General features: G+C 36.7%; 8 protein-coding genes and 1 pseudogene across 10 annotated transcripts; 6 read left to right on the top strand and 3 right to left on the bottom strand.

Annotated features, from left to right (window-relative positions):
• Positions 1-17,795: 17,795 nt before the first annotated feature.
• On the top strand, positions 17,796-21,322 carry LOC126791041 (AP2-like ethylene-responsive transcription factor AIL5). The gene is made up of 9 exons (XM_050517436.1): positions 17,796-18,298; positions 18,403-18,859; positions 18,952-19,034; positions 19,402-19,410; positions 19,665-19,753; positions 19,842-19,915; positions 20,009-20,059; positions 20,144-20,220; positions 20,339-21,322. Exons 1-9 carry the CDS (start codon positions 18,157-18,159, stop codon positions 21,034-21,036), a joined length of 1,680 nt encoding a protein of 559 aa, XP_050373393.1. The 5' UTR covers positions 17,796-18,156; the 3' UTR covers positions 21,037-21,322.
• Positions 21,323-38,443: 17,121 nt separating this feature from the next.
• On the top strand, positions 38,444-39,691 carry LOC126791044 (ethylene-responsive transcription factor ERF112-like). Its single transcript, XM_050517439.1, has 2 exons — positions 38,444-39,009; positions 39,103-39,691. The coding sequence occupies exons 1-2, from the start codon at positions 38,518-38,520 to the stop codon at positions 39,469-39,471; spliced, it is 861 nt and encodes a 286-aa protein (XP_050373396.1). The 5' UTR covers positions 38,444-38,517; the 3' UTR covers positions 39,472-39,691.
• A 1,857-nt stretch (positions 39,692-41,548) lies between these two features.
• LOC126792103 (60S ribosomal protein L37-2-like) lies at positions 41,549-42,034 on the top strand (annotated as a pseudogene).
• Positions 42,035-43,535: 1,501 nt separating this feature from the next.
• Positions 43,536-50,158, bottom strand: LOC126791036 (protein argonaute 16-like). 2 transcript variants are annotated; one of them, XM_050517429.1, is made up of 23 exons: positions 50,028-50,158; positions 49,250-49,459; positions 48,959-49,164; positions 48,650-48,853; positions 48,420-48,556; positions 48,231-48,328; positions 48,042-48,139; positions 47,795-47,963; positions 47,571-47,687; positions 47,386-47,493; positions 47,252-47,314; positions 47,015-47,128; positions 46,758-46,920; positions 46,556-46,668; positions 46,330-46,467; positions 46,111-46,241; positions 45,855-45,920; positions 45,087-45,150; positions 44,744-44,855; positions 44,591-44,664; positions 44,261-44,355; positions 44,134-44,165; positions 43,536-44,040 (listed from the first exon to the last, which is right to left on the bottom strand). In XM_050517429.1, the coding sequence occupies exons 2-23, from the start codon at positions 49,442-49,444 to the stop codon at positions 43,865-43,867; spliced, it is 2,673 nt and encodes an 890-aa protein (XP_050373386.1). In that variant the 5' UTR covers positions 49,445-49,459; positions 50,028-50,158; the 3' UTR covers positions 43,536-43,864. The 2 variants fall into 2 exon arrangements, with proteins under 2 accessions (XP_050373386.1, XP_050373387.1); XM_050517430.1 differs by having other exon boundaries at positions 48,650-48,850.
• Positions 50,159-51,656: 1,498 nt separating this feature from the next.
• LOC126791035 (protein argonaute 16-like) lies at positions 51,657-59,189 on the bottom strand. The gene is made up of 23 exons (XM_050517428.1): positions 59,078-59,189; positions 57,633-57,869; positions 57,348-57,553; positions 57,028-57,228; positions 56,768-56,904; positions 56,579-56,676; positions 56,384-56,481; positions 56,122-56,290; positions 55,841-55,957; positions 55,651-55,758; positions 55,465-55,527; positions 55,257-55,370; positions 55,012-55,177; positions 54,816-54,928; positions 54,580-54,717; positions 54,347-54,477; positions 53,955-54,020; positions 53,270-53,333; positions 52,843-52,954; positions 52,688-52,761; positions 52,443-52,537; positions 52,317-52,348; positions 51,657-52,215 (listed from the first exon to the last, which is right to left on the bottom strand). The coding sequence occupies exons 2-23, from the start codon at positions 57,855-57,857 to the stop codon at positions 52,040-52,042; spliced, it is 2,703 nt and encodes a 900-aa protein (XP_050373385.1). The 5' UTR covers positions 57,858-57,869; positions 59,078-59,189; the 3' UTR covers positions 51,657-52,039.
• Positions 59,190-79,622: 20,433 nt separating this feature from the next.
• Positions 79,623-84,766, top strand: LOC126791039 (VIN3-like protein 2). The gene is made up of 5 exons (XM_050517433.1): positions 79,623-79,766; positions 79,860-79,942; positions 80,779-81,457; positions 82,442-82,761; positions 83,074-84,766. Exons 2-5 carry the CDS (start codon positions 79,918-79,920, stop codon positions 84,252-84,254), a joined length of 2,205 nt encoding a protein of 734 aa, XP_050373390.1. The 5' UTR covers positions 79,623-79,766; positions 79,860-79,917; the 3' UTR covers positions 84,255-84,766.
• Positions 84,767-97,567: 12,801 nt separating this feature from the next.
• Positions 97,568-98,728, top strand: LOC126791046 (ribulose bisphosphate carboxylase small subunit, chloroplastic 3-like). Its single transcript, XM_050517442.1, has 3 exons — positions 97,568-97,805; positions 97,911-98,042; positions 98,299-98,728. The coding sequence occupies exons 1-3, from the start codon at positions 97,659-97,661 to the stop codon at positions 98,542-98,544; spliced, it is 525 nt and encodes a 174-aa protein (XP_050373399.1). The 5' UTR covers positions 97,568-97,658; the 3' UTR covers positions 98,545-98,728.
• Positions 98,729-99,918: 1,190 nt separating this feature from the next.
• LOC126791045 (uncharacterized) lies at positions 99,919-103,090 on the bottom strand. 2 transcript variants are annotated; one of them, XM_050517440.1, is made up of 2 exons: positions 102,445-103,090; positions 99,919-100,168 (listed from the first exon to the last, which is right to left on the bottom strand). In XM_050517440.1, the coding sequence occupies exon 1, from the start codon at positions 103,054-103,056 to the stop codon at positions 102,457-102,459; it is 600 nt and encodes a 199-aa protein (XP_050373397.1). In that variant the 5' UTR covers positions 103,057-103,090; the 3' UTR covers positions 99,919-100,168; positions 102,445-102,456. The 2 variants fall into 2 exon arrangements, with proteins under 2 accessions (XP_050373397.1, XP_050373398.1); XM_050517441.1 differs by lacking the exon at positions 99,919-100,168 and adding an exon at positions 100,399-100,720.
• A 13,850-nt stretch (positions 103,091-116,940) lies between these two features.
• On the top strand, positions 116,941-120,301 carry LOC126791043 (probable receptor-like serine/threonine-protein kinase At5g57670). Its single transcript, XM_050517438.1, has 7 exons — positions 116,941-117,385; positions 117,458-117,712; positions 117,822-117,979; positions 118,080-118,159; positions 118,240-118,375; positions 118,561-118,710; positions 119,974-120,301. Exons 1-7 carry the CDS (start codon positions 117,172-117,174, stop codon positions 120,139-120,141), a joined length of 1,161 nt encoding a protein of 386 aa, XP_050373395.1. The 5' UTR covers positions 116,941-117,171; the 3' UTR covers positions 120,142-120,301.
• Positions 120,302-127,917: the final 7,616 nt, after the last annotated feature.

Below are 127,917 nucleotides of genomic sequence, written 5' to 3'. Positions count from 1 at the left end.
CATAATGGAGAGGAAACTAGTAAGATGAATGTGTGGATAAAAGTCAAATCCAGAGATGCTTATGTTATTGTAAGTTCGTGTTGTGTTTTAAATATTCTATTCTACCTGTTTATGATAATGCATATGGAGAACCTCATTCTTGTTTATCTATTGTGTTCATGTCCAATGATCTTAAGTCACCAATCTATAAAAGGAATTGACTGAGGATAAATTGAAATATTAATTATTGATTTTGTTGTCAATTGCATCTCAGTTCTTACGTTTACAATGTAGGTTAAACTGTGGGTTTATATTATTTATCATCAAGGTTCTAAAAAACACTAGGCGCTAGTCGGGCGGATTGTCGGGGACTAGCGCATAGGGGCGTAGGCGGGAGCGGGAGCCTAGGTGGGGACTAGGCAGTTTGTATTTTTTTAATTATTTTAATTTTATTTATAGCATATAAATATTAAAAATAACATTATAAATAAGTATTTTAGTGGTTATAAATAAGATAAATACTCGAAATATATATAAAATCTAATGTTTAACACTTCAACAACAATGAGTTCATTTTAGAAAATATAAAAAGTAAATACAATTAAGCAATGCACTCAGTCATATATATATATATAGTTAACCAAATGGATTCAAACAAACTCATATATATATATATTATAGTTAACCAAATGGATTCAAACAAACTCATATATATATATATATATATATATATTATAGTTAACCAAAATGATTCCAAGCAAGGCCCAGTAGCACACGGTGTCACAAACTCACTCACGGTCATATATATATATATATATAGTTAGCAAAACAATATTGAAAATATAGATTAACCGCCTAATATCCGCTTAGGACACTCCTAGAACCCACCTAGACCCGCACAGATCCGCCGAGAACACGCCCATAACAAGTTCAGAAAGCAACTAGAATCCGCATAGGACCTGCATAGAATTCGCCTAGGCGGGTTTTCGGCTAAAAACGCCCAGACATCCGTACAGCCTAAAATCAGATCGGATTGCCTGCGCCGCCTAGGCGGCTGCCCATACCGATTTTTAGAACATTGCTTATCATATGAAACTATAATATATTACATATTACTAAGATTATCAACACGTATTATACGAGTAGGATAGAGGACCCTAGCTTATGATAGTTAAAGTTGTATGTTTTTAGATGCTTGGCGTATATGGATCTTGTTGAGAGCCATATATAATCTAAACTTCTATTTTTACTTGAATGTAGAAAGAATATGAGAACAAGCTATTGGCTGAGCCTGAGGGCCAGAGAAACCTTATTGTTGTTAAGCACCGAATTATTTATAAAGTGATGGAGAAAGATGGACATGGGTATTGTCGCACTTATAAATATGGTGTGCCTCGTAGTTTTGTGTATCCACAATCTTCAACCCCTTCTCAAAATATTCAAATTAGTGAAAATTTGATAGCAAAATTCTTCGTGGAGTGTTGATTTCGTCAGTATGTATTGGCAATTGTTCTATTTTAACTCGTGCTTATAATAATAAATCAAACAGATGTACAAACTCCAAAATCTAAACCAAAACTCCAACGTTTAAGTTATATGTTGGAGTTTACTCAGCCTTACGTAGTGTGAGTTCTTTACAAATATATATCTTGATTTTGCTTGCTCGTTTTGAATGTACTGTAATTTTATTTTGATTGGCCTGTGGTTTTTTGTTTTCCGATTGATAAGACCATTGGATTTCAGTGTTTAGTAATCAGTTGGGTCTTATTGCTGCGTTTGTGTTTGGGGCAAATGAAAAAAAGTGGGTTCTTTGATTTTTGTTGATCGAGTTGCTAAAGGAAAAGAATGTATTAAAAATATACATGGGAAACAAAAGAATAATCAAGCACTGGTCAAACATTAGCTGTCTAGGACCAGTTTAGGGAAAGTATGATTGTTTGCTTGGGCTTCTATGAAGTGCTACATGACCTTTTCCCCTTCTCATTCAACATATTTTTTATTTTATTTTTAGGTTACTAATTTAGGTTCTGTATTATAAGATATCAGCCAATATCTAACTCTTCTGAAATGCTAATAAACTGATAAATCTGATGCCTATAAGGTAAAAGAGAAATGCTAATGTACTATTTACACTTTTATGACTAATGTACTATTGATATATAAGATATCAACATGTTTGTTCTAACGTTGATATCAAGCAGGCCATCTAATGTGCATGTCTTCTTATATTATATTAAGGTTGGCGTGATATGCCAAATAAATACGAATACCTATAATTAACATTTTGAATTCATAATTTTACATTTAATTCATAGTTTAAGTAGAGTAAAAAAGGTTGTATAATATGACTTCAATCTATTCTAACATGTATAATACATTGGATTAATAACAACTCTAATATGACAATATGCTTATATGTGTGTTTGTATTTATTGTGTAGGTATCTGGGCTCTTCACTGTAGACCTCCTACCAACATGAGCCCTGGATTATATATGTTTGATTTGACAAATTCTGCAACCAGTGTCATGAAAGAGGGGTATGCACATGAAGGAAATGATATGTTTTTGGTTTGGTATGGGATTCATGAATTTGTTTTCAATAAGCGTAAAGTTCTTTGTTTCTAAATAAGGAAATTTTTTTTCCAGCATTATGATGTTTATCTAACTGATATATGCATGGGTTCAGGTGGGAGGATCATCACAATATATGGTGAAACTAAGCTGGACTGGGCAAAGGTGCTTTGCACCCTAAGTTGCACTACAAAAGGTACAACGAGTTTGAATACAGCTGCTCTGGATACAATTCATGAAGATGAAGTTCACATTTACAATGGTAAGTGCACAAGACTGGAGACGATGTCAATATCTTACAATTTAGAATATGTAAATGTTAAATTTTAGGTCCTAACAACATGATTTAATTAATAGAATTTCATTTATATATTATAAGGTTTTTAAACAGATTGACCTTATACGAATCATTTAAGTACTGTTATTACTAACGAGGTAAAGGAGGTTATTGAGGTTACTTTGGGTGCATGTTTTAGGTTGCTTTTGATATAGGCGTATAGCGTTGGGTCAACAAGAAGCTGGCATATCGGTTCGTTTTGTATCAGCCTTCATTTTACTCCCCAAGCTAGACATTGAGTTTTTCTGAGGTATTTTTTCCTTTGATTTTTTAAATATTTGTTTAGTCTGATCCTTCTATCGTTTCCTATATAATTGTCGTAATATCAACATGAAGACCAAGTTAGTAACAATAGAATAATAACAATTTTTTTAGTTTCCCTACTCATGTATTCCAAGCTATGTATTTGATAGCGCCTTTCGAATTTGATTCAGTTTTTGGTTTTTTTGTGCAAACTATTGTTACATGAAGTTATGGGCATACAACACAATTGTATTAACCCGAGTCTATACTAAAGTATATTACATTTGATCATTGTACTATAATGCTATATTACAATGACATAAGAACACATCAAGAATAATTTAGATGGACTGACAGTGGAGGAGGTAATATATGATTTTCGGAGGCCAAAGCATTTATGTGTGTAAACTTCATTGTAATCCTCATGCCAATGATTATAGAATTATATATGAGTTAAGCTACGACCCGAATTATATTGAAGCTATAGCAATAGAAAACACAATGATTCCATGGTTGTGCAACGCATCAGACCAATGAGGGTATGAGTTAGGCCTTCAAATTGTGTTTTCCTTATGTGCTAATCCTTTCATGGTGCTTCTTATGTTGATGCATGTTGCATTTATTTAATTTTATTTTATTTATGGATAGTTCACTGTTGTATATATTGCTTTGTGTTATTGTAATTGAAATTTAGTTTACAGTAATTAAGTGAAAGAAACTATCTTTCAACTTTTGATGATTATATAACTGATGTATTGGGTTCAAATAGGAGGATTACCATAAAATATGGTGGAAGAAAGCTAGGCTGGGAAAACGTGGCTTTGCTCGCCGATCTACGCTGCAAATGACAGAGCGAGTTTGAATGTTGTTGCTTTAGATGAATATTACGTCTAATTGGTAGAAGTAAATTGTTTGGTTTTTATAGTATGTATCGTGCAGCACCAAGGCTTCTAGTTAAGCTTAAAAAACATTGTTAAGCTAACAACTGACCTATATCAATAGTTAAAGGCATGAACAAGATTTTTGCTTTCTAGACATGTCGGTGGTACCATTATTTTGTTCGGGTATTATGTTCAGTTCCTAAAGAAAAATCAAGCTATTTGTATGTTTTTGTGAGAGGAAGATGAAGAGGAAGAGGAAGAGGGAGAACAAACGCAAACCAATATTCTTTTTTCATTTGTACGCTGTTTCATTGTCATAAATTGTTTTTTGCATTGTGTATTATAATATGTACACTAGGATGTTGCAGCAGAAAAAGTAAGGCCATATCTTCATAATTTGATCAACATGTCTTCTTTAACTACATTAGTCCTTTAATATCTTGTTATTGGGTTTGTTAGCTCTTAAATGTTTTAATTACGCTTAATAGTACTAATCACTTGGGTGGATATTGATTGTACAAAAAAGTTGTTACACTATCGACAAATGGCCGCAGCAACGCGCGGCGAGCCACCTCGTATACTAAAGTTGGTGCGGGTAGTGGCACTGTTCATTTGGAAGTTTTTTTTCTGGGTTTTCTCCCTGTTTCCCATTTTTTCACAGTTGTGCCACTGGACTAGATGTTTTAGTCGTTGACTCTCTCTGCCGCTCCACCTGTCTCTCTGCCCTATGCACTTCTGCTATCGTGTTACCTCCAGAGAAAGACAGAGACGGTAATAGAGGAAAAAATGGGGGGATGGATGAGAAAGCGCAAGCTAATAGCTTTCTGCTTCTCTTGTCGCTCTCTTTAGATCAAGCTATTTTCCTCTCCGTCTTCGAGTTTGTCTAGCTCTGCTCCATTCACTTGAAACCATCCAGCAAGGTCAGTCTCTCTCTCTCTCTCTCCGAGTTTGTATACGAAAGTTTGGTTCACTCATATAAAACTCAATTTGATTTCTCTTCAGGAAGGAAGATAGAGTTGGAAAGCCAACTGTTTCGTTCTGATGACTTATGTCTCTATACTTCGAATAGAGAACGGGTTGCCAAATCAATTTTTACGTAATTGATGTGGGCTTCTTTACAAGTGAATCTTTAATATCCAATTTGGTTCGGTCTTAATCGTTCAACACTTCTGATTTGATTTCTGGATTCGCAGAATTATGGGGCCACACAGGTAAAGTTTCTTCTAGGTTGTGATATTAATTTAGAATTTTCTAGCTGATTGTGCGATTATGTAATATTAATTCAGAGTCGAAAAGTCAAGTAATGAGGAGAGACAGAAGAACGAAACAAGAGGTGAGTTCTTCAACCCGAGCTATATTAAAAAAAATGTCATTCTTAATACAGTTCATGATTAATTCACTCTTCCTCCTTCCACAGTTCTGGCCCTTGCTGTTTGCAACCTATCAAGCTTTAATCTCCAACAAGGGTCTAAGAGGTAAGATAGATGTATTGATTTCACCATTGATACTCCTTTATCGTATCACTATATCATTATGATGATACAGATTTCTAACAAGCATTAAGTTCTCAGGGCGTTATGCTGCCATGCACCAGTCCACCAATCTTATATGCTCTTCATCTAAACTATTCCAATTTAGATGAAAGCTACAAAACTAAGGTAATCATTAAGCTAGAGTTATGCGTCACAAAGTAATTGGTTCTGTTTTCGTTATATGTGTTGCTTAATTAAAATATGTACTGTATTTCTCTGTTTTCTATTCTTGCTGTTAATCTATTTGAAATTCTCCAAGTGTGTACTGAAAAAAAAATTGCAGCATATGTTTATATTAACGCATAGCTTGGTATTGTGATCGTTTCCGATTGGTCGAGATTAATATTAACCTTGTAAGCATCGTTAGTAGTATAAAGTAAGAGGGTATCGTTCACAAACCGGGGATCCATCCAGTGCAAGAATCACAAATATTTAACAACGAATTCATAAGAATTTAAAAGATTTGAGATATATTTCGGATCAAACAGAAAATAAACCTAAACTAATATATATACATATGATCAACCAACCAACACATAAGCAATTACCAAACAAATAACATAAGAACAAAGGTAACGAAATCTAATCTCAATTAAATTCATGCCGTAAGGTTCATTATACATCCTAGAATTGGTTATGCAGATAAGTTCCTTCTAAGGTTCCTAACTCAATGACACTTTAACACATTCGAACACAGTCCCAACCTCATTCGAAATCTAACATACCAATTCATCATGCAATTATGTATCACATAAAGAAATTAACATATTTAAAGGCACAAGTCTAACCAAACCTAGTTAATAATCGGTGAAGGTGACAAAGAACAAACAATTAATCAACTCTCAAGTATCAAAATCGTTTATAACTTTGGATTATAACACATGTAACGTCAACTTCCGAGTATCAATCACACACGTAAGTAAGAACACACCGAAAATCATTTAAATAAATAAACAGAAACTAATGACATAAAACCTAAAATCATTGAATTAAAAATCGAAATCCTTAGTTCATCATGTCATTCAAAAATTACAAATATCTCATAGATAAGAATAAAAATAACTTTAACAAAACCTAAACATAAATCATCCAAGAACAAGAACATAAACACCCGAAAACTAAACATGAAGATCATAGAGTTACACTTTATAATTCTCCTCTCAAGGTTCCTTACAGAGGTAGCACGAGATCTTCAAGAGTATGGTATCCTAGGCTCCCAAGCTTTGGACAGAAAATATGGTGAAGGGTGGTGAATTCGGATTTTATGGTTCTTGGTGAATGAAAGTGTTTGGGTAGAGCTTTGGCAAGTCTTGTGAGTAAGGTTGATCATCATTTTATGTGGAAATGAGGTGCTATATATATAGAGGAAGAAACCCAAGGGAGGATGGCCACAAAGTCCACAAAGTTGAAACCAATTTGGTTGAGGTTTCCTAGATTCGGCACATCTCACCTTTGTCCCTTGTTGTGGCCATAACTTTCTCTAGAAAATAGATATTGAGATGAGTCCAACTGGCAATTTCAACTAGACTTCCGTGGATTTTCATCCATATATCATGCATTTTCTCAGTCATTTTGAGCTGTCCAAGGGAGCCCGGCAAAGTTGGATGATCTGCACTGCCAGAATTTTGATTTCTATAAGGATTGCATATCTTTTGTATTAATAGCATATCTTCTTCCTCCTTTAATGCTGATTTTTTTTTTGCACAAATTTCTTCCTTTGAATTAGGGAGGCAGCAAAAGTCTTAATTGTTGCAGCCATGTTTGATTTTTCTTACCTCTCCTCATTAAATTTGCTGCATGTCTTCTTTGACTTTATTGTCTCTTCTCATTTAATTTGTTGCATGCCTTCTTTGACATTCTTTGGTGCAGGGATATATGGAGATTCTGATACATATTTGTGCTCTATATGTAGGAGAAACAAGGTCTCAAGTTTCCCTCATAGCCCTAGGATTAAAAACAAATCAATGGCTGAGATAATTCCGCCGAGTTCACTGGATCTTCGAGTAATGATTCGGTCATATCTCCTTGTAAGAATAAGATATTGATTTGATTCTAAATCCTATAGAAACTAGACTCATACATCTTTCTATCCTTATAAGGTACGTCTTCTAACTCGATCAGAGCTATTCAGGGGACCCCGACGAAGTTTGACTACGAGTCTTGACAGCATTTTTATTCTTGCATTGATTGGACTTTTAAGTGCAAATCTTCTTCTCCTTTTTCCTTGTGGAACTAGGAAGCTTTCTTCTCAAACATGGATTGGTATTTCCTAATAAGAATAAGTATGTTAGAAACAAAGAAATACGAAAGGATGAATCCTACTCGAACAAGGAATCATATCTCAACAAGGATTCTTAACCCTTAGCACGATTTCATCATCAATTCACTCATAATTGATATAAGCTCTACCTTGACACTTATTCATACAAAAAAAACTAAAATATAATAAATAAGAGGTATCAAAGAGTAAAAATAAGGCTATGTTTCAGGATGAAATAATTGTGTATTATTGAATGATATGGGGGCCTATATATAAGCATTACAAAACCACAATCCCGTAGGATTCGGAGTCCTAATCTATTACGGAGATGTTAATCTATCTCCTAACAGGAAACCTATTAGGCTAAGACACATACAAGGCTAGAATAGTAATTCTCCCGGAACACTCCCCCTTGTGTCGCATGCCTAGGTTGCATGGTGCACACATCGTTGCCTCGGTAAAAACCTTGTCAAGCAAAATAAAACCTCTTGGGTAAAAACAAAAGCTTGATCGAAGGGAAAAAGAGCACAACGCACCGTCTACATTTGATAGCATCATGTGAGGTAGACTCCCCCTGAAGTCTACGAAACAACTCCCCATGATTAGTACCATAATCATGGAGTACAAAGAACAACGTATACAACGTTCATTACATGCTTCTCAAACGTAGTCTTGGGCCAATGATTAATCATTAATCTAGCCACACATCCTTAGATCATCCATGCTATACTTAGCCAAACTTAGATCTTAGGAAACAAGATTGCATAACAACTCAAAACAAGAGTTTGCAATGAAAATCAGATTATCGGGTAGAATGACATTCACTCACTTAAACGGCCATAACTTCTTCGTCAAAATAGGTATCCGCAAACCGTAAAATGTTCTGAAATGTAGACACCCGTGGCTTTCTAGTGACATAAGGTTCACAACCTCATCCGATCGGAGCAGTTCACAATGCTCTGTCGAAGTTGACTGACTTGCAAATTTACGGACAGGACTGTCCTACTTTGCTAAAACGGCCATAACTCACTCAATATGATAGCTATGAACGAAAGGTTGATGTCCTTTCAAAGTAGACACATAGACCTTTTCAACGGTACTAATTTCACCATATTTCATCGAGCGAGCTTTCCTGTAGGTCTCGTTGAAGTTGACCTACGAAACTGGACAGATTCTGATTTCTCACATTTAATGTGTCTTTCGCGAAAAGAATGGGGGAATGGACCAATGAAGGACTGATTTTGGTGCAAGACGGAACCGTACGCATCCTCTACGCTACCAGTGTCGACTGCTACACCAAGGCGTACGTTGATGTTGCTGGAGCTGCTGGCGGCGTTGGTGTGGATAGGATTTGTGTTGGTTCACTAAGTGTAGAACTAAACCCATGTCAAAGAAGCAATGCAAGTCCAATGACAATGCATAGGCGCATAGTTAATCACGTCATAATGAAAGCAATAGTGTCCCAACAACACTAGCATGCATGAATGTATAGCTCATTGAATCTCTTCATCATCTATACTTAGACGGAATAGAGAATCAAGAATTAGCTTCATATGAACACATATGGGTATGAGTTCTTGCAACCGATTGTACTACGTTCTCTCGAACGTCGCAATCTGATTACATAAGCTCTCCGTGGTCTGGAGGCATTTAAAGTCCCTCGGGCACTCTCATATCTCCGTCAAGATCCATTTATAGATATTCTATGACCACTATCATATGCTGCAAATCAGTTTTCATGGACACTACTACTGATCAAGTAGCGGAAAGCAATTATGTCCATAACGAGAGAATATAACTCATCGTACTCAATACTAGGATAATGAGACAATCTTTGCGCCATAAGTCCTACGTATATCGCATGACTTCATCTTTATCATGACACTTACGAACAACGACCAACATAACAAGTCTAGTTCAGCCTGTATTGATTCTTTCCACTTCGGTCAAGTTGCTCATCGTTGATGCTTTACAACGGAATAAGAGCATAAGCGAATACATCATCAATCATGGGAGATCAATACATTAAACACGCGCGCGCGCTGTATACGATCAATTCGTGAGAGTTCTATTCTTCTCTAACATCAACAAAATGAGTCTGTAGCGTCCCACATAAATTTAGTTGATACACATGTTTAGAGAATATCTCTTGATGATGGGCAAAATACTTGTGCTTACGCAGTTCGCTTCTTTCTGGTTTTGATACCAGAGAATAATGGTCTCCCCTCATCTAGGCAGGAGCCAAGACCGAAGCTATGACCCTTACTAGTCCATCTTTGCGTTTGCCGCCCTTGTTTTGTGGTACAATACCATGGGCGCCGACAACACCACAACGTACGATGGTGCCATCGCCGGCTTCCTTCCCACTGTCAGGGATGGTGCCAACGGTGCTAGGACCAGGTCATATGAAATTCTCCCATATTCTGAGAGTCCCAACCTTACCGGCACATCACAGCATTTATGTGCGATCTCGTCACTTTCGCAATATCGGTAAAGTCATTGAGCATCGAATTTTTGACTTTCTGGAGGTTGATAATGCATTGCACATTTGCTCACTTTGAGTAGTGTGGGATCTTAATGATACATAGTGCCACACCACGTCAATTCCTGGCGTTAAAACCAGAATGGGAGCATTCCATATCTCCCCCTAACGACGGGAAGTATGTCTCATCAAAGTGACCGTCTGCTAATATCACAGGATAGAGATCAACGGTTGTAGATTGAAAATAGCGGACAAGTGTTGGTGATTCATAAATCATAACCAACCAGAATACTTAATCGTTTCAAGTAGACCCATTGAGATAACTACAATAGAGGCACATAAACAACTTTAACCAAATAGGCGTTTAAGGAAAAGAACGTTGGGATCGTATCCAGTAACCATCTGGTACGCACTAAACGCTTGGCAAGTTGTGGGTCTAAAACGAATAAGTGTCGCTGCATGCAACATCATTACATATCTCCATGCAAAAATCGGCAGGTTAGTACCCATAACCAAGTCCGAGCTCTGCTAGATCGTGCAGTGAATGAACATGAGGAATACTATGTTCAACGACGATCCCAGTAGATATGCAAAACGAAATCATCAAAGTCGTGGAGGTGAACTCTCCAACGGTATCCAATCAAATAGATTTGAGAGGATGGGAAGGGTGGTGAGCCCTTAGTATGATGATCATAGCTAAAAACTTTAGCGAATGCAGCGTTTCTTGTGGAAAGCAAAGCGACGTGTGACCAACGCGTCGATGCTCTTAACCTATACCATAAAAATACCGAAAAATGTCTGTATTCGGTTGGATAGGGTCCACTAATGTCACCTTAAATACTTTGTAAGAATGGAATGTTCTCGGTTGGAGCCTTAGCAAATAAGGACTTTCTTGAAATCTAGCAAAAGAACAAGCTTTGCAAAATGAGCGATTGGCATCAGAGATTGTCATGGAGGCATTAGAAGACACGGGAGGCATCACAAGCTCTTGTGAAGGAGGGGATGCCGCCACCGACGGCCTTAATGCCATGGAGCCGCCGAAATAGGCAGGCTCGGCCTCACCGTGTGGAGCATGGGTGAGGTGGTCCTCCAATCGCTTCGTGAACATGAAAAATAGATGATAATGTGAATTTCAAAGAACTCGAATCATCATATCTTGTTCATAATGACCAAAAAACGATCATGTCAAAATCGAGAAGACAGTAAAACCGAACCCGTGATTTAAAGAATCTTGAGTTACATAAAGCTACTGCTGCAAGCAAGCAAAACTATGTCTGCAGGCTAACAAAGCTATTGTCGAAGCTCGAAAAATATACTGTCAATGAAATCTGACAGATTTATTCCTCTCCATTCTTAACACAAATATCAAGATGAAAATCCATTATTGGCATGTATGGCCTTTAAAACTTAGCAAGACACGAAGATATAGAACACAATCTCCGCACGAGATCCGTAAAACAACTACCTGGGCCGTAGGACAGTGTGGGTGGTTACGCAATTAGCAAGACACTCGATTTCACGGCGGGACATTCTCAAAATGAAGATTAAGAGAGTCAACGACGCGGTGAACTTCTCTACACAATACGCCGTAGGATATTGTAAGAGAGGGGATTGAAACAAATGGCAATCCCATCGAATGTATCACATGGCAATAGAACTACATTCTTCAACTCAAGAGTTGGAAAAACATGGTATTAGAGCAGTTGAATACCAAACAATTTGGGTGGTAAAAATCATCCAATTGGTGCGGGTGGTCACCAATAATAATAAAATCATTTGAGCTATGAAACGACTTGGAGAAAACCGGAAAATTAACCGGAAAACCATGTCAAATTAACTCAAAACCGGGTGAATTTTGGACTAGGAAAACATGGCAGCAAGAACTGCTGAGATATGCCGGAAAAATGACGAGAAACGACGAAAAAAAACGTCAGAAAAACTCGTCGGAAGCCGGCGGCACCGATTGCCAGAAATCCGGCCGGTATGGAGGCCGTAACTTCAGGTCCGACAGGGAACGCCGTCCGGAACCGGATGGCGGTGCCGGAAACGCCGGCCAATGGCCGGAAGGCGGCGAATACGCCGGTAAAACGCCGGAAAACGTTACGGAAACGCCGGAACAGTAACCGAAAAAAATGACGTCAATTTTGACGTTCCGAGGTCCGTTTTCCAAATTTCAAATTCCAAAATCACAATGTAGTGCTATTGGGGTCCCATGTAACCCAAAAGCGGCCAATTTAAAAACCACGTGAGTTGTAAACGTTGACCATGCATGCTAAGCCAAGGCAAATAAAATTCTCACGTGTACAAGAAAGATGAGAAATTTTATAGAATATGCCAATATTTAATACAACACAAACAAGCTTCCAATTCTAATAGACGACTTAGGATAAAGTCGAGCAATAAACATGGCAATGCCAACGTCATACTTGAAAAATAGTTAGCAGAAGACATAGTCAAAATAGAGTGACTAATCAAAAGTCCGTAGCAACAAAATCTTGCATATCGGATTGGGCGGAGCCTTAGCCCGAGGGTTAAAGATGTGCTTACTTGAGAATGGAAGAATGTTACGTTTCCATCTCCAAAATTCCCTCGAGAAATAGATACAGGTGCCAAAAATGGCATGCGTTTCTTGGATGTGGAGTATGCATCAAGGTCAACTCTGATAATACAACGTCATAGACGTTCATTAAATCACTTTAAGTGTGTCCCATAGAATTCTTTATTTTTGGGATCTTTTGTCAGCAAATAGTGTTGCATCAGAGTAATGAATCAACTCAAATAAATGAGTACGTAGACCTTGAGATTATCGTTTATAGACATGAGTTTAAGAAAACTCAAACATTCAAATAACAGTCGCGATGGCGACGCATCCATAAGAAACGAGGGTTGTATAGGTTTCGAATAATCGAAACTATTCAAGTATGTAACCGGAATTAGAAGGGTTGTGATGTATATGGTCACAAAATAATCGATGCATATCGGCGATTCTCATGATCGTACCCAAAACAGTGGTGCACTCAGGCGACCACACGAAATCGATATCTTCCTTTTTAAATAATAACGTGACTCCCCCAGGACCGTCACACGAAAAACGTCGACCAAGAGGGGAATCATATCCCTCTTTGGTCTCATCGGCGTTATAAGAAAGGCCGGAAAAGAAGACATGAAAAAGGCTAATAGCGCCCGATAATTTATATATATATATATATCTCTTCAAAAGCAGCAACTTTAAGAAAAACATACTTGTTGGTCTGCCAAATAGACCGCATATAATTAAATTGCACTGCAAATCGATTGTCATGCATGAAGTTGCTTGATGAATTCCTTTTCGATCTTCGTCCGATGACATAAAAATCTTGGGAGGATACGATCAAAATCATATGTAGATGACAAAAGTATCGTCCATCTCGGCATGAATGTCATCACCATAGTACGACGAGTGATCACTTTTCCTATGCAAGCACGTGAAACATAGTTAGAAAACGAAAACGTGCAAATAAACGATTTAATAAGCAATAGGAAAATAAAAAGGAAAAAAGAGAAATAGTTTAAATGCCCAAAAGGGTAGAGAAGACGGGAGTAGCTTCTCTTGAGCGAAGAGTTTGCTTGTGCAGTTCGCGTTCATTGCGTATATATGCGGGAGGAGCAATTTTGAATCCTCTGATGCGGGGTTTTTCGGGGCAAAAAGATGTTTTTGCGGAGCGAATGCGGAGGATACCCTGCGGGGCTGCGGAGGCTGCGTGCAGGGGCAGCAGGGGGGTCGCAGGGGCTGCAGGGCAGCAGGGGCCGCAGGGCAGAATCTGCGTGCGGGGCTGCATGCGGCTGCGATGCGGGGGCAGCAGGGCTGCGTGCGGGGCTGCGTGCGTGCGTGCAGGGCTGCGTGCGTGCGTGCAGGGCTACGTTGCAGGGGCTGCAGGGCAGGGCAGCGTGCGGGGCTGCGGGGGCAGCATGCAGGGGCTGCGCGCGGAGCTGCAGGGGCAGCATGCAGGGGCTGTGGGGGCAGCATGCAGGGGCAGCATGCAGGGGCTGCGCGCGGGGCTGTAGAGGTAGCAGCGGGGGGGCTGCAGCGACGGCGAGCAGGGGCTGCGCCGACGAGGAACGTCGACGGGAAGATGTCGGAGGCCGGAGACGACGGTGGCCGGCGGTGGAGAAGAGAAAAAATTTCTATGGCTCTAAAAGTTCAGGGTTTTAGAGCAACGTGCTGATAACGTGTTTCAGGATGAAATAATTGTGTATTATTGAATGATATGGGGGCCTATATATAGGCATTACAAAACCATAATCCCGTAGGATTCGGAGTCCTAATCTATTACGGAGATGTTAATCTATCTCCTAACAGGAAACCTATTAGGCTAAGACACATACAAGGCTAGAATAGTAATTCTCCCGGAACAGGCTATAAATAATAGTTGCAAGTGGACAATTATGTGCGGTTTGGTTAAAACACTAGCTTTTGTGATTGCAATGTCATGATGTTCGGTGCCCAATTAGCCAATCTTACCTTATGATTGTGCTTGCAGTATTATGTGTTACACCTAATCAATGACATCTTTACGGTCTTTACAAGAAAGCATAACTCTTTTGTGAGATTGGTACAAACACAGGAGCCAGCTTGATTAATACGTTCATCAAGCGTTAATTTCCATGGAAGTGGAATGTTCGGATATTGATAAAAAGGTTGATGTAATGACTAAAGCCATGGGAGTGGAAATCTAAGAAGATGAAGAGAGATCGCATAGCTACAGAAAGAATTGCAGCAGCCACAGTGGAGGATTTAACAAAAACATTAGAACTATTAATCCATCTATGGAGTTATAACTAAATACCATTTCTTTCGTGTGTATTTTGCCTCTAGCAGCTCTCCTTCTACTTACATTCATATAGACTCCATTGTCTACTAATCTGTAGCAAAAGCATCTATCAAGTTTTCTTAGAGGGGACCTAATAGATCATTTGAAATATATATGATTTTGATTTAGCGTAATCTTACTAAATTACTGTAAACAACTAGCTGATTTTATCAACCATGAAATCTGCAAGTGTGCAACATCCGGCCTTCAGGCGCATTAATTCAGTAACTTCCACGCCTAAACAAAGCAGCTGATCACGAACTTCTACCCGCAGCAACGCGCAGGGACTTTACCTCGTGCATAGAGGGATCGCATGCACAGCAACAGCAACAGCAACAACAAGATCCCAACAACTTTTATTTTTTCTTCACTCAAGATCCCCACAGACAAAAAAAGCCACGCTTCTTTCGAATAATGGATTAAAAACCCAATTGGAACATAAAAATGCAGTGTATATATAAATCATAGATTTCTAGCTAGCCGAAAAGAAAGAAAATGTTCATGTTGGCAGATCGTGAAGGTGCAGTCAGCAAGTACGTATGGGAGTCATGACTAGCGTAGTGTCTCTGTAGTCTGTACCACATATTTGGACAAGTATACATATGTATTTATATAAAAATATAGATATAGAGAGACATATGACAAGCCCTTTCCTTGTTATTACATGATCAACAATACAACAATGGAGAGTCCAGTTGTCAATGAGAATGAAGCTGCATATTTCATTTCAGTACGATCATGTCATGCATGGAAACGTGATATAATATAGCATTTCCTGCCGGGAATCAACTTGCTCTAGCTGACACGTGTACAAGATATTCCAAACCAGCAATATTTATAAGGCACACGTGTCACTCGTGCGACATGCACGCATGTGGCTGCCATTACCAAATCTATCCTCTGCAACAAGCCACCACACCCACCGCCTCTCTCTCTCTCTCTCTCTCTCTCTCATATTCTAATCTCACTTGCATATTCTTCTGAAGGCTTCAACACGCTCGAAAAATCTTTCTATATTTCATGATTTCACCAGGAAAGAAAAGCAGTACTACTGGTAGCATGTACGTAGATTGCCAATAAATATAGTTTGCTGCAGCTACTTCATTACATTTCAGGGATTGCAATTGCCAATCTTGTCTAGGCCGTGGGGCTCGATCTTCACTACAAAACCAAATAAATGCTCTTCTTTTCTGAGAAGAAAATCAGATAATATACATACAAATGAGCTTGGCTTCATCGTCAATAATGTGCTTAATTTCATCCTGATCGAGGCTGTGGAATAACTTGGTGAGTATCAATTAGGTAAATATATAGTAAGTGATTTCCTAAAACAAACTCCGGAATAGTGTCTCGCAACTTCAAATAATTAACTTGCATCTTCATGGATCTTATTTGGACGTACAGTACTCTTATACAGTACTCAGAATTAATACACTTCAATATCAACCGCATGCAGGCTCCTTTTCACAGTCAGAGAGTATAGACTCAGAATAAATTGGAACTGCCCGCCAAATGCAGTTAGCAGTTTAATTATGTGCATTAGGTATTCATGACTGGTTATATATTGTATACTGTGCGTATTTGATAGGTACGTACGTTAATGCATGAAATACTGTACTTACATACGTATACCATTAGAAAACTAAAATTAATTGTTTTATACTATGTACGTACTACAGTTAACATTTTCGTTTTCTCTGAGGCTCTACGTTTGAGATCGAGCAGTTTCAAGTTTTGTTAATTAACAGTTGACCAGTTTGAGAATCTATATATATATATATAGATCTCTCCTATCAGTATTATTGAAAGTTTTAAAGTAATCAAAGTAAGAGAAAATGTCGACCAAATTAGCGGATCAAATTACATCAAAACATAGTTATACTAGCTAAAATCATGTCTCATGAACACAATTCAAATCTGCGGTCTCATGTTTCAAATCCACTATATATACCTAAATCCCCTTTCTAATCACAAACTCACAATGCCACCCACGAAACTAGCCAGTGTACGATTCTAATAAAAATTTAGACTTTCATACAATGGCTTGGAAACCAAATAGCCTCAGGAAATGAGTCTATACGTATTATCTAAAGACAAATTATTGTGATTTGATTACATGCTCCCTTCTTAGGTAGGTGCTATATATCTTTGTCAATTAATTAATTAAATTTCCCTATCGCCCCAACTATGCTATATATGGAGTTTGGATAGGGAGTTTAAGACATTTCATCAAGAGCTAACATTAATTTGTAGAGCATTAATATGTAGAACGATGGCTATCGAAATGACTAGATGAGCTCTAGAGTTTAGAAATGTGAACGAATTTGAAGTTGGGGGCGGTAAAATTAGGGTCGCCCGCCGGAGGGGCGGGACTAGTTGGAACAACTCGAAGCCTGGTATGCTTTATAATTGAGAACTCTAGACGGAGATGACAGTTGTAAACGTAGGGTCCTCTTAATTCACAAACCCTTTAGCCAAAAAAATCCCAATTGTTATGGGTCACGGTGTCCCCTCCCTAACCTTCTTGCTTCCCCACATTCATACACACATAGTAACGCTATCCCCTCCTCCTCCTCCTCTCTCAAAAATCAAAACAATAAAGTAATGCTTTCTTCGGTCAAGACCAGCCCCAAAGATGTGAAAGAAAAGACATCAAAACACCGCCCAGTCATCCCATCAAAAGCTTCCACTTTGCTTTCTTTGCTCCCTCCATTTATTTCTCTCATTTACTCACCAAATAATAATATTAATAATAACAGAGAATCTCGATCCCCGTGCAACCCTTATGACTGAGAGACTCTCTCTCTCTTATTCATCATCTTCCTCTCGCAGCTCCTCTACTATACTGCTGCTAGCTAAGCCTGCAACTACCTCAATATCAGTGTCTCTCTCTCTCGCTCTAAAGTCCCAGGAACCGCTCCTTAACTTTGACACAGTTTCTCACAATATTCACTTGTTATTGTTCTTCTGTGTTTTCCAATATCCTGACGCTCTCTATTTCCAAAGACGCACCAAACAAACATGGATTCTAATTCTCCTCCTCCTTCTCATCATCATCATAATCATCCTCAGAACTGGCTCGGCTTCTCCCTTTCCAACCACTTCTCCTCTCCCCCTCATAACTCCCACCTCTCTCTCTTCGATGCCTTCAACTCCTCTCCAGGTCGGTCCTCTCTCTTGCCTCGTTTCTGTCCCCCCTCTCTTATATATATAACGACCCTATTTTCTTATTTGCTCACCGGAAACATTTCTGTTTTGTTTTTACAGAGACCGGGGTTAACTTGGTGGCGTCGGATCATCATCAAGATGCACATGCAGGTGCAACTGAGACCAACCTCTCCATCTTCAGCGGCGTCGGGCCCAAGCTTGAGGACTTTCTCGGCGGTGGTAGCACCACCACCAGCACCGCTGGAGGCTCAACCGCCACATCCGACGTCATCACCACCGCATCGGCAGCGCCGACGTCGCTGACTCCCTTCTCATCTACTAACGATCATCTCGCTGTCCCTGAAAATGAGATATACGACTCGGAGCTCAAAACTATAGCCGCTAGCTTTCTCCGTGGTTTCTCTACCACCGCCACTGCCACCTCCACCACCACTCTGCAGCAGGCCAAACCCCAAACGCAAATCCACCACCCGGTGGGGACCACCGAAACCGCCACCGCCAAGAAAACCGTGGACACCTTCGGTCAGCGCACCTCGATTTACCGCGGCGTTACAAGGTGGGGAGCTAAAGAATATTATCTATTTGTTCTTATTATCATCCAAATATCTTTTTTTTATTTCTATTTTTTTTTGGTGTTTTGAATCTCAGGCATAGGTGGACAGGAAGATATGAAGCTCATCTATGGGATAACAGTTGCAGAAGAGAAGGACAGAGCAGGAAAGGAAGGCAAGGTAATCATTTTTCTGGACTAGGTTTTCTCTACCTTCATCACTCTTAACGTGCGCCCCCAGTGTATAATATACTTGGGACAACCAGAATAAATGCAGGAGATGGATCGGAGAACAAAACTATATAATTTCTCAATGTAAATCTTAAAACAAACAATGTTGCAGGTCGACATTTAAGGGTTTTGAATAGTTAGATCTGGTGCGGCATTTTGAGACCTAGCGCGCACATTAGATTTGAAGTAGATAGTACTGCTGCTATTCTGCGCCTTTGTTTTCAGCTTTCATGAGTGATAAAGATTCTGATGTGGGCTTTGTTTCTTTTGTGTGCATGTACGTAAATGATTGCTGCTTTGATCATCGTCTTCAACAGTTTATTTGGGTGAGTTTGTTTTACTGCTTGCCTTTAAGATCATCATTTAATTTAACCGAATGTAACTTGGGTTTTTAGATTCACTGTCCTATATCGAAGTGCATGATCTCATCAAGCTAGTTAAGATCCAGCATTGGATTTATTAGATTACTGTATATCATAAATTCTATTTGCATGAATGCATCATATTGTTCAGATCTTACTTAGATTCTTATTGCTGAAATGCAATTGTTATTGAACTTTTATGAATTTATGTACTGAAGGTGGTTACGATAAAGAAGACAAAGCAGCAAGAGCCTACGATCTAGCAGCTCTCAAGTACTGGGGTCCGACCACCACCACAAACTTTCCGGTAAATAGATTTTTTCTAGTCTCTATTTTCTTTTATTTTTAGTAAGTTTCTATTTTTGTTTATTTGATGCTGAAAATTATTTTCTTAGGTTACCAACTATGAAAAGGAATTGACGGAGATGAAGAATATGTCTAGGCAAGAATTTGTTGCTTCCCTTAGAAGGTAATTAAGTAATTAAACATTAATTTGTTACTTAACCGGACATGCCTTCTCTTTTTGAATATTTTGGTTCATGTATTTCATTCTATGGTGTAGGAAAAGTAGTGGATTTTCAAGAGGCGCTTCTATTTACAGAGGGGTGACAAGGTTCGTACTATTCATGTGTTTGATGGTAAAATAATGAATTTTTTTGTTCATTTTGCTAACAGTCCAAATTTATTTATTACTCAGGCACCATCAACATGGTAGATGGCAGGCAAGAATAGGAAGGGTTGCTGGCAACAAAGATCTGTATCTAGGAACTTTTAGTGAGTATATCTTCACTTTTACCACCTTGTTAAATTTGATCAACATCCGAAAAATTTGTTTCGTAGTTTATGAATATTAGTTAGAGGTTTTCGACTAATTTGTGTTGAACATCATTAGGCACGCAAGAAGAAGCTGCCGAGGCCTATGACATTGCAGCTATCAAGTTCCGAGGCTTGAATGCGGTCACTAACTTCGATATGAGCCGCTACGATGTGAAGAGCATTGCGAGCAGCAACCTCCCCATCGGAGGAATGTCCGGAAAATCCAAAAACTCGTCCGATCAATCCCTCTCTGCCGATAGCAAGGGCCTCGATGATAGAGATATCTCCTCTGCATCCTCTGTCACCTTTGCGACATCAGCTCATCAGCCCAGTAATTCCTCCACATTGAGCTTTGCAATTCCCATCAAACAAGACCCATCCAGAGAGTACTGGTCCAATATCTTTGGATACCCAATCCCAAGCAACCATCCTTCCCTAAACAATCCCAGGAACCCTAACAGTGTTGGTGCCGCACCAGGCTATTACCACAGCAACATGGACTTCTCAGCAGCATCCAGTGCTGCTACTACAACCTCCGAAACCAACAACGGGTTATTCTACGGCGGTGGTTACAACGTCCATGGCCAGCAGCAGCAACAACAACAACAACAACAACAGAGTACCAGCAGTGGCACTAATAATTCAAGCCCCTTCTCCACACCTCTTGGTTTAAGCAGTAGCATGGGTTATGATCAAAGTTCCTCTTCTGGTTATGGAACATGGATAGGGCCAAGTCTCAATCTCTTTCAGACTCCAATTTTTGGCATGGAATAAGAGAAAAGCTCCATGAGAATCATCACGTGAAGGATAGAAGACAAGAATTCGAGTCAATGACGATGTTGAACATAACATGGGAGTCAACAACTTTAGTTTGAATAGGGGAATGAGGTGGGAGAATGACATTCAGCAATCATCATAATTCACAGAGATGAGCACAGCTAGCTAATAATTAGCTGACACTGCTACTGTACTAACTCAGCCTCTTTTGCTTTTACGCTTTTTTCTCTCTTTCTTTTGTCTTGTACCTCTTTATTTTTGCCTCCTTCTCGCTTTTTCTTTTTCTTTTTCTTTTACTGACATGAAGTTATATGAGTAGAATGGAGAAGATAATAATCCCCTTTGGAATTCTTTCTTCATCAATGTTTCGAATTATCCATATATGTGAAAATACCATGCAATATAATCTGATCCGAGTTGGAAACTTAGAATTCCTCTGATGCTCATGTGTTTCAATCTTTAAATGCTCTCTTGCCTTCACATTCTGGTGTTCCAACTTTCCAACATGTCGAGATATCGATGTACGTAGTGAATTACCGATACCACAGTCATCCAAAAATATATTAGTATGATCTTGGCAGTTCTTTTTTTTCTTACGTGGTTCTCATTCGTTGGTTATGTAAATACACGTAGTATCATAATATTGATCCGCTTTTTTCGCGCGATTCCTCTTACATTTGAGTGTAGAACATGTTTGAGATGAGATCTTTCGCTTCGGAAAGTGTCAATTACAACTTATAAGTGGGTGTATTATAACTATGAATTGTATTTGATTTTGTTGTGATTAAATCTCAATACTAAGTAGTTAAGTTAAGATAGTAATAATGGTACAATGTCAGATTACAAACCACGCAGGTTGCTGTACGTTTAAAGTACATAATGTATTCTCTGTGAAAACTGTTAAGAGTGTTTGGTTACTATTTCTAGGTGGGAAGTATTATTGCATACTTGCGTATACAAATAGAGTTATCCCATTAATTATGGATAGAAGCACTAGTAATGAAAGGGTAGAGGCTCGATCAACTGGTCTAAACTTCTCTTTATATAGAGAAAAAAAGCTCTATCCTTTAAGTACTCATGCTAGCTTGATCCAAAAGTGCAAAAGCCAAAACTTAGATCGGTAACAACCTTTAACAAGCGTATAAAGAATATATGTAGCCATGTAGGACAACCCACCTTGCAATATTTACATGTTTTATGTACGAGCTAGCTTTTCAACAGGGACTAAGGACTATTGATTAGACTATTGCGCGCGATAGAAGAGGTGGGAATGATCGAATGAGGTTCATATATAAAGAACGATGTCTTTTCTTGTCTCTCATATCCCTCTTAAGATGATTGCATTGCACTACGTAGTCCTTAATTCCCTTTGTACCTTTCGGCGCCCATTTTCCAGGACCTAGCTGCCTTCATCTTTGACCAATATTTGTTTTGACAATACTCGCAACATATTATTCTAATTATTACCAAATTGATTCACATTGTGTGTGATATGTGGGAGCTAATTATGTACGTACTTAATTTAAGATTAAACTTGTTTTTTTTTTCTTTTTTCTTTCATCATATTATTTTCTTAACCTTCAAATTTTCTCTGATACGTACTTAATAAGGATATGGACAATTGGACATCGATCGTAAGAAGATCCGGAGTGCAATAAGAACTGTTAGCTCCGGTCACTAACTACACGTACATGTGGGAATTGGTTGCATATGTTTGTCTTTGCGGTTTCATCACCTAATCTTGTGGCTTCGATCAATGTTCTGGGTTATGTATGTGTCGGTACATTCATTTTGCATCATAGAATAAGAAAGTAATTATTTACCTGTAGAATATGCATGCGAAGGATATTAAGTGGTATCGGTATGTAGTACGCCAAATCTATGCAATATTCAGGTAGCTACTAGCTAGCTAGAAACAGTGAAAGTTGTACGTAGTGAAACACTTCGCTTGAGATAGTAGATTAATTAGCTAATTGTCTAGGTATAAAAATGCGAATTGAAAAAACGAAACTATCAAGGAAGAAAGTGGGGTCGGGATTAAGAAGCCAAAATATTAGCAACAACAAACAATTTTTAATTTTATGCCCTACTGATAGCTGAACATGCATGCTTGTCTTAGGGTTCCATGCATGTACACTAGTAATGGATTTCGGCCACGTCATGTTACCTAGGTCTCCTATATATGGTGTTGATGATACAGTGATACACCGTAAGTACATAACTATTAAACTATACTCTCCTTGATATCACGCTACTGTTCTGGCTTCTATACGTAGAAAATTCTTATCTTCAATACTAAGGAGTTGAACCAAATTAAGTAGGTAGGTCAATCCTTCGGATAAAAGCAAAGGAATCACACTGACAAGCTCATATAATTAGCAGTCACAACTCACATATGAATATGATTAAAGTGTGTAATGTATAAGAAATAATGGATTGTAATATCAAACAAAAACGTAAAGAAGTCGGGTGCCAAACCAAACCCTTTGTTCTGCATGCACGTCACCCTAAACTAATTAAACTTTGCCTCCAAATTAAACAAAGCTAGGTCACCCACCACAGTGACCACACCTCTCGCGCTCTCGTCTTATAATAAGAAGCACATGATATTACCTGAAAAGGCTACGTTTCAAATTGCAACAAACTATTAGTCAAATGCTGCAATCCAAAAGAGTTCCCACACATTACCTCCTTTCCTTTAATAATTAACTTGTGTAAGGCTAGGGCACCGTTTTTCCTAATCTTTTGTTTCCTCTTGCTGCAGTTATGTCCCAATCTTTGTTTGGCCTACAGAAGCAATTGTCGGCCATACACACTTCCCCCCTCCCATCTAGCCTTTTGTTTTCTTTGACTGACTCGATTTGCCAAATCAGTGTTTGTTTAATCATTAAGCGGAATCTCAGTATCTTAGAGACCAAATCCACTGTTTGTTTTAGTTGATATTCATTATGAGAGGAGATAAGAAGAGACTATAATGCCTCCGAGACCTTTATATATAGCTACGATGTATCATATACATACCCCATAGTCATATATGAAGTATACAACCGACATTAACCTAATTAATTTCAAACCAGAAAATATACAAAAGCGAATTATATGCAAATTGTACTTACACTAATAGTGCACGAATTACATATGTTATTAGTTTTTTCAACTCCGTTAGCGTTCTTTAGCGTCTTAGTGATCAGGTATTGTGGATGCACTTTTCTTGACCTTGCGCGCCATTTCAAATTATCACGGACTATGCTAAGATTCTACCACTATTTAAAAATGGCAAAGGGCACATTTTTATATGGTCTTTAATCATGTGGGTATTGTAAAATTATTGTCAGAAATGAAAAAAATCAGAAAATGAAGTTGATAAGGGCACCCAGATAATTTATTTGGACACCCCATCTTCTTCCCCTACCTCCGTTTCCAACGGACAAACGCTGCCCTGCCGATCAAGCAGGATGGACCTAATATCGAGGATGCCTCCATGTGAACTTGCGAGTGATGACCAAGATCCCGGCGACACTCCCTTTTCCCCGTCGCCTTGATGCACGCCTCTTCGACGACCCACGATATGCTGATGTCGTTCCCCAACATCCTTCATAGACCAGACGTCGTCGAATTCCCACTACCCGACAAGTCTCAAAGCTCTTCCGGCACCCCTGAATTCGACGCACCGCCTCGCCCTCGTCGAGCCTCCCTGACGCCTTGCACTTCTGACATCGAACACGCGCTTCCCAGTGTTGTCCAAGCGTTCCCCGGTTCTGCAGATCCAGAACCTGATCCGGTTCTCTCGAGCCCGACCCGGCCTGCAGATAGCAGCCCAGCCACATATCGTTTTTGGGCCTATAGTCCTCCGAGCCCAATGACCTTAAACTCTATTTCTTTTTCCTTTTGTTTTCCTATTTATTTATTTAATCGTTTTTTTTTTTGCACGTTTTAGTTTTCTAACTATGTTTCACGTGCTTGGATAGGAAAAGTGATCACTCGGCGTACTAGGGTGATGACATTCATGTCGAGATGGACGATACTTTTGTCATTTACACGCGATTTTGATCGTATCCTCAAAAGAATTTTATGTCATCGGACGAAGATCGAAAAAGAATTCATCAAGTAGTTTTTCTATATGAAGATATTTGCAGATTATCTCATTTTAATGTGGTTTATTTGGCAGACCACTAAGTAAGCTTTTCTTGAAGTTGCTGCTTTTGAACGCGCGCGCGCACACCCACACACACACACACATATATAAATTATTGGGCATTATTAGCCTTCTTCATGTCTATTTTCCGGTCCTTCTAATATCACCGATGAGACCATAGAGAGATATGATTCCCCTCTTGGTCGACATTTTTTGTGTGACGGTCCTGGGGGAGTCACGCTATTTTTTAAAGGGAAGAAATCGATTTTGTGTGGTCGCCTGAGTGCACCGCTATTTTGGGTGCGATCATGAAAATCGCCGTTATGCATCGATTATTTTGTGACCATATACGTCACAACACTTCTAATTCATGTTACATACTTGATTAGTTTCGTTCATTCAAAACTGACACAACCTTCATTTCTTGTGGATGAGTTGCCATTGCGATTGTAATGTAAATTTTTGAGTTTCTAAAACTCATGTCTATGGGCAATAATCATGAGGTCTTTGTTCTCAATTATTTGAGTTGAAATTCATACTACTCTGAAGCAGAATTATTTGCTGACAAAATATCCTAAAGTTTTATGGGACACACTTAAGTGATTCAATAAACATCTATAACGTTGTCTTACCAAAGTTGGCCTTGATGCATGCTCACATCCAAGAAACACAAGCCATTTTTGGCTCCAGTACCTATTTTCTATTGAGGGTACATTTGAAATGGAAACGTAACATTCTTCCATTCTCAAATTGATAGATTTTGAGCCTCACGCTAAGGCTATGCCCTACCCCATAAGCAAGATTTGTTTGCTAAAAATATTTGATTAGTCAATCTATTTTGACTATGTTCTCAGCTTCATATTTTTCAAGTAAGATGTTGGCATTGCCATGTTTCTTACTCGACTTTAACTTAAGTCGTTTATTGGAATTGGAAGTTTGATTTTGATGTTTTAAAGATTGACATATTCAATCAAATTCCTCGTATTCCTTGTTTACAAATTGAATTCTTGAGAATTTATTTACCTTAAACCTAACATGAATAGTCAACGTTTGCAACTCACGTGGTTTTTAAATTGGCCGTTTTTGGGTTAAATGGGACCCATATAGTACTACATTGTGAATTTGACACTTAATTTATGGAAAACGAACCTCGGAACGTCAAAATTGACGATGTTTTGGTCTCCTCGACCGTTTCCGGCCACTGCCGGCATTTCCAGATTGTTTTCCCGTGGTTTCCCAACGTTTCTGGCTGTTTTGACCGCTTTCCAGCCCAATTTCGGCGTTTCTGGCACCACTTTTCGGTTCTTGCTAGCTTTTCCTGTTGAATATGAAGTCCGGCCTCATAACCGGTTAGATTCCGGCCATCGGCGGCCGGCTTACTTGTCACTGGTGCCACCGGTTTTCTATCGAGTTGTTCCGGCATATTTCCTACATTCTTTGTTTAAGTATTTTCCCACCAAAGTTTCTTTCAGTTTTGAGTTATTTGGACATGGTTTTCCGGTTATGTTGGTTTTCTCCAAGTCGTTTCATGGCTCAAACGATTTTATTATTGGTGACCACCCGCACCAATCAGATGGTTTTTACCACCCTAATTGTTTGTTATTCAACTGCTCCAATATCATGTTTTTCCAACTCTTAAGTTGAAGAATGTGATACACTTGATGGGATTGTCCTTTTGTTCCGATCACCGTTCTTGCAATATCTACGACGTAGTATCTAGAAACATTATGACGTTGACTGTCTTAATTTTATTATGGTGAAGTCTCCTGGGAATGTCAAGTGTCTTGCTAATTGCATAACCACCAACACTGTCCTACATCGCAGGTTGTTGTTTTACAGATCTTGTGCGGAGATTGTGTTTTATATCTTTGTGCCTTGTTAAGTTTTAAAAGGTCATACATGCCAACAATTTTCATCTGGATACTTATGTTGAGAATGGTGAGAAAAATCTTTGTCAAAAATTGAAAAATTGGTTGTACACAACCCCGCAACTGCCTAGCCCCTGCAGCTGCCCCGCAGCTTCCCTACACGGCCCATGCACAGTCCCGCAAGCCCCCCTGCACGGTCTACTAACAAAACCTACTTAATTAATGACTCTTATTGGCAACCTTCTCTCATGTGCAGGATTCAATTGAGCATAGTTCATTCTTACAACATATTTAAGATGATATTTGTAGACCTATTCAACCAAGAATGCGGACCTTCTAAGTATTTTATGGTATTGGTTGATGCACCAACTTGTTGGTCACACGTCGCCTTGCTATCTACCCTTACTATCTTCTCAAATCTATTTGATTGGATTACGTTGGAGAGTTCACCTCCACAACCTTTGATGATTATGTATTGTATATCTACTGGGATCATTGTTGAACATTTTGCTCCTCATGTTCATTCACAGAACGATCTAGCAGAGGCTCGGGCTTGGTTATGGGTACTAACATGCCAGTCTTTGCATGAGAATATGTAATGATGTTGCATGCAGTGACACTTATTCGTTTCATACCCACAACTAGCCAAGCATTTAGTGCGTACCAGATGATTACTGGATACGATCCTAACGTTCTTTTCACTAAACGCTTACTTGGTTAAGTTGCTTATGTGCCACAATTTTGGTATCTCAAATGGGTCTACATGAGACAATTAAGTATTTTCATTAATTATGAATTATCAACACTTGTCTGCTATTTCCAATCTACAACCGTGGATCTCTATATTGTGATATCTGCAGACAGTCTCTTTGATGAGACATACTTCCCGTCGTTAGAGGGAGATATGGAATGCTTTAATTCCGGTTTTAACACCAGGAATTGACATGTTGTAGCATTATGTCTCATTAAGATCCCACAATGCTCCAAGTAAGCAAGAAGTGCAATGCATTATCAACATCCAGAAAGTTAAAGATTCGATGCTCAATGACTTTACATAAATCATGTGATGTGCCGGTAAGGTTGGAACTCTCAGAATATGAGAGAATTTCATATGACCTGATCCTAGCCCCGTTAGCACCATTCCTGATAGTGGGAAAGAAGCTGGCGATGACACCATCATACACTGTGGTGTTGTCGGCGCCAGTAGTATTGCACCACAAAATAAAGGTGGCAAACGCAAAGATAGACTAGTAATGGTCATAGCTTCGGTCTTGGCTCCTACCTAGATGAGGGGGAGACCATTATTCTCTAGAATAAAAATCCAGAAAGAAGCGAGGTGCGTAGGTACGAATATTTCTCCCATCATCAAGAGATATTCTTTGAACATGTGTATCAACTAAGTTTATGTGGGACGCTACAGACTCTTTTTGTTGATGTTAGAAAACAAAATAAATCTCTCATTTGATCGTATAAACACACGCGTGTATTGATGGATTGATCTCCTATGATTGATGATGTATTCGCTTATGCTCTTATTCCATTGTAAATAATCAATGATGAGCAACTTGGCCAGTGGAAAGAATCAATACATTCTGAACTAGACTTGTTATATTAGTCATTGTTCGTAAGTGTAATGAGAATGATGAAGTCATGCAATATTTACAGGATTTATGGCGCAAAGATTGTCTCATTATCATAAGTATTGACTACGATGAGTTATATTATCTTGTTATGGACATAATTGTTTTCCACTACTTGATCAGTAGTAGTGTCCATAGAAACTGATTTGCAGCATATGATAGTGGTCATAGCTTATCTGTAAAAGGATCTTGACACATATATAAAAGTGCCCAAGGGACTTTAAATGCCTCTAGACCACGAAGAGCTTATGTAATCAGATTGCGATGTTCGGAAGAACGTAGTACAATTGGTTGCAAGAACTTACACCCAAACGTATTCATATGAAAGCTGATTCTAGATTCTCTATTCCATCTAAGCTAAGATGATGAAGAGATTTAATGAGCTTTAGATTCATATATGTAAGTGTTGTTAGGATACTATTGCTTTCATTATGATGTGATTAACTATGTGCGTATGCATCGTCATTGGACTTGAATTGTTCTTTTGACATGAGTTTAGTTCTATACTTAGTGAACCAACATAAATCCTATCCATACCAATGTCGCCAACAGCTCCAGCAATATCAATGTACGCCTTGGTGTAGCATTCGACACTTGCAGCGTAAATGATGCGTATGGTTCTATCTCAGATCAACAAGTCCGGGAATTTGCAAGTCAGTCAACTTTGACATAGCACTATGAACTACTCTGGTCGCATTATGTTGTGAACTTTATGCCACTGAAAAGCTACGGGTGTCTACTTTCTAGAACATCTTACGGTTCACTCATACCTATTATAGCGAAGACGTTATGGCCATCTGAGTGTGTAAAGGTCATTCTATGCGGAAATCTGATTTTCATTTCAAACTCGTGTTTTGAGTTGTTATGAAATCTTGTTTCCTAAAATCTAAGTTTGGTTAAGTATAGCATGTATGATCTAAGGATGTATAGTAAGATTATTGATTAATCATTAGCTCAAGACTACTTTTGAGAAGCATGTAATGAACGTAGTATACGTTGTTCTTTGTACTCCATGATTATGATACTAATCAGGAGGAGTATTTTTGTAGACAACAGGAGGAGTCTACCTCACATGATGCTATTAAATGTAGACGGCGCGTTATGTTCTTTTTCTCCTTCGAACAAGATTTTGTTTTTCATCCAAAAAGTTTTTATTTTGCTTGACAAAATTTTTACCGAGACAACGTTATGTGCACCATGCAACCTAGACATGCGACACAAGGGAGAGTGTTTCCAGATAATTATTATTCTACCATTGTGTGTGTCTTTGCCTATCTAGATTTTTTTTATTATAGTAGATTATGTTTTAATGTAATATATATGAATTCTTGATTTTTCGGGATACTCTGTATGTAATGTTTATATATAGACTTCTTTATCAATAAATAAAGGATTACGCTATGTTCTATTACGTTGTTATTATTCTCGTTTCTATCATATTGGATGAAACAAAAATTTATTAAGTGGAAGAATACACTGATGATGATGATGGGAAATACATTTGCAGAATAAGTTGAAGTATATAAGATGTGAACAAGGACTCGTCACTCGTGGATGAAGCTGCAAACAATGATTATGGTTCCGGTTGCTTTCTCTTCTTATTTGCTCTATTTACTTTATTGTTGTGGGGTGGTAATTATAGAATTGCAATGATACGTGTATGTTGCATATCTTCACCACTATTATATAATCAAGGGGTAATGAGGCTGCACGTGCTGGCTGACTAGGGTTTCCGGCGACATGTGCGGTTGAATGTTGGACGTGCACAGAGGCGATGCTTATGGAGATTCTACTGGAGATGATATATCATATATCATATTCCTTTGTATCTAATTAGTATCGGATGTCCCCGAAGGGTCTTGTATCTAATTAGTACGTAACCTATTCCTTTGTTTATTCTTTCATTAAAGTACTGTAGGTAAAGAGCTTTGCAACTTCAGAGGTGACACGAGTTGATATTATTCTACTTCTTCTACCTAAATTAGTAAACATGACATCCTTCAATCGTTCTCATGGTCAAGTAGTCTTTGCTTATGAGAAAGTTCATGCATACACTGTTCTTAAGTTGCTGCAGATCGGTTGTGCAAGTTACCGTTTTACTTAGAGATCGAAGTCAGAGAAACAGCTAAATATGTGATCGAAATGTAACCCAAATCAATTTTAACCAGAAAAAAAATGAAAGTGTATACACTTGAATGACATTTACATAGTCGCATAACATTGCATGCATGTCGTTTACCAAAAGATTAATATCAGTTATGTGATGTTATCCTATCATCTGCAATATAAAGATATCAACCGATGTAGTTGGTTCGGTTCGTACAAATAACTGAAAGCAGTTGGGAAACATAAGTATCAGCATGTTTCATGTCCATGCCAGGGAGGATATATATGTATGAAAATAGTTGGGACAAAAAAAATTATTTTAGACGATGTAATTGAATTTATTCTATGGTCTTATGTATAAGTATAGTTAACTAATTCATTAAGTTAAAGGACTCGAAGAAGGCAACTCGATCTACGGGTTTAACATTATTCTGCTGAAGTACGTGCTGAACGTATGTGAGGGATCAAGACGCAGTCTAGACTAAATAGTTATGACTAAGGGGCGGTTATTTTTAGTATATTAAGGGGCTTTTTAGTTCCCAGCATCTTAATAGAGCTAAGTTGAGTGTTGAAAGATGTGTTATTACTTGCTGCCTACTAGAGCTAAGTTGTGTTCGGATGGCTAAACTGGCCTCCTTATGAAACATTAAGGTACAGTGCAAATCACTGAATCTCACACAGCAACAACAATTCTTAGATATTATTCATTCTCAGTTTCAGTTATACCGGTTCTCATTCTTTCATTTTAAACCATGGATTCTTGATACTTCATATCAAGGTATGATTATGATCAGGGGTTGAGTCTACATCAACTAATTGAGTTGCACGAAAATTAAATTAGCTTCTTGTGGTTTTCACTTGGGTCCATTTAGAGTTGTTGACCTGTACTACAGAATTCATCATGGAAGTCCTCTTGTACGTCAATTTCCATTGTATACGGTAAACTATTTTTTTTCAAGATTAATTCTCCATAAAATGGATTTGATGCTCTGCAAGTCTGCAAGCCACTCGAAACAACAAAATAAGGGCTAAGCAAACCAACTACTCTACTTACCTATAAGTGGCACAAGTGACATGACGTCCAAATTGAAACGAGCTCATAGAAAGTACTTGTGGTGCTCTATTTTACTTTTCTTTACAATAATGTGCAGGTGATTGCTTTTTTGTGAAGAAGTTGCAATGTTGAATCATATTGTAGCAAGTGAGAATGACATTCTAATGCGACTTTGGTAAAAGTTTAACAAACATATGGATATTGAGAAAGAGCCAAGTATCTCACACAGAGGACACAATCACCACTATCATAATTTCATTTTGCAAGTTTTATGCACATTAGCATTGCTCAATTGCAAGTCCCAACTTCCAAGAGCTCTCCCATGCAGGTATGAACATCAAACATCAGCACTCATCATGAACTCCAGGATTAACTGCAAAAAAAATCCAAGGAAAAATAGGTAAAGAAACCTCACTAGAGTGCACCCAAACAACAAAGAAAATTAGTGGGACATTGAGAGCTTATGGTTGAGGATCCAGGTTTGTTTTGCTAAACACAAGCTAACTGTTCAACACACAAAATCAAAATGTCACTATGGATACAAACAGAGTAAACAAACGAAGTTCCTTGATCGTATTATAGGCACCAAAAGAGCCACAGATTTACAAGGAGAAACCACATGAATTAAACAAACTGGAGGCCTAGCTTTCGCCAAAGCTCTGAGAAAATCATGTTGAAGAGTGAAAAAATTGTTGAAGACGTAGACTACAATGATATGCTAGATAATTGCATATAGTAGCTTTAAAATGTCAATTTGTTTCATTAGTAAGTATTTTCGTTAATGAAGAAACTAGAAGGAGCTCACAGCTCATTGACATTTCTGACTCTGTCCACTGGAAGATAGTTCTAAAGATGAGATTGAAAGGTAATGGAGTCTGTATGAAGACTAGATATCTGCATGTTGATCACCCTGCTTAAGCATCCAATGACAACATAAAAATGATAAGAGATTAATATATGCTTAGTCATGTTGATAACCCAGCTTAAGCATCCAATGACAACGTAAAAATGAAAAGAGACTAATATATATATGCTGAAGTGATATATAGTTGAATTTGCACTAAACAATTAATTATACATAAGGAAATGAAGACCTGTTGTACTGGATTGATGAGTCCCATTAAAATGGCTTGCTGCTTCGCCTTCTCAACAACACTGTTTCCGTGCTTAAGTTGTAACTCTCAAGCCATCTTGACTCTTGGAGTGTATCTATAACTGATACCATAATGTAAATTTCATATCAAACTTCCAAGTTTTGTTTATCAAGGTAGTTTCTCACCCCAGAATAGTGCATTCACTTAAGCAATAATAGACATAGGTCTAGGTTTACAGAGAGGAGGTACAAGAACTGGAGTATCTCAACATCAATAAGTAAGGATACATAAGAAAGTTGTTCAACTCAGCACATGAGTTCACGGAGTTGTAAGCTCGCTGCAGTCAAAAGATCAAGGAAAAATCGATGTTTTCTATTCTATCCAAGTTGGGCAATGAAAGACATCTGGAAACCTAAGACTATCATAATAATGGATACAATTTATGCACAATTATGAAACAAGAACAGAGTGATTTGAATGCATAAGAATAGTGAAAAAAGGAAATTAAAGATTGAGGGGACTCTTATACAGAATAAACACAGTATAAATTATTATATCTACATTTAAAGGTTCTTTGTTGATTTCCATATCAAGCAAATTACAGCAACCACATCCACGTAGAATTTTTAAGTCTTTCGACACATTCTGAAGGAAACTTTCTTCCATTAAAAAGACGTAGACTACAATCAAAGACATCACAATGTACAAAAACATGATCACAGTTACCCCTTGATTTTTCACAAAACACACCATTGGGAATTTAGCTAACTTCAATGATTATAATGGAGAAGCATCTGAAACAGTGAAAATGTGAAAATCAATGAGAATAAGGCACAAAAAAATTGCTAAAGGCCAAGTCACTAAACATAACAATCATTAGAACTGACCAAAGTGGATTTTAAGTTCCACATGTCTATCCCTTGTTCCCTCGTAGTTGACTACTTTAGTCAATTTGATTGTTGAGGGTATAACAGAGGGAAAAAAGTGAAGTAAAAAACAGTAAATCAGCTTTAAAGGAGTAATGCTACATTGGACATTATTGAAAATACGTACCCAATGCAGAAAATTAAGCATCTTACTCAGAAAGGGCTCAAACCGAGATCCCTCTTCAGAGGCAGCTAGTACTTGTTGACTCAGTGCAGTTACACATGGAAATGGCTGTTACTAACCAGGGAAGAACCATAGTTGACAGTCTCATGAAGGGGGCAATTGGTAATAAAAGTAAATAGAGAAAGTTAACTCCTAGTTGGAGTTGAGTTAAAAGCCCTGAGTAGGCCTAACATGAATTCTTAAGAGATGGTAAATTACCAGATGCAGGCAAAAGGAATAATACTAGAGTTACCAGCAACACCAATGTGAAAAGCTTTGAGACAAAGCTCTTCATTTTCGGCCAGCAACACTGATCGTGGGCTCTATCAGTGACGGGCAGGGCTGTCTCTGGATCAGACTTCCATAAAGCAACCCCCGAATCGCTGTCGTTATTGAGCCCCTTCATATTGTTCTTCTTAAGGAAGTTGACAGAGGCAATTGATCGAACAGGTGGAGGGCACGCTTGAGAATCAAAAACTTGGGAATCAGTAAAGGCGGACCAGTTGTTTTGGGGTGGGATTGAGATTGGGATGGAGTAGTGAATCGGATTGGGTTTTCACTGATCTGTGAAATACAGAGAAAGCAGAAGAGAGACGCTGAGACAGAAATTGCGAAATGAGAGGAGCAAGGGGTTTGAAAATTCCAACGGTAAAGATTTATATTTTCTTTTGAATAATAACGGTAACAAATCATTTTGTTTGGACGGTGTCGTTTTAAGGGACTAAATGACTCGGAAGACGGAACAAATCAAACAGAAACATTGGATTATTTCTCCTAACTTCCTTTGTTTCTTTTTACTATAGGCTCTTTGTGGCAAAAGTGTCATGACATGCCTGTTTCTCTGTAGCTTGAAGCATTCATCTACATATGCTAGATAGACCACAGTTCCGAGTACCCAAGATGTGAGATAATCTTATGAGGACTATATTGTTGACGACTAGTTGAAGACTTTTCAATCAATTGTTAATTAGACATATTTTTTATCATATTTTTTAATCTCAACCGTTTATATTTTAGGTCTATATAAGTAGATTACTTATACAATTTTTTTTGCCAATTTAGTTATCGTTAAAGTATCAAAGTATATCAAATTAGTTAACAGATCAAAATTATCAAACATGAACCCTTCAAGTTCATGAGTAAATCACATTTATGAATGTTTTAATGATTTTCAAATTAGATGGAAATTTACATTGATATCTACAAACTAACCGGTCGAGATTTGAATATGAGATCGATTAGTGGATTAATTAGAGAGGTCTTCAACTAGTCCTCAATAAGATGATCCTCATTGGAAAAACTCTTAGTAGATTCTAGTAAAGCTAGCTCTGATCTAATTACAGTATTGGATGAGTTTTCTGATTGATGGTTTCCATTCATACTTACGAAATTTCATTGTTAAAATTCTTGCATGAAATCATGACACCTTATACCATATTATATATATTCTCATCAATTTCATGCATTTAGAGTAGAACATTTTAAAGAGTAAGCCTGGAAATTCTAGTGTAGCAGTAGTATTCATTTTGAGTTAGCTAGGTTTATTTCAACATTAATTGGGACGATCGATTACTATCAAAAAAATCGTATGCAATGACTGGTTGGTATCATGTATACAAGATCGAGGCCATGCACTATCGATCGATCTCAAAGGAATTTATATGTTGGTGTATGTCCTTATGCATGAATGTAATTAGTAAACCAACAGATTATGCCACGCCAAATTGCCAATTTCTCAAATTCCCAATTTGATAAATTGCCAAATTGTCACTTTCCCGATCACAATGAAAAATTTGTTTGATCGATCATGAGTAAGAAGATAGCGCAGTCAAATTCACCATTATCTAAACTCTATATATTGCTAGTTACAATCCCAGATGAGGCCAAGTCATTTGTTGATAACATCGACATGCAAACTTAGAGAATGATTCAATCTGCTATACAACATCAATTAAGAGACAATACCATATGTACCATATGTACGTACGTACGTATGATTAACTGAGCACTGCTGCACTGAGTAGGTTGCTAGCTAAACCGGTATGAAATATATATCATTAATTGGAGGTAATTGCCTCACCAGCAATCATTTTGATTATCAACTCACTGAATGCAAATAGTAAAAATGATCGATCCAATTGTTAGTCCTCGGAGAAGGCGAACGTTTTCCGGCCGGAAGAAAATGGGTTTAAATTACTGCTACATAATCGCCTAATGAACATGAATTTCGAAATGCATGCATGCTATTCGATCAGTATGTACTTATACTTTGAGATTATACGAATATCAGATTTGAGAGTACGTAAGAACGTATATATAGTTCGTGTTGAAACACCTCAAAAAATTATAATACTTGCGCTTTCGAACAAATAAATTAAATTAATCAGCACAACACTTCGACATTATTGAATAAGAAGAACTTCAGTTTCTATATCGGCAATATAAGCCGGTTTAGGGCTGCTAGTTGACCTAACGGGGAACGTGTTAATTGGCTTCAGTAGTGTCATGAACATAGAAGTTTCATACGTACCAACCACCATTTAGGCCTCCCAAAGGCCAAAACCATCTTGAAGCCTAGGATCCCTTTATCAACTTCTTGATTGGTTGGTAAACCCTGTATGAACTATGTGTCATTCTAAGTGGGTCATTAAACAATGGATATGCTAATTGACAATTTCTCAGTTGCACTCAAAGAGGAATGAAACTTTGGGAATCTATGGCCACATTTAAATGACTTAGAGTCCCAATCCCGACGATCCAAGGGCCACGGATTCAAGATTAAGACAAAAATCTGGTCCCAATTAACCCACTAATCTCACTCCAAAACAAATTAGTGGCAACTAAGCAAAGCATTAGTTTTGTCCAAGCCCTAGGGGCATTTCGGTAAGGGGGAAAACAAACACCAGAAACGACGTCGGAGCAAAGAGTTTTGGAGCCCACAATCATTGTATGATTGTATCCCAAACCCTCCAAGTACTAAACTCCGAGATTACCTTTGCGTCATCACTAATTAGAGTATTAGTTAAAGTTTTAAACTGATTTACCAGCCGGATTATTAAAATTCTAATCCAACGTTCCATATCCGTTCTTCATTTACAACCCGACAAGTTTAGACCGTCTTTGTTTGTCACCTTCTCTGCGTAAGCGTGGATTTTCTGGGAAAGCTAAGCCTTGTTTTAGCTCGGCTTTGAGTAAGCCATGGGATTAAGTTTCTGATTGGCTTTTCATGATCTAGGGTTAGGGTTGAGAAGATGTTTCGCAGTGATATAAAATTCACGTACTAATAAGAACGGGCCACTTATCTCTTGCATTCTCTGCAATATACAGTATTAGACCGGCCAGCTAGCTAAGAAATCCATCGAGAGAAGAGGATCGGACGCCATGAGTGACTCTTTATTCCATGCATTTCAAGTACATTCGCTCGTGTGATGATTGATGAATATATATGAATACACACACACACATATAGTCGCCTCATTATCGATCCTAGATAGATTGTTTAAAAGCATTTGTTTCAAATGATTGACCGTTGTATTAAGGAGTCATGACAATACATATTAGCAAGTAGCTAGAAATTTATCAGAAAATTCGTTATTCCTTAGAATCATATATATCTGTGAAGGCTAATCTAACTGTGGAAAATTCTAGCCTACGTTATGCAACAGCTTCTTCCTTCACACATTATCACACACACACTCCATGTGCATGTTATGACATCAAATCTATACCACACATCAGTATATGTATAACATACACTGCTGCACAGCAGATGAACTCATCAACTGTAAATATATATATATATATATATAGTTTTTTTTTTCATGCACGTGAAGAGAACAATTACATATGATCTCATCTTAACTATATATATATATATATATATATATATATATATATATATATATATATATATATGATTGTTAAAATACATGCAAAACTACATCACGTACTTGCTGATTAAGACTTCAACATGCTAGCTACTTCCAAAGCTTGTTAGCTTTTAAAAATGGGAATACCGAGTATGAAAGGGTCGTGTATAAATGTTGTGGTTGATTCCGCAAAATCCCAAAGACATAAGAATAAAATGGAGAAAGTAATATCTCTATTAATAATCAATACTGAAATATCGATGTGAAAAGGTTAGAGTAATGTCAATCATTAGGGACAAGGATAGGTAAAACTTATAGCAGGTAGCTAGCTAGCGGAGCTCGGTCGATTAAGCTCAACTGCTCAAGTACTCAGCCATCTCAAGCTATCATGCACACGGTTAACAATATAAAATTTTATGACGGAGATGAAGGCCTGGACAAACGAATAATAGAGATCAGTATATACCTATCATAAACTAATATTCATCAATTCTTGGAGCAACAATTATATATAGTGCCAAACTAGAAAAGAAAGAAGAAAGAAGCGAATTTCATACTCAAAACCGCAGATACTAGACACTCTCCTAGCTAGGTACAATCTAGAAATCAAATTCTCAGTGTAAATGGCAGGACCTGAGCTAACAAAAACAACTATGGCCACCGCCGCCACCACCGCCACAGCCACCAAAGCTATGTCAAAGTCATCAACATCGAGTGCCAAAGCAGCACTTAGGAGGTTTGTTGGGGTTCGGCAAAGACCTTCCGGGAGATGGGTAGCCGAAATCAAGGACTCTTCTCAACGTGTAAGGCTTTGGCTCGGAACCTACGACACTCCTGAAGAGGCAGCAAGAGCCTACGATGAAGCTGCAAGAGCCTTACGCGGTGAAAATGCTCGTACAAACTTCGTAACACCGGTGGCCAACCCTGACAACTCCAGCCATTTGGCTAACTCTTGCCCCAATCCAAACGTCACTTTTATGCCTTCTTGTTTGTCTGATGGACGTCACGGCGGGGGACAAGGGCTTAGTTTTTCTTCCTTGAAGGCCAAATTAAGCAAGAACCTCCAAAGCATCATGGCTAGGAGTAGTGATCATAACAAGGCCTCTAAGAGTAGGGTGAGTGATCACTTCACTTTTGCAAGTATTTTCCACTTCAGAAAGTATCAGCAGTACCAAAACAACCCGGTAAACCCTTTGTTCGATATGAAGGACATGGAAAAAGTGGTACAGCCTAGCATAATTGTGCCCCATGCTGCTGAAACTATTACTGATCATGTTCACCATGCTGGAGAAACTAGTACTAGTACTAGCACTGAGCCTTCATCTTGGGAAAGTTCAAGTATATCGGATTGTAGTGACTGGGGTTACAGCTTCAGGCAACCTGGGATGGACTCCGACGAGTCAGACTTCGGGGATGGGTTCATGGATCAAATTATGGGGTGGATGGATAGTCCAGATCAGATAAGTAGCGGTACTCTTGGTGATGAATGTGAGGAGGGGTCAAGGAGTAAGAGGTTCAAGGTTTCTTCTTCTGTGATGGTGCCTTCAACATTTGCTGGATCTCCATACAACAATTAGTCGATAATTCCAAAAAAAAGAATGAATTGGCAGGGTATCATGCTAATTAAGTGCATGCATGTTTACTTTCCCAGCTAGCTTCGATAGTAGAGGCTGATAAGTAAGCCCTAAGTTGTTCATGTATGAGGCTGTTGAGGATTACTGTTGTAGTATATACTGCTAATGCATGCTATTGTACTTCTTATCAGATAGATAGCTAGGTTACATCCAAGCAAAATAGTGTTTTTCCATAATGAAGCAAATAGTGTTTTTCCAGAAATTCAATGTACAGAGTGAGAGAAGGAGAGAGAAGATTTACAATAAAGATCTTAGAATGCTTAAATCATGAGAAGTCTGCATGTTACAAAAACATGACCGAGTTTGTTCTGAAAATGGCAACTTTATATTGTATTGTTTAGACCAAATTTGGGCGTTCGATTGAAGACGTTGCATGCCCTAATAAACAAACAAGTTTCTCTCATATATATAATATTCTTAGATACGCTTAACTCACTCTTCGGATTGACAAACCCATGTATATAATATTCTCAAAATAATTTAAGTCCAAAGTTCATATAAAAATATTATAATAAAAAGTAAATTATAAGACAAATGTGAGACTAAATCTCAAGTTCTTCTTCTCCAAATCATTCCCTAATTTCTTCGGTATCGGACTCAAACTCAATATTAATTTCTCATTACTTATCTTCTGTGTCATCATCCAAAATAAAATCTTCATCATAAAATTCTTTTACTTGCACTGCGTTTTTTTTTTAAATCCACCGATTTTGACTGCCATGGACCGTCGAGGAACGTCATTGACTGTCTAGGCGGCCGCCAAATTTCTCAAACGTCACAGATGGCCGAATGGACAAAAAATGTGGCGATGATCCGCCTCCTATCACCTAGGCGGCCACTTTATAGAACATTGTTGCCACCCCACAATCCACTTTGTTCACCCCACGTATATTGTTTTTATTTTCAAATTACATTGTTCACCCAATTATAATATTGTTGCCACCCCATGTCTTATTCACCTTACATTCTCTTCATACATTACATAAATTTTCAATTCTAAACTTTGTTCAGATTTTACATCAGGATTTATTTTGACAATTTCTATTGAGAAAAAAGCTTGCAATTACTACTAAAAATAACTAGATTTTGTAAATATAAAATAGGATCGATCACGTACAGTAGTTTTCTCATTTGTACGTTGTAAGTGGGTGTTTTTGACGGGGTTGTACGGCAGTGATATTAGCATGACCGAGTCCAAAATTGATCACCGTTTGTCTGAGTAAGCGAAGACTAGACTCAGCAAGCCTCGAAGGACACTGAATCCTAAGAAGCTATGTAACTTTACGACCCAATGCTCGTCTTGCTCGTAAAGAAATGTCTGAGATTTGTAGCTGGGGTTAGGTTGCATCTGAACCAGTACTAAGCCCATCTAAGTTGGTAGCCGAGAACTAGTGAACTACATGAGGTTGGAAGAGATTCAGGAGAATTCGTAGCTCCATCATAAGCTCTCTCACTAATACATCCACATTATTAATTACCAGAACACTGTACGTATGTACGTAGATATTAGTTATCCTAATATGTAGAAGTGCTTATGGAGTGTTTGTTTCAGTTATCTATACCATTGTATCATTTATATGCTTGGCTTAGTTTGACTATTACGCTGGAGGATCGAAGAGTATATATATGCACGTACTAAAATGTTTATATTCTGTTTTGGACAATCAATATATTGAGCTAAATTTACCAAACTCATTAGTTGTGTACATGAATCATTGAATCTATAATTTGGTTGGAGGCTGAAATATCTTCATTAATCATAGTTTCAATACATTTAAGGTGATTCATGCAACGTAACACCCTTATAATTAGCCACATCCAAAGTACTTTAGTCCTCAAATTTTTGATGAACACATGTACAACTTTTAATTTCGAATCGTATACTGATTAACTATTGGAAAGCTAGTTAGATAACTTTTTATTTTCATATTTTATAGACTAACTCAGTGGAAAGTTCATGAGTAAATGACATGCAGTACGCTAAGCTGGTCTGCTGCAATTTGCCGATGAGAGGCTCAAGATGATGTCTCATCAGTTCACGTGTGCTTCCGAGACCAAAATTGCATGCAACGAAAATAAAGAAGCATCTTTGAAGGTACGTTCTCTTGGAGACGAGTCTAAACAACTCCGTCTCAGTAGCAGCAGCTAGGGTTTGGCAGTTTGGCTTCTCTGCTGCATCCATGGGTAAGGGACTGGAAGTTTTGGTAAGAGGAGGAACAAGATCCACACTCTCTGTGTTAGGTGTGGCCGCCGCAGCTTCCATCTCCAGAAGAGTCGCTGCTCTGCTTGTGCCTACCCAGCTGCCCCCACCAGGAAATTTAACTGGAGTAGAACTGTAGAAGGCCATCAGGGGGAAGACTACCTGGACCGGAAGGATGAGGTGAGGAATGCGCCTCGCGGGTTCAAGCGCGGTTGCAGAGAAGGTTGCGAAGCTGCACCAAGGAAGAAGGGAGCTGCAGCTTCTACTTTTTTTAATTTTTTATTGAAAGCTGCCGCTTCTACTTAAGTGAGAGTGTCATTTTCGGTATACAGGTTTTCGGTATACTAGGGCACCTTATGTTTCTGGGACAAGTTCTTCGAGAACTTTGTCATTGTTATTAATTATCGATGGCGAAACTTCTATTATGTCTTTTGAGTTCTGGACATGAAATGTGTCAGACTAGTGTTAATTACATGATGGTTTGATGATATATGAAAAGAAAAAAAGGTTCTCTTGGCAATAACGTGTACAATTGTATATCGTTAGTGTTCTTGCCTTCTTGGTTATGGGATACACGTACCGATATACCTTTTTAATTAGTTATACTATATTCGCCATTATTCGGGGCCTAAAGCTGGTTACAATATGGTTTCTATGAATAATCCGGATATCATCCTTCGAGATTAGGGATGTCAATATTACTCATCGGGTAGGGTATTCACGGGTATTCGACCATAATGGTGATGTATAATGGGTACAACCGGGGAACATGTATAAAGATCTCCTATATTCGAAATATGGAATCGGGTAACGGGGCAGGGATGTTATTTTGATCCCCATCCCTATCCTCATCCAATAAGAATAAAATATATATTATATATGTTTTAATATTAATTAATTCAATATTTATGTAAATAAAAACTTTTTTATAGTTATTATTTTATTTTGAACTAGACTTGTATTGGTTTAAGTTGGATTAATGTAAAAAAATTAATTCCACCATGATATTTAGTTTTCATTTTAGTTTTTTACGTTTTTTTTTCTATATTTTATATAAATTTTTATATAATATAACAAAATATCATTAACGGGTATTGGGGCGAGTATGAGAAACGGATCCCCAGCGGGTATGGGGACGGGGAATACCCATTACTTTCTAATGGGGATTAAGGCGAGTATGAGGACGTAATTGAAATTGGATATGAGTATGGTATTTTGATCCCCTCACCTTACCCTACCAATTGCCATCCATATTCGAGAGATGTTACAATTGTGCATGTTGGGATTACCCAACAGGCCAACACAGTAGCAGGAGGCTTTGTTCTGGATTTTGTGACTAACGTAGATATATCTTCAATGCTTTCAAGTTTCTTTCAACCACAACGGTTGCCTTTTGCTTGAAGGCATGGATTATGATCTTCTCGCAGTTGGACAACTACTTGTCTTTGCAATTCAGAGTCCCTTAGGCCTGGTTTAATGTTACACTCTTATTCAATTCTAAGATCTATGTTTTATTCCCTGCGGCTGCGAAATGGTTTGTTGATATCTATCTGCGCAGCGTGGACAGTAAGAAAGAAAGTGAGTACCAGACACCAGAATGGAGCTTAAACGAAGAAGACAGAAATTACGTAACCTGCTGCTGAAATTCTCAAGCCTTGTCTAGTGTAATCCCAATTTTCCTCTCTTATTTTTCAAGGAATTTTTTAACACTACTCTATTTCTATCTCAAATCTTGCGAGGGTAGTAGAAAATGCAAACTAATAATTTAAAATATTTTTCACAAAAAAAAAGGCAAATGATTTAAAGATACTAGGAATTTATATATGTTCAAGTCTGCATAAATACTCATTTCCTAAAAGGACAACAATAATGATTCCATACTACTTGAACAGATCATTTTTCTACCCAACGAAAAGAAGAGCAATGTACCTGTGGAGATCATCATGCCTCAAATGTCTGCTCAGGAGCAGACAGATGAGGTCTCAAAAGTTGTTGACAACCACAATGTCTAAATCTAAAGCGCTCAATCCAAGTACTAAAGCTGGGGTTGTTGTCCTATGCCTATGGAAGTCAAAAAGCTAATAAGATTAGCCATATCCACAAAAGAAAGGTCTCTGATGTTTTGAGCTCCGGACCTCAGCAGAAGAACATGGAGCCCTCGACCTTATGGTTAAGCCTAGGGAGCTCCGGAACTGGGATGCTCTCTGATGTTGTGACACTACCTTTCGCAGACGACGTTTCCGAGAGATCTTCATATCTTGTAAACTGCCCCACTTGTGCTGCAGCAAGGTGCGCATAGCATATGGGTGCCACTGGAAAGACATAGTTGTAACAGTTAAAAGTCAAGCTCAATAGCAAGATTTAATTCAACAGAAAATTGAGAGGATAAGTGTGTTTGACTTTACCAATAGATATTGCGGTACAGCTCCTTTGGTACCTGAAAAATGTTGCAAGAAGATACTTGGATGAGTTAAATTGACAGGTAATTCAAGTTGAGTCAAAATGAAAAGTGATTGAAAATGATACACATACACATAAGAAAGGGAGTGAATCAGGTTCTGCATGTCATCAGGGGAAAAGCCAATCTCATCAAGCAAGACATGATAGTGGGCTGGCCTTGAAGTCCCCTGTTTATAGGAAGCAAAGCAAAAGAAAGAATGAATAAGGTGCAATACAAAATTATACTGCAGAGCTATCAGCTAGTAATTTTTCAGAAATAACCAATTCAACCACCAACATGCATCCCATCAGTGTCCTTTATGAAAAAACTATCTCTACAAAAAAGTTACACACTCCCGCAGAGACTGTTGCTAAATACTAGCAATTTTTCTTTCGAGATGGGGTGGGGAAAGATGGACTTACAATCATGCCAGCCTGAGAACACATGTAAAAATCATAGATCCTTGGATGCACGATTTTTGTGTCACAAACCGTCCCTGGAGATGAAAGAGAGAGATCAAGAGAACTGGATAGACGAAATAATTAACTGAAAACAAAAACTAGAAAGCAACATGCCTGGTGGAACATTATCAGGGCTATTAGCTTGGAATAGTTTTGTGTGATGATTCTTCTGAGCTATAATGACAGTGAACTTTGGAACATCTTTCTCCCCAAGATGCTGGTAAGCCTGAATTAATAATAATTGATTATTTCAATGCTAGGAAGAAACAGCAAACATGCAGGCACAGTACATCAAATACTATATTTTCAGAGAATAAATATAGTTATTGTCTCCTATAGAGGGTAGTTCCAGAAAAAGCTTTACTTGATTCATGTGAAATTTGCTGGTGACTTAACAAAAAAAAAATTGGACATAGTTATATGTAGCCCCCTTTGAAACATTGAGATGCAGACAAACCTTCACAATTTGTTCAAGCTCAATATTCAACACTTGATTGAACTGCGATTCACTGACTCCATCCCTATAATAAAGAAACAATTAGAGAAAATCATAACAACTACCACTGAGAATATGCGGAAGTTGATGCAGTGATACAAAACGTAAAAATTACTAAAGAGACTGCTTATACTTGCTTATACTTTTTGCTTAAATAAGTTAGCCGAGAGGGATAAGAAAAACTAGGCAAATAGTTATTGATAATGAGAGTAATGTATCCCCTATATACAGAAATAATTCATTCAATTGAGGATGGCTCCTATGAAAGTAAACTGGATTGGATCAAACAGCATGGATACAGGCCCTTGTGTAAGAAAAAATTACAAAAAAATGACTACAATATGGCAACAGAACAAAGGCAACCCTATATCTTTCACCAGAACCATATGCAGGAAACGACGGGTTGCCTCAACTACTAATAATAATAGTAGTAATAAAAATAATGAGTATGGATGAACTACCTCCAACAGCAAAATAACAACATAACAATCTTGCAGCACACTGTTACAACTTCGCAGTTTCATATATAACTAGTCTACCCCGGACAGAAAAAATTCTACATTGACGCATTTCTTAGTTCTTGGAAAATTTTAAAATGATTAAGGCAGTTGAAAAAAGTTATTAGAGTGATCTAATATCTAACATGAAAGGTACTGCAAGATTATTAAGCCTGTACTAAGGTTTTCGTTTGACGGACCAAAACTTGATGATAAGACAATCTTGTAATACCTGAAAATAATAATCTGAGTTGGTTTGCGTCCTTTGCTTGTCTTATAGAAGTCTAGAAGCAGTTCCCTGCAGCACCAGTGAGTTACCACTTTAACCATCATGACAAAATTAATTAATATAACAGTTTTTCAATTACACCACAACTACTAGCAAAAGAGTTGGCACCAAGACTTTCAAAACATAAGGATTTCCATAATTAACATATATCATATGTCTAAGCACGTGATCTACTGCTACAGATACTATAGTTTCATACCTAATGATACCATCATCATCTCCATTTGGAAGTGGCTTGTATAGACCATCAATCATCTCCACCTTAGGAGATTGTGTTCTAACAGCTGCTCTATACCTTGATATAAGAGGCCAATTACGAGAGCCAACAACCTGAAACCTCCAACAGAATAATAACATTAATATTATGCACCACGTAGGAGATAAGTGATATACTGAAAAGCATTGAGAAGATACGTACCGCAGCAACTGAAGGAACATCTGATCGGCCAGGAGAACCATGAGAGACATCCATCCCCAAAATCATTGTTGGAGTATCTTTTATAAGAGGAACACATGAGGAGTGCTCCAGAGCCAACAGAGAATTTATTCCTCCAAGCTATAATATTAAAAACAAAGCGATCAATAAATAATGCCTAATTACAAAATCCAGATATGTTGCATTCGAGCTTCAGTAATTTTCTTGCCTTAGTATTGATTTTCATGAGGATGTTAGTCAAGTATGGATCGGTAAGCTTGGGTGGGGAAATACATTGTGTTGGAATCCCAAAGTCAACCAGAGCTTTTTTCTTCCAAGGCCCTAGACAATGAAGAAGACCATATATCAAAGACCAAAGCAAAGGATAGTTAGAAAGTATATGTAAAGTTAAAGATGACAAAAAGTCATACCATATATATCAGACCCTTTCTTTGGTATGACACAGAGAATGAACTCAGGTGGTTCTTGGAGCTTAGCTTGAATCTGTTCAAACATCTTGTCTACTCTAGCAACAGGGCCAAGTCTTTCAGCTCGTGGATCTTCCTCAATCAGATTTATGGGGCGTTCAATATGCTGAACAGATGACATGAACATCAATCTCAAAGAAACAGTGTAAGCCATAATTCTAGAGAGTTTAAAAGTAAGACTAGTAGATGGTTTAACTTACAATTCCGGTCTTCTTCCCAACATTGATAAGCTCCCGAGAGATTTGACTAATGTCACACCGTCCGGAGAAGTTGACAGCTAGCCATGATTTAATATGTGTAGGATTCAAAAATGACTGGGACAATGAGGAGTCAGAACAAGCATGTAAGCCATGATAATCCAAGTTGTGAAAATGAAGGAGAAACTCGGAAAAAAATTTCAACTGACACATGCTGTTTATAAGGTGGAGAAACAATACCTTTCCTTTGAAGTTCCATCGTCCCTTAAAGGGCATCATATCCTCACTGTTACCTACTTTTAACTGTTCACCGGGAGAAAGTACATTAAAAAGTAGTTAAAGTTTAATTAAATGAAGATGACACTACTGTTTACCTTTGGAGTCTCGAGAATACGGCCATCCATCTGAATCAGTTGCTTCTCTATAAATATACCACACTCAGCAAGGACAGGATCTTCACCATAGTTGTAATTTTGTAAAGCCTGCAAATGTAATTGATCAAGAAGATTATTACAACATACCACAGAAAAGGAGCATTCTGGTGACATACAAAACTTACATCAGTCACACTCTTTATTCTCTCCTGAGGCTTCTGCCTTGATTTTTCCACTAAGGATGCTCTCTGCAGGGAAGATAATGCTTTTGTATACCTTTGTAGTGAGACAAGTGAGCAGAGCTAAAACCACAAGAAAGGAGGGAGAAACACATATTAGAGATCTCAGATAGAGGGGTTTCACATATATAGACTAACACCATATGTATATGCATAACAAATTTTCAGACCTCAATTGGAACATATGTGGGCCTCTTTGGCTTGCCAATATCAAGGCATGGCATGTTTTGAGAATAGGTGAGCTCTATGCCACAGTGTTTGACGAAATATTCATACACCGTAACCTCCAGAGTCTCCCCCTCGGTTGTGCCATCATGACTCTTGCGCCTCAGCGTAAAACTTCAGGAAAACAGAAGCAAATCAGCTTTGCAACAAGGAAACCATCAGGGAAATTCTTTTTAGAAAATAAGCACATACTACTGATTATTGCAGGTGTTCTCGCTCAACCCGGTGATTTTGCACTCCATGTTACGGTGTCTTGTTGTAATCCTCAAGTTTTTAAGCATTCTTTTGGCCTGTGTGTTTCCATGAACATGATCTTTAGGGACTAAAGTAGATGCTACATATGAATCTTACGGAAGGGATTTATCATTTCTTTTTCCATACTTTCACCCAGTCAATGTAGCGGGGTTCCCGTACACCTTGGTTGGTTAACAGAAAATCGATAACAGGTCCAGGCGTCACAATCATTGTTGTAGATACATCTGCACATAGAAATGAAACACCTTTACATAAAATACAGGTAACAACAGTTGTATCAGGTCTTAACAATCATTACACAACAAATTACAGTACCCATATTCAAGGACAATCCACCCTGAGTTGGACGGAAACTGGAATGAAAGCCCCGGACACCAGTCACACCTCCTCCAATCTCAACAAAGCTCCTGGAGTCATCATGGAAGAAAGACTGTCGTACAAGAAGGCATCCCCTGTGCAAGCACAATGCATTGACCGCAGTATAAGACACTAAAATTTCACAAGCTCGTGTATAAATGAAAAGCAGAACTGCAGTCAATATATACATCTTAGCTGCTTTCTGCCGCAGAATAATATCAAGCACTCTCAATGCATCCTGAGTGTTGTCTACTTCAGCTCCTTGAAGAGCAAGGGCAATTGATTTGAGAGGTATCTTGGCCGCATAACTTATTTCTATATTGAAAGATTTAGAGCGATTAGAACAGCGTTTCATTCTTTTGTCACTATCACCAGACTCCCCCGTTTCACTGCTGCATAACAAGAAAGAATATTGGACAACAAAAAGGAATTGTAATCAACAAAAGAAGGAAGAAGCTAAGGAACCATTACAAATATAATAAGCACATACTGGTTACCTCTTTGCAAATGACTCTTCCAGAACGACTGTGAACTCAAACTTGTTTCGTGGGAGAGGACCGACTGTGTACAAAGCTTTCTCCCCGTCATATGCAAATTTTTTACCACCAAACTCAGAGGAGTATGTTTGATAGAGCTTATCCACCAGCTTTCTCCCAATTCTCAAGCCTTCAACAGGTCTCTTATCTTCATAAGTTATCAGAACCTGAAAAACATAGTAGGACATTGGTACCAAGTCAAATGAAAATATCGAACAAACATCTTTAACAGTGCAGGATAAGGAAACATACACAATACTGATAAAACACAGCATCTGGATTCTTCACAGAAACTTTGAAGTGGTTAGTGCTCAATTGTATGCGCCGGCCTGTAGTTCCACTCTTACGTGGCCTAACCATTATAGAGTGCTTGGGAGGAGCCAGAGCCACAACTTCTGGCTTCACATCTTCTGGAACACTAGGAGGTGGCGGAGGTAAATCCTCCATCTCGAAAAGTATGACCTACAAGGCAAGACAAAATGAAGATTTGTATCAGTTAAGTGAACAATAGACTAACTTCTATATTCATTGAAATCACTTAGAAGCAAATAGACTGATAAATATACAGTTGCATACCAAAAGCAACTAGCAAGTCAGAAATGACAAAGTTGGATTAAAAATCAAGTCTTTTTGATAAAGATCAAGCCTTTCAATAGTTAAATCATATAAACTTTGCATGCACAGTCAATGGTAAAGCTGCTCAAACTTTGGCTCATAAGGACCAGAGTCAAGTGAATTATGAGACCAGAGAAACAAAACAACCAAGCTAACTCAAACATCATATCATTCATATACACAATCAGACTTGGAAATTGAAATAACATGCAAAAAACCCAGAGTGAACAGTTCTCAAACCCTACTTGCGAAAACCTTAATCATATACATTCTCATTCATGACCCACAAACTAGTTACACATTAGGCATCAAATAAACCGTATTGAAAACTAACATGAACTACTCAAACACCAAACTGGAAATCACATCATTTTCAATGAATGTGAAAAAGAAAAAAATTGAATGCGGGAAGTACCGCGATTGAACGAGAACAATGAGAGTTCTTGGGTGCTTTCAGGCGAGACGAGAAGCGAACTTAACAGAGAGAGAGAGAGAGAGTTTTCTGCAGAGAGCGGTGTTTTATTTTGGGTTCTGTGAGAGGGGCAAAGACTAAAAGAGAGGGAAAGAGGCCCTTCTCGGTAAACTCTATATATAATTTACAGAATAACTTCACCCACTTTATGTAATTTCATCAAAATACAAGAACTCAAACAAAAGTTAAACTATTAAACCTGTCTTTGAGTAAGTCTAAGAATCTTAATAATATCTTTATTTTACATTTACTTTACCCACTATCTAACATGTGAACTTTATTAACTTTTATTCTCTAATTAATATAGAGTAACTAGTAATTGGTTCAATTTTTTTCCTGTTCTATTATTAGAATCAAATAATTTCCCTGTTCTATATTCATTTAAATTGTAGGGTGATTCTATTTGGACTTTCAAAATTACTTTGTATACGGTCACCAAATTTATATCTTTATTTGACTTTTTAATAAACTCATGAGAAATGAAAAAGGACAATACTAAACTCATAAAAATAATTAAATTGATAGCTACAACAAAATAAATTCAACGTTTTTTTCTAAAATAAAAAACACAAAATAATTGAATTGATCGATCATAAACCTAAGAAACAAAAAAGAAAGAAAGAGATAGAGAATGGAAGTGATAGAAACAAAGATAGAAATAGTTAGGGGTATTTTGGTAAGTAATTGAAGATACACTTAGTTTTTTATGTAATTTAAAAGTAAAATAGATGTATAATAAGTAATTGAGGTATACAAAGTAATTTTCGAAGTGCAACTAGAATCTCCCTAAATTGTAATGTTGAAATTTGTGTTGTGAACCTTATATTCATTCTAGTTTAGATTCTTATAAAATTTTCAAAAAAAATAGAAATTCTAATTTAAGGTGAAAAGAAAAGTGGTCAACTGCATTTCCAAAAAGAACTGGGTTCAACTATATGCAAACATTGGCAATTTACTTCAATAAGCCAAAGCTCAGTTCAATCACAGACTAACCTTGCAGTAGAGAACTAGAAAGTGCTGGGCACATTGAATCAGTGAAAACTGGGGCTTAGAAATTGAGGGGCAGTTTGGTATTTTGGGGAGGAAAATGACTTGATGTGACAATGGGTCAATGGCAGAGGGTGCTGCTGTCCTGCTGATCCCTTTGTTGGTGATCAGAGAATTGTCTTGGCCTTTTGGGTACAATGCCACCACCTTTCCACCACCTCTTGGAGTGGCACAGAGGCTGAGTCACCACTTAACGAGTTGGGTAATATATTGGTGTAGGAGGGACACATGAAAACCAATGTATTTGAGTAATTTGACTCTGTTCCCCTCCTTATTTTACATTTTCATTCCACATTTTGTATAAACCAACTTTGATTTTCTGAAAAACTAAATAGGCTACAAGTAGAGCCGACATTTACAATTTACAACAAACAAGTAGGCTTATTTGATGGATGCAAGAGCTATACAACTTAAATTACATGGTAGCTTAGCTAGAACTATACCAAAGAAAGCAAGAAATACAGATAAGTAGACAAATTTGAGAAAATCTCATCTATGTAAAATCTGATAAAAACCTTAAAACAAAATTCCCCAAATGACAGGTAATTAGGGTTCCATACAACTTGTTCTTGTCAACCCAGAACAAGGGAGACAAAGATAACTGTTGAGACCAGCCACACCTCAAGAATCTGCTGGGACACAGAAAAGCCTCAAAATTTGTCCACAGCAAGTTGGAGAGGGTAGTCAATCTATTATGTATGCAGTATGCTATAGGCCCTATATCTCTTTCTCCCCCATCTACAAGCAAAGCTGGGGGTGACATTCCTACATTAGATTATTATACCTATACCGCCAAGGGTATGTAACTATGTATATAGAGTCGTATGAGAGCTAACAATTAGATTATTATCCCTATACCGCTAAGGGTATGTATATAGAGTCGCAAAGCTCATAGGAGCAGAAAGACCTCAACAGAAGAACATGGAGCCCTGGACCTTCTCATGAAGCCTAGGGAGCTCTTGAACTGGGATGGTCTCTGATGAAGTGACACTGCCCTTGCCCGATGAGGTGTCCGAGATATCTTCAAACTTCATGAACTGTCCCACTTGTGCTGCAGCAAGGTGAGCATAGCATATGGGTGCCACTGGAAAATGGTTGTAAGAGTTAGTGAGATGGAAGCAAAAGGCTTTACAGGTACAACAGAAGGACTACGAAAATAAAAATAAAGAGGATTCAAAAGCTTACCAATAGAGATTGCAGTTGTACTCCTCTGGTACCTGAAATAAGTAAAAGATCATTTAGATAATCAATTGAAGGTTAGTCAGACTAGTCCAAAGTCCAAACTAAAGTGACTGAGAATCAAAAGCTTACACATAAGAAAGGGAATGGATCAGGTTCTGCAAGTCATCAGGGGAAAAACCAATCTCATCAAGCAACACATGATAGTGAGCTGGCCTGGAAGTTCCCTGTTTAAAGAAAGCAAAGCAAAAGATCAGGATACTTTAGTGGGATGAAACAATAGATAATTTATCTCTTCTAGGATAACAGATTTTCAACCAACAGACAACTGTTCTGATTTTATTTTTAAACAGTTCAACGTTGGGGAAAGGACTTACAATCATGCCTGCCTGAGCACACATGTAGAAATCATAATTCCTTGGATGCACAATCTTGGTGTCAACAACAGTCCCTGGAGAGAGAAGTAGAGATAGATCGGGACAACTGGATAAATGATTAAAGTAACTGAATCGAAAATCAAAAAGTAGAAGACCTGGTGGAACATTATCAGGGGAATTTGTTTGGAAGAGCTTTGTGTGATGATTCTTCTGAGCCACAATCACTGTAAACTTTGGAATATTAGCCTCCCCTAGGTGCTGGTAAGCCTGCCATAATAAAAATGGACTAATTCAATGTTGAGAAAAAGAGACTAACAAAATTCCACACATCTGATAGCAGGGGCCAAGAAAGAAGCCACAGTTTGTCTATAGACAAAAAAAAAAAAGATGAGTTATTTTGGCCATTTCTAATAAAAGGCTTTACTCAGTTCATATATATTACAAGTGCAAATGTGGATGGCTCTTTAAATCAGCAACCATCTTTTTTTTATTTTTCTTTCCTTTTCTGAAGTAATCAGTAACTATCTTTAGAATCAAAAATTAAATTCAAGGCAGTGCAAAATATTGAAGTGCAGGACATACCTTTACGATCTGATCCAGCTCAATGTTTAGGACTTGATTGAACTGTGATTCACTTACTCCATCCCTGAAATAAATAAAAATAACAAAAAAACTTTAAATCTTAGAACAACACAGAATCTTAATATAAACTATATAAAGTGCAGAAAACCTGAGTAAATATGAAAGTTTCAACCTTGAGAATAAGCTCCTACAAGATTTTTATAGACATAAAGCATGAAACATACATCATTCCTACTTTTAAAGTTAGATCAAACAGGAGAAATATGCCAGAAACCTCCTAATAAGGTATCACATTAAGGCCTTAAGGGTTGAGGATGAGGAATGTCAAGTTTCCTCAAATCAAAGTACAACCATGCTGAATATGCGCCAACTTATATACCTAATTAATTTATTTACCATGAATTAACAGATTGTGATCACTATTAATGTTCTCATTGTTATGCTGTATTTTAAGTAACAGCTACATTTGGCATACAAACTTACAGTCCCCCCAAGACAGCAAAACAAAATTCCATAAAAATTTTAGATAGGAAATTTCCACAAATATTTTGAGCCATTTTTAGAGCTAATGAAGCTACTACATAATCATAGATGTTTCAGATTTCCCTTACAATGGTTTCTAATTTCAGAAATCAAAACATGATAATGAGCTTTCTTATAAAATACCAAGCATATCTTGTGATACCTGAAGACAATAATCTGAGTTGGTTTGCGCCCATTGCTTGTCTTAAAGAAGTCCACAAGCAGTTCCCTGCAACATGTTCAAGCATTAGCCGGTATACTGGAATTGGTATTTTCTAATAAATTCACTCTCAAAATTTTCTTTTTTTTCTAATTACATCACGATGGACAAAAATATGCAAGGGTCGCATCAAAAGTCTACAATGCAGGTAAATTGGTAAACCCATAACTTATGTCCACATTAAGAGAAGAGAAACTTTCATGTGATAGATTGGCTTTGATGACCCATAAATACTCTTAATGGGTTCTACATTGAACATTTTATTAGTTTTAACATAGTCTGCGTGTTTAAGCATACTCTACAGGTTAAGATTATCAAATGTTTTGTTTCAGTACCTGATAATACCATCATCTTTTCCATTTGCCAGTGGCTTGTAAAGAGCATCAATCATTTCCACCTTAGGAGACTGTGTTCTAACAGCTGCTCTGTACCTTGAAATAAGTGGCCAACTTCGAGAGCCAACAACCTGAAACTCCAACAGAACATCAATAATAATATATGCACCAATTGCTAGATAAGTCATATTGCGGAAAAAAGAAGAAGAAGAAAGAAGTAGTGTTGTAAGTACCGCAGCAACGGAAGGAACATCTGATCGGCCAGGAGAACCATGAGAGACATCCATTCCCAAAATCATAGTAGGAGTATCCTTTATCAGAGGGACACGCGAGGAGTGCTCTAGTGCCAACAAAGAATTTATTCCTCCAAGCTTTAAAGGTAAACAGACAGAACAAATCAATAGAGTCCACAAATAAGAATATGTAGATATAATATATGTATATATATACATCAAAATTTAATTCTTGCCTTGGAGTTGATTTTTAGAAGCAGATTGGTGAGGTATTGATCATTGATCTTGGAAGGGGAAATGCATTGAGTGACAATCCCGAAATCACTGAGAGTTTTTTTCTTCCAAGGCCCTGTAACATGTAGAATCATAAACTATTATACGATGATATCAATTAATAGTTGATGGGATGCCACTGTAAATAACAAAACCTACCATAAATATCCGAATTTTTCTTCTCTGGCAAAACGCAAAGAATGAAGTCAGGTGGACTTGGAAGCTTTGTTTTAATTTGTTCGAACATCTTTTCAACTCTTAAAACAGGGATTTGTCTTCTAGACTGTGGTTCTTCCTCAAGCAGTGTAAAGGGACGCTCGATAAGCTGCACAGAGAGAGAAATCAGAATCAGTACATTCGAGACAACTAATATGCAAGATCAAGTGGAGTGTAGTGTAACTTACAATGCCCTTTTTCCTCCCACAGTTGATAAGGTCCCTCGAGATATGGCTGGTATCACAACGTGCAGAGAAGTTGACAACAATCCAGCGGTCGATGCGAGTAGGGTTCAAAAGTGTCTGGAAGAATAGAGATTATGATCACCATTATGCTCAAGTAGCTACATACATTTATAAGCCAACCAATACATAAATTTTATAAGCTCAACAATACCTTATTATTGAAGTTCCATCGTCCTTTAAAAGGGGTGCAATCCTCACTGTTACCCACCTTCAACTGTTCATCAAATAGCAATGTATTAATTAAGAAAAGGAGTGACAGATACTCTGTGAAGTGGGCATCTTATACATTTATTTCTCTACAGCGACCAATACACTAAGCAACAATTTTTTTTATTACCTTTGGAGTATCAAGAATGCGTCCTTCAAACTGAGTTAATTGCTTATCTATAGAGATACCACATGTAGTAAGCACAGGATCACTATCATACTGATATTTGCAAACAGCCTGGAATATTAAATGAGAAATAAGATCACATGTAACTGAAAAATAAAAAAGCAGATTTAATTTGGTAGCAAGACAAACTTACATTAGTCACAGTTTTAATTCTGTCCTGAGGCTTCTGCCTTGACTTTTCAACTAAGGATGCCCTCTGCTGTGAAGATAATGCTTTTGTATATCGTTGTAATGAAATAAGCGCACATAGCTAAACAAAGATAATGCTTTTGTATATCGTTGTAATGAAATAAGCGCACATAGCTAAACAAAGCATGGTGAAAGAAGGGGACAAAAAATCAGTAAATTAAAGACGAGATTTCCAGATTTATAGAGTGATGAAGGACAAAAAATAAGCACAAGAAATTTGCAGACCTCCAGAGGCAGATAGTTGGGCCTTTTTGGTTTGCCAACATCGAGGCACGGAAGGTGTTGAGAGTATGTGAGTTCAATGCCACAGTGTTTGGTGAAATACTCAAATACAGTAATATCTGCAGTCTCCCCTTCACTTGCACCATCACCAGTTTTTATTTTCATAGGAAAGCTAGAGGACAGCAAGAATAAATTAGATTGTTTTCAGGTAGTAAAACAAGGAATAAAGTCAGGAGGAAAACTATTTTAGGAAATTAGGACTTACTATTGCAGATTGCAGGGCTTCTCACTGATGCCTATAATCTTAAATTCCATGTTACGGTGTCTCGTCTTAATCCTCATATTTTTCAGCATTTTCTTGGCCTGTATGTTACCAGAACATTGAGTTGAGAAATCAAAATTTGCTAAAATCTGAACCTTGAGGAAAAGAATAAGTTTTTCTTCTTCTTCTTTTTTTTACCTTTACCCAATCAATGTAGCGGGGTTCACGCACACCCTGGTTGGCAATCAGAAAATCTATTACTGGTCCAGGGGTCAGGATCATTGTCGTAGATACATCTACAGAAGAAAGGGAAGCATAATTATTAATAAACAAGGGACAAAAGTAGTATTTAGTATTAAACATCTTAAATGCAACAAAACCTCGTACCCATATTCAAGGACAGTCCACCCTGAGTTGGACGGAAACTGGAATGAAATCCCCGGACACCAATCACACCTGCTCCAACATCAGTAAAGTTCCTGGAGTCATCATGAAAGAATGACTGTCGTACTAGAAGGCATCCCCTGTGCATGATTTTTTAACACCGTTATAGAAAGCAAGAGTTCACAGTAATATAAGTACACCTGAAAACCAAACCATAATGCAGTCAGTACAAATGTGTGTGAGGAGGGAGAGAGGAGGTTTACATGTTAGCTGCTTGCTGACGTAGTATAATATCAAGCACTCTCAATGCATCCTGAGTATTGTCGGCATTGACTCCTTTGAGGGCAAGAGCAATTGACTTCAGGGGTATTTTGGCAGCATAGCTCAACTCTACAGTGAAAGTTTTAGACTGGAGAGTTCGTCTTGACCGTTTTTCAATCCCTTCACTGGGACTTACAGTTTCACTAACACACAAGAATAGAACAATCACGGTTAAGAAAATATACATATTCTTCTATATGATACAACAAAGCAGAATGTTCAAAGCAACAACACAAAATTAGATATCAACTGTAGAATATACCTCTTGGCAAAAGTCTCCTCCAGCACAACTGTGAATTCAAGCTTGTTCTGTGGCAGGGGACCAACTGTATACAGAGCCTTCTCCCCATCATACGCGAACTTTTTACCAGCAAGTTCGGAAGAATAGGTTTGAAAGAGACTGTCAACCAGTTTTCTCCCAATTCCTTTGCCTTCAACCTCTCTCTTGTCTTCAGCAGTAATATGAACCTGCAGTAACATGCCATTAAGAATTAGTACTCAACACATTGAACTCCACAGGTAAAAAATCACAAGAGGTAAAACATACAGAATACTGGTAGAACACAGCATCTGGAACTTTCACAGTGACTTTGAAATGGTTTGCGAGCAATTGAATGCGTCTCCCAGTTGTTCCAGTCCCACGCCTAGTTGTAATGGAATACTTTGGAGAAATGAGGACTTCTGGTTTCACATTGGGTGGAATGGTTAGAGGAGGAGGAGGTGGGATAAGATGTTCCCCACCTGCCTTCCCAGCACCTGCTACATCGACCATCCTTTACTTGAACTGGAAACCACTAAGGAAAGAAAGCGTATAAGTAATTTACCAAGGATTATCACACAGAACCAGCACAACTTTTGCATACACCGAGTCTGTGAAATGGTCGTGACTCGTGCAGTTACATACAACAAATTTATAATGAACTCAACCGATGATGAATCCTAATGTGGTTAAACTGTAGATGCTGTTGATTGATTAAGTTTCCGAAAAGTGTAAGTCTAACCATGCATAGCAGTATTAATAAGTCTCATAGAGTAAACTCTCATCATATTGTTCTTAACGAAAGAATAAATAAAGATGCTCTAGCTACGAAATCATACAGAACCAGCCCGACTTTTGCATACACTGAGATTTTGAAATGATCAGGATTCATGCAGTTTCAAGTGACAAATTTCCTATTAGATCATTAAGTCATAGACCAATAATGACGAGTCCAGGTTCGATTATAGGTGCTGTACAGAAGCACAGTTGATTGATTTTCTACGTTTTTCCAAATATGGTTAATCCGTGTCATAAATGGAGTAAAATCTCAATTTAAACAAAGTCATATGCGAATTTACCCTACCACATGTGCCAATTCCAAATTCAAAACATGAAAATATGAACAGAAGCACAAATCCACAAACTTTAACCACAGCAAACAAATTAACCACAAAGAAAAGTAACAGTAGGAGCAGCAATAACGGCACAAACTCGATGTTGCCCCAATTCTTCGTAGTAAACACATAATGATAACAAAATACCAACTCTTCCGGCTTCTCAAACAAGAACAGAAGGACGAAATTAACCTTCATCCGAGCCATGAAAGAGCAAGTAAAATTCAAAGAAAAGCAAAAACAAAAAAAACAAACTCTATCAGCAAAAACGAAACAGAAATCAACACGTTTCTCAGGCTTCTCAGTATGAAATCCACATCAAAACGAGAAGCCAAATCACAGAAACGAAACCAAAACAAAAAAAAAATCAAAAGTTGTAAGCTCAAACGAGAAGCGAAATTCCGCTCGAGAAATGCGAGCGTCGCAGCCGAAGCTTCGTTTGAGCAAGTTTCAGCACTACTAACATAGCAAAACAAGCATAAACTAAATCCCTAAATTCGATTCCGAGAAGAAAAGAAGAAGAAGAAGAAGCAAGTAAACAAGCAGCAAAAAGCGTAAAACGAAATACGGAAATGCAGAGCTAATAAAGAGGTTGTTTCAGGTAGAGAGAAACCGTACCGTCGGAGCTGGAGGAGCCGGCTCCGGCAAGGGTTTACTGGAGGCGGTGAGGATGAGAGAAGACGAAGGGGAATCGCTGAATTGGTTTGGGGAGAAAGAGAGAGAGGGTGAGCGAAGGAGAGAGGTCAGAGTGTAGTGAGGGAACGTTATGAAGAATATCTGGTCCTGCTGCTGCTCCTATTTATATTTTTGAAAAATTGAATTGAATTTCTTTTTACCTTTTTACCAAGAATAATCTGCTGCTTTTGGTGCAAGGCTGCAGAGCCGTTGTCAGCCTTTTGATTTGTAATTTGATAGACCGAGTGACATCAGAACCGTTGATCTGCTTACAATTAGGGGTGCATAGAAAGGGAGGAAGGCTTGTGCGTAGGGGAGCGCTGTCTGTCACCCGTACTGCATTTCTCCCGTGAGGCTGTGACGGTTGCTGCCTCCAATTCGCTAACTGGGCCCCACACAATTCTCAATTGAAAAAAACCACGTGGCACCTCACTGGTTATATTTTAATCCATATATTTATTACAACTAAAATTATAATTTTTATTATATGAAAAATAAAATCATCTACTCATCTCATTAATAATCTCCTTTATATAGTGGTCAGGATTATATTAGAAATATATGGTAATTATAATAGTAGTTAAGACTACATAATGGTGATTGATCCGTTACATCCGTTGACTATAAACGTCATTGACTCATTCTTTTATTTGCTTTAACGAATGCACATTAATGGTGTTTTTTCTTTAAGGAGTGCCCTTGTGTTGATTTTAAAGATATAATGGTGCATAATGTGTTGTCTCATTAAAAACTTTGCCAAGTAACAAAACGCAATGAGAGAAAATAAAACCTTGGTCGAATGAGAAAAAAGCACAACGTACCTATTACATTTAAGATTAGCATATATGTGCTAGACTCCCTCTGATGTCTGCACCTCCCCCTGATCTTTACATTAATCATGGGAGCTTTGATAACTTTTGCATATTTAATGATGGATCTTATTTGGTACGTATTTCTTTACGCCAAATGTGTAACGACGTGAATAGAATTCATTCTCATCATGTCGTTTTCTATTTTCTTTATAGGGACTATAAACCTAAACATTTAGGTGTTGTTGTTGCGTGTGCGCTAAGCTATACAATGAATGAGAGGTCGAGTCAAGTATATTATGTTGAGTGCAATAATTGTCCTTGCACTTGTATAGAAAATCTCATTTCCCAACACTTATTCGTCATCTTTCAATTTAGACGAAAAAAGATCTAACTTTAAAGATTTCGACTGATCATGGGAGCTATGAAAGTCTCACTTTTAACATTTAGAGTGCTTAAAAGCCGATTGATGGTTTAACCATCAATATTACAGTCCTCAAGATCCATTTTGAGACTGTGTCTTCCCAATGATCTTTTTCATTCTCGACTTAGGATTTGTAATGATGACATCTTTTTAGTTCATCAAAAGACTCTGCAAATCCATATTGAGTACGCAATGACATAACACAACTAATCCATATTCATAATCAAGTATTTTACTTTGTGAACGTTTTAATTCCTTTTGTAACGCTACGTGATCTAGAACCATTTCTTGGGTGGATAAAGTATGTTCTATGACTTTCATGTATATCTCTTAATTTCGATCCCCATAGAGATGCCTTATTTTACCATAAGCTGCATTTGTCAGTTTTTTCGAAAACTACCAAACTGATAAGGTAGTGGAGTGCAAATGACATCTATTACGAGAATGTCTCTTTGTGGTCCATTAGAAAAGAATATCTCCTCGTAGTTGATTCTAGTGCATTAGTGAGAGACCTTGCGCCATAAGGTGAGTCTATACTCTTAATTCTCATACGCATCCTAACAAAGATATATGATAAGGTTTATACTTGCGGTGTCGGCTTCACCTGCCCAAATACCTATCTCTTTGTTTGTGAACTTTAGTTCATGCTGGATCACTTCTTTCCATTTGGCCAAAATTACTACGTTACTATTTCTCAATGAAGTATGGTTTGATATGAAGACTCAATATCCTACATGGTCATGTGGTTTGTATATGTATAGATCTCTATATATTCAAAGATTTGTTCTAACATTTGAGGCGTCCCCCAGTGATAATCAAAATCCAAGAATTCTCATGAGACAGATTTGAGATTATGGATCAATGGATCCAATTGTGCCAAACTCGCTTTCTTTCTTTAATCAAGTATATATCAAACATAAGATGGTATCCCCCTCTTCCTTGTAGATCCACGACCTATGACACAATTTATGCCACTTTATAGTGTCAACATGCCACCATCTATGGCAACAACGCAATGCCCAATTCCTTTTGGGTGGCGTCATGTCCTCTTCTTAGGACATTGAACCTTGCAAGCATATTTGCAGCTAATATCTGTAATCTCATCACTTTGTGCAATAATGGTGATCAAGATGAGACACAGTGGGGACAAACCACGACAATTCATGTCGTCCCACTTGAACAATCTTTGTTATTATCTTCCCTTAACGACATGAAGACTATTTCATCAGAGTGATATTCCACATATCTAGTAGAAAAAGAGATTGCTTGTCAAAGTTGCAATATAACGAACTATCTGGATGTTTGTCTCCAATAAGAACATTTATTCACATTAGTTGGCTTCACCATTATGCGATGTGGCGTCACAATTTGGCACGTAGGTTAATCTAGTTGAGCTCAACGATTGTAGATCCGTGTCAATCCTGGCGAGCTCAAGTATTTCAATCCTTCGATGTTATCAATTGTAATTCATTTTACAGTGGTTAAGGCGATAGCAAAAAACTAGTGAGTAATAAGTTTTTTATACAAAAATTACATTACTATAAACGGAAATATTGGTGCACATTACCATTTACCCATATCAAGACTAGTACTTTAGTCATTTTCCGTGAGACCAAGTGGGTTTGTAACTAGCATAAGTGACATTAGTTTTAGTAGTAAATGGTGTGATGACACGTGACCAGCGTGTCGACACATCAACCACCACCATAAATTATAAAGTGTATGCAAGTTAGTTGAATTAATCCACATAATTTTTGTTGGATTCAATCCTTAAACACAGTGAGAATACATGTCATTTGCATAGGATGATCTCAATCCAAATTTCTTTAAGAGATTGATAAGATTTGAATGATTAGCTTTACATACCTAATCACAATGGATATAAGAAGCATAATATGGTGTTAGTGCATATACTTGTGCATCAAACATTTAACGGTTCTGTCTTAAGGGAGCGACGAAATATGGGAATGAAATCACATCTTCAATTCCTCCATAAAATTATATTGTAAGGATTTTCACAGTTCTTTGTTTATGTTGTTCTTACTTCTATTTTTCCAAAATATTAGTGTCATAGATCGTTGGTTAGAACGTTTATAAAATACCCTGAAAAATATCATCGTTAGTATAGAATAAGCAGAGATCGTTCTGTCCGGGGAATCAAAAGGGCCTCAAAACTTATTATGTTATTAGGGGATTTGAGATTGATTATAAAACTACTACTTAAAATAAATTCTAAATTACTTATATACAATTGATCCACCACTCATCACATTACCAAACATGAAATCTACTGATGAACATGTAAGACACGCGCAAAACAACTAAGATGCAGCAAGTATATTTCGAATCAATCTAAGTTCATCTTAATTCTAATTCTAATTAGAGCCCGAAGCGGTTCATCTAATCGTTAAGACTTCATAATTATTTAGAATCAACGAAGCGTTCAACCCTAAACATATGCTAAAAAGAGTCTAACTTCACGAAGCGTATTAGTTAAACACAAAGAAGCACATAAACACATTAAGTCGAATTAGAGACATATAAACATGCATGGCGTCACTCATCATGTTTAAGCATGCAAATTCCTAGAACTATCACAGCCATATATAAGTAGCAATAATTGAGACACGAAGCGCATAACTCGATCAAATACTACTTTGGTGAATGAAATTGCAACCCAAGAAGAGCCATGGCCGTGGCTTCCTCAAGCATTGATTTAGATGCACAAGTTCAAGGAATTAATCAAAATAAAACCTAAATATAAATCAAAAACCCTACTGCCCCTAATCATTATACACGGCATCCATACATAAACATGAGTTTATACAATCAAAACATAAAACCAAACAAGTCTAAAATTATGTTCTTCATATATAAAACCGAAAAATACATTCAATAATCCATACATAGAAATCGTAAAAATCATAAACCAAAGAGTAAAATACAAGCCATGGATGAATCACACTTTAGAAACCTTGAAGGATTTGGCAAGGATGATGAATTCGATTATGGAGGATGGAAGGGATGAACACGGTTTGTGGTGGTAATGGATGGTGCTTGTGGCTTGAATTTTCTGAATGTATTTTGGCGGAAGTTCGACTTAGCTTTCTGAATGAGAGGTGATACCAATGTGTAGGAATAACATGCTATTTACAGAGGAATAGGTGAGAGGGGCTACATGGTAATGAGCTGATTCTCTATTTCCTTTTTTTTCTTTTCTTTCCTTCTCGATTGAATGATGATCATCTTTGTTGGTCACATGCATTCTCCCTTCTTCTAGGCCACATGCATTTTTCAGAATTATCTCTTTGTTCTCTCATTCCTTTTTCTTTTTTTGTTTCCTTCTTTTCTTCTTCTTTCCTTTTAATTGCCGGATGAACATTTCCTCCTTTGAGACTGCATACTTCTTCATCTTCATCTTATTCAGAAACTAAATTATTTCTTTCCTTTTTCTCATTTTGTTTCCTTCTTCTCCTCTTTCTTTCCATAATTTCAAAGTCATTATCTCACATTTAATTTTGAAAATAATAAATATAAATCATAAATGTTACAGAAATGTCGAATAATAAAAATCCTAACCCAACTAGGTTTCCTAGTTCGACAAGGAATACTACTCTATAATACTCTCGATAATTTCTGCGTTTTACACCCGTTTTAGCACCAAAATGCAACTACGTCACCCTATACTCCTAACTCGACTCAATGACTCAAAACTAAAATAATAAGGGCTAGTAAAATACAAATGAAGGTAAAAACATGTTAAGAACGTCGCACAAAGTGTTATTATCATAACTCCTATATAATATATAGACACACATATCACGACCTAGGTATCCCAGTAAATCGTGTCAAAGCCCAAATATGTTAAAATCTTGAAGGTCAATTTCTTTTGACGTTGTTGGATTAAGTAATTTCTCATATACTTGCTAAATGGACTTATGAACTTCTCTAATACTCGGATACATTCGCAGCCATTAGAGATAGTGCAAAGGAAGTAAACTATAATCTCACTTATTCATTTCACATGAAAAAGTCGTTGACATAAATATTTAAAACGTATGAGGGTTCGATTATCTCATGTTGGTTCTTGTTACATAAAGTGCCAATGAAGTATATAGTTAAGACATGAAAATGGAATATAAACCCAAATTCTTTAGAGTAATTTGATAGAATCGTAAAACAATATCTTCATCTCATAATGCATGTATATTTTGAATTCCGAATGATTATACATTAGCGATCATTATTGATATTATTATTTATATCCATGAATATTATTCTTTATTACTACTATTGTGGGGATTGCATGATGCATTTTTTTTGCATTAAGCTATTCATGTCTTACTAATATTTTCTGAAGTTGCCTTACTTTATGCGGTACTTCGCAAAGTCAAAATATTAAAAATCGAACCATGTATATTAATATTCGAATATTTTCAATTCATTGAGAAAATTCATAACCTTGGTTGTATGTCAACGATTGCATTAAGGTCTTGTCTAATCTAAAGGTACTTCAATACCGAAGTTTAATGAAATTTTAGGCATATATAATAGCCATTACAATTATATCTTGGAAAATTAGTGGCAGACTGCAATTGAAGTCTGAAATATTTTGAATTGACCTAGATTTATGTCACTCTTAAAATTGAGGAGCTTTTTCCTCGTAGTTTGATATTGAATATACTTTTTCAAATTGTCGTACTCTCATTATTCTATACTCGTTTTGGAAGAGGGCATTTCATTACTCATATCATATCCCCTATGCATTTTTCAAACGGTACATTGTTATCAAATGTCATTGATCGATTTATATAAACCTACATGTTCATAATATTTGCCCATTGCTTTAGGGTTATTACTTTTTTATTATCCATAGTTCGTTCTAAGAAAACTTTTTTTTCTGAGAGACATTTCTTTGTCATTCAAGATTTGAAGTATGCTTCCAAGTTACGTGTAAGAAAACATATTTCCATAATTCGATCATGGTTGAGCCTTGGTTGGCTTGTAAGGAAGGTCGGTATTCAAATTCTTTAGAGTCCAATATATGTTGTGTTGGTTTAACCAACTGTAGATAGAGTACGAGACTTATTAGTTTCGCAGTCTAAAATTCTAAACAGACTTACACGAAAATTAAACACACCAAGATACATTATGGCCACTTTCGAGCTTTATGAAGTTGCTTTATCACTGTAAATATATACAATTTAATTAATTTCCAAGAAATACAAATCGGTTTGCAAGACCAAGAATTGAAACGGTCGTATTTTTCGATGCTTCATGAAAATACTTTATCACAAAAATATGTTTGTTCTCTCTTTGTTTTAAAATTATAAAATTCTCATGAAATTTCGTTATCATGGCAATGCTCATATAAAATGCTAAATATCATAATTATAAAAATTATATAAACATAGCATATGCAACAAATAAAGCATATCATTTAACATGGTTAAGTAATTTATAAAAATTAGGGAATTATCTTATTCATGATACATGCCAATGATCATGTATAAATATATAATACTTAAAAAAGTTAAATCATAACATTACGATACAATTACATGCTAAGCAATCAAAAATAAATTTAAATCTGCATAGCATATAACACGTCACGATATTCAGAGACTATTTTACTCACGTAACATATATAATTTCATTTATATGAATGAAATTCAATAAAACCGGTAATACTAATTTAGATCTTACTCGTCAGTTTGCCAAATAAACTGCATATTTAAGTGATTCTTGATCTCATGATTTCATGTTGCTCGTCACATGGTTATGAATAAATCATATGTAAAAAAAACAACAATATTTACATGATTAGTCACTTTAATCATATTCATTTACCTTATTTAATGAAGGTAATAAATAATATATAAAAGGTAAAGTGGATTGCACATTTACTATTTATGTAGTAGTTGTTAAATTGAGATAAGTAACAGTGAATAGTAAATATCATTCACTGAGTCGCAAAAGTAATAAAATAATTACCTTTAACTTTTTTACTGTAGAGGTAAGTTATGAATTTACCAGAGATAAAAACCTCTTTTCTCCATAGGTCGGGTCTGGGCCGGATCGGGGCCCGAACTGATTTGAGTCGAGGGATCGTCGGGTCGCAGCCGATCTCGGTGGCCGATCTAGGCCGTGTCGTCGCCAATCGGGGGTTTGTTGCAACAGATTTCTAGATCTGGGCTCGTCGGTCTAGACACCGCGGACATGGAGGCTTGCCGGCGTGGGTCTGGTATGGATGCAGGAGCGGTCGTCGGTGCTGCAGCGTCGACGTTGCATCGTCGTCGCTATGTGGTGAAACCCAGGAAAACAGCGGAGTCCCCGACCTTGGAGCGGCATCAATTCGTGGTGCGCCTTCGGGTCGATCTCGCCTGGGCAGCGGCAGCGTCAGGAAGGCTCTGCAACCACAGATCTGTGCAGGGCATCATCGGCATGCCAGCCGGAAGAGAGACATCTGGGTTGCCGATCACGTCTATTTGGATCAGACGATCATCAAGGCCGCTTGGAAGCGTCGATTCTAGGCGGCGCTCTAAGCTGGGAGCAGGTCGGCGGTTCCAGAAAGGAGGGGGTTGAACCCACCGAGTCGACGTGGAGGTTTGCCGGTGTGTGTGCGGATCAGAGATGGGGAGGAGTGCCCATATTAATTGTATGGGTGTCCTTAGGACAAACAAATTTCTTTTTGTCTTCTTCTGCTATTTTTTTGACAGAATTGTTTCTATGGTTTACATCTCTCTATTTTTCTTCTCTTTGGCTGAAAACTCAAAGGTCAAAGCAACGTGCTGATAACGTGTTATAGGAAAAATGGAATGATCTACTCATCTCATTGATAATTCCTTTTATATATGGGTCATGATTATAATAGAAATAAATAGTAATTACAATGATAATTAAGGCTAGATAATGGTGATGATTCATTACATCCGTTGACCATAAACGTCATTGACTCATTTCTTTATTTGCTTTAACAAAGACATATTAATGGTGTTTTTTCTTCAACAATTTTATATATTTTTATATGTGTGAAATGATTTTTATGGGTATTGATGATTTTGAATAGGATTTCGGGTTTAGAGTTTAGAGTTTAGAGTTTAGAGTTTAGGGTTTATGATTTAGGGTATAGGGTTTTAGAGTTTAGTGTTTAGAGTATAGGGTTTTAGAGTTAGGATATTAAAGTATATGGTGTACGGTTTTAGAAAAAAAAAACTTAAACTAGTCTTTAATAAAATAGCTTTTAAATATGATTTTTTTATTTAATCATGAGTGTCAAAATGGTGATTATAAGGGAGATCATTGACATTACCACGTGGTTTTCTGGAATAACTGAAAATTTTCTCAAGAGAGTGTTGTAGTACTCGACATTTAGGGCATAATTTTATGGTGATTTAGGGCCGTACTTTACATGCGGGCCACTCGACTAGAAATAATTGTGTAATAATACAAGATTTTTTCGATTAAAATGTAACAATGTAGGATGAATATCACTTCATGTGACGTTCTCTCTTCGTCTGTAAAGAGGGAGCAACCCAATGTTGCAATGGCTGATCGACAACGATGACGGCCTAAACTTTCGATAAATAGGTTAATGCAACGTCTTTATTAGGATTTGAAAAGATATGAGCGTTTCACTTTCTTCTCCCCTTTTTGGTGGAACCGACAATTGGTTTCAATGGCGTCGGTTGAACAAGCAATAATCTACCATTTGATTTTTAAATTGATTCTAACTTAACAATCATGACCATATAACACACATGTCAAAACAAAATATATGTGATTCCAATAGGCTCTAACTCATTAACTGGATAACGAAAAAGGAAAAGATTCAAAACAAGAATCAGTATTGAGAATTCAAAACTAAAAAAAAAACCTCAAACCAATTCACTATCGACGAAATGTACTTGTTATTTTAAGACATGAAAAATAAAAATTCGGCATACACACATCAATAGGCTAGTTATAATATAATTCTTGAATCCTAATGGAATGTTTCACTATTCCTTGGATTTCTATTTGACTAAACATATTTTAAAAACCTAGTATAGACTCTAACTATACTTAATTAATTATGTATGTGCAACATAACTAATGAAAACAAAGGAAGTAAAATAATATTACCTATCAAAGTATCAAGTACCCTTATATTCATTAGATAAAAAAACCATGACAGTGAGTATGACCCTAGCTTGTGTGAGAGCCACATATCCTTTCACCCCAACAATTATCCATGCCCTCAAACCACCCATCATTGGCGCCATCTTCAGTGTCTCATAAAATACCCACATCAGTGATCTATATAAAATAGCCAATGATTTCCCAATTTCAACTGTGTCACTAGAATGGAGCATAATAGAACAAAGTTTCCTATACATAAAAAATTCAAGGCAACAAACAAAAGCGAACACTCACTGTGCATATATATACACACACACACACACATATCATAGTACAATTCTAGCATTGAATAGACAAAAAAAAATCTTTACAAAGACTTCAACGAGCTGAGAACACTTATAATGAAAACAACACCAGTGGCAATTATAGCCACCATTTCTAACAAAAAAATCAAATAGATGCAAAATTATTAATTAGTAGGCTAAGCATAAATTTAGAAAATTAAGAAAAAAATGATAACGTTATGCACAAAAATCAAACAATTTACAGTAAATGATCCACTCCTTATAACCATAAAGGAAAACATGTGTGGTGATTGATCTGCTCCACAAAGTTGAAAAACATTTTTATCAAGAAATCAAGGAAAGCCACTTAATCTCTCTCGATGCTCCATCATAGAGAGATGTGGAGATATCACCGATCAATGAAAAGAAATAGGGTTACGTTCAAAAAATCAAATAGATGCAATCATAATTACTAGTTAGTAGGCCAAACATAGATTTAGAAAATTAATAAAACAACGATTATGTTCTGCACAAAAATCAAACAATTTATAGTAAATTATCTACTCCTTACAACCATAAAGGAAAACATGTGTGGTGATTGATCTGATCCACAAAGTTGATAAACATTTTCATCAAGAAATCAAGAAAACCCACTTGATCTCTCTTGATGCTCCATCACGGAGAGATGTGGATATATCACCGATCAATAAAAAGAAACAGGGTTACGTTTAAAAAATCAAATTGATGCAATCATAACTAATAGTTAGTAAACCATGCATTGATTTAGAAAATTAAGAAAACAAAGATTACGTTCTACAAAAAAAAAATCAAACAATCAACAATAAATGAACTACTCCCTACAAGCATAAATGAAAAAGTGTGGTGATCGATATTCTCCACAGAGTTGAAAAATATTTTCATTAAGAAATCAAGGAAACCCACATGATCTCTCTTGATGCTCCCTCACAGAGATGTGGAGATATGATCGATCAATGAAAAGAAACAGGGTTATATTCTAAAAATCAAATGGATGCAATCATAATTAGTAGTAGACCATGCATAGATTTTTTTATAAAAAAAACAAAGGTTACATTTTACACAAATCAAACAATCTACAATAAATGATCTACTCCATACAAACACAAAGGAAACAATGTGTGGTGATCGATCTACTCCACAAATTTAAAAAGCATTTTCATCAAGAAATCAAGAAAACTCACTTTATCTCTCTTGATGCTTCCTCACGGAGATGTGTGAAGGAATGACCGATCAATGATAAGAAAAACGATAAACTACTATTAGTTATTACTACATGAAAATGAATGATGGGAAAGTTCACTGACCCAAATGAGAGTGAAGAGAGCATAGAGGGTTGAGGTGAGGTGAATTTTTCTGACCAAAATGAAAGTGAAGGCGACTAGCTACTAATATATAGGGGTGAGAATCGGCCTTTTTTTTTTGACACACTACATCTAGATCTTTATTTCCACTACTACGGGCCTACATGAGAAATGATTTCTATTTCACTCTCTATTAGTCTATTTTTACCCGTCATTTGTTCACTTCCTCCTTATATATAATAGCCTCCACAATTTTGATGGTTTAAATGAGACTTTGTTCTAAAAAAAAACATAATAATACCACCATAAAACTAAACCAAAATTTTTTTATGCAAATCTGCCAAAATTACGTTTAAAAAATATATAAAATATTACCTACAATTACTGTTTTCTTCTTTGGCTACTACTTCGGGGAAAAAAATCATGTGAAATTAAAAGAATGGTAAAATTATGGATTAAAGTTTGAAAAAGGAAAAACAAACATAATCACATTTGTATTCTTGATCCTTTGGTTTAAAGTTATGTCATAAGAAATCAATCAATATAGCTACTCGATTGTGAGGCCTCGGATAGACTACGGCAAATACAAACTAACATAAAAGACCATTTTGAACATTATATATCATTAACATTCAAAACAGATTCATGTTTATTTGTTTGATTTTTAGTTTACTGAATATATCAATTCTTAAATGCATTGATGAAAATTATTGTTTTACGAAAGTATAATTCGAAATTAACCTCTAGCAAAAGTTGCTGCTGGAAATTGTTCATAATGGCAACTGCTCCAATTGTTCAAAGGGCTAATATTTTAGTTGTAACTGCAATAAATACTAGAATCTATAAGCAATGCATTGAAGTAAGGAGGAAAAAGAAAAAAAAACATAACCACACCTTTAACCTAGAAATTGAAACTCCCATTCTTATTCCTCATGACATTCCAAATCAAATTCTCTATCATCCAAAATCGCAAATCAATTTTTATCTCTCATAGACATAACCCACAAACCTTGAATCTCTTTTGTTCTTTATTAAATATATACCTAAAAATCCATTAATCAGCTTCGTTTAACTCATCATCCAACTCTGAAACCCAATTGAATTTAAATCCAAGACTACATGCAACCACAATGACCACAACCAAGATGAAAAAAGGCACTAAGCAAGAGGTATGATAACTTTCTCAGCTATGAGGCCTCCATCCGCCCTCCTCTCCAATATATCATTTGCCAATTGCCATAGCGCTCTCTCTCTCTCTCTCTCTCTCTCTCTCTCTCTCTCTTAACATGTGGCAGCTCTAGCCTAATTATGAGAGAAGGGCACATGCGTGATTTTCAAACTCAAGAGCGAAAGCAAAATCATACCGAGATTGTAGCATGTGAATAGTGCTGATGGTGAACTAAATATAGAGCGCTTTGCTTTATATATAGAGATTCAAACACATACAAAAGATAGATATTTGATCATTATTAACTTTGTAGGTGTACTATATGAAATGGATTCTCAACACATTGGTTCCTATGGTTTATGTTGTTATTGTCCTCTCATCAATACCTAGCGCATTGGGACTACTTTCATCAGTGATTAACATTGCCCTCTGCTTCTTGCCAATGCAAACCACTGTAAGTAGTTACAATTTCATTCTTTTCTTTAGTTAATTTTTTATAAGTGAGTGCTTTGAATTAACCAACGCACCATATTTTTAGTGAGATATTCTTACTCAACCTCTGGTGCCAAGCAATGATTATTCTTATATTCATGTAATTCTCTACATAGCTAGTTTATTCAGTCATTCTCTACTCTTGTGCAACAAGGGAACTTTACCTCTTGGTGTGAGATTTATCCATTATTTAATACATTATTTTAGTTTGGTATCCATATCATTATTCATCACTAACCATAATACTTGAATTTAGGTTTTTAATTAATCTCTCCTTGCTCTCACTGTATCTATGGAGCTTCTTGTAATTTGGAAGATGAATTCACGCATTCGGGCAATGGGAAAGACGGAGCCCAATTAATCTCTCATAGATGTGTTTTATATGTTCTTACTTGTGGATTTTATATGTGATCATTTAGGATGACTTCACCTCGTTTTGGCTAGTGCCTAGCGATTTTATTTTTATTTTGTTATTTTAATTTACTTATGAGCAACCATTTTGGTTTGCTAAAGTTGCTTGTAATCACATATTCATATGCCTATTTCATTTGCATAGAAAATTCACTAACTATGAAACACACATACTTCAACTATGAAATTGAATTCTTAATTTTACATGTGTTTGATTTTGGATGTTTGGGAATTAATATTGGAGAGTTTGATTTCATATGGGCTTGTTTCAAATTGTTGCTGCGAGGATTTCATTGTGTAAATTGTGGCTATTATATGTGAGCTATTTGTTGCCTTTTTACATCACTCTTCTCGCATATAACTTGAGTGTAAATATGGATTAGGATTACAATCAGAAAATCATGAGAGAAAAGAATATGAGTGCATCTTTGTGAGGAATTAAGTTGATAGTTGCTTGAAACATGAGGATTCTGGGCTTCTTTTGTTACATTGGTTTGACTGTCCTTGCACTAAATTTTTAGCATCATGGCCATCGAAATAAATTAGCTCTTAAGTGAGGTTGTGAAGTAATATTATGGCTGCTATGATTGTAATTAACCATGTTGTTGGCATAATGAGTTCTTTGAGATGTTTGGAAGACATAAGGTTAGACTCTTTGAGTCAATTGTATTGTGTTCTTGATTTGCTCGAGGTCTAGCAAAATCTAAGTTTGAGGGTATTTGATAGGTTCATAATTCCATATATATATTTCTACTCTCAAACACATGATTATATGCTAAGTTCTTGTCAATTATGAGTTATTTAGTTTATTTTTATTTTTTATAGGTTAAATGGGATAAAAGAAGGAATTTGAGCTTAAAGTAACAAATGATTGCTATTGTGCTTGCCATCCCAAATTTCCAGGAAATTGTCTTTGTTGTGCACTAACTTCGCGGATTAAACTATACTTGCTCACAAGGAATTAGAAGGCGAGCCATACATCATTGGAAAGTTATAGACGTCAGCTTTCTAAGAATTTTTTACGGAAGTGGATTCACATTCTTCTAGAGAAAGTTATGAAGATTTGAGTGGAACTAGTTTGGAAATGCTGGTTTTGACGAATTTTGAATACCCTCTGAATAATCCAACTTGTGAAGCCCAAGTCCATTATTCTCAGCACATTTGAGATTAGACTAAACCAAGGTTCAAAAAAGCGATAGGCGGTATACATGTGGATGGTTACCTCCTAGCGCTTAAACGGCTAGGAGGCCTCCTAGGCGGCGCTTAGGTGGATTCGAATTATTAAATATTTATCTATTTTTTATACATATATTTAAACTATTTATATGATTAAAAATATATAATAATGCTCAATATTAATTTTCAAAATAGTCTAAACTCAAAATTATTTAAGTTCAAAGTCCATACAAAAATATTAAAATAAAAGGTAAATTATAAAACAAATGCAAGACTAAATCTTAAGTTCTTTCTCTCCAAATCCTTCACTAGCTTCTTCGGTATAAGACTTAAACTCAATATCTATTTTTCTTTCCTCATCTTTCATGTCATCATCCGAAATAAAATCTTCATCATGAAGTTCTTTTACTTTCACTGCGTTTTATTTTTTTTTATTTCTAAAAGTCCACCGATTTTAACCGCCACAGGGAACGCCGTGGAACTCTTAGGACTGTCTAGGCGGCTGCCATATCCCTTGAACGCTACGAATGACTGAATAGGTGAAGAGCGTGGAGGTGACCTGCCTCCTAGCACTTAGGCGGCCGCTTTTTAGAACAATGGACTGAACGTATTGTAAGTTTCTCCTTCAGCTGACTACAATAACCTTAAAATTATTAAGAGAAAATAAATATAATTCCAAGTTGGACAATGAGACATTCAAAAACCCAGATTGCTATGTTAAACTCTTAATCATTGTTACAATTGAACTTTCATTCAGAATCTTTGTTTAGGATCAATAAGACCTAGGTTTTGTTTGTGAGTTATTTGGTTTGAGAACATGATGCTTGATCAATGAGTAGATGTTTTCTAGGGTGCCAAAAGATATTTTATCTTATGATTACAGAGTTGGGAATAAGAATACAAGAGCTTGATCATATTCGATATTCTTGTTTGCATTATTTACTTGTTCTTGTGAGTTTAATGGAGTTGAACATGTTTACTTTTGCCTTATTATTATGTGAAGTAACCATAATTTGGCTACTTGAGTTTTATACTTGATTGATAAGTTGAAATTCATATGTTAGAAGAACATATGCATTTGTCTGGGATCAAGAAGGCTTATGTAACGTAATCGTTAGCATATTATTTATGGAATTCAGTGGTTGTCATCCAGAGAGAAGGGTATGAGTATTAGCCTATTAGGTGGTGGAGTCAATTTTTAGCATATGCATAATCTGTTCTTAACTCTTAAATTTCATCATCTCTTATCTTTAATTTCTGTTTTCTTTTCTTTAGTTCTCTATCATAAACAACAACTCAAAAAAATCAGTTTGAATCTTATAAGTACAGCACATTTATCTCAATTAAGTTGGTTAAATCAGCCCCTGAGGGAATGACCTCGTGCTTGCACTTCTATTCTATAATTGATTCGTGCATTTGCGAGTATTTAAATAAAATTTACAACAATTGCAATGAAAAAAAAACCTCAATCAAGACTCCAATTCCATGTTGGATACAAATCAAATACTTCCATCTTGAGGAGGGTTTAGGATGTTTGTAGGTTTTAATGGTTGGCAGTGTCGTTCAGTGTACCATATTTATTGTACATGCCATCTTCAGAGACTATTTAATCGTTGATTCGTTCTTGTTGTCAATGTAATAGGAAATGTTGTCTCTAGCATATATACTGGCGATTTTGGTATATAGTGCTTATTAGAGCGATTTTCTTCTTGAGATTGATCGGGAGGAGGTATCAAATGCTGCTAGAATTTGTTAGGTTACAGTTGAATCTTTTAGGTTCTTGTCTACTGTAATTGTTGGTTTTATGTAAGGATGGTGTGTGATTGTTCGCCAATGTATTCTCCCTTGGGTTGTAATATTGGATCGTATTTACATACATTTACTTTTCTAAAAAAAATCCATATAGAAAATCATTCCCTTTGCTAAAATGATATAGTAGCTTATCATCAATCACCAAAATCATAGAGAGATCAAGGGCCCAACCTACATTCAAGCAATTTGACATCGTTTTAGACCACTACTACAACACTGTGGAGACACAGGAGAAAGGAAACTCCATTGTTGGAGATGGCCATAGTTACATCAATGAGAGTATAACCTACAAGAATGTCATACGCGAGTGGAAAATCTTAGGCAAGAACCTCCCAGACACTATCTATGTGTGCGTCTACGAGACCCATATTGATCTTATGAGAGCTGTGATTATCGGTGCAACTGATACACCTTATCAGAATGGACTATTCTTTTTTGACATTAAGTTTCCGTCGAACTACCCTGATGACCACCTACCCCATGTCTACTATCGATCATACGGTTTATCTCTCAACCCTATCCTAAAATCAAATGGATTTATTTGTTTAAGCCTTCTTAACACTTGGTTTCACTGGAGGAGTGAGCGGTGGGGCTTATATGGGTCGTCAATTCTCCAAGTTTTGGTCTTAATTCAGGCACTCGTTCTCAACGAGAGACCCTTTTTTAACAGCACGAGTACGAGTTTTCTCGACATGAAAATCCTTGGAGACCAGTTCTTTATAAATGAAGACTATACAAGGTACAACGCGAAGGCATTCGTATTAACATGCAAAACCTGTTGTACTAGGTTACGTGTTGGAATTGGATATTCACAATATACTTTAATGGAGATTTTGTATCCAGAACTAGTTGAGGCTTTTAGAAAAAACGGTTGGATGGTGGAGGAGGAGGACTTGCCGGTGGTGCAGGTGGTAGAGGGGACTAGAACGCAGTTGAAGGATCATGCGGAGTGGAAAGCTAAGCTACCAATTTCATGGTTGTTTACTTATTTTCATGGTTACGTACCTTGGCTATCATGGGGCGCAAATAATGATAATGACGACTATAGCTTGGTGGCCCATTGCAGCTGGCGGCGTGCTCATATGACTCCCAAGAACTGATTTCAATTCTACTTTCTGGCATAGCTGAAGTTCTCTACCAAAAACGTTGGGACTATGATCAACGCCAATTTCTAACATCTTAATCAATTTCAATCACATTCGACATGTCTGAAACGTTAACTCATTGGTGCTTAGCATATAACAATTAATATACAAAGCATTATCGTAACAATCATATACCAAACAATTTGATTCATTAAGTGGATGCATGCATGCATGATGCCGACCGTCCAATCCACTGTGGTGGCGAAAGAGTATTGCCAACTCCCACAACAAAACAAACTTAATTAAAATAGTTTCAACTTCAACTCCTCCCTTCCAACCCTTTCGGCCAATTCCAATTCATGTTGAATTGTATGACCAATTGTTAATCTGTCGGCACCTCCCAATAGATCATGTAACACATATTTGCGGATTGGTTAGGCAGACGTCTCATTCGATCCATACTATGATCGATGACAATCTACAATTCAACATATCCAACTCCCCAATATAATAGTTCCTCCTTGTGACATTGTTACGGCAGGTCCGCAGGTGTATGCCCTATGCAAAACATTTATCGTGGTAAAAAAATGTTATTCAATATCTGGTGTGTGTGTATATTTATCGAGAATCGATCATATTTTCTCAATATATGTCAATAGTCTTTGAACTAACACTTCAAAAACAATGGGTAAAGGGCACATTAGTAGTATGGCCATTCAAAAAATACTCATGTAAATGTAAATGTGGCTAATTATTATTATAATAATTTAAAAGCCACATTTGCATGAGAAGTGTAAGTGATTTTGCATGGCCTCACCACTAAATGCCACAAAACAAATGTCTTTTACTTATATTTTTTGTAGTGTAATACTGCATGCTAGCTGCTCATAATGTCATCGACTAATGTCAAACGATTAGTTAAATTAAAGCTATCAATTAATTTGCTCGGTTGACATAAAACTAAGGGTACTAATTAGCTACCATGCCACTTATTTATACTTGCGTGTGATTATTTTTATCCTGCAAATAATAGAATATACATCAAGAACAATACATGACATAACCTATGATAAAATCTAAGTCAAAGGCTGAAGAGTTCATGTACAATCCCTAGACATTTACAGTTTTTTCCATGCCGATATTAACAAACTTGCGAAGTACTGATAATTTTTATCCTGCAAATAATAGAATATACATCATGACATAACCTATGATAAAATCTAAGTCAAAGGCTGAAGAGTTATGTAAATCCCTGAGTTCATGTAAATCCCTAAACATTTACAGTTTTTTCCATGCCGATATTAACAAACTTGTGAAGTGGGAATTCCGAACTCTAGGTCCTGACAATCCACCCTTTTTAAAACTGAATGCTAACCCGATATGGGTGGCGGTATAACATTGATTTCAATCATTTCAAAAACGTTTATCTCCAAGCGATATAGAATACAAAGCACACAAGGCGCATGATGAACAAGACTATCTTCACGGCCTTACTCCATTTCTTGTCTTAAATTGATCCTCTAAAAATAGAGTCAATATGACGTATCTAACGATAAAAGCTAATTCTTTAGCTCTCCCTTCTGAATCCATGAAGAAGAGGCAAATCTTTGAAAAGGAAGAGTGCTATCCTAGTCAAGCAGAGAAGTTCTCAAGATATCTATGGAAAATAGCACAAAGTAGTTTAAGTCAACAATTTCTCACATTTCTTTTCTACTCTATTAACATAGCTGAACTATGTTGGGTTATTCTTAATATAAATCAATTTCAATAATTTCTTCTAATATCTTAATTATATACAGGTAGTAACAGAAACACTTGTTTCTCCGTAAAAATAACCATATAATTTCTTGTTATAAAGAGCTTGGAGGTCTACTTATAACATGTCTAATAGACACTGCAATCATACTTATATCCACCCGACATCACACACTTTGTATGTTTTGTCCACCCTTCCTGCATTTAAAGTTACAAATTATAGTCTATCTATTTTCATGAGAATTCTCATTTACCGACGTAACTTTTTATTGCGTGATTATATTAACTCGGTATAATTTTAAATCATAAGACTTCTTTTTTCTTTAGACCCGATGAAATCGGTCTTTTAGGTAAAATCTAAGATACAAATCATATCAATCAAACTTTTAATTCTTATAGCAAGACAAACAAATTACTGTGTCTGTTGGTTGCCGCCGGCGCAAACAACGCCTCCAACGGAGGAGGAAAGTCGTGCATGAGAAAATGATTGTGAGGAGTCCATGGACATACAAATTGATACCATTATTGTAAATGCTAAGATAAGATAACGTTTTCTACTACAAATGGTTGGCATGGTTGCATTTTAAACAAACTTTGGGAAAGAAAATCCTGCATCTTATAACCCTACCCACTTAACTTATCTGACACTTAATATCATTATATGTGGCCACTCCACAATTGTCTTTCTTCTCCTTCAACATTGCTCGCCAACAAAATCAATCTGGCATCTTCAAAGGTGCATATAGGTCCCTTGACCCTCTAGGTTATGTAAATTCATTTTTTGGGCCATACTTGTTTTACTCGTCGGATGGAAATGATGGCATCATATTACTATATGGTCCCTTTCCCAACCTAACATTAGTAAAGTACTAATTAATTGTACATGGTGACATGGTCCAATGAAGGAAGAATCTCCAAATATAATAGCTCCTTTGTTGCTTAGCATCTTTATATTATTATGGATAATGAAAGACCAAACACCAAAATTTACCCAATTATAAACAAGAATTTGTAAATGTCACATCCTATAAGGTCTAAAACTTTAAAGGAAGTAAAATTTTACATAATTCTGACTTTGTTATAAGTCCATAACAAGTTATCACTCACACAAAAATTAGACATAAAACCTTTTACGAAGTATACCATCACACTCTAGATTCGAGAGCAATCTAACAACGAATTAGAAGCACTAAAGAAATATCTTGCAATTCTTTGAAACTCTACTCTATCGGCACAACACAACCCGTTGTATAGGATAATGTTTGGACATTAATCGTCTAGTAAATTCTCAGCCATCATAAATTAATTACTATGGGAAAATTATACATAGACGGAAGTTTCAGACAAAGGAAAACTAGAGAAAAAAAAACAAAATGATAATAATGAAGCAAAAGGAAAACGGTTGAGTGAGTGAGCGAGCGAGTGAGAGTGAAAAAAGTAGACCATGCAGCCGCTTTCGCTATTTGTCCTCTCTCTCTCTCTCTCTCTCTCTCTCTCTCTCTCTCTCTCTCTCTCTCTCTCTCCATTCATCCAACCCTCTCTCAATCCTTGTATATAAATTCATTGCATACTTTATTTTCACATATTTCTCCATCTCACAAAAGCTCTCTCTCTCCCTCTCTCCACCCATTCGAGGAAGAAGAAGAATGGAGAAGCAGAATACTCCTCCCCGAATCTCCTTTCACAACTTCACCGTCGGGCCCTGAAAGGAAAAAAAGAGAGAAAAGGAATAAGCGGACTTCATGGATTCTTAAGGTTAGCTTTTGCAGGCCCTTGATTTGTTGTCTTTGTTTTTATGTCTGGTTCTTTGTTAATCAACGTCATCATGTCCTTTTGGGGCTTTTGCAGGATTGGAGAGTCTGGTGGGTAATGTGGAGAGCGCTCTGGTTTTGTTTATTGAATCACTATGGCCTCGGATTCTTCTGCTCAAGGTGAAAATTATTCTCAGACTTCTTCTGGGTTTTGGTTCGTGTTTGATTTGCAAGTAAAGTTTGTTTCTTTCCTGAATCGGATATCTGGGTTTGATGAGTTTTTTGTGGTAACAGCGTCTTTGTATCACTTATGAGTTAAGATCATCTTTAGGGTGCAGCAATACGTGGCTTGATTGTGAAGATATAGATTTCTGATTTGTTTAGCTGCATTGTTTTGTTATGATGATTTAGAGTGGTGTCATTTTCACTGCAATCTTGTCTCTCTGAACCAATTAGGAGAAATAAGTTTCTAACTTTTAAGATTTTTAAGGTTGGTTGATTTGAGCGAGTATGTGAATCCGTGTTGAGAAGTGCACAAGGAAATGCAGAGCCGGGATTTAGAAAGTCAACTGAGTTTGTGTTTATTGTTTACTTTCTGAGTTGGGGTGTGAGTCTCATCACAGCCTACTCCATCTTTATTCTTTGTGGTCTATTTGGTGTCTTAACTGTAAAAGTCAACCATTTCTGGGTTATATGTTACTATTTCTTGCAGTTTGTTTTCAACGCTAAGTGAGTTAGGCAGCAAAATTTAGTTTTAATCTGGGCCACAGTGAGTGCTTGTAGTCCTAGTCGGAGGTAGTCAAATTAGTAGACAGTTTATACATGTACCATCTAGTTGAATGTGAAAGTGTTATTGTTCCATTCATGTTCGTGTTCTTTCGTGGTTGCCATGCCATGATTATGGACTATGTAGTCAAAGAAGTTACTTAGATCCTTACTTGAGAAAACTAATTGGATTTATGTATCTTTACTTTCACCTTTTATACTGATATACATAGTCTTGTTTTTGGCATTAGGAGTTGCACAGGATCTGTCAAACTGCGGTAACTTAAATATAGACGAAAAGAGAAAGCTTGTCTACGATATATCAGAATGGCCAGAGGGTGCTACGGAAGTGCTACAGGCATGGAGTCGTCAGGAGATATTACAAATTTTATGTGTAGAGATGGGGAAAGAAAGGAAATACACTGGCCTGACAAAAGTAAAGATTATAGAGCACCTACTAAAGGTTGTTTCTGAAAATAAATCAGGAGGAGGTGAGGTTGTAGCTGACCTTAAACCTCAGCCATCCACTACATCTGGCCAAAGAATTACGAAAAGGCAGAGAAAATTTGAGAATCCATCTCGACTACCTGGTCCAGAAACCGGTTCTCCCATCAATAGTAGTGGTAGTGAATTAGCAAATACTATATTCTGCAAAAACTCAGCTTGCAGAGCTACCTTGAATCGAGAAGATGCATTTTGCAAGAGGTGTTCTTGTTGCATATGTTATCATTATGATGATAACAAGGATCCTAGCCTATGGTTGGTTTGCTGCTCGGATCCTCCATTCCTGGGTAAATCCTGTGGCATGTCGTGCCACCTTGATTGTGCTTTTAAGCATAAGCGTTCTGGTATTGGAAAAGAGGGACGACACATGGGAATCGATGGGAGCTTTTATTGTGTATCTTGTGGTAAAGTGAATGATTTGCTCGGGTAAATATCCCTTCCCATTCATTTTAGTCACTCCATTTCTTCTTATTTCCTTATATTGCTTCAAATTTTACTGAAAACTAGGAACACTGTCAGTATACCATTAAATTTTTCCGAACTCCTCAAAATACTATATATTTTTCTTGAGTAAAGGTCACTGGACTAGACATATTTTGTATTGGACTTGAATATTTTATATTTTATATTATATTGGCTTTGAGTAAAGTTTCTTAAGACTAGAGATTGAGAAAAGCTCTGTAGATCAACTTTCTTTCTATATAGTGGTTTTAGCGTCAGATAATAACACTTAAAGAGTAAAAAATATCTCACCTATATACTTACAATTTATCTCATTATCGTGCCATACCATTCTTTTATGTATGAAAATTAAGCCAGTGAAGGAGACCTAGCCATCATCTTTTATGGAACTACCTCAGCGTTGAGGCTTTTAGTCAACAATCTTTTGGCAACCTTGCTGAAGAATTATTTGAGCAGGCTTTTTGCCTCTCTTTCAATTAGTTGTCAGGTAGTGTTAATCTTACAGAGTGAGGGAGGGATTAATACCACTTACCAAGGTCAATATCTGTGAAATTGTTTAAAACATAAAAACAAGCTGTTTGTCTTCCCTGTATTAGCGTAATGTGTCAAAGACTGAAATGAGTGTCTGAACGATCTGAGTAGGGACAATGCAGTAATTGTGTGGCCCTGTTGTGTGAAAGACAAGGTCTTTTGAAGGGTGCTAGGCTGATACAGGTCTGTCATTTGCCTACTGTGAGTGTGGAAAAAATAATAGAAATCTCTGATGCTCTTCTGTTTTTCTTCGTTACATAGAAATAGTTCATTCCAGGTTAATCTTTTGTAACTGACTTCGCTCTTTCTCCACTTTACTGTTTAGGAAGAACACACTGTTTTGTCTATTGGTTAGCATATATATTATTTTTCCTCTACACCATTCTGACATGGATTTCAACTTTTATATATGTGTAGCTCCTGGCGAAAGCAACTATTGATAGCAAAGGATACCAGACGGGTGGATATACTGTGCTATCGTGTGTCCTTGAGTCATAAGCTTCTCAAACGAACTGAGAATTATCAAAAGCTTCACAAGATTGTGGATGAAGCTGTGAAGAAGCTTGAAGCTGAATTGGGTCTATTAACTGGCTTACCCAATAAGATGGGTCGTGGTATTGTTAATAGGCTTTCGTCTGGACCAGAGGTTCAAAGACTTTGTGCATTTGCTGTGGAGTCCCTGGATTCATTACTTTCCAATTCAACATTCCATTCATTGCACGATCCCAAAATACAAGGTAATCCAAATTTGAATAAATGTAAACCATCACTGCAGTCATTGTTACAAAATCTTGTTAACCTTGTCATAAAATTACTAAATCATGATTTGATTGAGCTAAGTGATTAGTTTGCTATGATCTCTTCAGCCATATAGTCCCAAAGTTATCTGTTTTTTTCTGTTCATTATATTGGTGCTCATTATTTCTTCTTAATTGTATCATGGAATATCCTTGAGGTGATTGGAAATACTATTTATTTGCTTTCTTCATACATGGTATCAAAGGAACTAACCGTGCTTATGTTTATTGTACATCTCTTAAAACTTTCAGATTTAGATTTGATTGATCCAGATGTGATCAGATTTGAGGATATCCAAGCTACGTCCCTCAACGTAATTTTGGGTTCTGTAGATCCTACTGCCAAAAGCTTGGTTGGTTACAGGTTGTGGCATTGTAAGGCTCAAGATATGAATTATCCAGCAGAACCAACTTGCCCACTGTTACCACCGAAGACAAATTTTTTTGTCACAGGACTAAGTCCAGCGACAGAATACTGCTTTAAAGTCACTTCATTTGATGGTTCAAGACATCTTGGCATGTGTGAAGTACGGGTCTCCACAAATACTGGTAGGAATGAAGTTCCAAACTTTTCATTGACAGAGCGGAGTCAAAGCCCCGCAACCAACTACAGTGGACTTTCTAATCCATCTTCAGTGGAAGATGAAACTAATAACGTTACTCCCTTTAGTGATCAAGATGATAACCGGTCAGACGCTTACCGTAATCAATTGGAGGACACTGAAAAGTCTACTTCTGCTAATTTATCAAATGGTGTTATCACCTGCAATAGCATCGGGAGAAGACCTACAGAAGCCAGTACAGTTTCTTTGCTGGATGAGGAACATGTGGCCTCCATATTTAATTCCAACATCCTAAAACCTGAGTGCAAGCAATCACCTGAATGCCAAATTATTGAAGACATCAGAACTGGTAATGGGTCCAATTTCCCCATTCGAACTGGAATGGAATGTGTGCCCTTTGTTAATAGCTCAGATACCTGCTTGCCCATCACTCCATGCAAATTGGAAACACTTAAAGATGGGTTAGGAAGGAACGTAAAATCCAACTCCAGCAGCAAGGATTTGAAAATTGGGGCTGGGAAAGGAGAGGAACCCCAAGATGGCAGTACATCAAAGAAGAGAAGGGGGGATAGGCAAGATGAGAAGTGTGTGGCAAATGGTGTTTCAGATAGGGACTTTGAGTATTATGTGAAGGTTATAAGATGGTTAGAGTGTGAGGGACACATCGAACAGTCCTTTAGACAAAAATTTCTAACTTGGTATAGCTTGAGAGCAACACCTCAGGAGGTGAGGATTGTGAAGGTGTTTGTGGATACTTTTGTTGAAGATCCAGCATCTCTTGCAGGGCAACTAATAGACACCTTTTCAGAAAGCATTTCAAGCAAGTCATCTGTTGTGCCCAGTGGGTTCTGCATGAAACTTTGGCATTGACCATAATCTCAAAGTTATTATCGAGTTTTGTGAAGGTTTTATGGACATATGAGCTAAAATTCAGGGGGAAATTTATTTGGTGTTGCTTGAGAGCAAACTACAGGCGGTGAAAAACGTACAACTTGTGGTTACCTTTGCACAAAGCAGGAAGTCTTTTGTCGTGCGGCTCGTGCCTAAGTGGGTTCTGCATGGAGCTTGGACATCGACTCTACAAGGTTATTACTGTACAGTTTTGTGAAGTTTTTTGTATAAACCTATTCAGGGTTTATTCAGAAGTAAGTCTCAAGAGCTCCCAACACCTTTGGCATATAGTCTATCACCATTTATCATAATCCCCATTTGCCCAATCTTATTCACAAAATATCAGATATTTCATTCTTACTCTAATTTAATATCTTCTTCATTCATTTATATGTTTGTATTAGTAAATTCTTTGGGCCTATTCTGTTCAGACATAACTTAGCACTGCATATTGATCATTATAACCAATTAATAATGGTTTCATGCTCTAAGTGTTGCAATTTGTTTTTCTTTTTCTTTGCATGATTGTTGCAACTTGGTTAAGAGCAGAAGAGATCAAAGTTCCAAATTCAAATCCCTGAAATTTAAGAATTGTCTTTTGTTATTAGCCTACTAGAAGCTAGGATGCTCAGACTCTTTTACATTTGTTTTTATATATGACTGCATTACTTTTGAGCCAAGTATGGTTATGATAGTTTGATGGTAAATGTTACTCTAAATGCCATTCCTTCATTGGTTCATCTTATATCTCTTATAGGTCTACTTTTCTATCATCTGTTAACATTTTACGTCTTTTCCTATAGTTGGTCTGTTCGCCCGGTTATGTTTTGCTTCTGGGTTTTCAGTTTATCAAATTTACACATCTTTCAACAGTACCTATCAAGCTTGAATTGTATAGAGCTAGGAACTGATGCGGATCACATAATCAGACTGAATGTAGTAGACCCCTTTGTATTCTTTACCAAATTGTTAACCAGTTATAGGTCTAGGATCTGTGGGATGCACGCGCCCAACAATTCGGGTCAGTTGGAAGTTCCTTTTAGATAGTATCGTAATACATGGAACCGAGCAAGCATTGTTTTCCTCCTTTCAACGTGAGTCATGGCAATTTATCGTTTAGATGCACATGAAACCTAGCTATATGTAGTTCTGTCTGGCAAATTCAAACATATATATATATATATATATATATATATATATATATATATATATATATCAAGTTTGAGGTCTTAGTTGATCTCTATGAATGATGGCAACAATTAGACGATGCTGCCGTGATTGAGGTTGCTTAACCGTGTTACTGGTGCGCCAATATTCTAAATGATAGACGTTTAGGCTTGTTATTCATCACAAAACACGACACAAATAAATCTTACAGTGCATCACATAGATGAGGGTTTCAGTAGTATGAATAAAGATACCAGTAAACATTAGGGGTATCAAATACACAGTAGAGGGTTTCACAACCATAATAAAACACGTAATCATCTTTAGCGATGTTAACCATATTTTAATTAAATTTTAACCAAATTAACTTAAAAGTCATTGTGGCTAGTCAATTTAGAAATATGTCTATATTAGTTCTTTCTATTTTAATTTTATTTTAATTCAAAGTATTCATTATATGATTAAAAAATATTTTAAATTTATTTATAAATTATATTATTCTCTACATGGAATGTTTTTAAATTCAAATGTTAACTCAAAGTTAAATCTTGCTAGAGAAATTTGTCAAGTGAGATAGTTCAAAATTAAAACAAAGTTATAATATAGTAAGTTATTATAGCGAGTCTATTGAAGATGTTCTAATACACTAGAACGCATTGAAGCTGCATGTCTAAGGCTGAGTTTGGGATTGCTTTTAAGTCCTGCTTTTGGGTCAGAAGCAATTCCTGGTGAAACTGGTGGCGTTTGGTGAGAGTCATAAAATCGATTCTAGGGAAAGCAATGGGTTGGGAAGCTAGTTTAGAAGAAGCAGCAAGTTGGGTACTTTGAGAATTGCTTCCGAAAAACACGGAGCTCATTTAATGAATTGTATTTTCAACCCTGTTTTGCCCCTACCATTTGACTTAAAATTACAACTAAAATGCCATAAAACCCTATTTCTCTAACCAGCCCGTTTCATTACCTCAATTGGTTTCAAAGAGGAACTTTGCCGTCAAATCTCTCATCTCCAAAACTCAAGAACAACATTCCCTTATTCCTCCCTCATAATCTTGATAGCATCTCAGAATTGAAAAAGGTAAACCCCAACTTGAATATACTTAACTATTTAGTCAGAATATTGTTCTTGATTATTAATGTTTCTGTACTTGATTATGATTATTATTGTATATGAGTTTAAGAGTCTGTTGTTCTTCTTGATTATTATTGTTCTTAAGTTGTTGGGTTAGCAAAATTGTGAATTTGTTTCTTTTTTTTCCTTTTGAACAAGTATGGATCTGGTTGTATAATACCATATATGCATATTGATGTTATTCTTCTTCTTTGGGATTCTTTTATTTGGAATTACTTCTAAGAACAACACATACAGATCGATTATTACTTCTTTCATTTAAGATAGATATATAGAGTTTGTTTTAAGTTAGTTGTGTCATTCGTGCATTGAAGATTGTTATTTTTAATTATCTTTCCCATATCAGATGGGAAAGAAGAAAACCACAAACACTGAAACTGAGGGAAAGGCAAAAAAAAGGCCTCATGGCCTGATGATTTAGTACAACAATTTTGTGAGATAGCTGTTAAGGAAGTGGCCAAGGGAAATAGACCTGGTACACATTTTGATAAAGTGGGATGGGCAAATGTTATCAAAGCGTTTAAGGAGTTAACCGGGAGGGATTATGACAAAACACAATTGAAAAACAAGTGGGATAGCCTTAAAGGTGAGTGGAGATTGTGGACATCTTTAATGCGACATGAAACTGGTATTGGATGGGATCCCATTAAGAAGACTGTAGATGCAACGGCTGAGTGGTGGGAAAGTAAATTTACGGTGTGTTTTCTTAACTTATATTTCTGAAATTATTTTTATATAGTATCAATTATGTTGTTTTATAATTAATTGGTGTTCATTACTGTTTTTAGGAGAGTGAAGAATACCGTAAATTTCGTGATGTGGGAATTAGTCCTGAAATGATGGAAATGTATGATAAGATGTTCAAGGGTAGCACAGCTCTTGGTGATTCAGTCATGATTCCCTCGGCTTTTCTCGATGTTGAAGAGATTGTTGAGGATTCTGAGCATGTCATTTCTATCAATGATGAAGAGGAGGATCACGAGCTTGTCCAAAACAAGCAGGATAAGGGAAAAAAGAGAGCAACTATGGACAAGCAAACTGGTACCAGTAAAGACAAGGCAATATTAGGAGAGGGAAAGAGAAAGAAAGAAAAGGTGGGAGGGGCAGCAAAATTAGCTAAGCAAATTGATCGTCTTGTTGATGTAGTTGAGAGTAGGAGTACAGCTACATCAGTCCCTACAAGTGCACAAGTAACTAGCATTCAAGAGGTGATGCGAGTTGTTGCAACCTTACCAGGAGCTGAAACTGGTACCAAGCTGTGGTGGTTTGCAACCGAGTTATTTTGCTCTCAAGAGAAACGAGAGATGTTTTCTATCATGACAAATCCTGATCTCAAGCTCCAATTTTTGATTCTTAATCAAAAAAAGGCCGATCCTTCTTCTGTAATGTGAACTTGGCGTGTTAGGGTCTTCGTTAGAAATTTATTCCATCTTTGTTAAGAGTTGGTACTTTGTTAAGGGTTTGATGACTTAGTACTTTGTTTTTCATTTTTTGATGCTACTGGTTTTTTTTATGTTTGCTTGTTAATATTCTAGATTTATGATATTGGACTTAGCATTATTTAATCATCATTGATAATGATATTGATGCCACTGCTAGTTATTTATACTTATGAGTTATATTACTTGATGATACTAATATATGCAACAATATATAATGGATGTGTTATAGTACTTGATGTTACTGATATATGCAACAATATAAAATGGTAATGCTCTTCCTTAATAGTTTTTTGTTTGATTTTCTTAATGTTTTTGCAGATATGAATAATTCTGGAGATGATGAGGAGATGGACCAAATTATATGTGTAACTGGTAGGCTTATACAAATTTACCTTGAAAAGTATGTAATGAAAACTCCATGCATGACGAGCTCTCACACAGGTCACATTTGGTTGATGGAAGTGTTAAATGGCAATGAAACAAGGTGTTATAATGCATTTAGGATGGAAAAGGACTGCTTTTATATGTTATTGAATGATATAGAGAGGAAACTAAAGCCTTCAAGGAACATATGCTCTGCTGAAATTTTAGCTATGTTTCTATATATTTTGGGAGGAAGTGAGACCAATAGGAATACACAAGAACGTTTTCAACGTTCGGGTGAGACGATTAGCAAGTACTTTGATAGAATGCTAGATATTTTATATGATATGGCAAAAGTGCTCATAAAGCCATCTGATTCTGAATTTAGAAACACTCCGAAAGAAATCAAAGAGACTCAAGGTACATGCCTCATTTTAAGGTAAGAATAATGTTTTGAATAATGTTTTTCTGTTATATATTAACATTAATCAATATATTTACTTCTTGAAAGTGACAGCAAACATAGAATAGTAGGATTTTAGAATGGGTGCATAACTATAAAAGATTGTATATCATGTAATTATTCTCATATCAGTATTCAATTCTATGTTGAAGGATTGCATTGGTGCAATTGATGGTGTTCATGTTCAAGCTTCAATTTCTCCATGTGATCAAGTGCCGTACATTGGCAGGAAAGGCATCCCCACTCAAAATGTGATGGCGGTATGCGACTTCAACATGCAATTCACATTTGTGTGTGCAGGGTGAGAAGGCACTGCCCATGATAGTAGAGTCTTCTTATCGGCTCTACATAACCCTCGAGCGAACTTTCCAAAGCCTCCAAATGGTATTTTTTTAGTATGAATGAAAAATAGTAATCTAATTATATTATAGTTAATGATTCATTATATTCAATTTATTGTAGGAAAATATTATGTAGTTGATGCTGGATATCCCCAAATGAGAGGTTTTTTAGGACCGTATAAAGGTGAACGGTATCACCTTCCACATTTTCGTAGAGGTGATGAACCAACTGGTCACAAAGAAATATTTAATCATGCACATTCTTCACTTAGAAGTGTTATTGAGCGCACTTTTGGGATATGGAAGAAAAAGTGGAGTATTCTACGTGACATGCCAAGCTTTTCTTATGAAAAACAAGTGAAGATAGTTATTGCTACAATGGCTCTTCATAACTACATAAGATTATATGCTCATCAAGATCCTGATTTTGATGATAGTGAAGATTACTCAGCTGAAGATATTGGTGAAGAGGATAATGAGGACAATGAAGATGGAGGAGATGGTTCGGGTAGACGGGAAATGGATATGTTAAGAAACACAATTGCACAAAGCCTAATGGATGCATCTAATTAGTATTTAGTTTTCTTTTTTATTAACTGTAATATATTTTGTGTAATAACTTGTTCTAGTTATGTTGGAAAGTCTTTTTGTTGATACCCTAAATCAATTATATATATATATTATGAGTTTTAAGTTCTAACTTTTCCGTTAAATAACTTAATAGTCAAATAATTATAAAAAAGTAATAGTTTTATAACTTATAACATATATGCCCATTATGGTAATTATATCCACTCAAAGCACATTATAGTTATAATTTACCAAACACTCAAAACTGATTTTTGTTCTCACAGTACTTTTTAAAACAGTTTACCAAACACCTCATCTACTTCCTGTAACAGCAGATTCAAAAGCAATTCTGCTCACAGCATATTCAAAAGCAATTCTGTTCACAGCACAGCAATCCCAAACTGGGCCTAAATTAACCTGGTTTTGCATCCATGCATGACAGGGAGACATCCCTTGCTCTTGTATCCTTTATGGCAAGTTAACTAATGCAAATTTGTGAAGTGTAATTTGTTGATTTTAGTTTTGGTAATTAGTTACAAAAAGAGTAAGTAATCATTACAACATCTCCGAGCGAGTAAGGACTCGATTGATTTTGTCGAGGCCTATATAAGATCATACACCCACCATAGCTTACGTACAAATCAAACGAAGCTCTACGAATTGAATCAGATTCAACTCATTGTTGTGTCATCCTTGACGCACGTCCTTGTTAGCTTACAAGTTACAACACTATGAAGTCGACGAACTGTAGCCCAGCACCGGCCAGAATAAAGGAGAAGCAGCAAAGGGTGCCATCCAGCAAAGAGAGATCTCCGAGGACTAAAGCAAGACACTTCAAGAATCGATGGTCAACGCTAAAGAGGAAAGCAAAGGTCCTTGCGGAACTATGCAATGGCCAGGTCTGCATGGTTATGTCAGAATCCAATGGCAAACTCGAGCTTTGGCCAAATCCAGGAAATCCAGCAACATCCGAAGCTATCATGATTAAGTACTTGGAAGCTCATAATGAAAGAAGCTTTATGCGCAAGAAGCTAGAGCTTAACCTTTCGGATTTCTCGGAAGTCCAGGGAGCGGAAGCAGTCGATACAGCAAAAGGGTTCAAGAGTCATCACAAGAGTTTTGCAGTGCGCAGTGAGGAATTTGACAAGTTTTCGAGGGACTCGTGGATGGATTTATCTTATTTCTTGAAGTCCAAGATACAGAGGTTGGATGGGAGAATAAGGTCAATTGAGGTATCAAATCCTGTTTACATGAATCAGAATAATGGATTTTTTGGGACAGCTGGGGGAAGTTTTGGTCAGATATCAGAGATTTATGGCAACAATAGTTACAACAGGTATCCTGCATTGGGATTTTCGGATTGCCATAACAATCTACATGAAGGAATATATGGAACTAGTGCACTAAATTCGGGACAATCTGTGATATTAAACGCAGAAACTACAGGTTTCCAGGCGGTAGAGAACTGTATGCACCAACAAAGAACACAATACTAATGGCTTTGGAGAAACAGATCTTCTTTCTTATCATGATAAGCATCAGCAGTTTATGGGGCCTCCTCAATCACATCCATCCCATTTTGATGAAGTACTACCAATTTCAGTGTGGTCATGAAACTCATGATCGATCAGGAACACATGATTGTTAATTAACTGTCTAGATGATCACACAGTAATGTCATCATGGTAGTTCATGAGAGACGGATAGTATTGTGCCCGTTTACTTATTGTGGTAAGATTCTTTACCCGTATTCAATTAAATTATTATGATGCTTCGCTTTAAAATAATGAAAAGCACGATTCAATCGGTTTTGCTGTGTTTATGAAACATTCTTTGGAATTTCGTCCCGGTCATGTTCTGGTGAAAGTTTATACTCTCTTAGTTAATCGTCCACTACCACCTATTTGATGCTAGCTATCGAATGTGGGAACGATTATAATTTTGTTTGATTATTATTTTTATTTTTTTTGTAAATTTGATCTTCAAAAGTAGAACCAAACGTATGAACACTTAAATCATAGCTCGTATAACATTGCCCAACATTCCAAATAAGATAGAATTTGGACGCAACCATTACAATTTCATGTGATGCTGAGATTTGTTTGCTCCATTACCGGCCACCCTTCGATCTTCTCCATATAAGCAGACTCCTTCCACCTTCATCACCAGCCTTCTCTGCCATGTTATCTAAATCACGGCCAGGCTCTATTTAATCGAATTGCCTCACCCAATGTGTTCCATTCAATTCCATGACCATGGGTTTTGTTGCAAAACAAGCACGTACAAGTTCAATGATTTATGGCTGAAACCCTAGCATTAAATTCAGCATTTAATTAATGCCGGTTCTGACTAGAAGCAAAGTTCAGCAGCAGGTAGCAAGCAAGCTTCACTTCCATTTCATTTCAGCTGGTTCAAATTTAATTATATCGTTCTTCTCAATGTTAAGTATTGTTAGCTCATGGTTTAACCTAATGGTCTTAAACCAGTTCCAGTTAGGCTGTTACTTGTAAATTGTAAGCATTCAAATCAAGTGAATATATACAACGATTCAAATCATCTCATGTCCATCTTTGGTGCATGTAAAAAGACACAAAATATGATTTTAAAAGTGAAAATGCAAAACTCTTACTCTCATTTAGGTCATTTCTTCCCCTTCTCTAATCTTTTTTCTTTGCTTTTAGAGTAGTTTTCTGATTATCAATTAATCAGTTGAGTCACATACAAAAAGAACCATCGATACTTGTCTTCTTCCCCTAATTTCTTTGAAGCAAGTAAAAATTTCTTCTCATGATTAAGATAAAATGAAACTTTGAAACTTTAGGTAAAATCTGAAATTTTATCTGTAAACAAATTATCTACATATATACACATGTGCGCACACACACACACACACACAATCACACTTAAAGAACAAAATCAAGAAAATCATAATATAATTGATTATGATGCATTTAAATCGAGCTAAATTTTGGTTTAGTATTCAAAATTCAAACTTAAGTTTTTTTTTGTTAAGAAAAATTCAAACTTATTTTGAAATTGAAAAAAAACATACTAAATATTGCTTTAGTCAATTTGAAGGGCAAACAGGTGAAAACAAAAAAAGAATAAAAATAACAATAATAAATGCTTATTATACATATGAATTGAGTCTGAATCTAAAAAAAAATAGAGTATGGGTTTAGTTTTTAAAAGAGACTCTAAAATCGGGTTTATCTCTAATTTTCTTTTGAACTTTCAGGACTTTGGTTAACACAAGCTTTGGGGTGTCTTTGCTTGATCAGATATATAGTCATTCACGTACAGCTCTGATGCAATGTTCAATTGATTGCCTAACCTGAATTGCAAGGTAATCCAATTTTCGTTTTAGTTGTTTTTACTCTTTACCATAATCATTGGATTTATTTGTACACTTCAATATTTGTTGTTGATCATATGATTCCTACTGTATCTACCAGATATTTTTGTTGATAACCGTTTGCAAGAAAGCTACGTATCGTTTCTTCAGGTGTGCATGTAATTCCTTTTGTTTCATCCGTTTTTTTTTTCGAAATTATCGTTATATATAGTAGAATTATTTTTAATAGTTAAGATTGTTTTAGATATAAAAACGCCGCATATATAATATTTTTTGACGAAATTATATCTCCACTACTATGACTATAAATTCTCATTTGATGTGAACAACTTCACTAAAAAAATAATATGAAAGATATACCCGTGCCATAAAAAATGATAAATTGAAGTGATGATATCCGGGGATAAAAAAGTAAAATAATAAAAAATCTCCAACTAAAAGTAAAAACAAAAAAGTAAAAAGAGGGAAGTTGAGTGCAGATGTACAAGTAAAAGGCTAGTAGAGTATAAACTTGTCCGATGGATAACACGTGGAAGCTACTAGTAAAACTTAAAGAAAGTCGAGTCGTTTCGTTTTAAAATTCAGGTGATCTTCTTCTTCTTCTTCTTCACCAAATCATACCACCTCTGTATCTGCTCGTCGAGTTTTCGATGAAGGTTTTGATAGGAATGTGGTGTGTTGGACTAGTCTTGTTAGATGCCCGAGAACTGTTCGATGAAATGCCTGAGAGAAATGATGTGTCTTACAGTGCAATGGTTTCGGCTTGTGTGCAGAATGCTTGTTACAATAAAGTGATCGACTTGTTTCGTGATTACAAGCGTAGTGCGAGTGCCAATGTGAGGTGAGTTTCATTGAGATTGATGACCAATGATAACTCAAAATCATGCTTTCTGTACATAAATTCTTAGCCAATGATAAGTCTCATTCTCATTCAAGAAATATCTACCAAACATTAAGTCAATTCAGAAAGGAACTTGAGAGCTTTTCCAGTGCTAATGATTCTTTGCTGTTGTAATTGAAGAGTCAGAAAGGTCAATCCACAGAAAGCATGTCAGACCACACTGCCTGTTATTCAATCACTATGGCCCTGTGTATCCTTCTGCTCATGGTAAACCTTTGGTTCTTTCCACTTCTATGTTTTTGGTCCAGCTCAAATCATTTCTGGGTTTGAGTTCATATTGGCTATGAACATTGATAATGAGAATTTTCAAAAATCGCTAGTAAAAGCTGAATTGCTTGTCGATATGCAATATGCATGTTCATCAGATTTCAGTAAAAGTGTGTTCCTTTTCTTCTTTTTCCCCTTGGAGAGATGGGGATTTAGACTATTTTAATTTTGAATTGGTTGGGGGGAATATTGGTGCCTTTGGTGGTAACTGCTCCCATCATATTATTTTTTCGCATATATAAATTGTGCAATGGTCATTGTTCCTTCAAATGCAGGTTTTCTTTTCCTCTTTTATTGATATGACAGTCAGAGTAAGTAAGTAGTCAAAGAAATTCAGCAAAACTGAGTTTCTGCTAACGTTATAATAGGTTTTGGTCACTTAGGATCATGTAACAGCGTGCTGGGAAGCATTTCTTGTGGGTGCTTCGACCTCTCCATCCAAAGACCACTGCTAACCTCTCTGGACGTAGATAAAAAAACTGTCTTTGGGAATCATGATAAAAATAGTTCAGTGCTTATATACATTGTGTGCAGGTAACCAATGAATTTGCTGGCTCTTGATACGATGTATTTTACTGTGCTGTAGTGTGTTGTGAATTTCCCTATAGTTGTTTGCTGCTACTTTGACATGTAAAGTTGTAAACTAGGAGATTTTATCTTGGAAGTACTTAGTTTATTCTTTTGAGAACATTAAAATTTGTGCTGACATATGTACTTGACACTAGCAAAGAAGTTACTTTTCTCTTATACAACCTTTTGATTCGGGTCTGTATTCTTACATGTATCTAGATCCTGGCGGAAACCTGGTGATCGCAAAGGATCTTGGACAGGTGGACGGCTCATGCTGTGGTGTGTCCTCAAGTCATAAGATTCTCCAAGCGACTGAGAAGTATACATAGCTTCATCAGTGTGGATGACACTGTTAGGAAGCTGCAAGCTGAAGTATCAGCCTGACTGATTAAAATGCACAGGTGATTGAAACATATGAATTTTCTGTGAAGTTACTTAGTTCAGCTTCAAGACGCAAATGTTTTATTGATTTCCTAACCCGAAATTCAAGATAATTTTTAATTTTGGTTAGCTGTCTTATCAGTACCACAACATTGGATTAAATTTAGGATATTTACTAAATGTTGTGCTGATGACAATAGGCAAGAAACATGATGTTAAATCTTGCTTGTTCTATGCACATTTTATAGAAGAAGGAAGGAATCAAAAAAGGATTGTCGAGGGGTTTAGCAAAAGGAAGAGGTCTGAGAGGGTTCTTGCCGACCGCTATCCTTAGTAGGTTCCCCCTTGCTCAGTCGATCGAGCTGCTGTCTGAACTGCCACCTCTGCCCGTTATAAAATAAGGGATTTCGCCCCGAAACAAATAAAGCTTATTCGCTGTAGGAAGGATTTGTTCGACTCTGAAAAGTAGTTTACTTTATGTTATTTATGTAGTTGAGATAAGCAATGAGGTTCCCATGATCTCTTCAGATAGTTCCACAGTTCTTTGGTCTTTTAGGTTTTATTTTGCGTTGCTCTCATTCTTACTTTGTTATTGAATCATGAAAATGCATTAGCTTAGAGGAGATGTATTCTTTTCAATCAGTTGCTTCAGACACTTCTGCTTCAGACTATTGGTGCATGCTTTGCTGTTGTCAGTGTTGTGCATCTTTTAAACCTTTCTAATTCATAGTTGATTGCTCCGGATGCGGGATATTCACGCCTCATTGCCCTACATGATATTGTGAAGATCCTACCACCCAGAAGTAGAGATAGGGCAAAAGTTGCAGCCGGAGGACGATAAAGATTCTGTAGAAGAATCCTGAGGAGCTTTTGTTTTTTCCTTGAAGATGGTCCTCAGCAATCATCCGGCACAACCATTACATATTCTTATCACTGAAGGTAAAGTTCATTATCATAGGGCTGTCTCCAGATATAGAATTATGATTTTAATTTGACTTCATTCGTGGGCATGCGTGAAGTTCAGATCTCTCCATAAGTACTGGTACAACATTCATTTCTCACATTCACTTTATGTGTTTTCAACTTGTCATCCTTGCCCTTTGCCTCCCTCTGAATTATGGAATTATGAAATATAATTTGCTATTTAAATAGCTGAGAGGGATTCTCATGCGGCTGATTAATCTTCATATGAGCAATAACCAAAGTACCTGATTCTTATTGGTCAGAAGATGCTTTGATTTTATAAATTTTCATCTTCCCCATGTTACCATCATGCTCTTGTAAACTGGTGCATCTGTATCTCTGCTGTGCTGCCTGTGCAAATATAAAAATTAAAGGATTTCATCATACTTAGGGGTGTGCATTTCTTACCAGAAATGCGGTACCGTATCACACTTCAAACCAGATAGCGAACCGCACCAGTTTAAGCGGATTTGATTATGATCATGAGATAACCAACCCGCTTGTAAACATATTGGATTAGGTTTAGAGATTTTTCAAACCGGATACAAATCTCACCGCACTGGTTTTTATTTTAAATATTAAATAATTATTTATCTTTCTTTATTGAACCCTAACATGGCATATGTGGTAGTTAGTTATTTACGGTCCAAACCCTCACATACTTATTTCTTCATAGCCGCAAGCCTCCGGTGTTTTCACTTTGCTTTGTTTTTCTATTTAATTTGTAATATTATTGGAGACTTGTGTCTTTAAAATTTAGTTTGTACTTTGTATTTTCAATATTTTGTAATATTATTCGAAAACTTGGTGATTATTTATTTATTTCAATTTGATATGTTGAAGAAAATGGTTTATCCCGAACTGTACCGGAATCACACCAGAAATATGGTTTACCCGAATAAATGATTTAACTAAACTGAATACTGAATCCGGTTTGCAAAAGACTAAACCATTTAAAAGGAGTTGAATTAGGTTTTGCCTGTAGCTGCACATTCCTAATCATACTCATTAGTAAAGATGGTCATTGGTATATAGCCACGTCGACATCCACCAATTTTTTTTATATGATTCTCCACTCTCTAAGCAAAGCCAATTGTAGTGATGAGTCAAGTGATATATTTATTTCAAACGGTTTTCTCTGATGTCTGCAAAAATGGCTAGCTTCAAAGCTGCCTAGTGTTACCATGAATTGGTGGGCCCCGTCTTTCTAACAATGCCAAGTGGGCATTACTGGTAGTGATTGAGAGAAGGCAAAAGCAGGAGTTGATGAGATCAACGCTCAAAGTTGCCTTATAAAACCCTCTCAGGAATTTGTGCCCACAGTCTTTTGATACCACTCTTTTAACAAACTGTGCATCACACAGAGACTAGTTTTGTTTGTTTCTCTAACCAATCCCACCACCTTTACATAAACATTTTTTGCTCTTGTGTTTTTTTACAGATCACACTGCTCTTCTTTGTGAAACAGAAGATGTCTTCTTCTACCTTCAATTCTCCCATTGCTGCATCTGGTTATGTTGGCTTAGCAACCAGCCCTGCGAAAATTTTCCCAGCTAAAGACTCTATCGGATGGACCAAGAAAACTGTCTCCAATGGTTCAAGAACTTGCTGCATGAAGGTGATGCGATCTAACAAACCCGAGTGCCCAAGCACCCAAAATTTCCTTTTCCTTGAGTTTGGTTCTCCAATCTGCATACTCTGCTAATCTTTTTCCTTTTTGCAGACATGGAATCCGATCAACAACAAGAAGTTTGAGACTTTATCTTACCTCCCACCACTCTCTGATGATTCAATTGCAAAGGAGATTGACTACATGCTCAAGAAGGGCTGGATCCCTTGCCTTGAGTTTGATGAGGTCAGTTAGTTTCCAAATGTTTCCAACTGCAACTCTTCATCTACTTACTAAACTGGACATGTATGATGAATTAGACTATTGATGTTTAAAAAATACCAAGTAACACCAATCACTGGCTTCAGATCATTTAATCCAACCGAGTGTCTGTTAGTACACTGCAACCATCGCCAGATATTTTTCGCGTTCGTCTCTAGCATTCAATACATGAGTAGTGTTGCAAGTTTTGATATCTGATGGTTTTATATATGAATGGAAGGTGGGTTATGTTCAAAGGGAGAATAGCAGGATGCCAGGGTACTATGATGGGAGATATTGGACATTGTGGAAGTTACCCATGTTTGGTTGCACTGACCCTTCTCTGGTGCTCAATGAAATCCAAGAGTGCAAGGAAAGGTTCCCAAATGCTTATATACGCTGTGTAGCATTTGACAACCAGAAGCAGGGCCAGTGCATGGCCTTCATCATTCAGAAGCCAAACTCCCCCGCCGCCACCAGTACTTGAAAGGCACGATGCCTTGTGCTTTCCAAGCACTCAGTTTTCTTTCCAATTCTACATTCTCGCAGTTTTCTTCTTTTTCCTGTGGTATGTAGAAGAAGGTTGTAATATGTAGTTGTAGTCTCCTGTTTTTGGAAGTAAAATAAGAAACTTGGTTATAATAAACGCATCGCCTTTGTTTGTGTGGTGATTCCTCTGCCTTCCCTCTTTCAAAAGATTGGATTAAGTGCACTATAGTTTGAAGAGGTTCAAAGCAGGAGCAAGGTCTTGAACATCAGTAAGCAGGATAGTGCTCCTGCATTTCCAAAGTAGAACAAAATACTCCATAGTCCAGGACATTAACCAACCAAGCTCTACTCAAATTCTAGATTCCAGCAAATACATATTAAAACTGTCGAACAAATTTACGTGCTATCTCAACGAGGCAAATGGGACAGTTCGGACACCTGAACAGCCACTTATGAATTATGACTACAAATGCATTGTTTATGCACAACAGGCAAGCAACGGAATCAACAACGTGAAGGCTACGATCACAGTTCACAACTTAGGAACAAGAGGGTCACATTTTTAACTAAGTAAAAGTCTTTGCCACTCATTCTCGGGCGATGACCCAATTTCTTGCTTAGAAGAAAAAGAAAGTCCCTCATCCTGTAATTTTCATGTAACCCAGGAGTTTTGTTTGCAACAAATGATGCACAAGCGCAAGGCCCCTCTTAAGGTGCACATCAACAACGCTATTAGAAGGCCAAGGAGAGGCAATTCAGTTATGAATCAGGCGATTGAGTTCTGAACTAGGTTAACAATCTCACTGGAAACAGAAGACAAAACTGCTGTATGCGACTCAGCTTTAAAAGGGTCGTCGATGATATGCATGAAGTTAAGACTCCTTAATGCTGCGCATATCCTCACTACATAACTCAGGAGGGTAAATGGAGACAAATTTTTTACCTTCGAAAACTTGATATCCTTCGCAAGCATTATTTCATTGCACAATAGTTATCGAATATCTAGAGAGGGTGGGGTGATCTTTCTAGTGCTCAATTTTTAGACTGCCAAACTTGGTAGAATGTAGTGATGTAACAACTACAAAAATCTCAGAGAGTTCTAATGCTTTGACCTTTCATACAACGGCTAACCATATCAAATGAATTGTGACCACTTTGTAACCTTGATTTTGGAAAGTATAAATCAAAGTGAAAAGACAAAGCAGTGACAGTCTAGAGAACCAATACCAGATCCCTAGCTTGAAACATACACATCACTCTTCCTGGGGAAATGAAGACTGATAGCGTTAACACAAAATCTTTCTATGAGGAGGCAGTGCTCTCTGTGAGACCTTTTTTTCTTCTATAAGTTTGAAGATCTTTAAAAATGTGGTTGATGAAATAATTATATTATACATATGATAAAAAGTCTTCGATTTGGTTCACTTCAATTTAGTTCAGATTATGAATTAAGCAGACAAATCAAAGGCACTGAAAACTGGTCTAGCTTTAACTAAATTTTTCAGTTGTACTCAAACATAAAATGCACTACTCCATCAAATCATAGGAAAAAGATCTCCAAAAAGTCTTAGTCACATTGATCTGGCTCCTGCTTGTGCCTTTCAATACCAATTTCGGAGGATCTGCATGTAAAAGAAACCAATAATTTCAGAGACATCTCAAACAAACAAGAAAATGTAGATGCCAAAACAAACAAATGGCAATTCTGATTGATTTGACAAATACTGCTAAGGCGATAGGAACACATCTCAAACAAAAAAGCATCAACGGGCGCTAAACGTTTCTGAAAAGAAATATTAAAAATCACTATTAAAGCGTAAATGGGGCAGCCTCGAGATAAGTAAGGGTATCCTGGCAAGCAAACTCTTTCTTCTAATTGGATTGTCCTGGTGAAACGAAAGAAATGGCATAAGCATATCCCTAAATCGCCTGACTAAAAATACCTAACAACAATGAAGTTATAGGTACTCTCACCATACAGAATGAGCATACATGACCATAACTTTTCTCATCAACAAGAGAGAATACGGCAAAAGGTGATCCAACATAGAAGAACCTCCCACTCAACCCACTGATAGAATGCCAATCCCCATGTCTGATTGGAATAAGTTACTTTGGATAAGCAACTGTAAAATCATAAGCAATCCATTCTGCCTAATCTAGCTTATAACCTCCTGTCATGAGAAAAAAGAAATGCTTTTTCAAAGTTCTCAAGAACAAAACAAAAACACTAATCAATTTTGGGACATGGTAAATCATATGTTAGGTGAGAATAGAACCTAGGACCACTTAGAAAGGATATAAAGGTTTTCCGTAAATAGATGAGGTCCTAGTTTATGTATACCACCGAAGACTGTTTACGCAACTAATTCGTGCAAATTTTACGGGAACTCTAGATTATGGGAGCAGAGCCCATCCCATAAAGAACTCTAACAAGAAAAATCAAGAAAAAATCACTCAGTCTCATACACTTAAACAACTGGCGACAAGATTCAAAATAGAAATGGGATCTAGAGCAAGACTACGGAAATCAATACCACATAAAATGTTGCTAAACCAAAGCTTAATATCATCCTCTTTTTTTCTTTGTTAAAAAAAACTATTTAACCAAACAAGTAAAAAGTGTGTGACATGGAGTCAACCACATCACAACAAAAAGAAAATGAAAATAAATAAGAGCATCAAAGACACAACCATTTCACCAAAAAGTAAATAAAAGAACAAAGCTTCATAATCTAAGCTGTTCAATACTGACAAGAAATTAAGCCCCCAGGAAAATACAGGAAGGTCATGCTAAAGCATCGCATACAACCACAGTTGTCTAAAGAAACAGCAGAAATGAAAGCTCCGTGAACAAACAACCCAAGGAGCAAACCCGAATCTAAACTACCAACCTCAAAAACATGCTAGTCCCTTTCTCATTAATAATAAAAATGTACCTAAAAAAATAGAAGGGGCACTAACCAAGCAAAGGTTGTACTCCTTTCTGACGAACAAGTATGTCAGAATTCAAATCAGACGAGACAGTGAGATGCAAACATTCTGGCAAAAACTCCACGCAAACTAATTCAACCATGTAGTTCTGTGTTGACGTAGCATTCCCCATTTCATAAGACAGTTAGAAAATATATATCAGTTGCTTAAGGAAGCTACATAAGCATGCCAGGAGAATCTAGACTATGTGACAAATCCTAAAAACAACATAACCTGAAAAGTTACTGACGGGATGTTGGTACATAAAATGTGTGTTGATATTAGTGACTCCCAGTGCTTATAAAACTCCCGTACAGCACAGAACTAATGTTCCGCAAGGGAACTAAAATGGATCATACTTCAGATGTTGGAGCATCATGCTCTTATCTACATGTTAGTCATTCACTACAATACTACTTCCCAATTCAGTCTATAAACTCTTATGTTTCTGAGTCTAAAGATTTTTTTTTTGTGGGTAAAATAGTTTTAACTATTCAGACATGATACCTATTGTCGACACTCAATAACATTATTGGAAGACACCTAGCTTCTGGAGTTTAGACCAATCTCAAAACTTTAACCCATTTCACAAGCAGAATAAATCACTATCTACAAGGTTACTAGAACCCATAATAACAAACCTTACTGAGAAAATTGAGCCCTGTTATAGGAAGTTTTTATCAACTGGTGACAATTTCACCACGAAATTTGAACCAATCATAAATTGAATAAAGACGCCACACATTAGTCCAGAAATCAAACTCCTCTCATTCTAACATAGGCATGCATCAATGAAGCGAAGAGTTTAACATGTAGCACATAACTTATCGAAATCCAACTCAATATATCAAAATTAAAACAGCATAATCAGCACACATTCTCAAATTCAAAGCCGAAAAGAGAGCAAGAATGATGAAACCCTAACCAGTACTAATCTCTAGCGATTGCACTCTGCAGGCAATGGCCGGTTGAATCCACCGCGGCGGTTCATGTACTGTCTCGGCTGGCGCTTCGTCACCGCCCTAACACCACTCACATCGGCGCCGGGCACCGGCTTCCCTTTCGTAGAGTCAAACCCTACCGGAATCCCAAGCTTCTTCATCATCTCAATCTCATCCTCGTCCGCACCGCCCTCTCCGCCACTCCCCTGCTTCTGCTGCTCCTTCGCAATCCCCTCCACGAACTCCGACACCGCCTTCTTCTGCAGGTCCTTCTCGTCCTCCACCGTCGCCTCGCGCCGCGCGCGCTTCCGCGGCTCCGGGGAGGGGCTGCGGTTGTGGTGGCGGCGGCGGCGGTGGGAGCGGTCTTCTGGAGTGCGGGAGCGGGAGAGGGAGCGTGAGTGGTAACGGTTCCCCGGCGAGCGCGTGCGGGAGCGAGTGTGGCGTGCTCTGGTGCGCTCCGGCGTGCGGGACCTCTTGCTCCGGACGCGGTCGCGGTCGTCACGGTCACGGTCACGGCGTCGGTCTCTGTCTCGGTCTCGATCTCGATCTCGGTCGCGGTCTCGGATTCGGTCGCGGTCACGCTCTCGGTCTGCCATAGTTGGCCTCACTGAGAGAAGAGAGAGAGAGAGAGAGAGAGCAGAGTAAAGAAGAGGAAATTCTGAGTAATTTCGATGAAGCGTAATGATATTTCAATTATTTCCAGTTCGGATCCGGATCCGGGTCAGGATTTGCCTTTTGTTCCATCGTGGGATGGGCCGGGGAAAAAATCAGCTTCTTATAACGGACTATAGTAATGGACTAGAAAATTGAGAACTCATGCTTAGTAACGGAACACATAATCGGCTAGTTGCACGATTTTGTATAATTTCTACACAAATTGTGCACAAACGCTTTAGCGGGTTGGCAGGTTGGACCGTGTATCATGTCTTAACCAAACCACCACAGTTATGCACGCCCAAAACCGCCATGCTCACGCCAATACCAAAAACCCCAAACACAATTTTAGTCCAAGTCAGACATAATTACCAAGTGACACCACTCGTCCGATGGGAGAGAAATTTGCAGAGGGGCTGGTCGATCAAGAGAGAACCCTCTTTGTTGCTCTCTTTATGCTAGGGTACGTTTATTTCAACTAGCTAACCTCAATACTCATTATCTCTTTGTATACTTAATATTTTCTCTTTCTTATGAGTATTTTCGATCGATCACAATAGTTTTTACTATGCTACCGAAATAAGAAAATGAAATGTCTTCAGCCCTTACCATTGCTTGAGGATGACATTAATACCCACGGGAATTAATCACACATGATGGCAATTAAACATTATATTAATAGACTTTAGTCGACAAGCCGGGGTTTCCCCCCTTCAAAAATCAAGTATTTTTTTCTTTATTCTGAAAGAAAAGCAAAATTTATAACGGAAAACTACTCTTCCCACTCATCTGAATGGAACTCTAGGAACCTACAATGAGAATGAAAGTGAAACCATAAACCATTGCTAGGAGTAGGAGAACTAAAACCTAAAGATGCAACTCTTGTTCTTTTTGTCGTTTTTGAGGTAGGGGGGAACGGTTGCTCTTAAGCCAAACCACTAATGGAACCCTAAAGAGGCTAGTTTGTCTGCTACAAACATATTAACCAACAAGTCCAACGAATAGTAAAATAGCCTAGCATGCCACGAGAGGGCGTCAAGTGTCAACAATAGAGTCGGCTTTTCTCGAGATGTTGTTTGAAGATGAAGCTCGAAGCCTCGAATTGTGATAGTAACTCCATATACATATTTGATACGGTGTGGTAGGTAATTTGGTACCCATAACGCCCATATCAATACAAAAAAGATAGTACATCAACTTTACTGGAAATAGATATAACCAATCATTCTGTTTTGCTTCTTCTTCCTTCCATTTATGATTATTCTTTTCTCCTTTTAGCTAAGTTGATAAAAGAATCGGCACAACTTGTTTCAGACATTGCATTGACAGGGGTAGTTATTGGTAGTTTTGACTTTAGTTGAAGTTAGGTCCAAGCCACCAAACTGTAAATGGTATCTGTTGTACTAGCCCTCTATTAAGGATCACCAGAGAAAATTCCAATTCTATGTATTTTCCTTCAAGTAGATAGATATCAATAAGAGATTACATGACAACTATATATGTATATATATATATACTGAGTTGAATCATGGATCATGGATGATGTCCGTAAATAGTTAAGAAGTATTCAATACGATGCCTAAGGTCAGTGAACTACTTTCCCGACTTGTACTCAATTGGAGTCTGCTTGGATATTGCTATAGACTATAGGTATAAAATCAAGCTCATCTGTTATAAAGTGACTTACCACTGCTCTTAGGCTCTTAGCTAGTTCATTTGTAAGGACATTGCTCTTGTTTGAGACTGAGCTGCCTGAACACATATAATAGTCACAAAATCAAAGACAGCAACCAAATTTTAGATCATATGCCTAATCAGTTTTGCCGTTTGACAAACGTACATCGTTAGACTATGATTGTCGAAATAACGTTTTGATTTGTATAATGTATACCTTTTTTTAGTATTAGTGTATCTCACTTTATGTAGCGCGCAGCCAACACAGACACATAAAGTGTGATACGGGTGGTATTCCGATTGAGAAGATAATTTCTGTAGCACTTCTTTGACCGCAATTTTCGTTTTAGTGTCCTGAATTTCATATATAAAAACTCGCTCGTGTTGTAACATTAAAAACGATGAAATATCTCCATCCCGATTTTTAGGGTTAATCAAATGTAGCCAAGAGAAGTTCACGTGAAGATGAAGATGGAAAGCAACTTAACAAGTCAGTGAAGTCACAGTTGAAGCCTTGAAGTAATTGAAGAGTTGCATGCGCACTATACCGAGAACCGGAAAAGCAGCTGGGGACTGCTTAAACGTCGACGTACCCTCCCTCCCATGCACACTTGCACACTACAAATTAATACCAATTACTCTGGGGACGATCGAGTGACCCATGCCAATGAGGCCATGACCATCTTCGATGTGGGAGCAGCAAACTGAAAGCTCACTTCATGTTGCTACTACTACTACTACTACTCTCTCTCTCTCTCTCTCTCTCTCTCTCTCTCTCTCTCTCTCTCGCTGCTGCGCTGTTCTTTCTGAGTTTCTGAAAATCGATTAATTTGGAAACGGCATGTTCCTGTTGTTTTTTAATGAAGCAACAGTAAAATTACTGCAGATCGTGAAAGCGTATAGTGAAGCGTCACTTTCAATTCATTGAAGAAAGAAACATTGCAAGATAATATGGTGAAAAAGGGTACCAACACGTATTTCTTGGTTGGCGGGAACACATCCCTATCTATCTCAAAACTGATCACTGAGGCCATGACCATCACATTTTTAGTTCAGCTTGCACAGACATTCTAAGGCTACTCTTTTTTCTTATTATTATTTTTTTGGTTACATTTTTCTTATTTTTTATTGACATTAAGTGATTAAGGTTACCTTAAATATTTTGGGAATTCTTGGGTGTTTTTTTTTGTATGGGAGGGCTAGTGCGGCCTCCTTTAAGCCTTCATTAATGAAACTGTCGAATACAAGGGGGGACGTGAATCCTAAATCCTTAATTACAAAGACCTGACATAATATCAAAGATCTCTACAAACAAGTACCCAAGAAAGCACCAACTAGCAAAGAGTATTACACTAATGACGACTCTATTTGCTTTGAAAAAGCGGTGACATAATAGAGAGGACGATAGATATGAGACCCTAACAACAATGAAGCAACAGTTACATATCCTAATATCCAATACAGCAGCTCTCCAACTATGTTGTCGTTGGACGATCAATCCGACGACCCTTAGTCTCATCCTGCCACTAGGCGGCAACGACCATTTGACAAAGCAAGAAACTCGTCGTCTACCTAGTGCAGACAAGGCACAAAGAGTGCACACAAAGCAAGAAATATGTATGTTTTTTAGAGAATTAATTTCAATTTACCCCCTTAAACTTTACATCTAAAATCAATTCACCCTTTAAACTTTTATTTTAATCAAAGATGACAAAATTTAGATTTTTATATGGATTATATTGATAATTATGCTATGAAAACTAATTTTTAAGCTTTAGTGTTATTGTAAAATTATTGGAAAATTTATTTTAGTCTTACATTTATAATTTGAAGCCTTATTTTAATAGTTTTTATCAGATTTTAACCAAGAAGTCTTAATTTTGTCATTCTTTGATGTCTTTTAAAAGTTTAGAGGGTGAACTAATTTTGGGTGCAAAATTTAGGAAGATAAACTGAAATTAATTCTTTTTTAAAAGTAATGTTCATTCAATAGAACTTAGTGACTCAAGTCTCAAGGCAAGAGACTATACAACACCTATGAATAAAAAATTGGCGGGTGAACAACCAAATTTTTATTCAGGCATTCATAGCTCATTACAAGCTAATTCAGCTTGCCGTAGGGCAAACCAAATACATACTAAAATAATCTCGCCTCACTTATCAAAAACATGCAATTGTGGCACAAGAGAACACATATAAGCAACTCAGAATACCAATTAGACTACTAGGCTTGTACTAGACTTGGAAAATACCAAAGAATATCATGGCCCATGTTTAGCTGATGATCGATACGGAACACGCATGGCATCTCACGTCTCAATTTAAAAATCCTATATCAATATAGTAAGAATAAGTAGGAATCACTTTTGGCCACGTCTCAATGCTTTAAGAACTATGAAAGTTTGGCATTCCTAAGTCATGCTTGCAAGTGGAACCTCCTTCAAGTTTGCTATGACTCGTTATGATCTACTTTATACTTACATAACTTAGCATCCTAATCAGTATGCACTTCTAATCACAAGCATTGAGCAAGTACTCACAATTAGGGGTGGGCACGGGACGGGATGGGACGGGACGGGGCTCATCCCACGTCCCATCCCACTCTTTTGAATCGGGACGGGACGAGGGTTTTTAAAAATGCATCTCACTCGGGATTAATCCCGGTTGGGACGTGACGGGACAAATCCCACATTCCTATGAAGTTAAATAAAAACCTATGTTTTTACTTTTTCATAACAAAGTAACATTCAATAATGAAATTTTAACAAAAAAATGCATATTATGTTCAAAATATTATAATTTACCAATATTATTTGAGTTTATATAATTTTGAAGTTAGTAAGAACATAAATTAGTTTCATTTTGATACAAATATATAAGAATTTTTAAGTTTTCATTAAAGGTGGGACGAGACGGGACGAAGCGGGATATAAATTATTAGTCCCACGTCCCATCCCACCATTATGAAATTGGACGGGATCGGGATTTCCGTTTTTTATGCTCACCCCTACTCACAATTATAAATGCAATCGTATGAAAACCCTAATTGTTTGCACCCAACTAAGATGAACACATGAGAGATATAATACGCACGAAATCATAACCTGAATCCTAAACACATGTAAGAATTTGATCAAAGTCAGTTAACTCCTCATCTCTATTTCATGATTATAAACTACTTATCAAAACATAAACTCAGTCACACATAGAATACGAAACTTCCAATGAAACACAAAGAGAACTTTCAAAGGGAAGCGTACTGCCCAACTGAATATATAACCTAAGTATCATACAAGCAAGAAAACCGAAATACATAGATAGAAGTGAAATGATTACAATGCTAGGAAGGGTTGTCATATCTCAACAAGAATGGATGGATTTTTTATGAAGGTGAGGAAGGGTGAGTATCATTTCTGTGAACTTCAAGATTGCGCATATGAGAATATCAAAACTAAGGAGAGGGAGGTGAACGACATGTATGGACTTATTCTAGGGTTTGATTAATGATTTCTGAATGCACAACTCTCCTCTATATATAGAGCATGGCAACTGCAGTATAGGGTCTGATTTGGATGCCAAAATATCCTCCAACCAATGAGAAAGTTTCCTTTATGTGGAGAACAAGTTAGCAAAACCTTGAATGCATTTAGTCTTCTTTTTGAACTCCTTATGCATGTATCTAATCTTTAGGATTTTCAATTTTGATATATCTCCTCATATTTTCCTTCTTTTTCACACATAATTCGAAGATAATATACAAGGAATATCCAAAAGTTCTTCTATTGAACACAAAGTCTATTTCCTTAAGGATTTCTGAAATCGACATAACTGATATTCGTGCAACGATTTACGTCATAACTTCCTCTAGACATTGTATATTAATGTGATTTTAAATCCTACGAAAACTAGACTCACAGAGATTTCCATCCATATGACACGTTTTCTAGTTCAATGTGAGATGTCTATAGCAGTCCGTTGAAATTGGATAACGTGCATTGGCAGATTCCTGATTCTTATAGGATATGACTTTCCTTGCATATCTTATTCCTCCTTCATATTTTCCTTCTAGGATTCGACATATGATGAGGTTTCTTAGTCCTTATAAGACTTCTTTTTTACTTTAATGATTTGAACCTTCACAGTTTTCCTTGTCACAACACGAATTCTACTTTTTTTAGCATTTATGTTTCTCCTTCCTTCTTTAGCTCCATTTGTATTTCTCGATCTTCTTTAATCGTAAAAAATAAAAGAAAGTTAAAACTAACATATTAAGGAATATAACAAGCCAAAATATAAGGGTTTAGTCGTTTAGATACTACAAACATAGACATTTTATCATTGATCGGCTGACCTAAGCCCAAGCCCTCAGGACCAAGCCTAAGCCAACCAACATCGACCAAAGCATACCGGCTTCGAGTGGCGACTGCACTAGCTTCACCGCGTCAGGAAGGCGACCTACAACTTATTCATCACCACCAAGATTATGTCGCCACTCCCCTATTCGTGTAAATCCAAAGAGGCGCGACCTAAGCTCTGTCGCTGCTCTTCCTTCACCAACTGGATTCTAGCTGTTGCAAACCCTTAGCTGGGTTTTGGCAGATCTGACCACATACTGACCAAATCCAATTGAATCGAAGCACTGATTGTAGAGACCAAGACTCGATTGAGATCTCATCGCCGTCGAGCAGACACTCTTCTTCAAATCTCCACGATAGTCGTTCCACTGCTAATGGAACATCGCCGCCAACCTCAAAACCCTAGGTTTGACTGCTCACTCCGAGAAGGATGGAGGCTCTGTTGCTGAAAAATTTAATTGAGAAATATGTATAAAAAAATCACATAAGAGATGTTTCTCATATAAGAGCATCTTTATCAAATGTAACGACCCTAAAATTTTAAGCTTAAAAAAACTGAAAATTTCAAAGTCGTTAAACACTAAATAATTTCAATAAAATCGAAATCATTTAAATGCACAATTTCCGAAGATAATTCTTTTCCTTGATTTATCGATCACCTTGAAAAGATAAGAAAAGAATTTAGAAACGTTTCGTAAACCTTTAAATGCCGAAACAGTAATAATCGGTTACTGTTCAGCAATTTTCGGTTTTACGAATTTACTGTTTACTGTTACTATTCACTGTTCACGTATTTACTAATTGTGTATTACTGTACAAATACACATCCAATACGTATCTCTGTACGAGTACATACTGTTTGCGTATTTCTGTACGTATAAATACTATTCAAATGTACGTATTGTCTCAGTAAATAATAATTACCGAATTACCCTTCCAAAATTACTTTTACCTTTACTAAAAGTAATTTACATTTACAATTACCATACGTAAATAAAATTTACATTTATCGTACGTAAATAAAATTTACATTTACATTTACCGTACGTAAATAAATTACAAAATTACCCTTCCGGAAACACTGTTCACGCCGCCGCACGTGGCGGCGCGTGGGATGCACGCGCCACCTCCGGCGGGCCGCGCGTGGGGCACACGCGCCGACGCTAACCACGGTGCGTGTCACGACACCGCCGTCCCCAAAACCTTTGTTTTCATTCCCTCTTCCTTCCCACGGCCTCATGCCGTGCCTAGCCCCTCCACACGCTCACACGCGCCGCCTAAGGCGGCGGCATCTCCCCCAAAATCCTCCTCCTCCCATCTCCTCCAACACGAATCAACAACCACAAAAATCACACCCAAACATCACAACAACCTAATTAAGCTAACCCTCACCTCAATTCGACGATGGACAGCTCGCCTTGAACACGGTGGTGGCAAGGAGGATCGGCGCTGCGACTTGCAGAGACTGTGGCGACGTCGGGGGTCCTCACGGAGGCGAATGACGAGCTGGCAGGCTCGAGGGTGGCTGCAGAGGTCCTTGCGACGTCGAAGGGCTGGGCGGTGCACGTCACGGCGGCCTAGGGAGGCAGATCGCATGGAGGCGATTTTTCTGAGGTGAGGAGAGAGTTTTCGGGGGAGAGAAGAGAGGGAGGCGGAGAGAGTGAGGAGAGAGAGAGAGAGAGTTTCCAATTTTGGAAACCCTAACTGCTAAAAATCCCTTTATATACTAGTTTCCAAAATCGGAAACTAACTTCCGACGTTAATAACCTCTACGTCCGACATCCGATTAGAACGTGTCACATACTCACGAACTCGTATCGACGAGCTCTACAACTTTCGTGAAGAAAGTTTTCACAACCGAGCGACGGAATAAAAGTCGATATATAAATTGCGGAAACGTAACGTTTTTCTAATTAAACGTATCCGTTACTCTCTTCATAACGTCGCAACCAATCACATTCATTCTAATTAAAATTCGCAATTTTATAGAATTCAAATCAAACTAATATTGTTTGAAATTTTAGGGTTATTACATCAAACTCTTTATTATAACTTTTTTAACTATTTAGACAACATGTTTTAGTTTTTTACGAAAAATATTGGTTGTACAAGACTCTCTATTATAATTTTACTTGAAATTTGTTAAGGGCTAGTTTGGTATTGCTGCAATTTTTGAAAAAAAATCTGCTTTTATTGTACTGTAAAAAATCAACTTTGAACTAAAACAAGTTGTGTTTGATAAATATTATTTTTATAAGTGTTGTCGATAAATAAATTTTTGGTAAATTTTAAACAAAATTGTTGTAGATATGGTAAACAATAAAAAAAGACATGATTTGTTTTAACATATTAAAAATGATTATAGATAAGAGAGTTATTTGAGAATTTACAGAAAAATATTAACATTTATTGAGTTTTCAATGAAAGCAGCTTCTAAAAGCAACATTTGGGTTGCTTCTAAAAGCTGCTGTGAATGACCTATAAATTCTGTAAAAAAAAACTGATTTTTTTTTAAGTGAAGCTATACCAAAGTAGGCCTAAGTGAGATAGCTCAAAGTAAAGACATTTAAATTAAAAACATTCCTTCTAGAGAAAATTATATGTCATTTATAGATACATTTAAATATTTCTTAGTCATGCAATGAACCTTAAATTCAAATGAAACTAAAATAGAGAGAACATATGTAGACGTATTTCTTGATTGACTAACTAAAATGGCTTTTAAGTTGATTTGGTTAAAAACCAAAATATGGCTAGCCTCAAGCAAAATATTCCAAGAGCATGTTTGGCAGTACCACATTTCCTCTTTTTAGCTTGACAGGGACCCAAATTCTCCTCCCCTTCTTTCACCACCTTATGTGCATGTTTATTTACTCGGAATGAATTTCATCATGTATAGATGGTTAAAAGAATAAGTGACGGAATAAAATTAGTAGAGAATTTTTAATTCCATAAAGTATTTACTTACCTTATGGAATTAGAAATTAGGAATTGAACCAATTTCTAATTGATTACTAAAATAACCCTAAAAATACAGTTATACATTTTAATCACTCTCATTGCAAACTATCATATATGTTGATATATAGGCAAAAATGCCAATTTAGTGATTTACACTCTAAACTTGGCCATAATTGTCAGTTTACACCCCAAACTTGCATTTGAGTTAATTTATCTCCTAAATTTGGTAAAAATTGCTGGTTTACACCATATCCGTTAAACTTAATGTTTTTCATCCAATTTTAAGTCACATGTCATATATTTGAGGAGAAATATTGATTTTATATATTTATTCATATTTAATAATGAAATAAATTAATAAAATTACTGAAGAGGAACACTATGTTAATAATATTTACTATGTTTTTTTTATTTTTTTTCGAAACGTATTATTGATTTATATATTTATTATTTTACGTGATATGGTATGTAAAAAGATATTACAAAAATATAAATAAATACATAGAAAATTAAAAAAAAATGTGTACATAGAAAAAAAAAATATATATATATATATATATATATACACACACACAACACACTATATTTGAATGGGTGGGTATGTTGAATATATAATTCGAAGTAGGGTTAAGTATGTAGAAAAAAGATGTAAATAAATAATTTGATTAAACAAATATTCCTCTTTTTAAAGAATATTTTTATTTATTTTTAAGAAAAAATATAAATAGAAAATGATAACATTACCCCTCATGTGCATGACATGTGATTTAAAATTGGATTTAAACAGTAAACTTTAACGGATATGTGCATCAGTAATTTTTACTAAGTTTAAGATAAATTGACTCAAATGCAAGTTCGGAGTGCAAATTGACAATTTTCAACCAAATTTGGGGTGCATTTTAATAATTTTGCATGATATATATGATTTTCTCTATTTGTCGTATTGATTGCCTTAGTTGATTGAGAATGTGAAACTAACGATGAACAAGTTAGAAGAGAGAGCTGCCGCGTTAGCGGCAAACGTGAAGGAATTCCATGCAGTCATCATCTCGGATGGCCAAGGCAGTGACAAAATGCTTGGATACTTCGTCATACATGATTGGAAAAGGAAGGAGGCTAGGAGGGTGCTAAGCAGTCAACCAAATTATATGAAATAGGAGAGAAATCCTTGAGAGAAAAATAGGAAGATGACTAGTTGACTACTCTTTTATTTTCTGGATTTATGAATTCTTTGTCATTATAATCTATACTATTATAATCAAAATAGAGTTTGTCAACCAAAAAACATATGAAAATACGTATAGGTTCCTACATCGCATACTAATTTGAAATCAATCAAAATAATTTAGGGATAAAAATGTAAAATTAAAAAATAAAAACAGAAAAAAAAGAATTTTTTTTCTGATAACTTCCACATTCTGTAACCACCCACTATCTCCCACTATTTTTCAAGAAATGTCCAATTATTTTGAAAAATAAGATTGGGTATGTGATGTTCTTGTATTATTTAAAGGGCAAATTATAAAAAGGTATCATACCCTAACTTATATTAGAAAAAAGTCATTACATTTAAGTGGAAATTATAAAAATGTCAACAAAATTAGAAAAAAGTCACTTTAACAATTTTTTATGCACTATTTTGCCTTTTCTTGCTCTTTTTCTTCTTTTTCACATTATTTTTCCAATTCCGGCCATAACTTTCTCGTCCGGCGATAGATTTTGACGAAATTGGTACCGTTAGAAAGATCTCACTCCCCTCTTTCATTTGATATACTACCCACTCTAAATTGACCAACCGTACAAGCCGCAACAACCATCACAAAGGGTTGCTGCCATCAATGGCGGTGCTTTAAGCAATTTCGGCGAAACCGAAGCTCAAGGTTCCCTAATTCCTGCTATTTTCTTCATTCTGAGCATATTTATACCAATTTCATTTGAATTTTAACAAAATTTCATATATTTCCACATTTCCTCTCGGCATTTCACAGCTCCTGTCACAGACACTGTCACAGACGCTGTCACAGACGCTGTCAGAGGCACTATCACAGACGCTGTCACATACACTGTTCCTGTCACAACCGCTATCACACTATCTATTTACACCACTGCCACAACCTCTGTCACACTACTTGTCACAACCACTATCACACTACCTATTACACTAACTGTCACACCACCAATCACACCAACTGTCACAGAAGCTGTACACTATCTATTTACACTAACGGTCACACCCACTGTCATACCAATCTCATTTGAATTTTAACAAAATTTCACATATTTCGGAATGTTCCTCTCGGCATGTCACAGATGCTGCCACAAACGCTATCACAGACACTGTCACACCTACTGCTTTGGTATTGGAACAAGATTTACTCCTGCTTTGGGTTCCTGAAGAAGAACATTCTCTTCGGAATAACCAATCTCTTCTAAAAATAAAGGAAACAGCTTCTTCAAAAAATGCCAACACAATGTTAATAAATTCAAGAGGGACTTAAGTTCCTCCAAAATTTCAAGCCTTGTTAAGTGTTGGTTGTCTTCGCCACCAAATACACCATCAACCAGTAAATTTCCCTACAACAATAATCATCAGGCATCACTCTTCCATACAAAAATAATCAGCATTGCCTTGGTCTACCCACGCAACTCAAATATCATCCACCGATTCAAATATCATTAGAGTTGGAACCGAAGGGAGAGGAGATCTGGGAAACATAGAGGAAGACGATGGTTTTGCCACTGGATGGTGATGTCTAGTTGGAACTGGAGGCCGAGAGGTGTAGGGTGGCGGTGGTCTTCCATGGATTGAATTCAAAGAGAGAGAGACGAAGTGACGATGGTGTGGTCGATGGGTGATGTTGTGGTGGCATTCTTGTAAATAGTAAGAACTGTAGTGACAACGCTTTAAGAATTTAAGATCCTGACTTTTATATAATTTTGAAAATTTACATGATTTTTTTCTAATTTCATCGGTGAAAATTGACTTTTTTATAAGAAGCCCCTATTTAAATTATTAGTTTTTGAAACTTAATTCAAAGCAAAGTGATTGCTTCTCTTTGAGTTTTTTTTCACACATAGCTTCTGAATTTCTAATGCTACGCATGCATGTCTAGAAAACAACGTATAATATTGCATGTCATGTTTCGGGAACCATCTTTATTCTTTATATACCCAAAGATTGAGCCACTCATTTTGAAATAAATTAAAGCATCCCTATCTTTTAACCAACATAATGTCCAACGGAGACCCTTCTTGGTCAGGAAAAAAAAAAGATAGTTTGTAACTCCAACTTTCCGGTGGCCTCTTACTCTACGAAAAGAACATTTCGATGGAACCATTATGTTCTTCTTGGAAAAGGGGTCAGTTTAATATGGAGAAGGGCCAAAATGCTCTTCACAATGTAAAGGGTCATAATTTTTGTAGTCTAAGACCCCTAATGTACCAACAATAAATTCATTTTTAAGGATTTTGGGAGGGATGCTCGTAGTTTCTCATTTCATCATACACTATTAAATTATTGATCCAAATTTTGGTTAAATTTATGTTGTGTGTGCATATTTTGAATTAAAAACCGAGAAAACTTTATGTATCATTTTAAATAATAGCTTTGTTTGTTTAGTAATATTGTATTGTTTTTTTTTCTAATGACATAAGGAGCAATGCACGATTTGGTCTAGTCAAATAGTATTATCTTGTTAAGTAAGAGTTGTGAGTTTGAACTACGAAAAACTAAATAACTCGTTAGAGATTTTGAGGGTAAAAACTTCTAATTTAATAGTGAAAAAGATGTTAAACACGATAATAAATCAAACTAACCGGCTGGTTTTGAACATTTTGCTCCAAAAAAGCAAGAAAATCACAAGATTATTTTGGTTCTTGACTTCTTCTCACGATTTGAGACTTCACAAATCAAAGAATGTGATCAATCTTTCAAAAAAGTATGTGATCAATGAAAAATTTATCATATTAACTGAACTTCCTATTTATTACAAGTTCTTATGGAGTCACGTCGTGTGTTGCGAGCCATGTGTAGCTATCTGCCAGGTCTCTCTATACAGCCATGAACTAGTCATAAGGGGACCATCCCAGCGAGCTGGACTGAGCCTAACTAGACTTAATCATCTTTCCAAACCGCAGAGGAGCCTAAGAGTATTTTAAACAGTTTCTCTATATTTTTTTAAAATGGAGAAATTTTTTTTAAATATCTAAAAAATTTATGTTCCAACTTCAACATCTTCTTTATTTTACAGATTTTTACATTTATTACTTCAATTAAATATTATATTTTCTCATTTATCATAATTATAATATATTTCATAATTTCATATTGTAATCTAAAGTTGAGTTGTTGAAAAAGTGTAATCATTTAATATTTAATTATGCAAATTTTTGGCAAATGCTGTAAATTTAGAGAATCAACTCTTCTATTTCATCAAGTTCTTTAGTTTAGAGGATGAGATGAAAAAACTGTTGAAATTGAAAATTGATATTTTTTCTCTAAATTTTCATTTTTCTCTAAAATACATAATATGTTGGAGATGCTCCAATTTTTTTTCATGCCGCTTTAAATTGTCTTTAACCATCAATGCCAATTAGCTAAAGATCAAAACTCAAATAAAAATTTTGAGTAACTAAATAAAGTCAAATCCAAATTTCCATGACCGTTTTATATTCACCCTTCAAGGTTTCAATGAAAGCATAAATGGAAGATTTCAAGGCAGAGGCTCCTGCCTCATTACCATAAAAACGCCATTTTCTTCTCTGTTCATCTTTGGACAAAACCCTTTTTAACCCACTTTAGCAGAGACCCTTCTTGTCATCTCTCTCTCTCTCTCTCTCTCTGAGTATTTATCCAATGCATGCAGAACCATCATTCCTCCCAAGTCCCACTCTGTAGAACCAAATATAAAGGAAGTACAGACATCCTTTAACCCCCTCTTCAATTTGAGACAGGGAGAAAGAAAAGAGATAGAACCTGGGTTCAGTTTTGTTGTCTGTTCTAGTACTTCTGTTGTTTCTTTAGATTTTGTTTCTTAGTTTCAAGCTTGGATATTTTTGAACCCGGAAATGAAATACATTAGGACAAACAGCCTGAAGAGGCTCTTCTCACTCAAAAGAAGAAGCTTGGAAGAAGTTGTGAGCCCACCGAGTGTTTGCTGTGATGTTGAAGAGAGCAATGAAAGCCTCAAGAATGTTGAAGCTATAGAGCTTTCTCCAAGACCCTCATGGAAATGCTTCTCCTTTGAAGAGATTTCAGATGCCACCAATGGTTTCAGCTCAGGTTTGTCTCTGCTTCTCCTTTCTGTGTTTTGGTTGGGTGATTGAAATTCTCATATAGTGTTTTGGGTTTCAGAGAATCTGGTTGGGAAAGGAGGATACGCAGAGGTGTATAGAGGAGTTCTTAAAGGTTATGAGGAAATTGCAGTGAAGAGGATCACAAAGACTGTGGCTGATGAAAGGAAAGAGAAGGAGTTCTTGAATGAGATTGGAACTATTGGTCATGTTTGCCATCCAAATGTGTTGTCACTTGTGGGATGTTGCATTGACAATGGCCTTTATCTCATCTTCCATTTCTCCTCCAGAGGCTCTGTTGCTTCTCTTCTCCATGGTAGATATCTCGCAACAATTTCGGGTCTTTCAGTTCTGGTTTTGTTTCTGGGTATTCATTTTGACTATTTTTGTGTCACACCATTAATCTTTGGAAATCATTGTTTTAGATGAGAGTTTGCCACCTATGGATTGGAAAACAAGGTATAAAATAGCTATTGGGACAGGAAGAGGCCTCCATTACTTGCACAAGGGCTGCCAGAGGAGGATAATTCACAGGGACATTAAGTCCACAAATATACTATTGACTGTAGATTTTGAACCACAGGTACACACATTAGTCATAGCTTATTCATCTTAGATTCAAAAAGGTTTGTAATTGCATTGAATATGATTTTGGTTTTTGTTTGGGCATTGGGATATCACAGATATCTGATTTTGGACTAGCAAAATGGCTTCCATCACAGTGGACACATCACTCAATTGCTCCAATTGAAGGGACCTTTGGGTAATGAATCTTCCAAGCTATTTGTAATTAAACCAGAGATTTGAATCAAAATGGTTACTGATGTTTTTTAAATTGTGCAGGCACTTGGCACCTGAGTACTATATGCATGGAATTGTGGATGAGAAAACAGATGTCTTTGCTTTTGGAGTTATTTTATTAGAGCTCATCTCAGGCAGGAAACCAGTCGATGGCTGTCACCAAAGCTTACATAGCTGGGTAATGACAATCTTGTGGAACACTTGTAATTTGATTTAGTCTATTTCAAGTTGCTCATTTTTCAGAAGAGAGTAATTGACTTGTGGGGTTTCTTCTAGAGTACTAAGACTAGGTGATTAATTATTGGGATTTGATTATATGCATTTGTTGTCGTTCTAATCAATTTTCAATTCGATCTTCAACAGGCAAAACCAATATTAAACCAGGGAGATATTGATCAGCTAGTAGATCCAAGGCTCAGAGGTGTCTATGATGTTACACAGCTGAAAAGACTTGCCTTTGCAGGATCTCTCTGCATTCGAGCATCGCCGACATGGCGTCCTACTATGAGCGAGGTACGGTTTTAATTATCACTTGGTACTAACGTTACATTATGGATCACGTCTCTAAGAGAAGTATGCATGACTTATTAGATTGGTGTGTTAAGTAAGTCCCTATTAGTGATTAACCCTACCGTGGTCCGTAAAATGTGTTTCAAATGGTATTATAACCATTATCTAATTATAAAGTATCATGTTGTCTCTATATGATTTAACATATTAATAAACCTTATCATATAGTTTCAGTGAACAAGTGGCAATATCAGGTGAATTTTATTCAATAACGATGAATAATTGCCCTTAATCTTTTTCAATCAACTATACATAATCCAAGAAGAATACCGTATCATTTATAGATATTTGTGTGTCATGTTGATTAGGCAGATAGTAATCTTTTAGTTGACCAGCCAACAAACTTAACCATTCATATTACTGCCTAAATGTCTTAGTCTAACTATATACACAGTAGTCTGCGTACAATTGATAGTGATGTTGTGGTTTGCCAAATTTTATATGGTGGTTTGCCTGTAATGACTCTGCTTCTTATTTTTTTACCTGTATGTACCAGAAATGAAGAAACTTGGATTTAGTTTGCTTTTATGCAATTTGTTTTTGCTGGGAGTTGGTGGCAGTGCATTCATTTTCCATGCAAATTGTAATACAGAAATACAAAAACAAATGGTTCCATTCCATCAAATCATAATATATGTGCTAAAACATAGAACTTTCACCCACGCAATTAAAAAGGATCAAGACTTAAATGATTGTGAGTGGGTCCTAATTTAACTCACTGTATGAGACTATGAGCCATGTCAATTTTCAGTTGTCTTTTTCGTTTGCATAGTGCTTATAGTTGCAAATTTTGCACCACGAAAAAGCAGAACAATTCTTCTCATTCACAGACAAAATAGAAACATTAATGAAAAGATAGTCCATCATTTAATTCACCATTATCTTATTCCTATTCAGTGATTTAGCTAAATCTGCAATGGCCTTTTCGCTAATACTGACAGTTGGCTAATACTGACAGTGATTTCGCTAATGCTGTTTCTAATCAGTGAGCTTTGTAGGGCTACTAGCTATTGTGGTTGTTATGATTTAACAATAGCAAATAGTTCTTTGGTTTTTCTTACTTTTTGAGCACTCCTTTAGAGTACAATAATTAGAGCACATACTAAATGAAGCAGTTAGGTATGCAAATGCTGGTTCTTTTTGAATTGTAGTTGAAATGAAATTATAATCAACATTCATTAATGGAAAATTTGCTACCATTTGCAGGTGTTAGAGGTTATGGAGTTAGAAGGTGAAGTAGACAAAGAGCGGTGGGAGATGCCAGAGGAAGAAGAAGAGCATGATGAATTCTGGGGTTTTGAGGATCTGGAATACGAGTTTGACAGTTCCTTCTCAGTTTCACCTCATGATTCCATTTCTACTAGAAGTCGGTAGTATCTGGAGGGTTTTTGGGAAACTTTGTTACTTCCTAAACCTCAATTTTCATCAATCAATATGTACAGTTACTTTTACTTCACAAGTTTATGTATATAAATTATAAAGGCATTAATATAGAAATATAGAGCTGTTGTCGGATATAAAGTCACTTCACGTGAAATTGCCTTGGTGATTTGACTCCATGGCGCTGGACGTCACTCTACCTCTTCTTTATTCTACATTTTTGCTTGCTTTTGATGAGATTGTGAAACTGAATTGGGCTGATAGGTGATATATATGGTGGGGGGGGGGGGGGGGGGGGGGGGAGATGTTTTATCTCATAGTTGGTTGTTCTGTTTGCACCATAATCAACCGATTTTTTTCATCTCACTACCTACACTAGATTACTACATGTGATCTAAAATTGACACTTAACCAACTAGTTTAGTTTTATGCAATGGTTGATTAGTTCATTTTGGTTATACTAGAATGAGTAGAATCAGAATCATTCTATGATATTAATCGATATTGAAATAATGATTGGTTCCGCGCCGTTGTAGGCTAGTTCATTTTAGTTTCTGATTAAAAGCTAGTCTATGAAGTTGGTGTACGTAATTGTTACAAACTTACAATATAATGATTAATGAATCGAAACAAAGACTCATGTATGATTGCTGATTAGCAATCCTCATGTAATTAGACTCAAGGTAATGACATACGACCATATTAACAAGGACACATATCATGCATGGAAACATGACAGTTCAAATAGATCTATAAAATGGACACTTAGCACCCTATTTCTTTATAACAAGTAAACAATGTTATTAATTAGTTGGATAAGATCATGTGTCGTGAACTCATGCATGATCGTTTCCATGTTGTGGGTTATAAAATAAGAATTACAAGTTTAGCTCCAGCAATGCAACCTAAACATCTGCATCTGGCATGTTTTAAGTTGTCAATTATCCCTTCGGGAAAGGAAGATTAAACTGATGAAAATGGATAAAGATCAATATACATGGAGTTGCTAGAAGTTTTATTATTATTTTTTGTTATAATCTGGTAAGTGCCTAAGTGGTCACAATGCGGGAGGCTTTTGAACAATTTAGTTCATAATCTCTATCAGTTCATCAGTTGACACCGGAGACTTAGTTTAAGTGTAATGTGTGCTTAATTAACGTTCTAATCCTGAATACATTTACTTAATATGAAGAAAGTGCGATGTTAATTGCTCTAATTACAATAATAAGTTTCTCTCAGATTAATATTTTGCATCTTACATAGAAATTATGCATGCCAAATGACAAGGAGAGGTTCAGGAAGAGTAGTTGGTGGCAAAACGAATCAGTCTCCCATACTGACTGTATAAATTTTTGATTAAGAAATTGTCAATTCTAAACAGTCTTAAGACGGCAAAAGCAGGACATTAAAATGATTGATAATATATTTGACTGACAAAGTAATTCTACGTAATATTTGATTCCTCTTTACTTCTTTAGGATGAAGTCCGTTGAACTAGAAATCGCTTAAATCAGGCATGATCGATATTGTAATAATTTAGTAATCATCAACATAAGACTTAATTGCTGCATGCTTGCTGTCATGCCAGTAGGCAATGTATGTGTTTAGCCCTACCCACAAGGTCCAGTAGAGCTGTCATCGATAGGAACCAATATCTGTAAAATAATTATACAAGCCAGCAGTTTAATCATCTGTAAAATAATTGCGTTGCTGCATTATTTTCATGCAGCTTCACTGCTCACATCAATCATTTAATAACTTCTTTTTTGGTTCGTTTTCGAAATTGGTATGGTACAATATACAAGGTATATATGTGTATTTTGGGTACGTATGTCTCCAAGTAAGCGAATTCTGGCAAACCAGGTGACAGGTATCCCACCAAAAATAGAATGAGAGTTGGTGTAAATTAAACAAGCAGTGGTCCAATGATGGATTTGCTGAATTGGCAACTTAATATTGTTATACAAAACCAGAATCGATTATTATAGAGACAGAGATTCTGTACTAGTTAGCTAAGTTAGATTTATATACTATATATGAGGTTGCATATTCTGAACAGAGCTTAGCTACCGAAGTAGTAGTTGATGAACGAACATGAAGACTTTGTTTTGGACTCGACATATGTATGAATATTGTGTTAGGTGAACAGTAGCCTTCCACAGTCGCATAAAGCTAGAAAGTCGGTTTAATTAGTTTTTCATCTAAGGAGCATTCTAATTATTGGCTTCAGAAAGTAATTTAGAGATAATCTCGTTACATATTCTGCAAGCATTATATATATATATATATAGGGCTTCTCGGTTGCGAACACCAACGACGACGCCGACCAGCACAGCTGCACTCCCCTCTTCCCGACGCTCCTGTCTGTGCCGGCAGGAATCTCCAAATTTCAAGTTTCTGAGCACCGTGCGGAGATTTTGAGATTCCGGCTGCCATAGGCCGGCACTGCAGCTCCGGCCGGCACAAACATGAGCGCTGGGAGGAGGGGAGTGCAATTTGTGCTGGTCGGCGCTATCGTTGTGCATCGCCGGTGGACTGAATCGCCGAATCCGCACCGTACGGACGGTGACGTCCGCAACTGAGTATATATATATATATATATATATATATATATATATATATATATATATATATATATATATACACACACACACATACCAACTTCATATATATGTTAATTTCTAGACGAGTCTAATGATACGGGGTCGTAGTTTATTAGTGTGGAAAGTTAATGTACGAGTGCAAAAAACATTAGTTGACATCTATTTGTGTAAATAATTAGTGAGGTGATACACCATACATGCACCTGACTAATTATAAGAGGAAATGAGGAATTGACCTTGTATCTTTAGCTACATTATGTAGGTTCACAAAACTAAGATAAACATGTTGTTGTAGACATTAAGGTTTTGTAACTACTAAGTTTTAGAGATTTGGAGTCTAGAACTATTTATTAATAATATATATCGAACTCGATCATATACATATATACACAGACACATATGTTTAGCAATTAAGCAATAATATATCTTTAAAACCATTACGAAACAAAAGAAAACAATAGCATCTATTCCCTTAGCTACTAGATTGACTCGTAGTTTGGTACTCGAGTCATACATGGTTCATAACTAGGTTGGAAGTTGTTTACCTTAAACAAACTGCGTGAGGGAATTCGAACAATAGGTAGTATGAATATCGAAGTAACGACACTAACGATAATGCAGTACGTATCAGTGTGTACGTTGGAGCATCAAAAAAAAAACTACAATTAAATAAATGGAATATATGATCTATCAATGTTTTTTTTTTGAAAATAAATTGTAATACTCGAGATTTTTAATCTCGATTATCGACACATTATGACTAATTAATCGACATTTAGCTTAAATGTCAAATATGTAGTTTAATACGTTGACATTAAGCTACACGTCACCACGAGCTCGGAAGTGTTCACAGAATATTTTCTAAAATTTACTTGTTTTAAAAAGATTTTTCTGCAAATTTCATTTTTCAGTTTGGGTTTCTAAGTTTAGGGTCTTAAGCAAAGCCAAACTTTCTTTCTCTCTAACCCATGACCCGAGCCCAAGACCCGGGTTCAAACTCTCTTTTCCTTTAAACCCATTTCTCTCTCTTCTCTTCCATTTTCTCTCCCACACTCCCCTCTCCTTCCTCTTCTTGTTGATGTCTATCGATCATCATTTCAGCTCAATTCACAAAGTTGCATCGGAGAAGCTTCTATGGTTTCCGGTGAGATCAAGTAGCTCCGACAAGATTCTTGGACACGATTTGGTGAGCTAGTTCTCTTCTTTCAATCCTGGACTGAATTAGTTTTCAATTTCTTCAAATCCGAAGTTGATCTCTCTTCCCTTTTTCTGAGTTTAATGCCGCTGCACCTTCACTATTGTTCTCCTCCTTCTCGGCGTAACCAAGGCTCTCCGATGAACATATCTCCTATTCTGATTTCCCAATTCATTTCCCCTTTGTTTTTTATGGAAATTAATCCTTAATTTTCCTCCTTTGTTTTGATTTTGGGTATAGAAAACACATGCCATACAAGTCATTCTTGTCTTCTGGACAAAGTGGTAGCTACATGGAGGCCCTGAAGTGAGTTTGAAATGCAGCGGTGTGACAGCAACAACTCGGATTCAAGAGCACGGTGCCGAACAACCTTGTCTTTGACCTTAAAATTGTGTTTCTTTGCCTTTTGTGTTGTTGGGAAGATTGGGAGTGAACTACATGTTTTTTTGAATTGATCAGAGAGGAGTTTGTAACCGGATTTGTGATCGGAAGTGAGTAGGGTAAACCCTGGATTTTTACCGAATTAAAGTTACCTTTTTACTTTTTACCATCAATGTGAATTTACCAAATTTCCCTTGGAAGAAAGTTACTATTTAACTGTTTTACTTGTATTATTTTATGGTTTTATCTAAAGTTACCTTTCTACTTTTACCAAATGATTTTAGTGGTTTACTTTTACCTATGGTAACTTAGTGAAAAAACCTGATTTACTTAAAATGGCGACGAAACACTTAGTTACGAATAATGTTAGTTCTGATTTCCGCCCGGTTCGGAAATCGAGAACCGAATAACTTATAAATGTGTCTGTAAATAATAAAGTCGTCGAGTTGATTTTAAGTAGCTTTAATATCCATAAAGTATGTTTAGTATCGATTGACTATTGAAGTTGGATTATTTTCGAGAATTGGTCAATATGGTCAATTCCTAGTCAACCCAGGATTAAATAGTCAACATATAGTCAACCTTGGACTTTCTGATCAAACTAGGAATACTGAATCAAGTCAATTTATAATACTCGGAAATATAGTATTGACTCATTGATAAATGGATTCAGAGTTGATGCATCGAAATCGTACAAAGCTGGAGCAGCAACAACATCATTATTTCGAAACTGGAATAGTAGTAAGGATTGTGCACTTCAATCGAGGTAGGGTGAGCTAACCCCCTTTGTGTATTTCGTGCCCTTAAATTCATTGTCGATGCCTCGGTGATTGTTTATTTGATTGAGATGCATTATTGATTTAGAAATGCCAAAAACCCGAGGATAGATGAATAGTTCGTGAGTGAGTAGACTTGAGAGTATATGGGGCCCGGTAATCCAGCAACCTCTCGGTGTTGAAAACCGTAAACCTCCGGAGGGGAAATGTCATGTTTTAAGATTTGGATCCAACCTATACAATATTATTGAGGGCATTCTAGGAAATAGACACTCTCACTCCTTTGTTGTTTCAATAAAGCTAAGATGCACGGACACGCTCCTAGATTGCCGTATCGCGTGTCTGACACGGACACGGACACGTACCAATACGGTCGGACACGCGCACTCAATTTGGACACGGCTCGGACACAATTCAATACGCGAGGGATATAGGCGTGTCTAATTCGGACACACAATTATGGAGGAGGACACGAGTATTTTTGCAAAGCATCCTCTGCGTGCTGAGATTCAACAAACCCAGAACTTGATCTATCTGGAATAAAAATCAAAGCCTTGAGAAGGAAAGTGAATATATGGGTTGATTGAATTTCTTAATTGATCTTTGATTCTTCACTGAATTCAAATCAAGAAAAGTTTGGACTCACCAATTCGAATTTGAAAGAAGAGATTGGAGCTTTGATTCTTCACTGAAATCACCAGAATCGAAGGTATCTGAGGCCGTAAGCTTGGTTGCATGTGTAGTCACTTTATATAGATTGAAGGAAGAGAGGATTAGAGAGAAGCTCTTGATGTCTACATGGGCTAGCTCTGCTGATCGGTGAAATTGGTGGGGGTGTAGGTGTGCATACGAGAAGAGAGGCAGAGAGAAATGATAGTACCCACAGTGAAAGAAGTTTTGAGATCTCCTCCACCTTTGTGAAGCATAGATCTAAATTGGCAAAAGTTTTTGCACATGCCTGAATTGCATTCAAACCCTAAAATTGCAATTTACCTTGAACCCAGAGAATTTGAACCCAAAATAGAGGAGGAGCATGGTATCAAATGAATGGATCAGAGGAGCTACAACCGATAAGGGCTCGTCGCTGTCGATAGCCTCGTCATTGTCAAAGCCTTCAAAGCCTGGAAGAGAAGATGTGAATGGAAAGGAAATGCGAAGGTAGTGATTTCAGGTTTGGAGTTTGATTTTGGGAGTTAGGATCGGTCATCACTGACTTGATATTATTGATGGTCATCATACATGTTTGCATTGATTTCTCTGAAAGATAACTTAACCCTTTTGTGATAAAATGTTTTATCGAGCTAGCTCACATCTAAAACTATTTAAGTTTTCATAAAACTTAGCCTACCTCACTTTCAAACCATATAGGTGGGCTGGCCCCTATTAGGTGAGCGAGGACGAAGCTTATTCCTACTATAGTTTCTGTGCAGGTTAGGAGCCATCAAGAGTTTAGGAAATGTGGAGTTTAGGAGTACACATCCTTTGACCTATTTGAAGTTATTTTAATCTATTAGTTTTGTCTCTTGTATCTTGTTCTTATTGAGATATAAGTTCCGAGGTTGTATTATAAATCATGTCACATTTGTTGTATATTTTGGGTTGCCATAGTTGTATTTTTTTTGGGCCGGTGACTCTTTGATCACCTTCCGTTGTTTCAAAATATTGTAAAGCTCGCATAATTATTCCCAAAGTGTATTCGTAATTTGTATTTACATTTTGAAATCAAGTTCTGTTTTATAAACTTCAATTGTTATGACGTTCGCGAAAAATTTGTACAAGTTTCCAAGATAACGAGTGTTCAAACGGACTCTATTCATTTGTTCGCTTGATAATCCAAAATTTGTAACTCTAGTACCGTCATTTTCCCTTCCGGGATGTGACAGAAATGATCTATTGCAGAAAAATGGCATAAAGGTGTAATATTGCAAAATATTTTGTATACACGGCATGTATGGTATGGTATACGATGTAATCTTAGTCATTGAAAATAATTTATATTTAAGGTATACCGTACATTAATCTAGGCCGTTTAATTTATATGTGAAAATACGAGCCGTATATCGAAGATTCTCTGATAATATTGAGAGTAATTAATTGAGCAAATTTGTTTATGTCTTTACACATGCTTCCATACAGTAGCGCATTAAAAAGCCCTGGGTTCACTAACACGCTCACACGCCCACATATATATACAGTATGTCCATTTTCATTATCCACTTCTCGTGTACATTGCAACTAGTCTAGCACTCTCAATACACTACTTACTGCATTATATATACTGTATATGTATAGGACTATGTATGTTTATATTGTATTATCATTTATATATGAAATAGTATCAGTATAATACTAAATTACTAATGTACTATGTATGTTTTTTTTTTCTTTGGGTCAAGCACTATGTATGTTAATATATAAATATATATATATATATATATATATATATATATGTATATATGCATACATTAGGAGCATTGTCAGTAAGATGCTCCATATAGTCTTACAAAAGTAACAAAATAGTGCGCTTTGGATTCCCAATTAATTTAAACGAGGTCTGGTAGCTAGCTAGTGGTTGGAATTTAAAATGCTGAACTCAACTTAATATGTGGTAATCTCATAGAAGTCACATAATTAACTCAGAAAAATTGCAAAGTTGTGGATAATTGTGACAATGTATGACATTCATGCAGATATTATATACAATACACATGAGTCTGAAACAAAATGACTATATTGTGTTTTAATTTGTCATTCAATTCGTTTTGAACTATTTCAGAACCACGTTATTTAGTTGTGACCTAAGTCATTTATTCAA

The sequence above is a fragment of the Argentina anserina genome, chromosome 4 (assembly GCF_933775445.1).
Source record: "Argentina anserina chromosome 4, drPotAnse1.1, whole genome shotgun sequence".
NCBI lineage: Eukaryota > Viridiplantae > Streptophyta > Magnoliopsida > Rosales > Rosaceae > Argentina > Argentina anserina.
Note: the sequence above shows the minus strand (reverse complement) of the source record. Positions and strands in the feature narration are given on the sequence as shown.

Coding starts and splice junctions, on each gene's coding strand:
- LOC126791041 (XM_050517436.1), top strand. CDS start 18,157: ATGGATTCTAATTCTCCTCCTCCTTCTCATCATCATCATAATCATCCT. Junction 18,860..18,951: donor ATTTACCGCGGCGTTACAAG/GTGGGGAGCTAA, acceptor TTTGAATCTCAG/GCATAGGTGGACAGGAAGAT. Junction 19,916..20,008: donor TTTGTTGCTTCCCTTAGAAG/GTAATTAAGTAA, acceptor TCTATGGTGTAG/GAAAAGTAGTGGATTTTCAA.
- LOC126791044 (XM_050517439.1), top strand. CDS start 38,518: ATGGCAGGACCTGAGCTAACAAAAACAACTATGGCCACCGCCGCCACC. Junction 39,010..39,102: donor ACAAGGCCTCTAAGAGTAGG/GTGAGTGATCAC, acceptor TTCGATATGAAG/GACATGGAAAAAGTGGTACA.
- LOC126791036 (XM_050517429.1), bottom strand. CDS start 49,444: ATGGAGGATTTACCTCCGCCACCTCCTAGTGTTCCAGAAGATGTGAAG. Junction 47,315..47,385: donor GTATTCTCGAGACTCCAAAG/GTAAACAGTAGT, acceptor CCCGGTGAACAG/TTAAAAGTAGGTAACAGTGA. Junction 44,166..44,260: donor ATTCACTCCCTTTCTTATGT/GTATGTGTATCA, acceptor AACATTTTTCAG/GTACCAAAGGAGCTGTACCG.
- LOC126791035 (XM_050517428.1), bottom strand. CDS start 57,857: ATGGTCGATGTAGCAGGTGCTGGGAAGGCAGGTGGGGAACATCTTATC. Junction 55,178..55,256: donor GTGGGAGGAAAAAGGGCATT/GTAAGTTACACT, acceptor CTCTCTGTGCAG/CTTATCGAGCGTCCCTTTAC. Junction 52,955..53,269: donor AGCTGGATCAGATCGTAAAG/GTATGTCCTGCA, acceptor TTATTATGGCAG/GCTTACCAGCACCTAGGGGA.
- LOC126791039 (XM_050517433.1), top strand. CDS start 79,918: ATGGCCTCGGATTCTTCTGCTCAAG. Junction 79,943..80,778: donor CTCGGATTCTTCTGCTCAAG/GTGAAAATTATT, acceptor TTTTGGCATTAG/GAGTTGCACAGGATCTGTCA. Junction 82,762..83,073: donor GCACGATCCCAAAATACAAG/GTAATCCAAATT, acceptor TAAAACTTTCAG/ATTTAGATTTGATTGATCCA.
- LOC126791046 (XM_050517442.1), top strand. CDS start 97,659: ATGTCTTCTTCTACCTTCAATTCTCCCATTGCTGCATCTGGTTATGTT. Junction 97,806..97,910: donor CAAGAACTTGCTGCATGAAG/GTGATGCGATCT, acceptor TCCTTTTTGCAG/ACATGGAATCCGATCAACAA. Junction 98,043..98,298: donor CTTGCCTTGAGTTTGATGAG/GTCAGTTAGTTT, acceptor TATGAATGGAAG/GTGGGTTATGTTCAAAGGGA.
- LOC126791045 (XM_050517440.1), bottom strand. CDS start 103,056: ATGGCAGACCGAGAGCGTGACCGCGACCGAATCCGAGACCGCGACCGA.
- LOC126791043 (XM_050517438.1), top strand. CDS start 117,172: ATGAAATACATTAGGACAAACAGCCTGAAGAGGCTCTTCTCACTCAAA. Junction 118,160..118,239: donor CCAATTGAAGGGACCTTTGG/GTAATGAATCTT, acceptor TAAATTGTGCAG/GCACTTGGCACCTGAGTACT. Junction 118,711..119,973: donor GGCGTCCTACTATGAGCGAG/GTACGGTTTTAA, acceptor TACCATTTGCAG/GTGTTAGAGGTTATGGAGTT.